This window comes from Notolepis coatsorum (assembly GCF_963971535.1).
Source record: "Notolepis coatsorum genome assembly, chromosome: 16".
In the NCBI taxonomy this organism is placed as follows: domain Eukaryota; kingdom Metazoa; phylum Chordata; class Actinopteri; order Aulopiformes; family Paralepididae; genus Notolepis; species Notolepis coatsorum.
Window position 1 is genome coordinate 67,761,738 of NC_140180.1, and position 144,179 is coordinate 67,905,916.

The 144,179-nt window shown below is 43.3% G+C and overlaps 3 protein-coding genes across 3 annotated transcripts; all 3 read right to left on the reverse strand.

The window, feature by feature from the left end:
* Nucleotides 1–4,624: 4,624 nt before the first annotated feature.
* LOC311242596 (transmembrane protein 179) lies at nt 4,625–13,798 on the reverse strand (the record flags this gene model as incomplete). The annotated part of the gene is made up of 4 exons (XM_084331577.1): nt 13,379–13,798; nt 9,570–9,707; nt 7,195–7,273; nt 4,625–4,819 (listed from the first exon to the last, which is right to left on the reverse strand). The coding sequence occupies exons 1-4, from the start codon at nt 13,702–13,704 to the stop codon at nt 4,625–4,627; spliced, it is 738 nt and encodes a 245-aa protein (XP_084187703.1). The 5' UTR covers nt 13,705–13,798.
* A 12,945-nt stretch (nt 13,799–26,743) lies between these two features.
* LOC311242779 (uncharacterized protein) lies at nt 26,744–62,658 on the reverse strand. The gene is made up of 12 exons (XM_084331812.1): nt 62,622–62,658; nt 60,560–60,660; nt 60,262–60,420; nt 57,288–57,405; nt 57,126–57,176; nt 56,920–56,997; nt 56,769–56,825; nt 56,294–56,358; nt 55,935–56,019; nt 40,247–40,365; nt 27,215–27,253; nt 26,744–27,041 (listed from the first exon to the last, which is right to left on the reverse strand). Exons 2-12 carry the CDS (start codon nt 60,577–60,579, stop codon nt 26,858–26,860), a joined length of 975 nt encoding a protein of 324 aa, XP_084187938.1. The 5' UTR covers nt 60,580–60,660; nt 62,622–62,658; the 3' UTR covers nt 26,744–26,857.
* A 1,150-nt stretch (nt 62,659–63,808) lies between these two features.
* Nucleotides 63,809–113,080, reverse strand: scyl1 (SCY1-like, kinase-like 1). Its single transcript, XM_084331922.1, has 17 exons — nt 112,923–113,080; nt 111,163–111,303; nt 109,360–109,476; nt 103,325–103,554; nt 103,120–103,210; nt 94,776–94,931; nt 94,386–94,544; nt 83,785–83,892; nt 83,230–83,343; nt 82,524–82,679; nt 82,165–82,353; nt 81,957–82,032; nt 75,488–75,685; nt 74,897–75,045; nt 71,043–71,384; nt 66,991–67,066; nt 63,809–66,665 (listed from the first exon to the last, which is right to left on the reverse strand). The coding sequence occupies exons 1-17, from the start codon at nt 113,028–113,030 to the stop codon at nt 66,541–66,543; spliced, it is 2,535 nt and encodes an 844-aa protein (XP_084188048.1). The 5' UTR covers nt 113,031–113,080; the 3' UTR covers nt 63,809–66,540.
* Nucleotides 113,081–144,179: the final 31,099 nt, after the last annotated feature.

Here is a 144,179-nt window from a genome sequence, read left to right on the forward strand (position 1 = left end):
ATACAGGGTACAATTGCCGCTCAGGGGGAGGAAAGTTGCTCTTCACAGAGACAGACTGGCCCCGTACCGAGGGGATTGCCTCCCACTGCAAGACCCAGCCCTCCCAGCGGCCTCACCTAGAGACAGGGGCCGGATGTAACCGCCGTTCGAGGGGAGTGCACCGTGGTCCACCAGCGGGGGGTGTCCCCTCTTCCCATACGGGGGGCCCCTCAGAATCACAGACTGTGTCCCCGGTGCAGGACAGACATGGCACTCCCCGGACGGTTCCTGTTCCGCAGCAGCAGCAGGTTGCTTCGGGACAACGCGTCCGCAGAGGCGGAGGCTGCCGCCAGGTCGTTTCAAGGACTTTGTGTAAAAAAGAGAAAAAAAGTGTGTTCTGCTTGAAATGGAAAATGTTATTGTGAATGTGCTATTGTTGATGTGTCTCTCGGGGCGAGAGCTCAGAAGGGGGGGGATAGTGTAATGATCTGGGGTCTTGTGTGTCACTGTACCCGGGGGGTGTGTTTCCCCCCGGGAGAGATAGGAGGTGGCACCGGAAGTTACGTTGTGTTCGTGGAATATACGTGAAGGAGGAAGCTGTGTGTGTTCCTAACGAGTGAGGTATTGACCTGTATGTACTCATTGAAGTGGAATTAAATAACCCAAAAGAAACATAAACCTCTCCTCATTCTTCCTAACAATACGGGTACGACAGAATGCTACAGTATATATAGTTAAGATCACTGTTCTGACTTGATTATGAACATGCATGGATAAGATCACTGTTCTAAATTGATTATGAACGGGAGCCCCCGTAGCTCCCTGCATATCTCGGCGCTATTTCTGCGTCGGGGAAAACCGTGCTCGTCACGGATCTGGGGGACACGAGTTCGATTCCCGGACCCGCCGTCATTTCTCAGAATGTCTTCCCCTGCTCTACATCCCATTTTCAACCTGTTTATGTCGGTCATGCTTGACCAGAAAAGTGATAAACGCTAAAAAATAGTTTTAAATTGATTATGAACATGATTAGGTAAGATCACTGTTCTGACTTGATTATTAACATGATTAGGTAAGATCACTGTTCTGACTTGATTATGAACATGCAGATGAGCACTGTTCTAACTTGATTTTCAACATGTGTAACGGTTGTGACATCGTCACCTTAAACTTTGATGCCCCGAGGGAGTTTCGAACCTGTGTCGTCTGTGTGTCTTTTGAGGATCATGAGGGTGAGTTTAACCCATAGCACCGCTATACTCACCCCAGTCACTTCACAACATCTGAAGTCCATCGTGACTGCGCTTCGTGGTACCATCCGTTACACACGCATAGATGAGCACTGTTCTTGAACTTGAATAGCAACATAAAATTATGGCAGCCTATTATTACCATCATTCTGGTTACATTTCATTAAGAATGAAAGAGAAAGAGCCAATTTAGAGCAGAAGAAATTATCAGAACTGAAATTATTACAGGTCATTGTTTCTATTAGTGGCATACCTTTGCAATGCCACATTGACACTTTTGTCAAATAAAATACAATATTCTTCTACTCATATTAGGAAACGTTTTTATTGGACAAACAAGAAATTGCAAAGAAAAAACATGAATATAAATAAGCAATAACATGAATAATTGTAAAAGAAAAAAAACATATTGTGCAATAAAAGAAATAGACAATGAAATCCCAATTAAATTCCATTCTCCTCTATTCTATTAAAATACTGTCTCATCTCTCTGTACTCATGGCTTCTTGTTCAGCCGTCTGTGTGTCATTACAACTGTTTGGGTCAAAGGTCTCAATTAAAAGGTTAAAAAGAAAACAAAACAAATTGGGATAATTTATTTTGCCTCAGAAAAGCAAATTTCCTTCCCTTATATATTCCACCAAATAACCCTTACTGGCTCAGCGCATAAATCCCTCTCGTCATGACACGTGAAACTATCCTCGCTCACTCTGCACTTTAGCTCAAATTATCCACACTTTCCACTTGAAACAACTGTATGGATAAATGCGGCGAGGACTTGCGACAGACAGTCATCACGGCAAATGAACGAGTAGACACGCTTCATACAACACCACAAGAGCAGTTGCGTCTGCACACACGGCATCATTCTAAAAGAACCTTCCAGAGAGGAGACGGTGTGTTTCTGTTACACAATAGACATCATTGCGCTCACACAGTGAGCCTGTGGTGGAGAGTATAGCGGCTCAGTCACTCACCACACATGCTGCTTAACTAAAACGCTTCAGTGCAGCATCTGAATATTTACTCTCAGAATAGTAAACAATTTATTCTCCCTGATGTTCAGTAGACAAACATGCAACGTGTTATAATCCAGCGGAACAGTTTACAACCATGTCTTTTTAAATAGATTGAACAAAGTCACTGTGATCAATGACATGCATGAGTTTCTGAATAACACTGGTTATTAGATCACTAAATACAATTGTTTAACCTGTTCTGCTTTTGTCGTTATTTTCTGTCCAATCCGATTGGATGAGGTGCTTGTGTCATGGTAAATGTGGAGTGGTTAGGTGGGGAGAGAGGCAGTACCATATTTGGACAGTAGGTTTGGCCCTATTCAAACCCATGTCTTATAATTGTATCCCGTCCACATGTATAAATAGTATAAAGAGGTTGTAAGAATCTACAGGTGGACTCATGCAGCCGGGCCGTAGTGGTAGTAGAGGAGGTGGGTGCACCGTAATTCAGTGGTAATTAAGCTGATAGGTGAGAATACATGGGTTTCTTGTTTACCGACATCAACTACTGTAGGAGCAAACGTGGCCAGGAGGCAAGAAACAGTGGTGGGGGGCGACCCATTTGTTTACATTTGGATCGCCAACTGCACTTTTAAAAATATATTTTTTAGCGTTTATCGCTTTTCCTGGTCAGACATGACCGACAGATACAGTGAGGGTGAAACGGGAGAGAGAGCAGGGGAAGACATTCGGCAAATAACGGCGGGTCCGGGAATCGAACTCGGGTCGGCCGATCCGCGACGCAGCGCGGTACATGGTGTGCTACTGGAGCGCCCGCCAACTGCACTTTTACCCCATGAATAATGTTAAAAAATGGGATGCTATTTCAAGAGGAATGTATTGTTGTTACACTTCTTGTCTATCAGGCTACACTGATTATGACCCCTCGTTTGTTCCAGACTATGAATGGATTTGTGCAATTTCACTGCACAACCAGTCTTGTTCCTCGTTTGTCTTTTAATGTCCACTTTGGTTTACTGCCAACTGGTTGCGAAATAGATCGGTCTATTCTCTAAACAGTAAACACCCAGAGAAAGTGGTGGGTATCTTTGTACACCCTTGACAAGACTAGTGTGCAGTGGAGAACGACATCATAGAATCATAGAATCACCACAGAATCAGTAACTAAAAAAAGAGGGGGTCCAGTTGGTTCCATTGTGCCATAAAAACATCAGTCCCAAAATAAATAAAATCCTTTTCAAATACGATGCAAAAAGAGATCTCCCATCTTAACAATTACTTTCATCTAGTTGAGTCTTAAAGGGGACATGTACTATAAATGTCATTTTTCAGTCTCTAGCATTGTATTATAGTAATAGGAGTTAGTATCAATGTGTTTTAGTGTCTAAATACCATATTGGCGGATTGCTCTGATTCAGCTCAGATAATTTCCTGCTCCAGTAAATTAGTCCATCCTGATTTGAAGGCCTGAGTCACGTCATTCAGGCTCTGGGTAGAAGACAGTGATGTGATTGGCTCTGTGGTTGTAGCTAATGCCCGCCCACAATCTACTTCCTCATACTGCGAGGCAGTGAAACCCGACACCTCTGCATACTCTGGAGGGAGAGAGAGAGAGAGAGAGATAGAGAGGGAGAGAGAGAGGGAGAGACAGAGAGAGAGGGAGACAGAGAGAGAGAGGGAGGGAGCACTTGGGGGGGGGGGGACCTGCCGCGCCACACGGGAGAGGGGAGGAAGGGAGGCCCCCCCCCCCCACAAGCTGCCGCAGGGAGAGAAAAAACGAAAGGAAGAGACGGCCTGTCTTTTGGCCTGTCTTTTTTTTCTCTCTCTCTCGCACCCCCCCCCCCCCCCCACAAGCTGCCGCAGGGAGAGAAAAAACGAAAGGAAGAGACGGCCTGTCTTTTTTTTCTCTCTCTCTCTCTCGCACCCCCCCCCCTCTCTCTCTCTCTCTCTCTCTATCTCTCTCTATCTACCAGTCGCAGACTGTGTGGACTGACTGTCACTCAAAGTGCTTATGGGCGGAGCCAGGCCATAACAGCCTGAAATCTTGAAGCTGGAAAATGATGGTTTTGAGTACTTGATTAGAAATATAAAACAATGCATTTTTTTGAAAAAAACCTTACAGATGTCTTCAATAGACTAACAGGAATTGTGTAAAGTTGCCCAAATAGTGCTAGGAATAGCAGTACATGTCCCCTTTAAAATCAAAATTTCTTGAAACAGGTGAAAATATAATTTTCACATGCTCCAAAGTGGGCTTGTTTCAAGGCTCTTCTCAAAACAAGCAAAATGATCTTGAAACTAAAAAGAGTAACCTGCCTCATTTTATATACAGTATTTAATTTTTTTCTTGAAACAAGTTCAGTTGTATTGGAACACGTGAAATCTCACCCCACTAGCAAATTTCTTCAACATCACTTAGACAAAGATGGTGGGTGTCGCCGGAGGGTGCGGAGGTGAGGGGGAGCCGTCAGAGGGCGTGTGGCTGAGCAGCAGCTCCTTCTCGCGGGCCAGGCAGGGCCCCGTGATGTGCTGGCTGTGGGAGTGGTAGAGGCGCAGGAAGGACAGGACGGACTGAGCCGCCCAGAGAGCCGTCACACACCAGAGAGCCGCCTGATGAGAGAGACAGAGAGACAGAGTCAGCCAGAGAGCCGTCACACACCACAGAGACACCTGATGAGAGAGAGAGAGAGAGAGAGAGAGCCGTCACACACCACAGAGACACCTGATGAGAGAGAGAGAGAGAGAGCCGTCACACACCACAGAGACACCTGATGAGAGTGAGAGAGACAGAGAGAGGCCAGAGAGCCGTCACACACCAGAGAGACGCCTGAGCGAAAAACACTTTCATTACACGCGACCAGTGATGCCAGTAACGCGTTACTAAGTAGCGCGTTATTGTAATCCGATTACTTTTCCCCGAAAATAGTAATCTAACGCGTTAATCTTTAAAAGCCAGTAATCTGATTGCAGTTACTTGTCCAAGTGGCTGTGCGTTACTATTTCGTTACTATCTCATCATAAATTCATAATGCAGGCGGAATGCAGTATTTTATTTCGTTTTCGACAGTCAAAAATACATTTTGAGCTGTTTTTCTTATTTGGGAGTGACGTCGTGTGGCAGTGAAAGGGTTAAATACACAATGTGTCCCGCGGCGTGACTGGACCCTCTGTCTGTGAGTGACTCTGCTTTGGTCCAATCACATTCCCCATCCACAGTCTGCAAATCAGAGGCAGAGTAGGGCGGGTCTTCACAGCACGTCATGTGACATATGCGCCAATCGTGTGACAGCAGGGCTCCGTCGTTACAGCCTCGTCTGCACGGAGAATTCCACCCCAAAACGCTCGTCTAAACGTAGCCTCAGTCACTACTTCACGTTTGTGTCAGCTAAGCCGGGTGAAAAAAACATTCATATGCGGAGGAAACAAAATACTGTCTACCGCTAAAAACAGCACATCCAATTGCATTGAAAGCATCTGGAATCACAACACTAGCCGACGCTTCGACTAGGTACAGGAGGACTTGGAGGCCAGCCAAACAGCAAAAGAGAGAGATTGTTTCTTTCCCTTTTGATTAATGTATATTTGATGGTGGCAGAGCAAAAGCTCTTATTTGCCAGATTTACAGTTAATTTACATGTTAAAGAGAGACTGATTGTATGTTTATAGAGAGACATTTATAAAAACAATTTAATAGTTACAGTTGATATAATTGAATAGTTCAGCCTGCATTTGTTAGATGTGATACACTGGTTTTGTAAAACCACTGGCTGGCTGCTCTAATGCTGTGAGCATCATAGACTGTTGCTTTACCATACTTGATGGTACAGAAGCTGAAGCACTAGTTTAACAATTTACGTTATGTGCAGAGAAACAAGTTAAAAACTATTTATGCACTTTCAATAAAGCGTTTAAAAAAAAACTGTTGGGGGAACGCCGACGACTTCGTAACCTAGTTACTTTCAAAGTAACTAAGTTACTCTGATAATCAAGTAATCAGTCAAGTAACTTAGATTACTTTTTAAAGGAGTAATCAGTAATCAGTAATCAGATTACTTTTACAAGTAATCTGTGGCATCACTGCACGCGACGCAAGTAAGTGTGCACTGCGTTTTTCGAGAGAGAGCGAAAGAGACTTTCATTATGCGCAACGCAAGTAAGCGCGCACTGCGTTTCGAGACAGAGAGAGACAGAGAGCCGTCACAGACCAGAGACGCCTGGTGAGAGAGACAAGTCAGCCAGTGAGCAATCACACACCACAGAGACACCAGTGGTAGTAACAGTCAGTCAGTGAGCCATCACACACCAGAGAGAGTGAGAGACGCCTGACGAGAGAGAGTGAGAGAGGGAGTCTGAAATATTTTATTGCATATATAATGCCTATGCATGCTGGCTATGAATGGACATGATATATAATGTAAATATTAAACTGTCAGTTAATTCAGTTTGTTTCCTTCTACTACTTTTAGGATATGCTTCCCATCAACTAATGCTAGACATTCTGACAGGACATCCTGTTGGGATATCGCTCTGCTTGGTGGCAGAACATCTTGCTGGGATATCCTTCTGCTAGGAGGCAGGATATTCCAACAAACTGACTAGCATAGTCCCTTTGCTCACTGCAGTGTAGTTATAACAAGAGCCTTGATTTGTCTCTGCCTCTCATAGAGTAGACTAGAGAGTATCTACAGTAGCTCCAGTAGAGAAATCAGTCTTGTGAACTCTGGTTCGCTTGGTGGAATATAATAAATCAACGTGTGTTTCATGAAGAAAAAAACACTAGGTCACAAGTAGTTAAGTCAAACTGTAGTAACAACGGGCAGCCACTAGAGTTCAGCGCTAGGACATCATTTGTAGATCTCTGTTCTTATTCTTCCTCTTTTGTTTTGTTCAATACCATTTGACTTGAAGAAGTGTGATGGTTGATGGTACCATATGGAAGTGAAGTGGTTGGGTGTGAGTGTTTTCCCCCTCATTATCACCCCTACCTGTGCCAGCGAGAGTTCCGTGTAGAAGGAGGATGTGTCCACATCCAGGTAGAAGGGGACAGACTGGGACTCAGCGCAGCTAAATATGAAGAGGATGAGACAGAACAGTACTGAGATGCAGTAGCCTAGACTTTTTCTCAATATCAATATACATCACAATACCTGCTCCCCTATGTGAAATCATGGATTACATAATCCAGTTGACGTTAATCGCTCCTATAAGTGTGACATTAAACCAAAACTGCAATTTTCAAATCACACTCCCTCAAATATTTTTGTGGGACATTTGAGTTGATATGTGCTTGTTATTATAAATTTAGACGACCGAATTGTGTATCACGATATTGTGATTTCATTGCAACACAATCCTGTTGAAAGACGATAACATTTAAAAAAAAAAATTGAATTATCGACCGGCCCTACTTCACAATTTACTTAAGTCGGAGTAAGTTCTTGTACTGTACTCTTGTACAGAGTATTACTTACGTAAAAGTAAGAGTAGCATGCTAACAATAAAAGTGTTGAAGTACTTAGTTACTGAAGTGTCTAGTTTGCAAGATTCCTGAGCGTGATGACAGACCAAATCACATGACCTGTGTGACCCTGTGAGAGTGTCTGCTCTGCTTGTGTATGATCGATGCTCTGAAAGGGGAGACTGGGTTGTGGGGAACGGGGGGGGGGGGCTCAAATAGCTCAGGGTGCATTTTGCTTGCAAGGTGTCTCTGAGCTGTATCAGTTGTGCAGAGCCCAGCACAGGGAGAGACGAATCTGGAGCTTTAGGAGTGTGCATGGGGGGGTGGAGGGGGGAGGCGATGCACAGGTGATAAGCTAAAAGATGAACATGACAGGATTATAGATCAGCCGTCATATTGTTCTTCAAATTCCTAGAATTATCTAAGTCTTGTGTAATTCTCAGAAACCAGAACATGTATATTTAGACTGACACATGAATGTTATTCACATTCTGTACAGTTTACCTATCTCAAACTCTGCCCTCTTTTCTTGATCCACTTGGTTTCTATTTGCATTTCATAAATAATAGAAGCATATAGTCCTAGAATTAATAGGGTTATGTGAGACTAAAGCAGCAGGAATTCTTTATGTTTTTTAAGCTACCACTGAAGTGCGCAAGGCACATAATCCCCAACTGCTCCTGTGTTTCTGCTCAGTGTTCAATAGTAGAGGACTGTTGTTATATAGAGCTCTGCAGTTCACTCCACCCCTTTCCATTGCTGGACCAGTAAAAAAAATTAAAAAAAACAGTAGCTTTTTTTCAAAGCTTCTACACAGGATATAAATTCTAGTATGACATGTCTGTGTGTGTAACGGGTGCCCGTGAGTATATCCACAGTCACAGAAACAGGGGTGTTGACAAGTGACTGTGGCAGTAAGCGGGCTGGGAAGTTAAACTCACTTCCTCATAACAGGGTTAATAGACGCATAGGTACGGTACTTAGCAGTGGATTCACTTCTTAGTGCAGCAGTCTATGTCGTCGCCCGCGGAGCGGGAGCTCCCCTGTTCGACTCCCCCTCGGGACATCAGCATTTAACATCAACGCAGAGTAGACCAGTACGATCCGTCACATGTGGAGTTGAAGTTACACATGAACTGGATTTCAGCTTCTCTATTCTTTGCTAATAAGGCCCTAAAGGACATGCACGTCATGCTTTAAAGATCCTTTGAGCCAAACGTCCACTGGAGTTCTCTTTCAGACAGCACAGTTTCTTGTGAGTTAATTTAGCTTATTTTTTCATTTACATTTTACATTTAGCAAACTTTTAGTTTGATCAAAAGCGACTTACAAGTTCTGTACGACAATGTTCATCAAACAGTGCTGAAACTTGGGTGTTGCTGTGCTGAGTGCATAGTAGTAGTGACATATTAGTATAGTCGGAAGAGTGCATCATAGTATAAGACAGTAAGAAGGTTAGTGTCATTTTTTTTCTTTTCAGATATTGATTGAAGAAGTGTGTTTTTAGTCGACGACGAAAGATTGGTCGGGTTTTGGCTGTCCTGACTGTGGTGGGAAGTTCGTTCCACTGTTGTGGAGCGAGGACCGACAATAGGTGGCTTCTCCTTGATGACCCTCCCGGAGCTCGGATAGGAGTGGGTCTGAGGCGGCCAGAACATGTAGAGCGGAGGGGTCTTGAGGGTGTGTAGTTAGAGACCATTGACCGGAGGTGGGCAGGAGCCGTTCCGTTAATTAATTATTTTACATGCTTTTGTTGGTCGATTTGTTGGGCATAATTTCAAAAGCCCAATTTTATTAATTACTTTTTAAATGTGATAAACAACACATTGGATGTTTTGAGTAATAGAAAAAAAAAGCCCATAGTCACCCAACTGTTGTGGGGCAGCAACAGGCCTTCAGTACCTGTAAGGACGAGTGTTGTCCCCAGTGACGGTGCCGCACCAGGAGGCCAGGCCCAGGGACAGGGTGACACTGGCCCCTCCAGAGAGAAACAACACGCACAGACTCAGCAGCAGTGTCAGGAAGGAGGACAACAGGGTGCTGATCAACACAGAAATACAGTTTGATTAATTATCTACATCCATTATAACAGAATACACAGGGAAATAAATACAGCAGCATAGCATTACAGACACATTCATAAGCGCACACAGACACACACCAGTACCTTGATTATATACAGTAACTCAGTTGCATACCTATTACACTAACAAGTGTCTTGTCTCAATACTCTTGACAGTCATTAAAATCCCTGTGAAGCTAATTCTGAGATTTGTTTCTAAACACATTATACATATTAGAAAGTAGTTGCTGAAAACATGTGAAAGCATATGTACTGAATTGTGGAGTTAGACCGGTAAACAGTTTTTGTTTTTTGATTGGGCCTGAAATCATTCTCTGATGTATAAAAAAGTGCATTAGCATGGTTCTCCCAGAGTTGATAAGTAGCTCAAAACGGGGTCAGCCCTATGTTCCCACAGCCCTATGTTCCCAAATTTTTCTCAAAATAAGGCCATGTTCCAACATTTCTAAGATTTAAAAAAAAAAAAAAAAAAAAAAAAAAAGTAGGCCCTATGTTCCCACAGCCCAATGGTCCCACATCACTATGTTCCCGGACGAACCCTCTACTACCAGAGGACAATTGGATAATAGGTTGGGTGTAATTGGCTACCAAATTAAGGGGATCAAACTTATGAAAAAAGGAAATGTGTTAGCAAAGCTAATGGCAATGCTAACTGTTTCATATAGTGAATGGAAAATGCTAAAATGATTATAACCATACTGGTATGTTAAATAAAAATACAGATTGGGTGGTCTAACCTAGTTTTCTAGCTAGTCGATTAGACAAGTTTTCTAAGCAAGTAGGGTCCATTTGATATATTTGGTAGTTTATAGCAAAACATTTTAGTGATTCAATGGCAAGTAATGGCACTTGAGCTGAAAGGGAGCTGTCAATCAAGCTTGGTCTGACCACGCCCCCACATACCTGAGAAATGGTCTGAGCGGCCAGATGAGCTGGGTTTATTAATAGTTATTAACGTTTTTAATCATTAAAATGTGGCTGGGTGGTATGATAACCATTTCTGTGGTGTGACAAACTCATTTATTATTGCTTTACAGTGACTTTAAAGGAGTACTTCAGTGGCCCTAATGTTAAAGGAGAACTACACCAATAAGAGAATTTATTACATTATACAACAAAGTGGGGAGAATATCTGAGAGATACATAGATAATGTGAAAAGATCATGAGCTTGCTCCTGGATAACACAACCCACAAAAACTATTATGAGCTTTACTGCTATTGCTAATGTGTATCTTTTGATTTGCTTGCCTTGCTTGCTTGGTTGTGTTGCCGACTGTTTTTGTATTGTCTTGTTTTGTTAATTTCATTTATTTATGTATTTGTTATTTGTGTGTGTGTGTGTGTGTGTGTGTGTGTGTGTATGTGTGTGTGTGTGTGTGTGTGTGTGTGTGTGTGTGTGTGTGTGTGTGTGTGTGTGTGTGTGTTTCACTGGAGATAGTTGCTATGTCCACTTACTTGTGTGTCAATAAAATACTGATTATAAAAAAGGAAAAAAATAATTACATTTATTTATAAAGTTATTCCTCTGGTCTAAGACAGTCCACACATATTAGTGAACATGAACATTAGTTAACTGCAGCAAACTATACTTAAATGTGTTTGTTTGGAGTATATAACAGCAAAGAGGCAATTAGACTGTTTTAGACAGTACTAACTATAACTACTACTATTGTTGTTAATGTTGTTGTTATGTAATTGATTGATTGATTGAAAACTTGCGGCATGGTCATGCTGGACCTACAAAAGGCCTTCGACACTGTCAATCACTCCATTCTAATGGACAAGCTAAAAGCAATTGGTTTTGATAGCTTATCAGTGAGCTGGATGCAATCCTACCTGGAGGGGAGAGAACAGATGGTAGAGGTAAACGGTACTCTATCCCCCCCCCCTCACAGTGAGCTGTGGTGTTCCACAAGGAAGCATACTAGGACCGCTACTCTTCCTAATTTATGCAAATGACATGTCGTCAGCCTGTGACTGCAACTTGTTCCTGTTTGCGGACGACTCAGCCCTGCTGGTCTCTGACAAGAACAAGTTGCAGGTTGAAAAAACCCTCAGCTCGGAACTAGGCAAAATCTGCATATGGCTCGCTGATAACAAACTATCATTACACATGGTCAAAACAGAGTCCATTCTCTTCGGTTCAAATAACAAACTCAACAAGACCGACGGCTTCTCAGTTACAGTGGGTGATGACAATATTGTCACAAGGAAAGACGAAATTACCTACCTGGGTTCCATCCTAGAGGCAAATCTTTCCTGTGACAAAATGGCATCCAATGTAATAAAAAAAGTCAACCAACGAACTAGATTCCTGTACCGGATCTCCTCTCTGGTAAACAAGAATACCCTGAAGACTCTGGCAGGAGCACTCATTCAAGGGTACTATGACTATGCGTGCACCTCATGGTACCAAAGCACCTCAAAGGCGCTTAAAACAAAATTACAAACATCACAAAACAAACTGGTCAGACTACTACTTGACCTGAACCCCAGAACCCACCTCACCCCTGCCCACTTTGACAACCTAGGATGGCTTAGAGTAGACGACAGAGTACAGCAACTTGCAATGGGCCTGGTCTACAAGATACACTATACGACCGGGGTGCCCATGTACATGTCAAAATACTTCCCAAAGGTCAGTGAATACCACAACCACTACACCAGAGGAAGCTCAACAAATCATGTTAAACCCAGATTCGGCTCAAACAAGGGACTAAACACGTTTCGCAATTATGCCACAACAATGTGGAACGCCCTACCCAAAGCTGTAAAGGAATGTGAATCCCTGCCCACATTCAAAACCGCTCTTAAAGAGCACCTACGGGAGGCTGCAATTCGAAACTGGCCACCGTAAATGCCCAAAACCCCCACCACCTCCTAATAGACAGTCTCCTCCCCACAGCATGTATATATTCCCTCCCCGCCGTATGTATATTTCTCTCCCACCCACCCACCCCTAATGTACAGTCCCCTCCCCATCATATGTATATACTCTGTCAGGATCTAGGGGTAACAGTACTGTATATTGGAATACCGTTTATGTCACAAATGTATCATTACTAAATACCTATATGTCCCTATGCCATAAATGTCATGTATGTTGTGTATGTCATAAATGTCTATATGAATTGAAAATAGGGGACCCTGATGGAAACAAGACAAACGTCTTTCTCAGGTCTGCATCCCCTTAACAATTGTATGTATTGAGCCGTACTGTATTGTACCCATTCTGCAATCTGTTAAATAAAGTTTTCATTCATTCATTCATATTTAACAGATTGCAGAATGGGTACAAATTAATATACAGTTCAATACACACAATTGTTAAGGGGATCATGCAGACCAGAGAAAGACTTTCGTCTTGTTTACATCAGGGTCCCCCATTTTCAATTCATAATGACATTTATGACATACACAACATACAGATATAATAATCTAATCTAATAATCGAATCGAATCATGACATACATGTAGCCTACCGTTACACTTGTGACATACAAGATGTGCAAATATACAGTACTGTATTTATTATTAAAATAACACTATTATTATCAACACGATCATCATAGCTAGTTGTTTATATCACAATTCGAACTTCTTGTGCACCAGCACTACAGTACTTACTCGTCATGCCGCCCATGGAGGTAGAAGAGGCATCTCCAGCTTTGCGCGGCACCGTACAACACCGTAAACACGCCGACAAATGTGGCGAACTGGCAGGCGGCGGGAGGACCCCATTGTTGTACCACCAAATGAGAGATATCTCCCGGTTCCCCCGTTACTTCTGTCCGATTTTCAACCCTCCAATAGCCCGCAGTGAAGAGCGCACAGCGCCCTTTAAAAGCGGAGCCGTTGAGAGCCAGAGGGACGACCACCAGTAGCCCCAACATGACCGACAGGGTGTGGGCTGTGCAGTGCGCCAGCAACAGTCGCCGATCCAGCTCCATCATTATAAGTAAAAAAAATAAATAAAAATGTAAACAGCAAAGAGACTAGAATCTAAATAGTATGCTATATGTATTTTGCATAATCAAATATCCCAATTATTTCTCAAGTCTAGCAGCATGCCGCGGTGGGTATTTAAAGCACAGCCATCCTAGCATTCCGAACTGTTATACAACACGCCTGGCTGCCGATAGGACTCTTCTTCACTGCTGGCTGCTACACTGTTTGCCAGCAATGACGCACACTGTACGCATATTGAGTCTGACACAATTGGTCGACTGGCCTACATCGGCCATCATCATCTGCAGCCTGTGTGAATTGCACTGATGTTCTTTTGATAATCATGGTGGTGATGACTTGTGTTTAGAGTAGGCTTGATCGAGTCAATTAATCAAAGGACAGGAATGTCGGGCGTGGTTGACCGTGGACCGGGGTGGTGGTGGCATTCTTTCGGGAGGCGATGCCCCTCGCCGCCCCTCCCCCGCTGAAAACAAAAGACTAAAGTCTATAGCGTCATATTGATTGATTGATTGAAACCTTTATTAACAGATTTCAGAATGGGTACAGTACAGTACAGCTCAATACATACAATTGTTAAGGGGATGCAGACCAGAGAAAGACTTTCGTCTTGTTTACATCAGGGTCCCCCATTTTCAATTAATCATATGACACACACGACATACATTTACATTTACATTTACATTTAGTCATTTAGCTGACGCTTTTATCCAAAGCGACTTACAAGTTCTGTACGACAAGCCATCAGGAAGGGCACAACTCTATCAGCTGAGCAACAATGTTCATCAAAGTGTTGAGTGCTACAGTGTAGGTTAGTTTATTAGGACAAGTGCATGACAGTACGGTTAGTTAGGGTTAGATTTTTTTTTTATTTTTATTTTTTTTATTCAGATAATGGTTGAAGAAGTGCGTCTTTAGTCGACGGCGAAAGATTGGACGTGATTCGGCTGTCCTAACTGGGGTGGGTAGTTCATTCCACCATTGTGGGGCAAGGACTGAGAATAGGCGACTTCTCTTTGATGACCCTCCCGGAGCTTGGATAGGAGTAGGTCTGAGGCGGCCAGAAGATGCAGAGCGTAGGGGTCTTGAGGGTGTGTAGTTAGAGACCATTGACCGGAGGTAGGCGGGAGCGGTTCCCTTTGCCGCACGGTATGCTAGGTCGAGGGCCTTGAAGCGGATTCGTGCAGCAATGGGGAGCCAGTGCAGGTCCCTAAGAAGTGGGGTGACATGGGCCGACTTCGGTAGGTTTGAGATCAGGCGGGCTGCTGCGTTCTGAATGAGTTGAAGAGGCTTAGTGGCAGTGGCCGGGAGGCCAGCGAGCAGTGCATTGCAGTAGTCGAGGCGGGAGATGACTGTTGATTGGACGAGGAGTTGGGTGGCTTCTTTTGTCAGGAAGGGGCGTATCCTTCTGACGTTGCTCAGGAGGAATCGGCAGGTTCTGGTCGTCGCTGCGATGTGAGCAGAGAAGTTCAACTGGTCGTCGAGGACAACACCAAGGTTCTTGGCGGTCGGGGACGCAGTCACAGCTGCATTCTCGACTGTGATTGAAAGGTCGGTTAGGGGGGAGGATTTGGCCGGCAGGTGGAGCAATTCTGTTTTGCTTAGGTTCAGTTTGAGGTGGTTGGACGACATCCAGGCTGAGATGTCGGACAGACAGGCCGAGATCCGCTCAGAGACGTGGATATCTGAGGGAGGGAAGGAGAGGAAGAGTTGAGTATCGTCGGCATAACAATGGTAGGAGAAGCCATGAGACGTGATAATGTTACCCAGTGATTTAGTGTAGAGGGAGAAGAGAAGGGGTCCTAAAACCGAGCCCTGGGGGACACCCGTCCGCAGGGGGCGGGTGGCCGACAGGGTCCCTCTCCATGACACTTGGTAGGAGCGGTCATTGAGGTATGATGACAGCCATGTCAGCGCAGAGCCAGCCACTCCCATTCCTGCGAGGGCCGCAAGGAGGATCTGGTGGTTGACTGTGTCGAAGGCTGCAGATAGATCTAGGAGAATCAGGACAGAGGAGAGGCCTTTCGCTTTTGCTAAGTGAAGTGCCTCTGTGACCGCAATGAGGGCTGTCTCTGTGGAGTGACCAGTCCTGAAGCCTGACTGATTAGGGTCTAGGAGGTCATTCTGTAAGAGATAAGCAGTAAGTTGTCATACATACAAGAGACAGTAGGCCTACTGCTACACTACACTACATCTATACATTTGTGATGTGAATGGGCCGAGTAATGACGTCAGGAGCAGGGACTCAAGTGGCTTCATTATTGAACTCAGGTGTTGCTGATTGTGTGCAGGGATGAGACGCTGAGACTATTGATAAACCAGTGGGACTCAGATATTGGGGTTGGAGCACGCAAGCAGTAACCAGACTCTGTTAGGGCCCGGGGGGTGGGGTCGATCGTGGAGAGTTATCCACCGGCGATGAAGATAAGTTAGCCAGCCGTCCACAGGTACCGGTAGCGTGAGGAGGGGAGGCTTACCCTCCTGGAGACAGATAGGGACGGGACATAGAGGGTACTGAGTTACATCGCTCCTAAAGACCTTATACTTGGAACGTCCTCGCGGACACCGGGTACGATTACCAGGTTACAAGTCAAACTACAACCTGGAGGACCACCGTGTGCCGGAGCATTCGCCCGGAGAGTTGGACGGGGTCCAAGCTTCGACCCTCTGGGGGGTCGCGCCGTGCGGCGAGTTAAGTCCACTGTTACCCACATTTGCACTTAGTATAGGATGTTGTATTATGCTCTATTTTTATAACTGTATAGGCCTACTGTGTAAATTGGTATATTGTATTGTATATGGTATTATTGGGGTATCCTATAGTTATGCTCTCTGTATTCTACCGTGCCTCTTAATTTTACCTGCATATAGGCTATTTCTTCCTATCCCCTATTTATTGTATAGCCAAGCCGGTAGGATATTGAGTATGACCGATTGAGGAGGGACATGGGAAGACGAGAGGGGGGATTAATTATTGCCGGAAGAGTGTTCCTTAATTAACTACTATGGTTCGATGTGTTTTGCAAATGCCTCGTCGAGAGGGTGTCTGAAGTGCATGGTTTATTAGGCCTTTTGTTCCAAGGGCTGTGCCTCTTACAGAGGGTGTTTAATGTGTGGGATTAAACACACCGTGGTGTGTGCAATTGCTGTGCCTCTTACCGAGGGTGTTTAATGCGTGGGATTAGACACACCGTGGTGTGCAGTTGCAGTGCCTCAAAAAGAGGGTGTTTAATAGGTGGGATTAGACACACCGTGTTTTGTAATTGCAGTGCCTCATATAAGAGGGTGTTGTATAATAGGAGCTCTACAGTACCCAATTGGTCCTCTTAATTAATAGATCCCGTGTCCTCGGTATAATCGCTTAGTATAGGTACTTGAATGAAATAAAGTTGTTACTCCTTGTACCCCGGTTGTGAAGTTGGTTATTTCAGGGCATTGGGATAAATAGCAGTTTCCCTGCTAAATAGCAGTTTCTCCTGCTACTGGTATAACTCACGTATTTATTACACATTTACGACATACCAGATTTGCAAATACAGTACTGTTTGTGATACAAAAAGTGTCCAGAAAAAGAGTGTATATACATTTGACGTAGAAACTGTACATTGTAGGAGGTTGGGTAGGTGGGGTGGGGTTGGGTGGGTGGGTGGGGCTGTACATTGGAGGTGGTGGGGGGGGAACACTGTACACTGTACATTGGAATACTGACATAGCCATACTTGGTCATTTACTGTACAACTGGGTTAGGACATTTGTAGGGGCCAGTTTCGAATTGCAGTCTCTCGTAGGTGTTCTATGAGAGTGTTTTTGATTCACATTCCCTTACAGCTTTGGGTAGGGCGTTCCACATTGATGTGGCATAATTGCAAAACGTGTTTAGTCCCTTGTTTGAGCCGAATCTGGATTTAACATGATTTGTGGAGCTCCCTCTGGTGTTGTGATCGTGGTATTCACTGACCTTTGGGAAGTATTTTGACATGTACATGGGTACCTTGGTTGTGTAGTGTATCTTGTAGACCAGGCCCATTGCAAGTTGCTGTACTCTGTCGTCTACTCAACTTGTTCCTGTTTGCGGACGACTCAGCCCTGCTGGTCTCTGACAAGAACAAGTTGCAGGTTGAAAAAACCCTCAGCTCGGAACTAGGAAAAATCTGCATATGGCTCGCTGATAACAAACTATCATTACACATGGGCAAAACAGAGTCCATTCTCTTCGGTTCAAATAACAAACTCAGCAAGACCGACGGCTTCTCAGTTACAGTGGGTGACAATATTGTCACAAGGAAAGACGAAATTACCTACCTGGGTTCCATCCTAGAGGCAAATCTTTCCTGTGACAAAATGGCATCCAATGTAATAAAAAAAGTCAACCAACGAACTAGATTCTTGTACCGGATCTCCTCTCTGGTAAACAAGAATACCCTGAAGACTCTGGCAGGAGCACTCATTCAAGGGTACTATGACTACGCGTGCACCTCATGGTACCAAAGCACCTCAAAGGCGCTTAAAACAAAATTACAAACATCACAAAACAAACTGGTCAGACTACTACTTGACCTGAACCCCAGAACCCACCTCACCCCTGCCCACTTTGACAACCTAGGATGGCTTAGAGTAGACGACAGAGTACAGCAACTTGCAATGGGCCTGGTCTACAAGATACACTATACGACCGGGGTGCCCATGTACATGTCAAAATACTTCCCAAAGGTCAGTGAATACCACAACCACTACACCAGAGGAAGCTCAACAAATCATGTTAAACCCAGATTCGGCTCAAACAAGGGACTAAACACGTTTCGCAATTATGCCACAACAATGTAGAACGCCCTACCCAAAGCTGTAAAGGAATGTGAATCCCTGCCCACATTCAAAACCGCTCTTAAAGAGCACCTACGGGAGGCTGCAATTCGAAACTGGCCACCGTAAATGCCCAAAACCCCCACCACCTCCTAATAGACAGTCTCCTCCCCACCGCATGTATATATTCCCTCCCCGCCGTATGTATATTTCTCTCCCACCCACCCCCTCCTAATGTACAGTCCCCTCCCCATCATATGTATATACTCTGTCAGGATCTAGGGGTAACAGTACTGTATATTGGAATACCGTTTATGTCACAAATGTATCAGTACTAAATACCTATATGTCCCTATGCCATAAATGTCATGTATGTTGTGTATGTCATAAATGTCTATATGAATTGAAAATGGGGGACCCTGATGGAAACAAGACAAACGTCTTTCTCAGGTCTGCATCCCCTTAACAATTGTATGTATTGAGCCGTACTGTATTGTACCCATTCTGCAATCTGTTAAATAAAGTTTTCATTCATTCATTCATTCATTCATTCACTCTAAGCCATCCTAGGTTGTCAAAGTGGGCAGGGGTGAGGTGGGTTCTAGGAGTCAGGTCAAGCAGTAGTCTGACTAGTTTGTTTTGAGATGTTTGTAATTTGGTTTTTAGTGCCTTTGAGGTGCTTTGGTACCATGAGGTGCTGTGCCTCTTACAGAGGGTGTTTAATGTGTGGGATTAGACACACCGTGGTGTGCAGTTGCAGTGCCTCAAAAAGAGGGTGTTTAATAGGTGGGATTAGACACACCGTGTTTTGTAATTGCAGTGCCTCATATAAGAGGGTGTTGTATAATAGGAGCTCTACGGTACCCAATTGGTCCTCTTAATTAATAGATCCCGTGTCCTCGGTATAATCGCTTAGTATAGGTACTTGAATGAAATAAAGTTGTTACTCCTTGTACCCCGGTTGTGAAGTTGGTTATTTCAGGGCATTGGGATAAATAGCAGTTTCCCTGCTAAATAGCAGTTTCTCCTGCTACTGGTATAACTCACGTATTTATTACACATTTACGACATACCAGATTTGCAAATACAGTACTGTTTGTGATACAAAAAGTGTCCAGAAAAAGAGTGTATATACATTTGACGTAGAAACTGTACATTGTAGGAGGTTGGGTAGGTGGGGTGGGGTGGGGTTGGGTGGGTGGGTGGGGCTGTACATTGGAGGTGGTGGGGGAACACTGTACACTGTACATTGGAATACTGACATAGCCATACTTGGTAATTTACTGTACAACTGGGTTAGGACATTTGTAGGGGCCAGTTTCGAATTGCAGTCTCCCGTAGGTGTTCTATGAGAGTGTTTTTGATTCACATTCCCTTACAGCTTTGGGTAGGGCGTTCCACATTGATGTGGCATAATTGCGAAACGTGTTTAGTCCCTTGTTTGAGCCGAATCTGGATTTAACATGATTTGTGGAGCTCCCTCTGGTGTTGTGATCGTGGTATTCACTGACCTTTGGGAAGTATTTTGACATGTACATGGGTACCTTGGTCGTGTAGTGTATCTTGTAGACCAGGCCCATTGCAAGTTGCTGTACTCTGTCGTCTACTCAACTTGTTCCTGTTTGCGGACGACTCAGCCCTGCTGGTCTCTGACAAGAACAAGTTGCAGGTTGAAAAAACCCTCAGCTCGGAACTAGGAAAAATCTGCATATGGCTCGCTGATAACAAACTATCATTACACATGGGCAAAACAGAGTCCATTCTCTTCGGTTCAAATAACAAACTCAGCAAGACCGACGGCTTCTCAGTTACAGTGGGTGACAATATTGTCACAAGGAAAGACGAAATTACCTACCTGGGTTCCATCCTAGAGGCAAATCTTTCCTGTGACAAAATGGCATCCAATGTAATAAAAAAAGTCAACCAACGAACTAGATTCTTGTACCGGATCTCCTCTCTGGTAAACAAGAATACCCTGAAGACTCTAGCAGGAGCACTCATTCAAGGGTACTATGACTATTGATTGATTGATTGATTGATTGATTGAAAACTTTATTAACAGATTGTAGAATGGGTACAATACAGTACAGCTCAATACACACAATTGTTAAGGGGATGCAGACCAGAGAAAGACTTTTGTCTTGTTTACATCAGGGTCCCCCATTTTCAATTCATCAGGACATATATGACATACATGACATACAGATAGTCAGTACTGCTACATCTATACATTTATGACATACCAGATTTGCAAATACAGTACTGTTTGTGATACAGAAGGAGTCAAGAAAAGGGAGTATATACATTTGACGTAGAAACTGTACATTGGAGGAGGTTGTGTGGGGGGGGTTGGGTACATTGGGATATTGACAACCATACTGGGTAATTTACATTGGAGGTGGTTGGGGGGGGGGGGGGCCGGGGGGCACACTGTATAAACAAGTAATACTGTACATTGAGGGGGGGGGGGGAGGAGACACTGTACAAACAAACAAAATTGTACATTGAACTATTGACAACCATACTAGGTAAATGACTGTACATTGGAGGGGGTTGGGTTAGGATATTTACAGGGGCCAGTGTTGAATTGCAGTCTCCCGTAGGTGTCCCTTGAGAGAGGTTTTGAAAGTGGGTAGTGATCCACATTCCTTTACAGCTTTGGGTAGGGCGTTCCACATTGATGCGTGCACCTCATGGTACCAAAGCACCTCAAAGGCGCTTAAAACAAAATTACAAACATCACAAAACAAACTGGTCAGACTACTACTTGACCTGAACCCCAGAACCCACCTCACCCCTGCCCACTTTGACAACCTAGGATGGCTTAGAGTAGACGACAGAGTACAGCAACTAGCAATGGGCCTGGTCTACAAGATACACTATACGACCGGGGTGCCCATGTACATGTCAAAATACTTCCCAAAGGTCAGTGAATACCACAACCACTACACCAGAGGAAGCTCAACAAATCATGTTAAACCCAGATTCGGCTCAAACAAGGGACTAAACACGTTTCGCAATTATGCCACAACAATGTAGAACGCCCTACCCAAAGCTGTAAAGGAATGTGAATCCCTGCCCACATTCAAAACCGCTCTTAAAGAGCACCTACGGGAGGCTGCAATTCGAAACTGGCCCCTGTAAATGTCCTAACCCAACCCCCTCCAATGTACAGTAAATGACCAAGTATGGTTGTCAATATTCCAATGTACAGTTTTGCTTGTACAATGTCTCCCACCCACCCCTCCTACCCAAACCCCCCACCCAACCACCTCCAATGTACAGTCCCCCCCCCACCTACCCAACCTCCTCCAATGTACAGTTTCTACATCAAATGTATACTCCCTTTTCTAGACTCTTTTTGTATCACGAACAGTACTGTATTTGCAAATCTGGTATGTCATAAATGTATAGATGTAGCAGTACTGTCTATCTGTATGTCGTGTATGTCATATATGTTATGATGAATTGAAAATGGGGGACCCTGATGTAAACAAGACGAAAGTCTTTCTCTGGTCTGCATCCCCTTAACAATTGTATGTATTGAGCTGTACTGTACTGTACCCATTCTGCAATCTGTTAATAAAGTTTTCAATCAATCTATCAGCTGTCAAGAAGTTCACAAACAGGCGGCTAAGTGGCGCAGTGGGCAAGGCGCTCGCCACTAACGCAGGATATGCTGGGTTCGAGCCCAGCTCTCAGCGTTGCTTCCGGCTTGGCTGGTCATTCATACTAATACAATTGGCAGTATTAGGGGGTGGGAAAGCCGGTGGGTGGGGATCGGACGTTGTGGACAGCGACTCCTACAGGTCGGTTGGTGCGCCTGTACAGCAGAATCAGGAAGCAACGGGGGCAGCGTGAGCCTCCCATGCGTTACTCCTCGCCGCTGAGAGATCGCGCTGTGCAGGTGAAAAGATGCGACGGCTGCCTCCTCGTGTACCGGAGGGGACATGTGATGCAAGGCTTGGTCCACATTGCAGCCGACCAGTGGGAGGCATGGTCTAACAACGTTCGAGACAGGGGAGGGTAGAATTGGATAATACGAAATTGGGATGGGAGAAAAATAGAAAATGGGGAGAAAAAGTAGATAAAAAAAAAAAAAATCAAAAACAGCTGACAAGAAGTTCTGATACCGTCTGTGCACCTGACAAAAGAAGCCAACACTCACACCGGGCACAGTAGATGTAGGTTTATTTCCCTCTCACTCATATGGGGAAGAGGGTAAAAAGCCCTCAGGATGATATTCCCAGAGCAACAAGAACTTCTGCCGTCCCTATTAATGGTTAGATAACTTGGATGGACTGACAACATGCCTCGACTGACAACGCCACCCGCCTCCCAGAGTGGGTCTGGCATGTCCCGCTCTAGCCCACCAGGGAAGCATCCGTGAAAACATATGTGACTGTGCCCATTGGGACTCCCTTCACCCTTGACTGACAAGGGGATGTATAGCATACTCCCCTTGTGGTACACTGGGTCTACTTTTTTAGCCTATACTCTAAAATTTTTTTAAATAAATTTCACAGGAAATTCACTGTATTACTTTACAGATTACCTTTGTTTTTCTACTTTAAGTGTAAATACCATAAAAATACAGTATATTACCTTTTATCAAAATATTAACCATTAAATAAAGGTTGTAATCTGTAAATGTTTTGATTTTACTGTACAGTAAGTATTTGGAAACCATTGATGCCAGACATTTACTGTTTTCTTGCAGCTTTTTTTCTTACAGTGTACGCATGTGAAGTAGGTCTAGACTCTAGTGCAGGGCTATTCAACTAAATTGTTCAGGGGGCCACATTGTCAGAAACCCAAGGGGCCAGGGGCCGGACTGCCACGGCGCCTCCCCGTGCTATGAATATATGTACACTTGACACAACACGCAACCACATTTTCACAACTTTTATTTAACTACATTGCAAAAGTAGTATACTTTTCAAAAAAAGTGCTTCATTTATGTGCCACATCTGCAACATCTCCTGCAAAAAGTGCTTCATTTATGACTGTGCAACAACTGCAACATCTCCTCTTCAACATTTCAATATAAAAATAAAATAAAAAACAAACAAGTGCATGATGTGCATCTGAACATTCTAACATCAACACTTGAACAAAAAAACACATTTATAGTGCAGCTGAGCTTATGAAAAAGTGCTTCATGTCTGTGCAACAACAGCAAATCACAGCATCTTATTAGCACTTATTGTCCACTCTTAACTCTCAAACATCAGGGGGGTGGGGGGCAGACAGGCCTAGCCTACATACACACATCTAATGAGAGCGATTGCACTTCTTTGACTGGGCAATGGCAGAGAAAGAGGGTTCATAGGAAGTAAGGGCTACCCGCAAACAGTGATGCAAATGCTCATTTGTCAAGGAGGCATGGTTGCTTGTTTTAATGGCATTCATGTGAGAGAAACTGGATTCACAGGTGTATGTTGAGCCAAACATTGTTAGCACAGATATTGCCAGCGTTTTTATTTTGGGGAATGTCTTGACATGAATACACTTTATCCAAAATGTTGTGGTGGATTCATTCTCAAGTGCCTGCTTCAGAGCAGATGATGCTTGCATGTCAATTATTTCAAGTTGCAGGAGACCTTCATCAATGTGAAGTGATGCAAGGAACTCTTGTCCTTTTGTGGAAATAGCAGCTACATTGGCAAATGGGTTGCTCACAAAATGCATCAATTCTCTGGACATGTCAAATTCATCAAATCGACTTGCAAAGTTTTCCCTCAATTTATCAATGAAATCTGTCATTAATTGAGTGACTTTTGGCTCAATTGTGCGTGTTAACGTTGACATGAAAAGAAAAAAGTAAAAAAATTAAATAAAAAAAATTAAAAAAAATATTTATTTTTTTATTTTTATTTTATTATCATGTAATCTTTGGCGGGCCGGTCAGAATCATCCCGCGGGCCGGATCTGGCCCGCGGGCCGCCAGTTGAATAGCCCTGCTCTAGTGGGATCACTGGATGGGCCGCTGACATCAGGCTCCTATCGATTCCTAGGGTAAAAAAGCCTCTATTTATTACTTACATTTTATACACAGCCTATATACAGCCAGCCCTGGTCCTGCTCCCATTGGGCCTGTCAAGGTGGTGTGATCTTCCCTGCACTGTCCTTGATGTGGCCAACAGCGCCGACTGCAGATGAGTACCACAGGCACGATGGATCTGCTCTACGTCGTCCTCAGTTGACCGGCGTCTAACCATGCCTGCTCTACTTCAACTGGATCAGAGTGGTTCTTCTGCCCCCTGGGGAGCTTGTTCTTAGCTCTATTTTATTATAGATACTATTGCTACCATGTATGTATGTATAAATAATGTTTTATTACAGGTATATATATATACATACCAATTATTCGCTGGTTCTTTTCTCCACTCAAAACAAACTAGTCAGACTACTGCTTGACCTGACTCCTAGAACCCACCTCACCCCTGCACACTTTGCCAACCTAGGATGGCTTAGAGTAGACAACAGAGTACAGCAACTTGCAATGGGCCTGGTCTACAAGATACACTACACGACCAAGGTACCCATGTACATGTCAAAATACTTCCCAAAGGTCAGTGAATACCACGATCACAACACCAGAGGGAGCTCCACAAATCATGTAAAACCCAGATTCGGCTCAAACAAGGGACTAAACACGTTTAGCAATTATGCCACAACAATGTGGAACGCCCTACCCAAAGCTGTAAAGGAATGTAAATCACTACCCACCTTCAAAAACACTCTCAAAGAACACCTACGGGAGACTGCAATTCAAAACTGGCCCCTACAAATGTCCTAACCCAGTTGTACAATAAAGACCAAGCATGGCTTTGTCAGTATTCCAATGTACAGCCCCACCCAACCCCACCCCACCTACCCAACCTCCTCCAATGTACAGTTTCCATGTCAAATGTATGTCAGTATTCCAATGTACAGTGTCCCCCCCCCCCCCACCTCCAATGTACAGCCCCACCCCACCTACCCAACCTCCCCCAATGCACAGTTTCTATGTCAAATGTATATACTCTTCTTCTGGATTTTTTTAGTATCACAAACAGTACTGTATTTGAAAATCTGGTATGTCATAAATGTATAGATGTAGCAGTACTGTCTATCTGTATGTCATGTGTGTCATATGATGAATTGAAAATGGGGGACCCTGATGGAAACAAGACGAAAGTCTTTCTCAGGTCTGCATCCTCTTAACAATTGTATGTATTGAGCTGTACTGTACTGTACCCATTCTGCAATCTGTTAATAAACTTTTCAATCAATCAATCAATCAAACCCATAGCAATACTATAATATCACCGACATCCTGATGGGGGATCCCCTTTGAATTGCTCATCTGAGGTTTCTCTCCACCACAGCGTTTGTGGTGTTTTTTTTTCTTCCTATTGCTAGGTTTTAGGGAGTTGTTCCTCATCTTCATTGGGGAAAGTCTGGGGGTGTTGCAAATGTGGATTTATGGTGATTTTTTGTTCTGGATCTATTGTGATGTTTCTTCTTGATCTGTAAAGCCCATGGGGGCAATTCGTTGTGATTTCAGCCTATACAAATACATTTGATTGGTATCATATTGAGGGTTGTAACGGTCCTGCGAGGACGGCCCACCATTAGGCCGTTAGGACATCTCAATGTCAGTCTCAAAACCGGCATTGGAGTAGTCGTGATTGACATGTGGTAAAAACCAATGCGTGAAAGGGATGGCAGGGAGTGTGGCGGTGTTCAACGCCTTTTACAGTAGAAGGATGGCATCCTGAGAGGTTCATGTACAATTCTTTCAGCACGGAAGGTCCAATAGGCCAAACACGACACAAAGCCTGCAGGAAATATAACTATCATCTTTACAATGGGCAAATAAGGCATTCTACCTATTTATGTGGATGTGTGCCAGAGGGGGGGAAATATGCTACAAGGAATCTAAAATAGGGATCCAAAATGTAAGATTTGGTTCATTTCAAAGCCTCAGTGCCGGTATGCTAAGCTCTCTTGATTAAATGAAGCCATCACTTGAAGTGACTTCTGTAATGCATTAGTACACTTCAAAGAGAACAATTATCAATTGACACACCCTGTTAAAAGTTACAGACAATTTAATTATAGCTCAATCGAGAAATATTCACCATTGAAAGAATTAGGCCAATAGTCTTATAAAATAGTTACTGGCATAAAAAAAAGAAATAAAACAAAACATATTTCAGAATTTTCGACATTGGGGTTTTCAATGGGTTTCATGGGACCTAGGGTCATGCAATCTGCTCACCAAACAGAACGGTTACCATTCAATTAAACTACAAACACATACAAATCATAGGTAGCTAGCTACATCATCATCTAAATAGGTGGCAAGCCCATGTGATGTAACGTGAAAAAACGCTCTGTGAGATGGTGAGCGATGGTCCAGAGGAAGTTGATGAAGCATCTGTAGCCGCCTGACGCCATGGAGACCAAAACACCAAGAACCATGAGGAGGACAAGGACCAGGATCAGGGTTCCTGCAGCCTGACGACTGCACCAGCTAAACACACACACACACACACACACACACAAACACACAAACCAAGACACGGACACGCACACATTTTGTTGTTGTTGCACTTTGTACTCGTGCAATGACAAATAAATTAAATATAATATAATCTATTCTAATATAATATAATCTTAATTCTATAGTAGCTCTATGTTAAGTACCTTTTGGTTTGAGACCTGCTCTCTGGCTGCTCCTCATGTCTGCAAATAAGACACACAAATAAGACACACAAACTATTATATTAACACTTTGATCGCCAGGGTTAAATTCATAATTTACCATCTTTCGCCAGCCCTATTTAACATGGAGAAGTTCCCCTTCTTTGCAGGGCTATAACTTTTTAAATTGTATTGCTAAATTGACATTACTATGGCCCATTCAACGTCCTATATCTATTGTTCAGGGTGTGGCAACGTTATACTTTTTAATTCACATATTCATACTAAAATACGGTCTAAAGATGTTTTTATCGTTTTCTGCAGCTTTCTCCAGAACTTGATTTATAGCCCCAAATGCATTATATTGATGATGAAATACAGTTTGATAGCAATCGGCACGAGATAAAAAATTTCAACTGGACATACTTCTAGAAGTTACTAAGTATGATCTGATGATGACCGGATGGGGGGAGGGTCGTTTATAATTCCGTGGCCAACATTATATGTTGCATCTAGTGTGGGTGATATGATCATTAGAGCAGTTAGTATCGAACACATTGAAAATAAACGCTGAAACTCACCGTATCTTCCTCGCGCCGTTGGGCGATGAGCGTGGAACAGACATTTTCCTATTATGGGATGTAGAAATACCCGATCCATTTCCAGGTTGTATAATAGTATATACGTCCAAATCATGTTGTTTATCGAGTTATTTGCACCGATCGATGTTCAGTGTGTCAAGATGGAGTCCCTCTAACGATAGCGAGTGCCCGGACGAAATATGGGTGAGCACCACTTCATCCACATCACTTCCTGTTTGGGCGATCTCCCGATCGGCCACCAGATGGCGCTCTTGAACCGTTGGAGAGTTGAGTGGGGCTCAACAGTACATATCATGTCTCCGGGGGAGAAATATGATTTCGATCACAGATTTTTGAAATATTGATATCAAAGACGTGTTACGGCGTCATTGGCAGAATGAGCATGGCGGGGAATGACGAGTTTCGGCGTCTCCGGCGATCAAAGTGTTAAAGGAACACAAGAACTTTTGGAAAATTAGCTTATTTGCCATCTTACCCGAGTTCATTTATAGCTTCTGGATCCTACACTGTGAACGGCACATACAATAATGTCAATGTTACTCACTCATGCCTTATCTTCTACCATTTATTATTATTTTTCTAATAAAAAGATATTTCTAGCATTCGCTTGTATTTAAGTTGTTAATTTTTAGTTAAGTATTGTGTAATCAGTGTGATTTTGTGTGAAGGGCGGACTAACAGACTAAGATTTTCATTGTATGGCAAACAATGTGTTTAACTGTGCACATGACAATAAATAATCTTGAATCTTGAATGGACTTTTATTATAATTTTTTTTAACTTAAAGGAACACGCCAACTTTTTGGGAAATTCGCTTATTTGCCATCTACCCTGGAGTTAGACAAGCAGATACATATAGGCCGTGAACGGATATTTGGTCACGCAGTTTTATTTGACGTAATTGGTGAGAGTTTGATCACGTATCTTGCACTCGACCAATAGCAGCTCTCCTTGTTGCCAAGTTACAGACAAGAGATTGTGTAAACAGTAACGTGATGTTATCGTGTCATTCACGGAGTACATCTCGACGCAAATGGACAACAAACACATTCTAACATTCGCGAAATAGGCTTCTAAACAATGTTATATGCATATACGCTACTTGCTATAGGCAATCGATTGAATACAGCTGTGAAACGGGCCATAATGTTCGTGTTATTAACCATACTGTACATTTAAATCATATTGCCTTCTATCTACACCAACAACACAGCATTTCACACACCGATGCATGACGTCCTGTCGGGGCAATTATTCGATAAACCTCCATAAACACACAATCCGTGATGCATGCAGCACATTTGTATCAAAAACACTTTACTTTGTGATTCCCAACCTGCAATATTAAAGATGCTGGTACAATTTTCTAAAGATTGAGGTCATACACAAAACAGTTCAGTGGATAGTATAATGACAAATTAATTAATAATTAATTTGGAATAATGTCAAACAATTTACAAATCAATAAGTTACTCATTAACCTTTTTATTTTCAATTTAAAGACAAAATAGAATGCAGGTACAAAAATAGATTCAAGAGGTTTATTAGTCACATACATACACACAAGTTTCAAGTTTGTTTATTATTTATCACAATAAAATACAGGTAGTTTACGATGAAAGGCTTGTTTCTGTATGAGCAACTGAGAGTGTGCTTCATACAGTAACAAAAAAAGTAAGTAAGTAAAAAGTAAAGTAAAGAGGAATATTCAATATACATTATACAATATACACTACAGAGTAAAATGAGTAAACAGTGAGGTGTGTGGAGAGATCAGTGTCAAACTGATCTCAACAAATACAAACAAATCACACTACTACTGTATAACCCTAATCCCCTCACCCTATACATCCGAACCCCAGTCCACACGCTTATCCACCACCACACTTCCCAGGCAACACTGATGTTAATCATCCTCATCACTATCATCTGAGTCAAACTCTAATGTAGCCCTATCCTCCGTTTCCTTAGAAACATTTGCACATGTAGAAGGGTGCATTATCCCTACTTTATGAGAGTAGATGTGCACTGTCACCAGGTAGTGGGAACACAGCAGATCTGGGTCCGGCTGAGTCCCCGACTGTAGTGTAGGGGTATTAGAATTGGGATTTAGCAGAGGGAGCGGATGGGGCCTAGGGTTTACTAACCTAGGGGTTCTGCGCTGGTCCTTCTTGCCCTCCAGGGCGACTTACAGTAATTCCCCAAACACCCACACTTCCCCTAATACTTCCCACACCCTCTCACACCCAGTGATAGATGATATAATTTCTCCCCAAACAGTACCTTTCCTTGTTGACGAACGGAGACCTGTCCAGAACACCTGCCCCAATGATACATAGGCCGTGGATAAGAAGGGGTTAAGCAGTAATGCACATTAATCGAAAGGAAGGGGTTAAACAATAATGCACATTAATTGACACACACACAGTGATCCCATTTGTACGCCTCTCCTTTTATATAAGTGGGGCATGCAATCAATACAAGGCACAATGCATGGTACTTAGATCTTACACGCTACGGTAATGAAACAGGTCCCCGTAAGGGTTAATATACTTTTCACTCATCCGTAGGGAGAGAGAAGGTAAGGGCGAGCTCTGAAAGCTATTCAATGGGAAAGATTATTAATATACATACGTGCTGTCTGCACAACTTAACCACACAACATACAGTGGGCCCACAGTTGAAACAAAAAGCCTATCTAAGCCGGCATTACCCAAAACAACAAACATCGGGGGGCCCCTAGTCACTGGTGCACGTGCCAGTTCAATGTATTTATTCTCTTCGCCCTTAGAGGGCATGCTCTCGAAAAGGAGAATGTTGGAGGCGGGTGCGGTCCGGCGACGTCTGTTGTGGTGTCCGCTGCGGGGCTGGGAGATGGTGGAGCGACGCGCGAGCTAACTGTGCTAACAGGCCTATACTTGAAGCTAAGCTTTGGGTCAGTGCGACCCCCTAGCCTTTCGCCTATACTTTACTAAACGCAGCACGTGGAATATCCACAGCACACTACGGCAGTAGAACGTCTTCTTCTTGGTTCAAACGTACCCTAAGCACTATACTGGGAAGCTAAACTGTCGCATACGACATTACTATCCCACACCGTGGCAGGAGTCGTATTTCGCGTGTCTTTAGTATCGGGAGCTCCTGATCCACACGTCTGCTCGCTTCAATGGAAAACGACGAAGAGGTCGTCTCGTTGTCTGAGCTCCTCCTTCAGCCAGCCTCTTCCTCACCTGCCGTCACCAGCCCAACGTCGCACCAGCTCCCCCTGGCGGCAGTCCAGCGCCATGTCCCATTACTAAATGTCAATATTAGGATATGGAGAATCAAGACGGGTCAGCGAGTTACACAACGTTATCATGAACACAGTAGAGTACCAGGAATTAGAGTTAGACACATTGAATTATTGTTAGACATATTCAGGTGTCTACATTTCCCCCTACTTTAAACTTGCCAAGTCCCAATGCAAGTTACACAACCCCCTGTTTAGTGGAGTTACACAATTAGACAACGCATACATGCACACAGTACTTAGACCAACAATTTCACACAACTCTTTACAATTTGCAAACACTGTTCACAGAACACACTCTTGAGTACATAATCGTGACGATACCTGGCAGGTAACCGACCTCTAGTACTCCTCTGTGGCCGGAGTGGTCCGACCCCCCCCCCCCCCCTTTCAGACCCTGTGTCCGAATCGTCCGTTCCCACCAACAGGTCGTCGGCAGCGTCTTGGACTACAAGCTGTTCGCCTGAATCGGCCTCCTCGCCTCCATCTACGTTGTCCTCGCCTGACGAGTCCGACTCCACCCCTTCCCCAGCGTCGGGCACGATCTCCGTGACGACACGAGGGGACTTGGGTGGGTTACATACTCTGGGACACGGTTCCCGAGGGCGATAAATGGCGGGCTCCTCGTTTGACTCGGAAGAGCTCTGCGAATGCGTAGGAGTCCTCCGGGGGATCCGCGCACGCCCTTCCCGGTCGGAATTGGGAAAGGTACAGGGCTTGAGTTGGTCCCAATGGACAGTCTTCTCCGGGCCCCCATCTTCTGGCCTGACCGTGAAGACAGGCGTCCCTTCGAGGCTCTGTGCAACCACCAGATAGGGGGTAGATTCCCATTTGTCTTGGATCTTATTACGACCTCTGGGTCCATGGTTCCTCAACAGAACCCGGTCTCCGGCCCTTACAAGCGCGCCTCTGGACTTTCGGTCGTAGATCAGTTTGCGTCTGTGAGACGTATGCTTAGCTGTGGCTCCCGCGGCCTCCGCAGCAGCCTTCAGTCGCTCGTGGTGTCTCTGGACCCACTCGTCCAAGTTCTCCGCATCGCCGTCCACGGCATCTTTGCCACCCAGTACGTCCCTGGGCATCCTTGCATCCCTCCCGAAGAGCAAGTAGAAGGGGGCGTACCCCGTGGAAGAGTGCACGTGGCAGTTGTACGTAAGTACCAGCTCGGGCAAGTGTTCCTTCCAGTCCCGCTTCTTGTCCGCGGGCAAGCTACGCAGCATATCATGCATGGTCCGGTTAAATCTCTCACATTGGCCGTTCCCCTGGGGGTGGTAGGGAGTAGTACGGCTCTTGGAGATCCCGTAAAGTCTACAGAGTTCTTTGATGACGCCAGATTCAAAATTTCGACCTTGGTCGGCATGGAGTCGAGCGGGGCAGCCATAGTACACAAACCAATGCCGGATGAGTGCGGCGGCGGTGGTCTTGGCGGTCTGATCTTTGGTCGGGATGGCAATAGTGAATCGGGTAAACATATCGGTCAACACCAGGACGTTCTCATAGCCGCCCGTTGACATCTCTAACACGGTAAAGTCCATGGCTAGAACTTCCATGGGCGCAGTCACGTTGGTGCAGGTCATCAGGGCCTGGGACTTGGGGAATACGTCCCGGGCAAGCGCACACCATTTGCACTGTTGCACCCAGCCATTCACCTCTGCTGCCATCCCTATCCAGAAGCAACTTCGCCTCATCAGGTCTATGGTCCCCCGTCTACCGAAGTGTCCCCCATAGTCGTGTTGGGTCTCATATGTGTCGCCGCAGTGCCGTCGGCACCACCAGTTGCAGGACCTCTTCCCTGTCTCGGGGGTCGCTAATGCGTCGAAACAGTACTTGGTTGTGTAGACGGAAATGCTCCCACTGCCCGTATAACTTGCGGAGGCATGGGTTCACTTCCTGCAACAATACTTTAGTGGGTGGGGTCCCACGGGTCACCGCCTGCCATACCGGTCCCAGTTCGGGATCTTCCGCCTGGAATTGTCGTAGTTCGTCCCAGCTATATCCGCTGTTCCCCTTCTGCACCACTATTTGCCTTGCGACGATCGCCGGGACCCCTGGCGGGTTGGTCCGGTCCTCGGGGCCTTGGCGAGCCCAGACTTCTTCCGCCGGGACCACCTGGCCCGGTTGCCTCGGGCCGATTGCTGAGACTTCCTGCGGCTCAGTCCGTTCCTCGGGGCCCAGCCGAGTACGAACGCCTTCCGATGTGATCGCTAGAAAGTCCTTTTCTGTGTCCACTACTTCTGGTTCTTGCCTCATCGTGATGCGTGACAAGGCGTCGGCAATTTGGTTGAGTCGGCCGGGCTTGTAATGTACTACAAAGTCGTATTCGGCCAGCTGGGCGACCCAGCGCTGCTCCACCGCCCCCAGATTGGCCGTGTCTAGGTACCGCAAAGGGTTGTGGTCGGCGACCACGGTGAATTGGGAGTAGAGCAGGAGGTCTCGGAACTTCTCGGTGATCGCCCACTTCAGGGCGAGGAGCTCCAGCTTGAACGCACTGTAATTCCGGTCGTTTCTTTCGAACCCTCGTAGGCCCCTGCTCGCGAAGGCGATGACGCGCTCTACGCCCTCTTGCTTCTGGCTCAGCACGCTCCCAGCCCCAAGTAGCTTCCATCCGTGGTCACTACGAAGGGGAGTTGGAGGTCCGGATATGCCAACACCGGTGACGTCATTAGGCACCCCCGCAGGTGATTGAAGGCCTCCTGACACTTCGGAGTCCATTGGAAGGCCTCGGTCCGGCCTTTAGCAAACCCTTTCTTTTCTTTTCCCATGAGGGCATGCAGTGGTTACTTCCGCCTTGAGGAGGAAACACTTCCGGGGCTTGAGTTTGAGGCCATGTTCACGGAGGCGTCCGAACACCAGGTCCAGCTTCTGACAGTAGCTCTCGAAGTCCCGTGAGAACACCAACACGTCGTCCAGGTAGACCAACAGGACATCGAAAGCCAGGTCCCCTAACACCGCGGTCATCAACCGCTGGAACGTTGCTGGTGCATTGCACAGCCCGAAGGGCATACGGGTCCACTGGTAGAGGCCGAAGGGCGTCGTGACGGCCGTCTTTTCTTGATCCTCCTCCTTCACCGCCACCTGGAAGTAGCCAGCCGTGAGGTCGAGGGATGAGAAGATTTTGGCCTGCCCGAGGGCATCTAGGGACTCCTCTATGCGGGGTAGAGGATACGCATCTCGGTGCGTCACATTGTTTAGTCGACGGTAGTCGCAACAGAATCGCACGGAGCCGTCTTTCTTGATCACTATCACTGCGGGCGACGCCCACTAGGACGCCCTGAGCGACCAGGTCCTGCACGTGTTGTTTCACCTCCTGAAAGATGTGAGGCGATATCCGGCGGTGCCGTTGTTTGATGGGATGCGCGTCCCCGGTGGGGATGTAGTGAGTGATCGTGGTAGTGTATCCATAGTCTCCGTCGTCGAGGGAGAACACCGTCTTGTGTTTCTCCAATACCTGGTTTAGTCGGTCCACTTGCCCCTGAGTGAGATCTTGGAGGTTCGCTTGTACGGGCACGGCTAGTCATCGGGTCTTCCCGTCGGCGACCGCCGGAGTCGGATTGTCTCCGGCTTCAATCGCCGTCACCCTCAATCCTCCGGCAACTTCTTCTACGGTCACCCTCTCCTTGGGCAGTATTTGACGGGGGCGGTGGAGTTCCGCCAGCCGGGACCGGGGCCGGAGCACGATGGCTGTGTCGGTCGGGTTTAACAGCCGCACGGGCACCCTCCCATTTAGGGCGTGGGCCACTACATTGGCCACCAGTAGGCCGGGCGGTAGGTTGGCACTCGGAGTACTCTCGAGCATTACGGGGCGTTGTATCTTCGCCGACGTCTCGCAGCGGCCCTGGACGACCACTTCACTGCGGGGGGGAATGACCACCGGGTCTCGGCCGGCCACCTTCACATACCCCCTTCTCCCCAGGGCGGTGCACCCCTGTTCCTCGAGAGCAACGGCAGCGACGATGCAGCGCATGGCGGCGCTCCCGGCGTCGGAGCGATGACGACCCGTTGGGCGTATCCCCTCCATTCCAGCAAAGAGGTCGTACACCCCGCTGAGTATGTTCATCCCCAGGAGGCCCGGGATGGCGTTTCCTGCGGAGCTGCCGTGGGGGTCGTCTTTTACTATGAACACACATTTTCCGGGGAACTTCATCCCTAGACACTCCACGTCAGCGAAGAGGCACCCCACCACGGGGATTTCTAAGCCGTTTGGCGGCCGTGAGGGTGACCCAGGTGGCGGAGGACAGTCTCTTCTTCTTGAATTGCTGCTTGAAATGGGTTTCGGTCATGGTGGTAACCTCGGATCCGGTGTCTAAGAGGCAGCAGGTCTTGACGCCGTCTATCTGCACGTCTAGGGTGTAACAGCCCCCGTATACATCTTGGGTCTCTGGGCCCGCGGCTACCGAGTCGACGGCTCCTGCCGCGACGGCGTCGATCGCCCCTCGTGTTCTAGTGAGGTGCCCCTGTGGGCCCGGAGCTTCGGGCGCGGGGGAATGTGCTGGGCGTGATCCGCCGGTCTGAAGTGGACATTCTCTACTGATATGTCCCGGCTGCTGACAGGCGTAACAGATCAGTCTTCCATCCTCGCTCCGGCGGGGTAGTCTACGCGGGGTAGCGGGCACGTCTCCCCTGGGTCGGCGTCCGGTGAAGCTTCTTTGGGGCACGTCTCGCTCTGGCTGCAGGGCCCGAAGGAGCAGTTCTTGGCCCGCGACCAGCTGTCGGATGGATTCCTGTAGTGCGGACACGCTAAAAGGGGGTTCGTGTCCCTCCACGGCGGCGGCATGTATCGTGCCCCGGGCGGAACTCTTAGCGGTGGACAGTGCCTACTCCTCTTTAGACCAGTCGATCGCGGCAAGCATTAATTCAAGGAACGTCAGCGTCCCTTTCTCCCTTTGGTACCGTCTCATCTCTCGTCGCAGCGCGTCGTCTCTCAGGCCTAGGACGAATTGCTCCTGTAGTAAGGTGACGGTGTCCGGGACCCGTGTGGGTGCCCGCCGCTGTAGACGCCGAAGCATCTCTTGTAAATCGTACGCAAATTGTCTCACGGTCTCACCGGCTGCCTGCTTGCGGTCGTAGAACTCCCCCAGATGGACACTGATGGTCGTCGGCTGGCACTTTGCTAGCTCGGAAGTGCGACTTCATCGCCCGGATCCAGTCCTCTACCGACAGCTCTCCCCTCTCTTTTCCCCTTCCGAACTCGCTGCATTTTCGGTCCCGTTGGACATACAGTCGAGGGGGTCGCTTGGGGGTCGCAGGCGTGTCTCTCGAGGACGGCCTTGGCCAAGGCGAGGGCTTCTCGCTGGTCGCTCCGGGCCTGCTCCATGTACACCGCCTGTCGGTCCAGGAGGCCTGCCTGGTCGTGGAATCGGTCCTTCAGAGCCTCCACTTGTGCGGTCAAGTCCCTCATCGCTTCCGTTTCTTCTTCTTTTACCTCGGGGGAGGCGTGCCGGGCACGTTGTTGCTCCAGTAGCGCCGCCTGGGCCTTGCACTCCTCCTGAAGCGCCTCATACTTCGCCGCCGTTTCCTGCGCAGCGCGGGTCTGTTCCTCGGACATCTTTGGTCTCTCTCCAGGTCAAGTCAAGGAAGTGGGTTAGGATGTTGATCCTGTTCGTGACGCCAAATGTAGAAGGGTGGATTATCCCTACTTTATGAGAGTAGATGTGCACTGTCACCAGGTACAGCAGATCTGGGTCCGGCTGAGTCCCCGACTGTAGTGTAGGGGTATTATAATTGGGATTTAGCAGAGGGAGCAGCTGGTCCTTCTTGCCCTCCAGGGCGAGTTACAGTAATTCCCCAAACACCCACACTTCCCCTAATACTTCCCACACCCTCTCACACCCTCTCACACCCGGTGGCAGTAGTGATAGATGATATAATTTCTCCCCAAAGCAGTACCTTTCCTTGTTGACGAATGGAGACCTGTCCAGAACACCTGCCCCAATGATACATAGGCCGTGGATAAGAAGGGGTTAAGCAGTAATGCGTTTGCCCTTCACATACACATACTTGTCCCTTTTCTGGACTTTCACTTGTAGAGCCATGTTCTGTAAGTTCAGACTCTCCTGCATCCACATCTTGAGCTGCAGAACACATAGCCCGTTTCGCAGCTGTATCCAAGCGCTTTTTGTCGATAAAATGCCTATAGCAAGTAGCATGAAAACCAGCATCTCCAGGAACATTGGTAAACTCGATCTCTAAACAATGTTTGTATGTATCTGCAATGATACGATTCTCGCCTGGCAATTTAAGCCACCGCTCGACGCAGTTTCCATATCTATCCCACCGTGTCTGTGTAAAATCTTGTACACTTTCTTTCTGAACGGACGTGAGATGCATATAACATTGTTTAGAAATTGTTTAGGTGTTTTTTCTCCATTTTCGTCCTCTTCTGTACTCATCGATGAGTACTGCTTGAGTGTTGCTTCCATTCCTACTGTTTACACAAATCTCTTGTTGTCTGTAACTTGGCAACAAGGAGAGCTGCTATTGGTCGAGCACCAGATACGTGACCGAACTCGCACCAATTGCGTCAAATAAAAATCTGCGGTGACCAGGTATCCATTCGCAAGGAAAGATCTAGTCCCGACTTTAAAATTATGATTGTGAAAAATGGGCTAGTTTGTCAATGGAGAACTTTTTGTTCCTGAATCTACACCAATATATCTTTCACCCAGAGTGAAAATTGTGAAGTCCGGGGAGGTGGGAACAAGAATCGTTTTCTAGCCACTTCTCAGCCTTCACCATATGGCCTAATGCATTAGGCTTAGGGAACAGCCGCTCCGTTAGCCTAGCTTAGCGTCATTCACTGGAAGTAGGTGTGCCAGTGTAGCCTAGTCCCTAGTTCCCAACAGTCACTCCAAATACAACTCCAAAACGTTCCTGTGAACATGTTGTGACCTGTGTATTTACCATGTGGGAAAAAAAAATTTTGCCGAATTTCATCACCTTAAAAGCCTCGGCTCAAATTGTTCAGAGTATATATCTGCTTAAAAAACGAAAATGTCTAATTAAATTAAACAGGTCACAACATGTTTACAGGAACGTTTTGGAGTTGTATTTGGAGTGTATTTCGTGACTGTTGGTAACTAGGCTACACTGGCACACCTACTTCCAGTGAATGACGCTAAGCTAGGCTAAAAAATATATATTTAATGGTAGAAGATAAGGCACGAGTGAGTAACATAGACATTATTGCACGTTCCGTTCACAGTGTAGGATCCAGAAGCTATAAGTGAGCTCATGGTGATCTTTGCCGATGTCCAGAAGTGCATCTCTGTTGTACTTGAAATATTAAAGGGCTGTTTAGATGATTTTCAACCTTGATTGTTGTTCTGTTGTGAGGACATGTACATAAAACCTACCAACATGAACTCTGTCTCGAGAACCCTGTGTCGCATCAACCCCCCCCCCCCCCCCCCCCCCACTGCACAAGAAACTCCACCGGATGTCACCGGGGGAAACCAGACCTCCATAGTGAACGGCAGACACAATTTATTCAACTTTCCTCGGGTTGTAACTATTGGTTTTGAAGGGCCACTACCCAGTCAGAGGGCACTCACAGCTCAGATGTGTTGTGGTGTGAAGTTAAACATTAAAGGGGTTATGCACTGCTATTCCTAGCACTATTTGGGCAACTTTACACACTTCCTGTGAGTCTATGTAACACATCTGTAATTTTTATTCCAAAAATAATCATTGTTTTATATTTCTAATCTTGTACTCAAAACCAGCATTTTTCAGCCTCATGAAAGCAGGCTATTATTGGCTTGGCTCCAACCATACTAGCAGAATGCTTTGAGTGACAGCCACCCACCAAATAGCTCCGCCCATCTCCCCGTCAGAGATTAGGTTTCAGGTTACATACAAATATGGTATGTCATAAATATAGAGATGTAGCAGTACTGTCTATCTATATATATGTTACCACTATTTGTAAAAGCCACAACCACGTTACCATATTTGTAATAATGTAAATCATTGTGTCGTTGTACATATTGTGTATACACCGTTAGAAGCTAACATAGCTTAGCTTGGTAGCTATTGTGCTAACAACATATCCCGACGTCCGGCTCGCTGGCCGGCATGCACGCCCGACACAAAATGGTTCTCTCCTCTCTGTACACCCCCGTCCCCACGGGTACCCTGCCGGGGAGCCCATGGACGCGACAACGGCGGCAGCCGTAGGGTGCTCGAGCCCGCCGTAACGCTAGTGGTACACAATAGCTATGAGCTAACTAACGCTACGGCCGCCGCTGTTGTCGCGTCCACAAGCTCCCCGGCAGGACACCCGCGAGAACGGGGGCACACAAGGAGGAGAGAACCACCCCAAATCGAGCACTCATGCCGGCCGACAAGCCGGACACCGCGGTTGTTGTTAGCACAATAGTAGCCCACTGTGATGCACCGAGTGGGCCACCATTGATCAACATGCAGCGATGTGTAGCTTGCATGATGCGTGTGCAGTGCTTTGCCACACAGGTCTGAGAAGAGGACCTGCACATGATAGCAACCGGGAGCGTCGCGGAGCATTCAGCCTGCTGGCTACCTAGATCCACTTCAACCAGCCGAGCGTCGGGAGCTCCAGCAGCTTGTCGATGTGCTAATAGCCTGGAGCCAGCTACCGTTAGCTTGCAGAGGCTATTAGCACACCGACAAGCTGTGTAGCCAGCAGGCTGAATGCTCCGCGACGCTGGTTGAAGTGGATCTAGGTAGCCAGCAGGCTGAATGCTCAACGACGCTCCCGGTTGCTAACGCCGGCCCCGGCTGGTGCTAAGTAGCTAGCGATCGCTCCCGAGTCCCGAGAGCTAACGCCGGTCTGTCTGTCGAAGACCGAGGGAACCGCATCAGGCTTCAGCTGATTAGTGATCTTCTGGACAAGCCTTCCACCCTGCAGGTAGCAAGAATGGAGGCGGGCATTACTAAAACCACAGAGCCAATCACATCACCGTGCGCTATAAACAGCGCCCTGTGACGTGCACCAGGTCGTCAAATCAACATGACCTGATTTACTAGAGGCAAAGAGGGGATGGGCTGTAGCTGAGGAATTCGCCAATATAGTATTTAGGCCCAAAAACACATTGATACGAACTCCTATTACTATAATACAATGCTAGAGACTGAAAAATGACATTTATAATGCATAGCACCTTTAAGTACCTTCTGGTCTGAACCCTGCTCTCCAGATGTTCCTCACAGTCCTGCTCCTCAACCTCAGTGCTCTCAGTTCTGTAACCAGTGGCGGCTAGTCCATAGAGGGCGCTCGGGCGCCGCCCCCCCTGGTGGAGAGAGAAGGAGAAGAAGATTTTATTTTATTTATTTTGGACCCCTAAAAATATAATAAACATGTTTAAAATAAATAATAATTACTCATTTTAAGTATGTTTGTGTTTAAAATGCACAATAAGATTAATATATCAAATATAAATCATTGTTTTGTGGGTACTATTCTCCCCTCTCTGTGCTTCACGTCACTCTCTCCTGGGTGCTACACATTAACGCCTCACTGAGTGGGCGTCACTACGCAGCCAATATAAATGGATCAAGCAACTAAATTGAGCCTATATCAGCGTCTCCAAATATGATGTCAGGTCATTTGTTCCACAGGTAGGGAGCGCGGTAGACACTTTAACACTGTGCCACGCCTCTTCCGGGAAGTTATCGCCTCATGCCAACCATTAGCCCCATGTAAACGGTCACCTTGTTTGTAGAGCTATAACCATATTCTATATTATAGCTATGGATACAGTACTATAGTCATTTGACACTGGGTTTCTTCCGGTCAAGATGCAAAAAAGAATAATTTTTCCATCCATACGTTCCCGTGTTATACCGTGGTGAATATAAATATGGTTTTAGAGCGGTCTATCGTAATCCATGAAATGCTGAGTTATAGTCCTACACGTCAATTACATTGTGGACGCTAGCGTTCCTCCCCTGAACCTGCTATTGTTCCGGATTCTAATCCACATTATCGGTATTATGTTTCATCATGAATGCATGAAAGGGGGGGGGGGGGTCGTTTCTGATTATTCGAGCGTCAGTAACGGCATTCGCATTGAACACTAAACACGGTTATCAGCCCGATCGATATGAAAGCATTGCAGGATCAAGCTAGAACTGATGTCAAATCGCCCTTACCTTTGGCCGAAAGTAATCCAAAAAGAATATTTCAATTTCTTGATCGCCATCTGGTAGATCCAATCCCCATTTGCTCGACGTTATAAACGACCATAACATACGGATCAAGCATTGTTGACAGGCTTCGATGTAACCAGCAGAACTGTGCGCCTCCCCGAGAACAGAAAATGAAATCCGAGACCTGGGGTCATTCCACAGCCCAGGATACAATGTTAGAAATGTAGCTCGATACCACCGCCTGGTAGGATGCAGCCGGTACTGCACCTTCGGATTACCACTATGCATTTTTCAGCCAACACACAGCATCCTAAGATTGAATAGGGTATTAAAATCGAAATAAAAAGGAAAAATACCCAGAAACGATAATCTTAATTTTTTGGCACTCAACGGTTGGGGCACAGAAACGAGAATTCTCGTTTTTGGCAATTAATGTGTTAAAGTCATATCTGGCTTGAATAGGAAGCCAGTGTAAGGCAGACAAAACTGGTATGATGTGATCAAATTTTCTAGTTTTAGTTAGTATCCGTGCAGCCGCATTTTGCACGAGTTGAAGATTTTTGATGCTTGAATTAGGTAGGCCTGAAAAAAGTGCATTACAGTAGTCTAGACGTGATGAGACAAAAGCATGAATTAAGGTTTCAGCATCAGCGTTGAAATGGGGCGAATTTCTGCGATATTACGAAGATGGAAGAAGGCAATTTTGGTGAATTTTTTTATATGTGCATTAAATGAGAGGAAGGAATAAAAAATTACTCCAAGGTTTTTTTATGGTGGAGCTCTGCGATACATGACAAGTATCAAAGTTGAAGGAGATGTCCTCAAACAGGCCTCTGTGGTTTGGGGGGCCAACAATTAACATCTCAGTTTTATCTGCATTAACTAATTCCGTGCCAATCACGATGATAGTCGGGTTAACTCGCCATCGCTTGCGTGCCAATCACGAGTATAGTCTGGTTTTAATCGTTATTTCTTTTATTAGCGATACCCATTCATTTTCATCCATCCAACCTGATGTTATCGTTGGGAATGGGTCTGAGCTCGCAAAAGGGCAAATACCGCCGCCTATCATCTCCCGGATGGTATTGCACATCATTGGATTGGCTGGGAATGTGCATCAGAAAAAAAACTCTGTGTTTCCCTTCTCGGGCAAGCAGTATCGTGTTACCACATTGACTGGGGAGGCTGGGAGCAGCGTGGATCATGTGTTTTGGACTATAACGTTGGATCAATGGACGCAATCGATATTTGGAATGGCGATCAGGAATTGGATTAATCTTTTTGCAGATCATCTGATGTGAGGTAAGGACTCTATGTTACCAGTCTTGGGTTAATCAGATGTTCCTTTCACCGCCATCGGAGCGCGCGCGTGCGTGTGTGTGCGTGCCGTTGGCGCGGAGCAAGGCACGGATACGCGATTTTTCAGCCCGCTTCTCTAGCGTGCATAAGGACACATATACTATCGATAATCTAGTGTATTCCACTAAAGGGCTATTATCGCGTATTTCTCTGGAATTACTAGAAATCTCCAAAACTATACTCGTATTCAAAACGGTATAAAACAGAAATGTACAGATGAAAAAACAATCCGTTTCGTACATGTTGACTGCAAGCAAGTCATTGATAAGCGACGGGTGTATTAGACCCATAGCCATAATTTAAGATATATTTTAAGCACTCGCAAATTTCCCCGTCCTCCCATTGATTAAAGTGCTGGCATACAAGCCCTAATTTGGTCATATCCGGCCAGCTCTGAATGTGTTAAGGAATAGAACGTTTTGCGACATCCACTTTTTAACACTTTGAGTGCCACTGACGTGTTTTGTCGTTAGTTCATGCCGCCAGTTTGAGTGCCACCAACGCTATATAGCGTTTGTTTGTCGTATTTTTTTTTATTAGCGATTTTTTAATTCATATTTCATCAATCGAGCCTCACGCTAGTGTTGCAGACTCTCTCTGAGCTCAATTGGGAAAATACCCCCCCCTATCGTCTATCCCTGTGTAACTGCACCCCATTGGTTTAGACTGATGGGGGGGGGTCCAGCCCCCTCATGTTACTTCTCCGGCGAGGCATCTGAAGAGACCGAAGTTGATCGCTGAGCCGGAAAACGCATGGAATACATATTTACAGTACCCAACGCTGAATCAATAAACACGATCGATATTTGGAATGGCGATCAGGAATTGGAATAATCTTTTTGGGTAACATCTGATCTGAGGTAAGCAATTTATTTTACCAGTCTTGGGGTAATCGCATTTTTTATTTTTTTTATATATTTTATTTTGATTTTCCATTATTCAAAACATACACAAATGACAATACTGAGACAATTACAGGACAGTAATAACAGCAACAATAACAACAACAATATGTGGGTGCCTATATACGCCTATGGTAAATGGTTGTAAATGAGTGGGATAAAGTGATAGAGGTCCCTTCATATGTAAACAAACACATCAGGAAAACAGAAACGAACAAAAAATAACAGAACAGAAAATAACAATATTTTCAGAGACATACAGGATGTCCTCAACACATCTTTACCAGAATGGAGCTACTAGAGAGATCAATGAGAAGGTCATTCAGTCAAGTCGGGTGGGAGATCTCCAAGATAGTCCAGAAAAGGCTGCCAAATTTTATTGAAGTGATCAACCCTGTTCCTTAGTGAATAAGTCACCTTTTCTAGAGGGATACAGCTCTTCACCTCTGAAAGCCACATCCCAAATGGCAAAGGGAGATCTGACTTCCATTTTGTTGCAATAAATTTTTTGGCAATGACCAGGAGGAGTTCTGTAAGCTTGATGGAATGACTGCGTGTAGGGTTTGAGTTTGTAAAGTTACCAAGGAGGCATAATTCGGGATCAGTCGGAAATGTTATATTGTGAATTTGTGATATAGCCTCACAGACCCGCTCCCAGAAACTTTGCAGTTTGATACAATGCCAAGTGGAGTGAAAGAACGTGCCCTCCTCCTGACCACACCTAAAACAGAGGGACGAGATACTTGAGTTGAACCCATGTAATTTGGAGGGGGTAAAATAGACCTGATACAGAAAATTGAATTGAATCAGTCTATATCTTGAATTTAGTGTGCATGTGACCCCATCTTTACATAGGTCCTCCCAGAGGCCTGGATCAATTTCTGTGCCTAAATCTCTCTCCCATCTAGTCCTGGACCTATCAGGTTCAGTGGTCGGCAGAGAGGGTAGTAAGGTGTTATAGACTTGAGAGATGGTTCTCACCATCCTTTGATCATTATGAAAAAGACTCTCAATGGGAGATTTTTCTGGTAGTTTCCATTGACCTTGAGTGTTAACCCTCACAAAATCTCTCAGTTGCAGGTATTTAAAGAAATCTCTTCCAGGAAGTTGATATTTCTCTTTCATTTGCTGGAAGGACATAAAAACCGCATTTTCATAACAATGTTCCAGTCGAGTGATACCTTGTAAAGACCAGGGCCCTCATGCATCAACGTGTTCTACGCACAGATCTGTGCTTACCCTGTGCGTACGATCATTTCTAAGCAAAGAGTGGGATTCATCAATTTCGATTTGAACTTGACTTCGTGCTTACATCTACGCACAGGTCAGACCTGGCGTACCTAGCGCCCAGTGGTAGAATATATTATTACAACAAGGAAATGAGCTTCTGTGCATAATAACACTGGCATGTTATACGAACCGTAGTTCATTATAGTTCATTGTAAAATAGCAACAGTAGTGTAATTATGGTCAAAACCCTATAAATAGCATTTGGAATAATAGATCTTTCTCTCAGAATGAATGCAGCATGGTTTATATAGCGTTATCGGAATATACGGGGTGTAGGCTACTGACTGACTGCGCTCCGCGTAGCTTGATTGATTGATTGAAAAGTTTATTAACAGATTGCAGAATGGGTACAGTACAGTACAGCTCAGTACATACAATTGTTAATTGGGGATGCAGACCAACTTTCGTCTTGTTTACATCAGGGTCCCCCATTTTCAATTCATCATAAATCATAAAGCTCAACTCGTTATTATTCTGCGCAGACCGCAGAAACACGGGAACGTTTTGATTATATTTAAAAGGCTTTACGTTAAACGAAACAAGTGGAATTTCGAAGCCGTAAGCAGAATACAAGTCATATGAATATAGTGTTCTTCCCCCTTTTTACTGTATAAGAAATAATAGAAAACGCATTGCAATGACACCATGCAGATAGTGGACCTATATGATGGAATTCAAGTTCATGTATTGAAAGGCAGGCTATCATACATGCAGTGAGATTCATTGTTCTTGTATATGCTCTCGTATTATATTGTTTATATAGGCTACCCAATACTGACATCAAAATAGATTGTAGTATGCCTCTAGAAATCATATGCAGCAGGTAGAAAATTGACGGGAGATCCATCGCGATTTGGAATAGAATTGAGGAGAACTTTAATCCCTGGGGTATTAATCAAACAACACGGGAAAAGGCAGTCATATTCCAGCGCGGTCTTTATTAGCCGACAACAAAATAGATGCATCTAAAAATCATATAGCCAATCGAACACAACTAATAAAGGCATTCATATTACAGCACGGTTATAATGACACACAACCAACGCCAAACAGTGGTCAACGAACGGTCTTTATTAGTATTTTGAGCTGTCCAGGCAGAATTGCAGCAATGGTCTTAGGGAGCCGTTGATATCTGACATCACCGTTTACAAGTCCGCCGTTTATTTATCCCACAATACGCGATAGTGTCTTCTTGGTTCGACAGCAGTGAACAATCTTCGTGGAGTTTCTCAGGGTTCCGCTCGGGTCCGTCCATTATTTCACATCCCATGGGGGGTGTTTCCTCATTTTCATGACCATATATGGATAATCATGCACGAGCATTGACGGTAGAACAAAGTGGTATTCATCAACACGGAGGACCATAGAGCCTGCGTACGCACGTGTGATGAATGCCGACTTCCCTGTGCGTACGCTAGTTCTACATTCCGTGCTTACGTGTGGAAGTAGGTCAAGTTCTACGTCCACGTTGATGCATGAGGGCCCAGGGCCCTCATGCATCAACGTGTTCTACGCACAGATCTGTGCTTACCCTGTGCGTACGATCATTTCTAAGCAAAGAGTGGGATTCATCAATTTCGATTTGAACTTGACTCCGTGCTTACATCTACGCACAGGTCAGACCTGGCGTACCTCGCGCCCAGTGGTAGAATATATTATTACAACAAGGAAATGAGCTTCTGTGCATAATAACACTGGATGTTCTGTATGAACCGTAGTTCATTATAGTTCATTGTAAGATAGCAACAGTAATGTAATTATGGTCAAAACCCTATAAATAGCATTTGGAATAATAGATCTTTCTCTCAGAATGAATGCAGCATGGTTTATATAGCGTTATCGGAATATACGGGGTGTAGGCTACTGACTGACTGCGCTCCGCGTAGCTTGATTGATTGATTGATTGAAAAGTTTATTAACAGATTGCAGAATGGGTACAGTACAGTACAGCTCAGTACATACAATTGTTAATTGGGGATGCAGACCAACTTTCGTCCTGTTTACATCAGGGTCCCCCATTTTCAATTCATCATAAATCATAAAGCTCAACTCGTTATTATTTTGCGCACAGACCGCCGAAACACGGGAACGTTTTGATTATATTTAAAAGGCTTTACGTTAAACGAAACAAGTGGAATTTCGAAGCTGTAAGCAGAATAAGTCATATGAATATAGTGTTCTTCCCCCTTTTTACTGTACAAGAAAGAATAGAAAACGCATTGCAATGACACCATGCAGATAGTGGACAGACTATATGATGGGATTCAAGTTCGCGTTTTTGTTGCTCATAGGCATGCTGTCAGAGTATGATATCTTAATCAAACATTCTAGAACATTTGTCGTCACGGATCATGTCCTAATGGAACATAGGCTATGGCATGGATCGTGATATTGTGTGGACTGTTATTATTACTGTACGGCGGTACCACCCATTGTGACAGCAGCCTTGAGTCCCGCACACAAACATGATGGAATTCAAGTTCATGTATTGAAAGGCAGGATACATCATACATGCAGTGAGATTCATTGTTCTTGTATATGCTCTCGTATTATATTGTTTATATAGGCTACCCAATACTGACATCAAAATAGATTGTAGTATGCCTCTAGAAATCATATGCAGCAGGTAGAAAATTGACGGGAGATCCATCGCGATTTGGAATAGAATTGAGGAGAACTTTAATCCCTGGGTATTAATCAAACAACACGGGAAAAGGCAGTCATGTTCCAGCGCGGTCTTTATTAGCCGACAACAAAATAGATGCCTCTAAAAATCATATAGCCAATCGAACACAACTAATAAAGGCATTCATATTACAGCACGGTTATAATGACACACAACCAACGCCAAACAGTGGTCAACGAACGGTCTTTATTAGTATTTTGAGCTGTCCAGGCAGAATTGCAGCAATGGTCTTAGGGAGCCGTTGATATCTGACATCACCGTTTACAAGTCCGCCTTTTATTTATCCCATAAATCATAATACGCGATAGTGTCTTCTTGGTTCGACAGCAGTGAACAATCTCCGTGAAGTTTCTCAGAGTTCCGCTCGGGTCGGTCCATTATTTCACATCCCATGGGGGGTGTTTCCTCATTTTCATGACCATATATGGATAATCATGCACGAGCATTGACGGTAGAACAAAGTGGTATTCATCAACACGGAGGAGCATAGGACCTGTGTACGCACGGTTGATGAATCCCGATTCTTCTGTGCGTACACTGATTCTACATGTTCTATTTCCACACGTAAGCACAGAATGTAGAATCAGTGCACGCACAGGAAAATCGGGATTCACCACACGTGCGTACGCAGGTTCTACGCACACCTGTCATGATGAATATGACTTTGATCCTACGTTTGAGCTTGTGCATTGTTTTAAGTATTTGCATACCAGAACCGCCCCGATTAACCATATACGGTAATGGAATACCCCCATGAAATGTGGAAAAATGGACTAAGCCGAGGGAAGCGTGTTATGAGAACGGTGATGTCGGATATGATATCTATTAACCATTGCTGCCTGGGCAGCGCAAACACTAATAAAGACTGTGCTGGAATATGACTGCCTTTTCCTGTGTTGTTTGATTAATACCCAGGGATTAAAGTTCTCCTCAATTTTATTCCAAATCGCGATGGATTTTCCGTCAATTTTCTACCTGCTGCATATGATTTCTAGAGGCATACTACAATCTATTTTGATGTCAGTATTGGGTAGCCTATATAAACAATAATACGAGAGCATATACAAGAACAATGAATCTCACTGCATGTATGATGTAGCCTGCCTTTCAATACATGAACTTGAATCCCATCATGTTTGTGTGCGGGACTCACAAGGCTGTTGTCACAATGGGTGGTACCGGTACAGTAATAACAGTCCACACAATATCACGATGGACCATGCCATAGCCTATGTTCTATTAGGACATGATCTGTGACGACAAATGTTCTAGAATGTTTGATTAAGATATCATACTCTGACAGCATGCCTATGATCAACAAAAACGCGAACTTGAATCCCATCATATACATAGTCTGTCCACTATCTGGTGTCATTGCAATGCGTTTTTTATTCTTTCTTATACAGTAAAAAGGGGGAAGAACACTATATCGTGGGTGTTCATATGACTTGTATTCTGCTTACAGCTTCGAAATTCCACTTGTTTCGTTTAACGTAAAGCCTTTTAAATATAATCAAAACGTTCCCGTGTTTCTGCGGTCTGTGCGCAAAATCATAACGAGTTGAGCTACGCGGAGTACACCCCGTATAGTACACCCCGTATATTCCGATAACGCTATATGAACCATGCTGCATTCATTCTGAGAGAAAGATCTATTATTCCAAATGCTATTTATAGGGTTTTGACCATAATTACACTACTGTTGCTATTTCACAATGAACTATAATGGATTACGGGGGTCATACAGAACACGCGCCAGTGTCTTTATTTCCGCCTTGAAACTAATGCAGAACTGAGGAGCGCTTATGCGTAGTAACGATATTCTACCACTGGGCGTCAGCTAAGTGTGCTCCGACCTGTGCGTACACGTAAGCACGGAGTCAAGTTCAAGTTGAAATTGATGAATCCCACTCTTTGCTTAGAAATGATCGTACGCACAGGTTAAGCACAAATCTGTGCGTAAGACACGTTGATGAATGAGGGCCCAGGACTCAAAGGGTCTCATTCCCGAAAATTTTTCAAAGATATATTCTGGAAGACTTATCTTGGAACCACTGAGACATAATCTATGACAAGTACACTCTGAGTCCTGAACGTGCTGGAGATATGTCTTAAGTGGCTGAAACGGTCGCAGAAATTATATGATCTGATATCTGCTTGGAGAATGGCATTCTGTCGTAAACTCCAAAGCGCGTTCCCGTTCAGGTCATTTGCATACAAACCACGCCCCCGACAGTCCTTATAAAGCAACTGGTGATGCAGCTGTGTGAAATGGAATGGCGGAAGTACTTTGCGAGCCGCGTGATTACGAAACCTAGCGTCAGTCAGTGCCATTCAGAGAGCGTCTCCGAGAAATGCGGCTAGGTTTCATAATCACGCTTGCGCCCATCAAAACTAGATTAGATTAATGTATTGGCATCATATACAGCTCGCGGTACACACCTGCCGCAGCGCGCGCACACACACACACACACACGCGCGGTACTGTATATGAATGAATGAATGACATATAATATATCGCTGCTGTCGGGACAAAACCTCATAACTCCATTTTTTTAATATTTTTTTTTATATAAATCAACTCCGTAGATCATCCTCCATATGTGTGTGTGGGTTTTACAAAGTTTAAACAATGGGAACGCATTAAACCGATCATCTGTCTAAACCTCCTAACTCTATTCACCCTCAAATCTGTGTTCGTTTTTTTCATCTGCTGAAAAGTTGGGTTTTTGGAGTTATGAGGTTTTGTCCCGACAGCAGCGATATATAGCCTACGGGCCGGCGGGCGTAATGAATGAACGCAGTATGGTTTATTATTCCATAAGCCTATAGGCTACTGTTCATTCGTAGGCGCACACAAGACTTGTTATGGAATATTAATGCAGTCTATTTCCACCGATTAGCTTTAGTTCTTATTTATTTATCCACTGTCATTTCAGTGTTGGTGTATAGGCTATAGTGTATTTCAATATAAGTTTAATTGATTAATGATATATTCGAAGGAATGCAGGTTTATAGCTATATCAACCCCCTCCAATGTACAGTAAATGACCAAGTATGGTTTTGTCAATATTCCAATGTACAGTTTTGCTTGTACAGTGTAAGTCTACCACCCCTCCTACCCAACCTCCTCCAACAGTTTCTACGTCAAATGTACTCTCTTTTCTGGACTCTTTTTGTATCACAAACAGTACTGTATTTGCAAATCTGGTATGTCATAAATGTATAGATGTAGCAGTACTGTCTATCTGTGTCGTGTGTGTCATATATGTTATGATGAATTGAAAATGGGGGACCCTGATGTAAACAAGACGAAATTCTTTCTCTGGTCTGCATCCCCTTATGTAATTGAGCTGTACTGTACTGTACCCATTCTGCAATCTGTTAATAAAGTTTTCAATCAATCAATCAATCAAACAAACAAAGGTCTGTCCCATTGTATACCAATCAATGGGATACATTGCATGTTGACCTGCATTCTTTCAAATGTATATAATTAATCATTAAAACAGATGTGTAACAAATAAGAAATGCAAATTCCACAGAAGGAATTAAATTATTATTATTTTCAATCATTTCACAATAATTGCATAATTGTGTTTGAATATCTGAGTAATTAAAGTAATTATACATTTGTCCAAAATAGCTGGTTCAGATATGGCTAACACTTTGATCGCCATCGTTAAAATTCATAATTTACCATCCCTTGCCAGCTCTATTTGTCTATGGAGAAGTTCCCCTTCTTTGCAGGGCTATAACTTTTTAAATTCTATTGCTAAATTGCCATTATTATGGCCCATTCAATGTCCTATATGTATTGTTCAGGGTGTAGCAACGTTAAACTTTTTCATTCACATATTCATACTAAAATATGGTCTAAAGTATAAGTATGTTTTTATTGTTTTCTGCAGCTTTCTCCAGAACGTGATTTATAGCTCCAAATGCATTATATTGATGATCAAATACAGTTTGATAGCAATCTGCGCGAGATAAAAAATGTCAACTGGACGTGGTTCTAGAAGTTATTACACGTCATCTGATGTTGACCGGATGGGCGAGGGGGCGTTTATAATTCCGTGGGCAACGTTATACCATTCATCTAGAGTGGGTCATATGTTCATCAGATCAGTTAGTATAGAAGACATTAGAAAATAACGTTGAAACTCACCGTGGCTTCCTCGCGCCGCTGGCAGATGAGCGTGGAACAGAATTTTTTCTATTATGGGATGTAGAAATGCCCGATCTATTTCCAGGTTGTATAATAGTATATACGTCCAAATCATGTTGTTTTTTCGAGTTATTTGCACCGATCGATGTTCACTGTGTGAAGACGGAGTCTCTCTAACAATAGCGAGTGCCCGGACGACATATGGAGTGAGTCCTTCCAGTTCAAAGGGTGATTTCCGGTTGGCGATCTGCCGATTGGCCACCAGATGGCGCTATTGAACCGCTAGAGAGTTGAGTGGAGCTTTGCAGTGTGTCTCAGGGCTGCGGAGGGGAAATATGATTTCGATCACAGATTTTTGAAATATTGATATCAAAGACGAGTTACGGCGTCTTCGGCAGAATGAGCATGGCTAGGAATGACGTCTTAACACGTTCTCGGCGATCATAGTGTTAATCCAGCTGCCCTGTGATCAGATGAATCCATATTATTTATTTTTCCGACATCAAATGCGTAATTTCTTATCGTACAAATATTGTCATATTTATTTTAATTATAATCAAGTAATTAATTCCAAGGAGGCCTGTAGCGTTAACATGAAGGAATCACTATGAGAACACAGTCTGTCAAGTTATAATAAATTTTTTAATTAGTCAATCATGAGATTTGATCGTGGGCTGAGAGCATATTTAAGTGTGCTCCTCAGCACTCTTAGATCTGCTCTCAAATAAGATCTCAGGAAGATTTGAGGACTCCCACTCCCAGCCCTAATATGTCTTAAAGGATAACTCCACTTTTTTTTTTAAATTAGCTTATTTAACATCTTCCCTGGAGTTAGACAAGAAGATGCATACCTTTTTTGTCTCTGTGCGTGCATTTTAGCTTTGGGAATAGACGCTCCGTTAGCATAGCTTAGCTTCATCACTGGAAGTGGGGGAGGACAGTAGCCTTACAGTGCCTTACAGTGTATTGCAAGGTCTGACATTGACCAAACTTGATATGCATGACCTTGGTGGGCTCTAGGTCAACTCCTGAAAAGGGGGTCAATGTCAGACTTTGCAATCAAAAGTTAGGGGGCTAATAACCCTTGCCATAATTTCAGTGCGCCCCTAACTTTTGATTGCAAGGTCTGACATTGACCCCCTTTTCAGGAGTTGACCTAGAGCCCACCAAGGTCATGCATATCAAGTTTGGTCAATGTCAGACCTTGCAATACACTGTAAGGCACTGTAAGGCTACTGTCCTCCCCCACTTCCAGTGATGAAGCTAAGCTATGCTAACGGAGCGTCTATTCCCAAAGCTAAAATGCACGCACAGAGACAAAAAAGGTATGCATCTTCTTGTCTAACTCCAGGGAAGATGTTAAATAAGCTAATTTAAAAAAAAAAGTGGAGTTATCCTTTAAATAGGCCGAAATCTGGCTAAGACGAAATATTTTGTCGTAACTTCGTTCGAGAATGAGACCCAAAGTCTCTATTCTGGTATAAGATAGGTATAAGCCTATTTCCCCATAGGGGGGTTTTAGGTGATAGAGGGCTATTATGTCTGAATTATTTTTGTAATTTTAACCAGGTTTGGACTGAATGGATCATGAAGGGGTTCTGGGTGATGGTCTTAATTGATTTCACGTCCCATTTGTACAAGGTATCAGACGGGGTGATCTCGTTAATGTCTAGACATTCAATGTTCAACCATGAGGCTGAGAGGTCCCCCTCAAACATTTGAGCTAAAAATCTGGCTTGTGCCGCCAAGTAATACAGTCTAAAATTAGGAAGTTTCAGTCCTCTCTTTGTATAGTCTAAAGTAAGTTTAATTAAGGCGATCCTTGGGGATTTACCTCGCCATATAAACCGTCTGATCAATCCATCCAAAAAGGAGAAAAATTTAGAAGGGACTTGGATTGGGAGGGACTGAAATATATAAAGAAACTTTGGCAGGACATTCATTTTTATAGCATTAATTCGGCCTAGTAAGGTGAGAGGGAGGTTCATCCATTTTTCCAAGTCGTCCCCTAGGATTTGTAACTGTTTTAACAGATTGAGCTTATATAGATTCCCCATCTCAGATCTGTTTTGACCTATATATCAGCGTGTGCCCCATGTGTGTGTGTGTGTGTGTGTGTGTGTGTGTGTGTGTGCGTTGATCAGGAAATGAGAATATATTTTTCAGATCGCTATAGCGTGCATAAGTACACATATACTATCGATAATCTAGCGTTTATTTGAAAAACGATTCATAAATAGGCCGAAAAATGACTGTTTTTTGTGTATGCCAATTTTTCTACCCATTTTTTCTATTTTTCTCCCGTCTCCAATTTCGTATTGTCCAATTCTACCCTCCCCTGTCTCGAACGTTGTTAGGCCATGCCTCCCACTGGTCGGCTGCAATGTGGACGAAGCCTTGCATCACATGTCCCCTCCGGTACTCGGGGAGGCAGCCGTCACATCTTTTCACCTGCACAGCGCGATCTCTCAGCAGAGAGGATCTGCGTGGGAGGGACACGCCGCCCCCGTCGCTTCCTGATTCTACTGCGCAGGCGCACCAACCGACCTGTAGGAGTCGCTGTCCACAACGTCCGATCCCCACCTACCAGCTTCCCACCCCCTAATACTGCCAATTGTATTAGTATGAACGACCAGCCAAGCTGGTAGCAACGCCGAGAGCTGGGCTCGAACCCAGCATCTCCTGCGTTGGTGGCGAGCGCCTTGCCCACTGCGCCACCTAGCCGCCCCAGTAAAGGGCGTTTATCACGGAATCTATATATTTTCCTGAAAATCGAGGGCTTTTCAAAATGCTATAAAACGGAAATGAACCGATTAAAAAACAATCCGTCTCGACAATGTTGACTGCAAACAAGTCATTGATAAACGACGGGCAGATTAGACACATAGCCATAATTTAAGACAGAGATTATGCGTTCACAATGCTATCATTGAAGTGGGTGGTGGCATTCAACGGGGTTTTACCACGTTAACAAGTGGCAACCAAAGTGTTAGTGCAAGCAGGCAAGCCTCAATATTTTGTAATTGGGAGGAATCGTATATATACACTATACAGGTATATATAATTGGGTGTCATCAGCATAAAAATTTAAGTTTATGCCAAATTTGCGTATGATATTGCCGAGGGGTAGCATGTAAATCGAAAATAGCAAAGGGCCCAGAACAGAGCCTTGAGTTGTGGGACACCGCATTGCACTGGGAGGGTCTCGATGTTAAATCATTATAGACCACGCAGTGTGTTCTATCAGTTAAATAAGATTTAAACCAAGCGGGTGCGTGACCCCGAATGCCAACATGATTCTCGAGCCGACTTAGAAGAATCGAATGATCAATAGTGTCAAAGGCTGCACTGAGATCAAGCAATAAGAGCACAGAAGTTAGGTTTGAGTCGAGAGAGAGCAGTAAGTCATTTGTGACGTTGGTAACCGCCGTTTCGGTGGAGTGTAAGGCTCTAAAGCCAGATTGAAAAGATTCATTAAAATTATTGTTTGATAGATGGTCAGTAAGTTGCGTTGCAACAACCCATTCTAATATTTTGGATAGGAACGGAAAATTAGAGATGGGTCTGTAGTTTTTCAAGATTAGAGGGTCGAGGTTCGGTTTTTTAAGTAGTGGTTTAATGACGACTGATTTAAAGGCCAGGGGCACCATGCCAGTAGACAAAGAGGTGTTGAAGATATTGAGTAGGGCAGGGCCTAGAGTTGGGAAGAGTTTTTTGATGAGAGTTGCTGGAAGAGGGTCAAACAGACAGGTTTAGCCGCACCAACCAATTTAGAGAGGGCACTAAGTGAGACGTTTCCAAGGCAGCATAGCGTATGGCTGGATTCAAAGTCAGGGGGAAAGCCCATCAGAGGTTGGGAGGGACTCTGATTGTTGAGTAAGCCAACAATTTCATCTCTTATGAGATACATTTTCTTGGCTCCACCTTCATCACCACTACCACTACTACTACTACTACTACCACCTTCATCACAATTAGAAACTGGCCCCGGTAAATGTCCAAATGTCCAATGTACAGTTTCTTCCCCTTCGAATGTATATCACCACTGGCTTAAACATCTAGCCCAGGGACTACAACTGAAAACTAGCAACCCTGCTAATGTTGGCATATCTACAGTTTTTAATTTGTATTCATCTATAAATGTATAACTGTTGATTGATATGCACTGATCAAATAAACTGAGTAAACTAAACCACCACCACCACTATTACTACTACCACTACCATCACCACTACTATCACCTCCACCTTCATAACCACCACCACTGCTACCACCACCATCACATGATTCAGTAGTGTGACTCACCTCAGTGGTCAGAAGCTCCATCTCCAGCGACATGAGGTGGCTGGACGATCCAGTGTTTCCTGACACAACATTATCCAGACCAGCACTAACAAACCAACAGCAGACAGACCATAGCAATCAACAGACATATGATTTGACAGTCAGATGAAGCTGGTGTGCTACTTAGCTTCTCATGTCAACAATGATGTATTCGGACCCAAGGGCCTGATCCAAGACACTCAAAAAAAAGTTAAATTTCTTTTTTGGTTATTTATAATAGAAGGTTAAAACAATGATCAAATATCTCATGTGTGCGATTAGCTGCAAGATCAGGAATACTGATGTTGGTAATGAAACTAAACAGCAGGTGTTGAGCTTACAATACGGCCTCTTCTCTCATGCCCTCAAACAGACTCTTCAGATCCTGCAGCCTCTGCTTCAAGTCCTAAAGAACAGAAAAGTGAGGAGAAGAGAATAGAGGAGTGGAATCAAGACCAATACCTGAGATAAAGATAAGATGAACGCAAATAGGGTCCAAGACCAAAACAAGACAGATCAAGGGAAATTGGTCTCAAGAGCTACAACATTGGTTTTCATTAACAGCACCAAGTATGCATATGGATGGTACGCTCTAATTATATACACTATGTACCATTATCATTTCTGAAGACTCTTCTCTTGCTTGCTCTAAGTGCTCAAACTTCCAGTTGTGCTGTCAAGACACACAGATTATTGGGTTAATATGTTACAAATATTTTTTATAGGGGGTCCATTTTCATATCTGGGGCATCCCACATGGGGTCCCGACTCACGACCCCACTGTGTTTCAGGGTCATAACCTCATACTGGTCCTACCTGCTGTATAGCCTCATCAGCATTCTGCAGCCTGAGCCAAGCCTCGTCCATCTGGGACTGAAGAACACACAACAGAGTACAGTCACTCACTATGTTCACATTGTATGTGTGTGTGTGAGAGAGAGCGAGAGCGAGAGAGAGAGAATCTTACCATAAGTGTCTTCAGTTTAATGCTAAGGAGGCAGGTGGCGGCCTGTTCCTTCTCTCCCTTGGAGTAGAGGCTGTTCAGCTGGAGATTAGAACTTGTTTAGAACAAGAGTGAAGTGGTGAAACCATACAGAGTGTAAAGATAGATAGACAGACAGACAGACAGACAGACAGACAGACAGACAGACAGACAGACAGACAGACAGAAACCTCAGCAGTGACCATCTCATTATGCTCAATCCAGACTCTCTGCGCCTTCTCCTGGACAAAACAGGACAAGAGATAGAATGAGAGAGGGAGTTTTTATTGTCTCTTTGGAAAAAAGTAATTAAATTTCCTGTCCTGGCGGTTGGGTTAGGGACAGCTTCCTACCAGCCGTCTGACAGTGTTTTCCTTGCAAGTGCTTCTGCTCTGCTCCTCAGTCAGAAGGGTCCTCAGCCTGCAGACCTCAGCACTGGCCTGCTCAGCCTCGCTGACACACTGCTCCTGACTGTAGACACACACACACACACACACACACACACAGTCAAGTCTCATAGGTGGGATCTGGGAAACAGACAAAGAAACAAAGAAAAGACAGGAGATAAAAAGGGAGAGAGCAGCAGAACCCAATGATCCATTCAAAATGAGAGGGAGATGTGTCCAAAAAGCCTGTGGCTGTGAGAGACAGAGCAGTAGAGCACTGTGTTTAAAGGAACACACCAACATGAAATGTTGCACTCACCATCTTCTCCAAAGTCAGACATGTGTTCAGCAGAAGGCTATCCAAGTGCAAGCTAGCCTAGCTTAGCACAAATGAATGGAAGCGGAGATGTTGGCCAAAAATACTTCTCCTGGGCCATACAATGAATGAATGAATGAAAAACTTTATTTAACAGATTGCAGAATGGGTACAATACAGTACGGCTCAATACACACAATTGTTAAGGGGATGCAGACCAGAGAAAGACGTTTGTCTTGTTTACATCAGGGTCCCCCATTTTCAATTCATAGTGACATTTATGACATACACAACATACATGACATTTATGGCATAGGGACATACATGACATACAGGTATATAGTACTGTTACATTTGTGACATATACGATATGCAAATATACAGTACTGTTACCCATAGATCCTAACAGAGAAGATATACATATGATGGGGAGGAGATTGTACATTAGGAGGAGGTGGGTGGGTGGGAGAAAAAAATACATACGGTGGGGAGAAAATATATACATACGGTGGGGAGGAGACTGTCTATTAGGAGGGGGTGGGGGACATTTATGGTGACCAGTTTCGAATTGCAGCCTCTCGTAGGTTGTGCGTAGAAAGTGTTCTATTTTTTCTCTCCTACACAGAATTTAGAATGTCTCTACGCACAGAAAAATCGGGATTTATTAAACGTGCGTACACAGGTCGTACGCACACATGCAAGTACTCGGTGTTGATAAATACCAATTGTTCTTACCTATTCTTACCTCCATCTCGAAAGTAATTGAACAAATAGTATACGAACAGGTCGAAAAGTACCTTGCGGAAAAAAATCTAATCTACGAATTCTAATCTGGTTTCAGAACATCCCACTCCACTGACACATGCCTTCTCTATTTGAACGACCACATCAAACAAGAGGTGGACGCGGGCAAATACTGCGGCATGGTCATGCTGGACCTCCAAAAGGCTTTCGACACCGTCAATCACTCCATTCTGATTGACAAGCTAAAAGCAATTGGTTTTGATAGTTGATCAGTGAGCTGGATGCAATCCTACCTGGAGGGGAGAGAACAGATGGTGGAGGTAAACGGTACACTATCTGTGGTGTTCCACAAGGAAGCATACTAGGACCGTTACTGTTCCTAATTTATGCAAATGACATGTCATCATGAGAGCACTTGGCTCGCTGATAACAAACTATAATAAATTACACCTGGGTAAAACAGAGTCCATTCTCTTCGGATCAAATAACAAACTCAGCAAGACAAACGGCTTCTCTGTTACAGTGGGTGACAATATTGTCACAAGGAAAGATGAAATTACATACCTGGGTTCCATCCTAGAGGCAAATCTTTCCTGTGACAAAATGGCAACCAATGTAATAAAAAAAGTCAACCAACGAACAAGATTCTTGTACCGGATCTCTTCTCTGGTAAACAAGAATACCCTGAAGACTCTAGCAGGAGCACTCATTCAAGGGTACTACGACTATGCTTGCACCTCATGGTACCAAAGCACCTCAAAGGCACTAAAAACAAGATTACAAACATCACAACACAAACTGGTCAGACTACTGCTTGACCTTACTCCTAAAACCCACCTCACCCCTGCCCATTTTGACAACCTAGGATGGCTTAGAGTAGACGACAGAGTACAGCAACTTGCAATGGGCCTGGTCTACAAGATACACTACACCACTAAAGTACCCATGTACATGTCGAGGTACTTCCCAAAGGTCAGTGAATACCATGACCACAACACCAGAGGGAGTTCCACAAATCATGTTCAACCCAGATTCGGCACAAACAAGGGTGTAAACACGTTCAATGTGGAATGCCCTACCCACAGCCGTAAAAAAATGTGAATCCCTACCCACCTTCAAAACCGCTCTCAAAGAGCACCTACGGGAGGCTGCAATTCGAAACTGGCCACCGTAAATGTCTGAACCCACCCCCTCCTAATGTACAGTTCCCTCCCCCTTGTATGTATATATTTACTGTTAGGATCTCTGTTTAACAGTACTGTATATTTGCATTAGAGTTAGGCTAGCTCATCCCTACTGATTCCAGTCTGTGAGAGACACAGTCCTTGTGCTAAGCTAGCATGCACCTGGACCTCTCTCTCTGGGGATACTGGACATACAAAGATGACATTTAGAGCAATCTTCTTGTCTGACTCTGGGGGAGATGGCAAATAAGTGTATTTCCCAAAATGTTAGCGTGTTCCTTTAAAGGTGCTATCTATAGATAACATTTAGCGACTAGATGTCGCACTAGAGCACCAGCATGTAATTTATCCAAAGGTGTATTCCACATGGGGAAATGGGAAGTAGGGAGGGGATACATGCACAAAACATGTAAAAACAACATTAATTTTAGACCCGCAACATTTTTTTGACATGATAAATTCATTAATCAATCATTTCTTTGGGGAAAAGCAAAACCTTTATTCTGCACCTTTCTAAAAGCTATGTGGATGTTTTTTTTGTACTCTACATCAAATGTTTATCTATAGCACCTTTAAGGCTGTGGAAACCCAGGTATGAGATCAGAACTAGCAGCTAGCTACTCTGTGGACAGTCCACCCAGATAGTGAAAAATATATGTCTATTGCTTGGGGAAAGGCTGGATGCCTGGTTTGGTACGTTTTCATCCGGTTGGACAGCATTGTGTTTTCAAGCCACTGCGCAGACGCAGCCTCATCCGATTCCTTCAGCAGGAGCTGCATGTCTGTGTTTTCTTTTCTGATTTGACTCTGCTTGTGTTCCAGCTCCGATATGCGTTCATGCATCTTCCTCAATTCCCTACACACACACAAAATCAAAAGCTTTACAGCATTGTCTCATAATATCATATGAGATAGAAGTCACTGCAAGATGAATCAAAGAATGTCAGTCAAACTAATATTGCCAGCAGATAGTGGTTTCACAAGAGAACACTCACATGTTGTCCTCTTCTGACATATTGCAGGATCTGAAACAGACACAGCTACAAACCAAAAATGATGACTCCAGTGGCGTGGAGTCATCGCCCGTCCAACCTCACTGTAGTGGGAAAATAGGGACGTAAAACGAAGATGATGATTTATAGGCAATATGAAAGTGCATTAGCCCATCATACTCATAGTCTACAGTGGCCAACTTTCCCCCCCTTTTTTCATTTTAACTACCAGTTACTGTTAAGAGTGTCGTCAGCTTGTGACTGCAACTTGTTCCTGTTCGCGGACGACTCAGCCCTGCTGGTCTCTGACAAGAACAAGTTACAGGTTGAAAAAACCCTCAGCTCAGAACTCGGCAGAATCTGCACCTGGCTTGCTGATAACAAACTATCATTACACACCTGGGTAAAACAGCGTCCATTCTCTTCAGATCAAATAACAAAATCAGCAAAACCAACGGCTTCTCTGTTACAGTGGTGACAATATTGTCACAAGGAAAGATGAAATTACATACCTGGGTTCCATCCTAGAGGCAAATCTTTCCTGTGACAAAATGTTATCCAATGTAATAAAAAAAGTCAACCAAAGAACAAGATTCTTGTACCGGATCTCCTCTCTGAATACCCTGAAGACTCTAGCAGGAGCACTCATTCAAGGGTACTATGACTATGCTTGCACCTCATGGTACCAAAGCACCTAAGGCACTAAAAACAAGATTACAATTACAAACATCACAAAACAAACTGGTCAGACTACTGCTTGACCTTACTCCTAAAACCCACCTAACCCCTGCCCATTTTGACAACCTAGGATGGCTTAGAGTAGACGACAGAGTACAGCAACTTGCAATGGGCCTGTCCTACAAGATAGGTACCATGTACATGTCGAAATACTTCCCAAAGGTCAGTGAATACCACGACCACAACACCAGAGGGAGTTCCACAAATCATGTTCAACCCAGATTCGGCACAAACAAGGGTCTAAACACGTTCAATGTGGAATGCCCTACCCACAGCCATAAAAAAATGTGAATCCCTACCCACCTTCCAAACCGCTCTCAAATAGCACCTACGGGAGGCTGCAATTCGAAACTGGCCCCCGTAAATGTCTGAACCCACCCCCTCCTAATGTACAGTTCCCTCCCCCTTGTATGTATATATTTACTGTTAGGATCTCTGTTCAACAGTACTGTATATTTGCATATCTTGTATGTCACAAATGTAACAGTACTGCATATCTGTATGTCATAAATGTCATGATTAGTTTAGATTAGATGATTAGATTAGATTTTTATATCTGTATATTGTGCATGTCATAAATGTCATTATGAATTGAAAATGGGGGACCCTGATGTAAACTAGACGAAAGTCTTTCTCTGGTCTGCATCCCCTTAACAATTGTGTGTATTGAGCTGTACTGTATCCATTCTGCAATCTGTTAATTAAAGTTTTCAATCAATCAATTCAATCAATCAGAATACTACAATTCAGTAGCCCAATCTTCAGTCAGCTACGTTTGGGTTAGGCTACTTTATAATATTAGTTTGCAGTTAAATTAAGCATCTTGTTTCAGTTGCATATCATTTAGTTAGCCTAATTGTTTTAAGGTTGTTGGTTTTTTTCATAATTAATGAGTTAGAGTTAGGCTATTTCCTGAAAATCTCTAGCTAGCAACACAATATAGTGTTCACAACTATTATTTTGAATAAGCACTAGAGATCCTTCAGTGGGCATACGTTGCATTAGGCTACTTCCCCCATTCAAATGTAGCTAACATGCATTTATCTGATTAATGTTAGTTTCGATTTCTTATTTTTATTTATTTTTTACAGTATAGTTAGCTCTTAAGTAGTGAGTTAACTTTGTAATCACGTTCATATCTCAGTTTACCTAGCTAGCTAACGTAGCTAGCTTAGCTGCATTTAGCTAACAAGTTATTTAATTTATATAAAAGTTATGTCGGTGGAGGAATCCCATCAATAAAATATAAGTTAACCAGAAAGTAAAATCAGAAAGTAAGGATGGAAAAAGCTAGCTAGCAAGCCAAGTAAAAACACATCCTCCTTACCTTAATAGCCAACATTAGTGTCCGTGACGGTTGACGGCTCTGCTGGCTTCTTATTACACACGGACTCAGAGGGGGGGAGGGGGGGGGGCGACCCCGACCCCCCCCCCCCCCCCCCCTGGTGCCCCCAAGGTTGAAAAACGCGCCGCTAAAGTGCCCTGTTGAGTGGCGAAAAATTAGAGGGTGTGCCATATTGGTGCTTTTCCAATGGTCTAAACTTGACCATGTGCCCCACAGTTAAATAATGTCATGCAAAAGTGCCCTTTTGAGTGGAAAATATTTGAGGATGTGCCCTATTGGTGCCCCTCTAATGGTTAAACGTGACCATGTGCCCCCACAGTTGAAAACATTGCGCTAAAGTGCCATTTTGAGTGGCGAAAATGAGAGGACGTGCCCCTCTAATGGTTAAACTTGACCATGTGCCCCCACAATTGAAAACATTGTGCTAAACCTAAAGTGCCCTTTTGAGTGGCAAAAACTAGAGGAAGTGCCCATTGGTGCCCTTCCAATGGTCTAAACTTGACCATTGATTGAAAATTGTATTAACAGATTGCAGAATGGGTACAATACAGTACAGCTCAATACACACAATTGTTAAGGGGATGCAGACCAGAGAAAGACTTTCGTCTTGTTTACATCAGGGTCCCCCATTTTCATCATGTGCCCCCACAGTTGAAAAACATCATGCAAAAGAGGATGTGCCCCTCCAATGGTCTAAATTTGACCATGTGCCCCACAGGGGTGTAACGATGCATCGATTAATCAAAATGCATAGATTCTAATGTGTTCGATTCGATGCATCGATTTGAATGTTAGAATCGATTATAATCTAAATTAATCTAAATATATATATATCTTTTTTTATTGCTTTTATTGACCTATAGTCCATTCATGCTGAGTGAATCAGTTCCCCCAGCCACATTTGTGTATTCAAATATTTGAATTTTACTCAGACCGGCCATTCATACATTATGCAGGTGTGTCTTGAATCTACTACCTCAGTTTCTGGTTGAAAGATTTGGGTAAATATTTGTGTTGGGAGTAAGTTATGCACTGAAGATTATCCACTAATGAGGAATCCCTGCTGTGGAATGTACAGCAATACTTCAGGTCACAATACTAGCTATACAATCACAAACAATAATTTAGGAAATCAAACTCAGCGTTTGTATCATTTTCATGTTTCTGGTTTTATTTTTGGAATAGCTCACATGGTACACGTTAACATCTCCTCTGTAAAACAATGCATTAATCAGTTTCCTCTTCCATGTTCAGGGTTCATCAAGGGTCTCTTCCATGTCCACCTAAACCAGAATCATCAGCCCCAACGATGACAGGTGGTGACTGCATCACTGACAGTTTATTCTTAAGTAACGCAAGGCAAATGAACACCACATCCCATCGAGCATAGTGGGACTACAGGGTCACATCCAAAAGTCATTAATGTTAAAACATTTGGTGGCATACAGTAACACATTTCGGGCCAACATTTAAAAATTAAAATCCCTTATCTTAAATGTTATTAGTGCTTGAACGTGACCCTGCAGAAGAGTCCTGCGATTGTAAATAAAGGCACAAATAAAAGGGAAAAGGAAACCTAGCGTTCGCCTCACTTCCTCCTCCAACCAACGCTGCACTAATGTTGTTGACGGGCAGAAGAATGATCCCGAAAAAAAACATTGTCCCCTGGTGAATACACTGGTTTCTAGCAGAATCCATAGGATCCTACAGTTGCAACCGCATAAGATCGCCTACTACAAAACAAACGTTTTTATCCTGTAAACCCTCCACCACCACCACAATCACCACTCACTGGACACACAGGTAGAGCTATGTAAACGATAAGGGTCATATCAGTTAAAGGAACACTCCCAACATTGGAGGTGGAAAGGAGCAGCTAGCCTATACTGCTCTGCAGAAGCTAACCGCAGTAATACAAAAAAAAAATACTTGACAACGTTTTTAGAGTTCAATCTTGCTGTTTTAGAGAAAAGGGGTATAGAGAATTGCAGTAACTACAAAATCACCGGATAGTCAAAGAACTTTAAAGCCATTTTTCTCAGTTTCACTGTTTGCATATTAACTGCGGTTAGCTTCTCCAGGGCAGTATAGCTCCGTCAAAAAGTGAAGAAATACAACTACAGAACTGATGCAAAGATGAAACCTCTGGGGAAGATGGCATTCATAATGAAACACAAGATTACATGTACCCTAACGATAAGGATAAGAGCTCAATGAAGAAAGCCAATCCCATTGCCAAAAGAAAGTCTAACATGCCTATAGATACTTATACTATGGATATAAATAAGTGTATTTCCCAAAATGTTGGGAGTGTTCCTTTAAGAGGTCGATATGCCTGTTCAGCCAGTGTCATGTCAATGGAGGGATCTATTTGCTCATCACAGGAACCCAGGACGTTCAGCTTCTTAAAAAAGGAAAATATTCATCTAGTCTTGATTTAAAATACTATAATCTGTTCATACACATTACTAGTCTATACATATGAAGAGATTATAGTACATCCAGACCATTTGAGACTGCATATGCAGCATGGCATACCTGTTCCATTATATGGTTCCAAGGTATGCATGTGTGTGTTATCCAGCATGGTGTAGTCTTTACATATAAAACCTGTCACGCATGTAATCTTTCAGTATGGTTCAATACAGTAGAATACAGTACGGTGATCCTCATAAAGGGAAGGTTGAGTAAAGAAATTAAGAGATTACGGCAACTCTTATATCATACATCTAGGTCTTATCAATTATATTCATAATTCCTTATGATACAAGTGCCATCATCAACACACTCAACACACATTTTTGCCCTGAATTGATAACAAGGCTAAGTTGTAGCTATGATGGGTCAGATTCCCATTCGTTTCATGGGGACAACTAACAACTAATTGACAACTAATCAATTATGCAAATAGTTGGCAACTATTTTTTATAATCTATAAATTGGGTCTATGTGATGCTGCACCTCCATGGCCTGTTGTTAAAGCCATTTGATGTATAGCAATGTATGTTAACACACTGAAGACTTAACCAGGTCCTTGTATGTGTATATATATATATGTTGCACTCTCGATGTATACATACATTTACGTTTTCTTTTTGTTTTATAACTGTCACTGTTACCAGTTGTTTTAAAGAGCAATGTACAAGTTAAATTTTCCTTTATCCAATTCAATAATCGATAGTCAGTTACAGCTGTATGCCTCAATGTTACCACGACTCCTTGCCAGAAGCAGCTTGGCAGCAGGACACACACAGCATTGCGTGCAGCAAGCCTCCACTTTTGTGACAGTTGAACTAAAACATTCATATCCTCCATGTGTGTGTGTTGAACATCATTCTGCATAATACACACATTTTATGGATACTTTATATACCGGTATATACTATATCGCCCCCCCCCCTCCATTTTAAAAAGTTGCGATTTCTTCATTCCGTTTTAAGAGAAACACACCAGCATATGTACATTTACTTTACTGCCATGTTGTGTGTTTAAAACAGAAAAAGGGAGATATGGTGGTGAGCCAACAACTGTCCCCGATAGTCTGATCCTGCCTCTCTGCCCCACAGAAGCTCCGCTCTGCCTCTCTACCGTTTCTCCACCTCTCATCTTTCCCCTTCTCCTCTCCAAGGGATGAATGCCATTCCATCTACACCCCCCTCACCATCATAATGCATGGAGAAAGGTAGAGAGTCAGCAGCAGCGCTGCTCTGCTCAGCCAGCGAGCAGCTTCCACTCTAGTCACTGTAGGTCGGTTCATGGCCATTAACCTGTTTCACAACTTTGTCTCTTTTTTCATGGAATGTTGACCCTTCCACCCCTCTCCTTGCTCCCTCCATCTGCCACGGGGAGTCAGGGTCCAAGTCATTGCACTCTTATGTTTGTCCCTGTCCATCCATCCAGGTCAGTCAAGTTTGCGTGCGCCCAGTTTGAGGGGGCCCTTGGCGGCCTTGCGCTCTGCCCTCTTGGCCTCCAGCTCTTTCCTTCGCTCCTCGCGTTTTTTCTTGGACACCTCTGCCTTGCTGAGGCCTGGGAGACAACAGAGAAACAGATTAAAGACTGATTTTCACAGTATTCTTCTTGGTAGCATCAGAATAGCCTAGAGGTAAAAGAGGCCGACGACTAGTAACCAAAAGTAGGTGTATTACAGCTGTGAGCTGGTATGGCACTGAACCACCAAACTGTTCCAGGGGTGCTACACTCCAGATGACCCTGCACTCTGACCTCTCTGATGAAATGTGTATGTGTAGGGGACTGTGTGTGTATATCTATCTAAGAGGGATAGAAGTCTGACGATATGACTGCAGTTCATTCCCGTCACTAAAGGTGTTTGTTCCAGGCTGACCAGACGTACCTTGGTTTCCCTCTACAGACTCCCAGCTCTCCTCAGGTCCCCAGTCTGGCGTCTCTGGGCCCCATCCCTCACCAGCCTGACAAACACATTAAAACACCAACTATTAAAAAGGAGATGTTATGGATTATTAGGACCCTATTCATTGCTAATCAGGCCCCCTTCTTGGGATATTAACCTAAAGGTTTTTGCAAGTTGTGTGCAAAGGCAATCTTCTATTATATATATGTTTTTGTTGTCGAGATCATCAGAAAGGTGCATGTTAGGTTAGCCGCCTTAAAAGGAACATGAAACATTATGGGAAATAATGACCTTTCAAGAAGATAGATACCAATTCCCTTTCTGTGCGTTCAGTAGAAAGCTATCCGGCTGCAAGCTAGCCTAGCACAGCACAAATTAATGGGTGCGAATGCGGATCAGCTAGTATAGCTAACTCCGGGAGAGGTAATTTTGGGCCAACGATTAGGCTAGCTGGTCTGTATTCACTTACATTCATTTGCGCCAAATGTGATTTGGATTGACTTCACAACTGCAAATACACATGCTGCCCAAAAAAACATCAAAACAGAGTTACATGGTTCTTCAGTATAAGGGTTAATTAGGCAACATCTAATTATTTAGGTAACATTCCTGATTTATGGTAGTTATTGCCTTTGCATTGCTGGATAAACTATTACAATCCACCACCGTTTGTTGCCAAACTGCATGTGCATACATATACATATACAGTGGTGGCCAGAATTATTAGAACACTTGGCATATTTAAGAGGTTTCAGTTGTTGTTGTTCAATTGGCCATTAAACTACCCATAAAATGAATTAAATATATTAGGGCTGTCTTAAATACTTCGAAGCTTTGTTCGATGGCACAAGCTTAAAAAAAAAAAAAAAATCTAAGTTACAAAAAAAAGAAAAAAAAATGTAATACTTTTTTTTATTTTATTTTTTTGCCTCCAAAATCTTGCGCCTCCATTCCAATGAAACGAAAGTAAGCGGCGCCTTCCCGCATCCATTCCAATGAAACGAAAGTAAGCGGCGCCTCGACTCCACCTCTCTACAACAAGCACGTGGAGATTATCTGTGTTGAAAACAACAAGGACATGTGCAGCAGACATGTCGACAAAAAAGCGAAGCAATGCCGTTTGTTATTTAAGACTATGTCGGACAGATTTGTGTTCATTGTGCTGCTTTTTTAAAGTGTCCCGACCCATATAAAAATATGTCTTAATAAAACATGCTTAATTAAGTCGAATTCTGCCTTTGTCTCTATCAACTACATATAAATATTTATATAATTGTTTGCTTGATAGACGAAGGTTGCAACATAATTATGTAATGTCATGTCGTTGGCTGTGAGAGCAGCCCCACTGCACCCAGGCAGGGCAGCCGAGTGAAACCTTGTTGGCTACGTCACAGTCACGAAAGGGGCTACTTAATTAATCTAATCCACTTTATTTATAGAGCACATTAATTTTAAAAACAACAAAGTTTACCAAAGTGTTGTACAAGTCCCACAACATGAAAAAAAAAAAAATCCCCCCCCCCCTCGAAGCGTCGAATTAAAATCGAAGCTCGGCCCTAAGCTTCGATTGCCAAAATAAGCTTCGAAGGTCAGCCCTAAAATATATACAAAGTCATCATTATGCTCTATAAACCATAGAATAGAGCCATCATAAGGAGATGTACGTAATTTCCCTTACAAAAAACAAGCTAGGCCTATTTCACTGTCAATGTCACACAATCATGTTCCTTCACAGTCCAAGCACTGTAAGTACACTTTAGACCGCCATGATGATGCCACTAATTCACATAAGAACCGAAAGGGAAGAGGTAGGAAAAATAAACGTTCAGACAAGTGAAGCATCTCAAAATTCACAGTCTTAACACTTTCAGAGCCCAAGCTTAACACATCCCACGCCGGAAATGGCTTACGACGTGTTTCAAGTTCATGCGAATTCTGCTAATCCACGGCGTACGACATTATTGAGATCATATTTCATTTTTTCGCCATGTTATTCATAATTCCCTCACGGAGCCTCGTCTGATGCAGTGGGAGCATGCACAACTCTGCAACGCTTCAATACTGCCGCCTGGTGGATGATCGGCGAGTTGCCAAACCGGAAATGGACAAGTCGATCTCGGTGCGTCTGGGAAATGCGTCCGGCACTCGCATATTGTTGCGGGACTGTATACACACGTCCGTGTGTAGCGATCGCTGCCATAATGCAATAATAGATACGATTTGGCCGTGTATTATGATTATACAAACCGGAAATGGATTTAGGAGATCGCCGTCAAATAAGTGGGATCTTTTTTCCTCCAGTCTCATCGTCGAACGGTAAGAGGACACTGACGTCATTTTCAGCACGTTTGTTTATTATTATCCATGCAAACTGCTCTGATCAATATATCACCCATACTACATAAAGCATTTACTGACGATCAAGGAATTATAAACGACCCCCCCCCCCCGTTCATCCGCGCATGATCAGTCATAACGTTTAGGATCATGTACAGTTGAAATTGTTAATATAGCGTGTATCGCCAACAAACGGCATTTGATGATCTATATATGTGTTTATGCCTATATCTCACGTTCTAGGAATTACTGCAGAAAACGATAAAAACATATTTATATTCTAGACGGTATTTTCGTATGAATCTATGAATGAAAAAGTAAAACGTTCCTACATCCTGAACAATAGATAATCGATGTTGAATGGGCCATAGTAATGTCAATTTAGCAATACAATTTAAAAAGTTATAGCCCTGCAAAGAAGGTGAACATCTCCATAGGCTTACAGTGCTGGCAGAGAGTGGTATAAGATGCTCAAATTGCGTGGCAGGGAATGTGTTAACCTTGATTTACCGGTTGAATGCCCACCATCCACTTCAATGTTAGCGTTAATAAGCCTAATCTATGTTTTAAATTATGGCTATGTGTCTAATCTGCCCGTCGCTTATCAATGACTCGTTTTCCAGTCAACATTGTCGAAGCGGAATGTTTTTTTATCGGTTCATTTTCGTTTTATAGCATTTTGAAAAGCCCTCGTTTTCAAGGAAAATAAAAAGATTCCATGATAAAAGATGTTTACTGGAATATTCTAGAATACACAAAAACGGTCATTTTTCGGCCTATTTATGAATCGTTTTCAAATAAACGCTAGATTATCGATAGTGTGTACGTATGCACGCTGGGGCCGCGTGTTGAAAATCGATTATCTGATTTCCTCAACAGCGATCGCGCGCGCGCACACACACACACACATAGGGCAAATGCTGAGATATCAGCGAATACAACTCTGATTATCCCAAGACTGGTAAAATAGATTCCTTACCTCAGATCAGATGTTCTCCAAAAAGATCATTCCAATTCCTGATCGCCATTCGAAAAATCGATCGCTTTTATTGATCCAACGCTACATACTGTAAACACATATTACACGCTGTTCTGATGGTCCACAATGACTGGGATCATCTCCAGTTACATGCGTGAGTAAGTAAAATGTGGATTCCGGATTTTTCTTTTCTCATCCATTTTCATTGAGTCCATTCCAAAAGGGTGCATTACCATCTGGGAGACGATAGGGGGCGCTTTTTCCCACATCTGAGCTCCTGATGGGGCTGGTTTCCCAACGGTAGACTCGGTTGATGAAATATGAATTCAGATCGCTAATAAAAAATATTTCACGCTAATTGTCGTGGTGGGCATTCAGGGGGCGGGCTGATAACACGTGTTATGTCGTTTTGGGCATTCAAAGTGTTAATGGGACCGGAGTACAGTGATCGAGAATAGTCACCCAATTATCTTAACAAAAGTGCATCATTAGCATTATGTTTGTCTAAACAGGAACATAATGGTACAATTTAAGATTTGAATGTTATCCGCATATAAAGGACAAATAAAACATTGTTAATTTGTAAGAAACCTCAATGAAAACGGCGCAGGGTAAGTTATATTCGCTATTGTTATGAAAATGTGATAGAATCCTATAAAAATGTGGACGCATTTGGTCACCGTGACGTTATCTCTTCATCTGCCCTCTCTCTCCTCACCGTTGGGACAGTGCTGGGGGCAGTCCTCTGGGACACGCTGGCAAACAGGTCGTTCTGATTGGCTCCTTTAGCTGCGCTGCTGCTGTCCCAGTTATAGTCGCTGGTGAGCCGCACCCCTTCTGGCACGGGGAGCCGCACCCCTTCTGGCACGGGGACCGTCTCATTGGTGGAGGTCGCCGCCACCGTGGTCTCCTCCTCCCAGTCGTTGCCCCACCCTTCCTCACCAGGCGGGCTCTGGCCCTGGCCTTCCTTCTCATTGGACCAGCTGTCGTCGGCATCCCAGCCGGAGCTGCTCCAATCAGAGCTCTGCTTTTTCACCGCCTCAGAGGCAGAGGTCGCCACCTGGGTGGAGGAAGAAGGGCAGCTTTTAAAGTATCTTCTGTTAAACAACTGTAAAACTGAATGGAACACAAATGAAGGGAGAAAGTAAATAGACATACTGTAAGAGCCAAAGCTATATATTTAGGTTATTGTATTATATGAATGTTTAATATTGATTGGATTTAGATAGTCATTGAACCGTGGTATTTGTCATAATAGAACATTCTAGACCGTAGAACATTCTAGAACGTTTGTGGTGATGTCATAATAGCACTTTCTAGAACTTAGAACATTCTGGAACCTTTGTGGTGATGTCATAATAGCACTTTCTGGAACATTCGTGATGTCACCGTATGATGTCATAACAGACCATTCTAGAACATTTGGGTCTATTATATATCCCACGATTTTCTCTTTCTGGCAGTGTGTAGCTTGAATAGGACTGAACAGGACTGAATGGATGGACAACCAAGACTGGAGCCTGCATTTCTCAACCAAGGTGCAAAGCCTTCCGGTTTGCTGTGGAAAGAGCCAGCAAGTGGATTTACGGCTTTCCAGTGTGGAGGAATTTTCATGTGTTGAGTCGGCTGTGATTTTGGAGACTGGGAAAATACAGTTTTCTTACCTTGTAGTAGTACTTGTAGTAGTGACGTGAATATTTAGGAAAATAGATTTAAGACCACTTCTGTAAAGAAAGACTTCGCAAATAAACCATTTGGATATCCTTGCTTTACACTGGAGCGGCTGTGGACATTACTGTTCTTTATCAACGAACGTACTACTCACGACTCACGAGTAAGTAATTTAACCAGTAGAGTGGATCGTCGGCCCTCATACATACTTCTCCATCATTGGCCTTCTTTTTGACTGATGACGTTCCTGAACAATCAGTGTTCCAGTCATCCGGCTCTGCCTGAGCTTTCTCTGGGGCCTGTCAGCAGTTTAGTGAGAGCATAGAGATAAGAGGGGGGTGTTCTAATCCTTCTCATTCATTAGCATGCAATTGCATGAACAGCGACATAAGCATGCCAAGGAGATCTGTACAATCGACTGATAAAGCAGAAAATCCCTATTAATTTTTACATTCTTCCTTGAAAGGTTCCATTCTCATAATGAAATAGGACAATGGCCATTTCATGCATCACAGGCACCTCTGATCATTGGCTGATTTGTTGGTGACCCGTAGGAAGACCCGCCTACATGACTTCCTCCGATCCAATATGTCACTCACTAGTCACTACGCAATAGCACTGTATTCGTGTCTCCATTCGGGTTGTAGTCTTCTATTGTAAATTTAAAAAAATAGTCTATCCTTGAGTATATGGTATGGGGGGAAGAGTAATGTGTGTAATCCCTACTGGACGGATAAACTTCTCCCCATACATATACGATTCCCATTTCCTTCATTGATACTTTTATCTTCCCAATTATGGGTTTTGACTCTGGGTTGCCACTAGAGGTAGTCTTGGATTTAAACGAACATTGAAACCCCCCCCACAAATTAAGTTTCCCTGAGATTTCGTGGCCATTAAATCAAATATCTGCCTATAAAATTTCAGGGAGAATATACATTCAGTAAACTCACTAGGGTTCCCTCTATTTTCCCTATTATCATTACAAGGGGCGCTCCTCCCGGGCAGCGTGTCAAAGTGTCCGTGAGCAAGACACTTAACCCCTAACTGCTCCCGATGAGCAGGTTGGCTCCTTGCACGGTTGCCTCCGCCATCGGTGTGTGAATGTGTGAGTGAATGTTGGAACAAATTGTAAAGGGCTTTGGATAAAAGCACTATATAAATGCAGACATTTACAAGGGTTTGACTACATGCGTCAAAATGCATCTCATCTGCGCGTCCAAGGCTCCTTTAAATGCAGTCTTCTTTTCCTGAATTTGGAGGATCCATCAGATGGATCCTCTGGGACAGCCAAGTAACCCACAATGCATTTCGCCCCGACGGATAGATATGCAGACTATTTGTTTTAACATACTTACGATTCCCAATGTGGTAAGTTTTTCCAAATAACGCCCGTTTGGAAATTTGCTCCAACATTTTCAGAGATTGAGTGGCTCCGACAGGACTCGGTTTAACTGAGAATCCCTGTTCAACGTGAGGTTTAACTATCGGAACTGATCTTACAGTTACGTTTACACTTTGTCCTTTAACCTCTTAAGCCCGGAGCCCTATTTTCTGAAAATCCGCCTAAAATACATACCTAAGTAAATGGAATATTGCTCCACTACTACAAGGTCCATTTGCATGTTCTTGGTATCTAGGGACATCTATGGACCTCAGTAAATGTATTCCCAGTGTCAGAAATATTGTGTCTATTACTAGGCTTGCTTAAATTGTGATGAAACAAAGGAGAATATGAATTATGATTTTTCTTTGCATCTTTGACAGTGAATAAAATGACCAATGCTAAAAATGACCAGACATAAGAAACTGCCACTGAGCTCGTTAAGTACCTTCTTGAGATCACGTGTACAGAAAAGCTAAGGAAATGAATAAAGGGAAGATGATTAAACAGAAGGTTTTGTAGATACAGTACTGAATTCTGCCATCCGGACCTACGCAATTTGAAATATTATTATAGAATATAGAATATGAGGCCTATCGGCGGTCGGATGGCGTAGCGGAGATTGTGCTCGTCACCAATGCATGAGGCTGCAATCTCGACTCCCGGAGTCAGCATTGCCTGCGGCTTGGGCCAATCGTCATACTAACTCGTTTGGCTGAGTTAGCGGGAGGGAAGTCGAGGGTGGTAATCTGGCGTTGTGGACAGCGACGCCTACAGGTCAGGTCGGGGCGCCTGCTCAGCGAAAGGCAGGAAATGGTGAAAGCAGCGTGACCTCCCACACGTTACGCTTCACCAATGAGAGTCCTCGCTGCCAGGTGAAAAAAGAGCCACTGGCTGTCTCCACATGTGTTGGATGAAGCATGTGGTTAGACTTCAGGGTTCCCTTGTACCAAACAGTAGGAGGAACATGCTCACAACAACCAGGTAGGGGAGGGGGGGAATTGGCATAACGACAAAAAAAATTGGATGGGGAGAATTTTTTTTAAATCAGGTGGAGAAAAAGAGGATAAAAATAAATAAATAATAATAATATGAGGCCTATAAATGACCTTATTATAGCCAACTTGCACACTATGGATCGGGCCAAATCTACTCTTTCCAATGGCAGAGTTCAATTTTGATTTAGTATCACCAGGTATGCATGAAGAACAGAGAATGAAATCAGTAGGTTTTTTATTCTTGCAACAGCTCCGCCATTTTGAAACCGATTTCAAATCGGATGGTTGCTAAATGCTCACAACCATGCATGGTTGCCTCCGCCGTCGGTGTGTGAATGTGTGAGTAAATGGGTCAAATGTGAGTAACAAATTGTGAAGCGCTTTGGATAAATTTACCATTTACCATGTCCATTGAAGGCTACAACAGCATCTTTGAGCATAGAATTTAATTCTGATTATAATAATAAAAAAAATAAAAACATGTTCACTGATATACCTTTACCCTGGCTTGTGTCCTACCTCTAAGCTTCCCCAATCCTCCTCATCATCCCAGCGGTCCCCTGTTGGCTCCTCCACCTTGTCCGTCACTTCCTGGCTGTGTGATTGATTGGCGCGGCTAGAGGCGGCAGGGTGCACGGGAGGGACGTGTGGTGGTTTGGCTTCAGAAACTAACAAGGAGGGGGGAAAAGGAGACAACGGGGGGAGGGGTGGGGGTGACTAAAATATAACTACAATGGATGTGTCGATAACTAGACTAAAATGTCAAAGAGTTAGATTACTTAGTTAAAGGGTGCTATAGATGACATTCAGCCACTAGATGTCACACTAGAACACCAGCATGTCATTTATCCAATCAGGTGCATACCACGTTGGATACATGGACCCACAACTTTTTAAATGATAAATTCATTAACCAATCATAATTTTTTGGGAAAAGCAATACTTTTATTCCACACCTTTCTAAAAGCTCTGTGGATGTATTATTAAAAAATTACTCTACATAATAATGTTATCTATAGCATTTTGACTATAACTAACTTTTTCATCAAAAAACGAAGGATAAAACTACTGCTAAAATGAACTCATGGCGTTTCTAGAAGGCTGCAGTACCAGGGGTGCATGCTTCATCGGAGGGGGAGGTGGGGGCAGCTTGGGCCGGTCCACCACTCTCTCCCACTGGGCCTCCTCCCTCTGAGCCTGGAGCGTTGCGGTACAGCTTGGAGGTCAGCGAGGACACGCCCGTCACCGCCCAGCCAGTCCAAGTGGAGGACGCCCCCGTGGGTTGAGACGATGACATCACGTCCTTTTCTGCAGCGAAGGAGGCAAGAGGGGAGAGAGAGCGAGAGAATGTTAGTTGCCGTTTCACAGAAAAGCCACAGAGCTCCAATACTGATAAGCGGTTCTCGGAGTGGTTTTCTGGCAGGGTGGGGGTTCTGGCCTCCGGCTTGTTTCGCTTCACTTGCGTCAGTTTGACAGTTGATAACTAGCAAAACTGGTGTAGACATTGTAGTGCGTTTGGTCTCAACAGTTGACATTCACAACAACGAGATCCTTCCTAAATGTAACCTATTCAACAATATATATTTTTTTACTACCGGGCAGTCCGGTAGAGGGAGAGGAGGAAATGGGAGACAGAGCAGGGGAAGACATTCGGCAAAGACCGCCGGGTCGGGGAATCGAACCCGGGTCGGCCGTGCCACGACGCAGCACGTTACATGGTTCGCCACTTGGGCGCCCCATAGCAGTCTATTTCATATTCATTGTTAAGACATACCTATATTTGTTACATCTCATCTGTAAAATGTATTGCTCAAGTTGAAATATACGCTCACGCCGCCTAGAGCGAAGCTGTGTCGGTTTGCCTTCGTTCACGTCTTTCAACAGACTTTTTATGCATCGTGCCACCTCACCTCAAAATGTTGCTTTGCGTATTTGAGCGCAACATTAGACTGCTGCATACACTGGAGTCATTAGCACAAGAAAAGTGCTCGCTACGTTTCCTACCGGCTTTGAAAAAAAATGTATCTTCCTGACTGAAAGTGAATGAGACTTTGTTTCACACCTATCTCAGCCAGCTTGGTTATAACTGGTGTGTTCATATTGTACCTATCTCAGCTAGCTTGGTTGTGAATGGGGTTCACTTCATACCTATCTCAGCTAGCTTGGTTGTGAATGGGGTTCACTTCATACCTATCTCAGCCAGCTTGGTTGGGAATGGGGTTCATAAATAATAGTTAGACCTACAAGCCATAACTTAGGGATAGTCACTAATCGTCAGAACAGCCTAGTAATGGTTCGGACTACAATTCGTATTAGTGCTGTCAGGCGATAAAAAAAATTAATCTAATTAATTACAGGATTTGTAATTAATTAATCTAATTAATCGCATTATAATCGCATAACCATTTTATGCCTGATATTCTATATTCTATAATCATATTTCAAATTGCATGTGTCCGGATGGCAGAATTCAGTACTGTATCTACAAAACCTTCTGTTTAATCATCTTTCATCTATTAATTTGCTTAGATTTTTCAGGTCTGGTCAATTTGAGCATTGTGTTATTCACAGTTAAAGATAAAACAATTTTTTATTGATATTCTCATTTGGTTAATTACAATTTACTCAAGCCTAGTAACAGACACAGTATTTCTGACACTGGGAATACATTCCCTGAGATCCATAGATGTCCCTAGAATCAGATACCAAGAACATGCAAATGGGCCAAATAAAAAAAAGTCTGTGAATGTGTATTCTACGTTCTTATGGAATGAATGAGATTAAAAAAATAAAAAATAAAAAATAAAAAGAAAAGTTATAAAGAAAAAGAAAAAGAAATTATATATATATATATTTTTTGTAATTAATTTGAGTAAATTTTCATAACGTGCTAATTTGCTGTGTAATTAATTAATCTAATTAACGGAATAAACTGACAGCCCTAATTCGTATAGATACTATCTCTAATTTAGGCACAGTCCCCCATCTAAGTATATCGCAACATCAAAGAAATTTGACCACTTAACACTTCCTGTGCCGTTAACCCATTCTCTGCCGGAGCTTATATCCATCCTTGTAGCCTCTCTGCCAGCACTATTTATCTATGGAGATGTTCACCTTCTTTGCAGGGCTATACGTTTTTAAATTGTATTGCTAAATTGACATTACTATGGCCCATTCAACATCAATTATCTATTGTTCAGGATGTAAGAACGTTTTACTTTTTCATTCACACATTCATACTAAAATACCATCCAGAGTATAAATATGTTATCGTTTTCTGCTGTATTTCATAGAGCGTGAGATAGAGCCATAACGTTGGGTTATGACTATAACCAAGTTCTGTTAACACTTAGTGAACGCTCAGCGTTCATTGCATATATCTCGCTTCAGCATATATACACTGAATAATTTCACAATGTACCTTTAAATGCCAGCATTCATCTGGCCAAACCCCCATCCGCTTACCTATATAAGCAGGGATGGTGCCACACACTCATCTCCTTCCCAACAAATTTCATCACAATGAAAGATCAAGGGCCTGCAGCGGCGTCTAAACGCTGAGCGTTCACTAAGTGTTAACAGAACTTGGTTATAGTCATAACCCAACGTTCTGTATCACACTTAGCTCACGCTCAGCGTTCATTGCATAACAGGAGCTGAGCGGGAGCTAGAAGCTCGACAAATGTACCCTGCTGAGGCCCCCCACAACCATCAGACCAGGGAGGGCCGAGCCCCCCCGACCCACCCTAATGGAGGGCACCCCCCCTATTGGTGGCTTCACGGGAGGGCGACGGACCTCCAGCATCAAGACCCCACCAGGTGGGCACGTAGTGCCCCGCCCCCCACATCGCCAGCGTATTCGGACAAAGGCCCCTCAGCCGAGCGGGCCCTGTCCCCCCAATAGTACACCGCCTGGCACACTGACCCTGCAACAGGCAGTCAGCATGGCCGTAAGCACACAAAAAAGGTTAACCAACGGAAGCAGGCAGCGCACCGGGGAAAAACCAGGCAACAGGCTATTAACCCTAGCCTGGAGACTGCGGACGAGACAGGCGCCAGAGGGGACAGCTGAACACAGCCGCCCCGGCGGAAGGAGCGGAAGCTGGCGGTGTTGCATGACCAAGCCTCCATTTAAAAACCCCCACCCAGAGGGGTTGAGGCAGAGAAGGCTGACACGATTGGCAGACGTCATGAACGTGCAGGGGCACCCTCAAACGGTGAACCCGGGAGTTGACACTGCTCCAACACACCAGGGAATCAACCACCTTGGCGTTACCCAATGCGGTGGTTGTTCCTATAACCCCTCAAGAAAAAACTCCAAAACACACCTGCGGGTATCAGTGCATGTGAGCGGATCGGAGCGTGAGCGGCGCGGGGCGCGGAGCGGCCGGTTTTGACGTGAGCGAGGAGTGGGTTTTAAAATGAGTCGGCGCGACGTCCGGAGCGAGAGTTCTCCTCCGCTCCAATCCACTCCAGGCCGCTCACAGTGGTTTAACACTGATGTAATATATACATGCAGTACAATGCCAAAGCAACAGATGGCGATGTACAAACATGAAGGCCATTTTCAACCAATGAGAAGGGTGAACCTGTGATAGGCTAGCCTGTTCAGGCTTTGTCACTGTAGAGACGCCCACACTCACTCCAGTTAGAAAAAGTATATCGACGCCATTGTTGTTGACGTTAGCTTACATGCTAACGTTAATGGCAGCGACCATAGCATTGTGGCTCGGCTAGCCTATCATCGCTTAATAGAACTAGTGAATGGATAAACAACGTTATTTAACATTGCAGAATGGCTACAATTACAATGCGGCTCAATACAAACAATTGTTAAGGGGCCCAGGGGGTGTAGACTGTTGTAGTTTGAGCTAATTTACACCATGCTCCAAAAAAAAAAAAAAAAAACTGCTGAGCGATCTGGCGCGGGGAGTGGGGAGCGCTCGATTCAAGGTGAGCGGGGAGCGAGCGGAGAGCGACTTGGGGGCGGGGTCAACATGAGCGATTAGCGGAGCGGACCAAGCTTTAAAGAGCGAAGAGCGGATTTCTCGGCCGCGCCGATCCGCTCACGTGGCCTGGCGGGTATACACCGGCTATACCGCAGTACAAGTGTTTCAGTTTTCAAAAAAGGGTTAACCCAGGCCTACGGGTCGACGAAACATTACTTCGGACCGGGCCTGGCGATACGGGAAGCACAGGGTCACCAACAGGCCCCTCTTCGCCATGCGTGAGAGAGGAGCGAAAAATAATGGAGAACCAGCCCCTAAGCACACCGTACTTGGTATTCCCAGGCGGTCTCCCAACCAAGTACTAACTAGGACCAACCTGTGTAGCGGCCGAGATCCGACGAGATCGAGCGTGTACAGGTTGGCATGGCCGTAAGCCATTACGACAGTGCCGAGTAAAAACGTACCCAACCAACCAACGTACGGGGGGGGCGTGTATCACTTCCGCAACGGATTTAGTCGGATTTTCGTTTCCGGGTTCGCCTGATTGGCCGCGACAGCCACGTGACACGCAGTGGCACGCCCCCGCGGCAGCGGCGCGCTGCTGTGTTGACGCTCGCGGCGGCGGCGTGGACTTGACCGCGAGGCTGGAGTTCACTTCGCCACGCTGCAGTTAGTGTTGTGTTCATTCATAGTTAAAGACAGTAGAGGTACATTGCATAGTATATTGTATGGTACAGTAACAGTCTCTGGAGCGCAACAGTAAGAAGCATTTAGTTCACTTCCCCTTTCACATCGCGCCACGCTTAACTATGAATGAAAACAACACTAACTGCAGCGTGGCGCGATGTGAATGTACTTGGAGTGTATAGACTATATGATGCTAGCTCTGTTGATGACGTTTTATCTCTATATCCTGAAATGCTCATAATGGGTGACTTTAATTTAGATTGGCTGGTAGTAATTCTGGGTAATTCTGGGTATCTCAAGGAGGTTAGTGAAAACCTAAATCTAACCCAATTGGTTACTGAACTAACTAGGCCAAACACAAAAAAATCACTCAATATATACTTCAATAGATTTTTTAGACAGGATCATTGCTAGTGGTGTTTTTGATTTAGGAATCAGTGACCATTGCCCAATAGCCTGCATCAGGAAGACTAAGCTAAAGAAAACAAAATCAAACAATATTATATTATAAAAATAAATAGAAAAATGTCAGCCCAGCCAGGCGGCGGCCCCCAGCCACGCTACAGCCGCAGAGACAGGTTAGAATAATATAACGTTTTATTCGCCATAACCAGTACGAGTAGCCTACAGGTTACATTGGAACTGGAATCTAATCCGTAAATTTTTTAGTACATGGTTTAAGTGGCCGCGATGTCCAGTGTGATGATAATAATGATGCGTGTTGTAGCGGGACGGCCAGTCACAATATTCAGACATGGCACGAGATTATGGGTCATCGTAATTACGAGGATTTACTGAAACTGCAAGTAGTGTCAGAGCCTGCATAGGCGGAGGGTGAGCTGGACATTAGGGTCGGCTGTTATGGGAAGGACCATTTTCTCACTTTATTATTGATTTAGGGGAGTGGGCGGGGCCTCATGGTCTGACCTGCGGGGGGGGCCCCGACATATTGCGCAACGCCACTGTCCGGATGTAGAATTTCTTCATTAAAACTCTCCTATCAATCATTGATAAACACGCACTATTCAAGAAATTCAGAGTGAAGGATAGGTCAACCCCTTGGTTTACACCTGAGCTGTCATTGCTATTCAAAGAAAGTAATAGAGCCTGAGATCTAGCCAGGGGGATTCGCAGCTTTCCTCATGGTCGCTGGGGCTGGGGGAGATGGAGATGCAGCTTCGGTCATGGCACGCTTTATCAGGGGGGGGGGGGGGGGGGGGGGGTCTTGGATGGGGATGTGGTGGGGATTGATGTGTGGGTTGTTTGGGGGACTGGCTGTTTCGGAGGGTTCACATGCCTTTGAGCAACAGTGTACTTATTTTATGCCTATTCTTATGTCTGCACGTTTATGTTGCACTACTTTAATTGTCTTTTTTTTTTTATCCACTTTTTCTCCCATTTTTCTATATTTTCTCCCATCCCAATTTCGTATCATCCAATTCAACCCTCCCCTGTCACGAACGCTGTTTCTTGCCTCCCACAAGCCGGCTGCAATGTGGACTAAGTCATACATAGCACAAATCCCCTCCGGTACTTGAGGTAACAGCAGTCGCATCTTTTCACCTGCGCAGCTCGATCTCTCAGTGGCGAGGAGTAACGCGTGGGAGGCTCACGCTGCCCCCGACACTTCCTGATTCTACTGCGCAGGCGCACCAACCGACCTGTAGGAGTCGCTGTCCACAACGCCCGATCCCCACCCATCAGTTTCCCACCCTCTAATACTGCCAATTGTATTAGTACGGACGACCAGCCAAACTGAAAACAATGTGGAGAGCTGGATTCGAACACGCAAACCCAGCGTCTCCACATTGGTGGCGAGTGCCTTGCCCACTACCCCACCTAGCCGCCCAGTACTTTAATTGTCTTTTATACCTATTCTTATGTCTGCAATTTATGCATTGTTTTTTATTTTATTTATTGGTTGTGAATGGAGCTCATACCTATCTCAGCCAGCTTGGTTGGGTCTTCTGACACTATCTCCAACTTGGACATGAAGCTCTTGATTGCTTTGAACGTCTGACAGAGGGAAGAGGGACAACAAACACACAGTGGTGAAAACTATGCCAGGCCGGAGCGGCATATTTACCCACGTGTTACGTCACTTTAGTTTAGTTGGGAAGAATGGGACGACCAGGGTGTCCTTCTCACCTGATCCCTGACATTCTTATCGGGGTCCATGGTGAGCGTGCAGAGGGTGGGCAGGATGCGTGCTGCACTCTCCGTCAGGCTGTAGAAATTGTGTGTGGCGGCGAAGCCCAGCACACCGGCAGAGCGTGAGGCTGGGAACGGGTCCTTGGTGGCCCGTGAGAATGCAGAGATCAGCACACGTTGCCTCGTCTATAGAGATACATGAGAGAGAGGAGAGATCAGCAAGCTGTGCCTTGTCTATAGGGAGAGAGAGGAGAGATACATGGGTGGCGTTCCCCTTGAAGCCATGAAAGGGGACGGGGGGCTCTGCACATTTCAAACTAAACACAATCTTGTGTTTCTTCTTGTGTGTTCTTTACCCCAGCGTTGAGGTAGGGGGCGATCTTGCCCAGGCAGACAGTGGTGTTACAGCGGATGGGCCCCTGCTCGTCTCTGGCCTGCAGCCTGGCAAAGTGACGCATCAGCTCCTGGTTCAAGTTGGTCTCACTCAGCTTGGGAGCCAGCAGCAGCATGGACTGTGAGGATGGACGGATGAGGAGGACAAAAAGGGAAAGAGAGAGGGGTTGGACAAGAAAGAAAGAAAGAAAGAAAGAAAGAAAGAAAGAAAGAAAGAAAGAAAGAAAGAAAGAAAGAAAGAAAGAAAGAAAGAAAGAAAGAAAGAAAGAAAGAAAGAAAGAAAGAAAGAAAGAAAGAAAGAAAGAAAGAAAGAAAGAAAGAAAGGTGATGAGGTGCAGGGTTGGGGGGGGGTGAATAGAGGCGACTCATTATTCTACATCTGTGGTTACACTTGTGTTTACCCATCTATGAAGAGTCAAAATGTCATATACGTCTCATTCACACGGCCACCCTATGGAGTGGGAAGAACCGGATGTAGCCATTCACTTCAATGTTAAAACTTCACTATAAAAATAACAACAAACAAAACAGTCAACACAGCAGGCAAAATACACAATGTTGTTAGAGACTCCGGACTCATGTGAACAGTTTATTTAAATGATTTCCACTCGTCATTTCTATAATTATGATGCTAGAAGAGCCGTTTTTTGAAAGATGTGTGTGTGTTACCTTGACAGTCTGCTCTCTGATGGCAGGGTTGGTATCCGTGAAGCCGTGGACCACGTGAGGGAAGATCTGGGAGTTGACAGCTGCTTCATTCAGATACTGAATAAACTGCTCCATCTGATAGAGAGAGAAAAAGAGATTGCGAAATATTAAGAGACAAAGAGACAGAGAGAACAAGACAGAGAGAACGGGAGAGAGAGAGAAAGGAGAGGCAGAGAGAGAAACATTATTCAGATATAATTTATTTTGCATTGCTTTCCCAACAAGAGCCATCATTCATGCCAATACATTTTTAGTTGAATTTGATTTGAATGTAAAACAGCTGGGCCTGCTCAGCCGCTTATACATGATGCCACAGAGCATGATAGGATGTTAATTGCTTAATTGTATCATGCACACATGTACACCTGTATGGAAGCATCATCATTCCTCATCTTTCTCCACTCATTTATTCAGGTTTTTCCTTTAATTTGTCACCCGTCTGTATATACAGTACACACACACACATATATACTGTACATACACATATACTGTACATAGATACACATATATATATACCTGCTGCAGCAGCCGTATCCTCATGGCTCGGTCCGTAGAGGAAAACATCTTCACTATAACAGGGATGATCTTCTGCTGGTACTCTTCTGCTGACAGGAACTTTCCCACCTGAAATACAGAAAAGAACAAACACATTCATTGGCTTGTTTATATTTCTTTAAACCAATCACAATCCACCTGGGTGGGAACCAGGATGCAGCGATGGTGGCCTTGCAAAATAGTGTCTCAGATAGCGGAAGGGGAGGAGAATCCTGTCTGAAATCGTCGGCCAATGGCAAGCTTATAACCACCGTCTCAGTCCTGTGATGCAGACTAAGTCAGTCAAGGAGTCATTTTTATATTCAGCAGCTGTCTTTTGGAATAGTCTGCCCAGTGAACTGAAAACCATAGACAGTGCCGTTAGATTCAAGTCCAGCCTGAAGACATGGCTCAAAAGGGACTATACCTAGACACTTAGCTTAAGGCACCCTTGCATGTTGTATGAGTCTGTATGTATATAAATGTTAAATGGTATATGTGATGTGTTGTGATGTCACGTTTTGTATGATGCATGTGTTGAGCATCACATTCCCCCACCCCCCTACAAGGACCACAATGGAAATAAGCTCTGAGCTTTTTTGTGTTACATCCTTGGCAGTATATCCCGACTGTGCTCTTCTGTCACATGTTTATTTTTTATATTGTCAAATAAAGTCATTCATTCATTCATTCAACAGCTCTATAACCAAAATGGCTAATATTTGCCCAATGTTGGGAGTCAAGGAGTAGCCCCCCCACTCGACTCCCAGCGGTAGGAGTCAGGAGTATCATGCACCACAATGTTTGACGACATCTCCCTCAACTTTGATACATGTCATGTAATTTTGTATTCCTCCCTCTCATTTAAAATGTTCACCAAAATTGCCTTCTTCCATCTTCGTAATATCGAAAAAATTCGCCACATTTTAACCCTGGCTGATGCTGAAACCCTAATTCATGCTTTTGTCTCATCACGTCTAGACTACTGTAACGCACTTTTTTCAGGCCTACCTAATTCAAGCATAAAAAATCTTCAACTCGTGCAAAATGCAGCTGCACTGATACTAACTAAAACTAGAAAATGTAATCACATCCCACCAGTTTTGTCCGCCTTCCTATTCAGATCTGACTTTAAAGTGCTACTCCTCACCTACAAAATTGTAAATGGGCTTGCACCGCACTATCTATCCGATCTCATCTCGATACTCGTGTGCTCTGCGCTCACAAAATGCGGGGCTTCTATCGATTCCTAGGGTTAAAAAGAAATCCGCCGGCCACAGAGCCTTTTGTCTACCGCGCTCCCTACCTGTGAAACAAATTACCTGCCGTCGTCAGGGGCGCCTGCTCTGTCGAAGCTTTTAAATCCCTGCTTAACTCATTCAGCGCCAAACACGTAATATTACGTGTTTCCTCGCCAACGCTTGAGCGCCAAACACGTAATAATACGCTTTTAGATCCTTTTCCTCTGATCCCCGTTCTAAATCATCATCCGGATCATTCTAGCCGTCCCTGGCTCGTTTGCCGACGTTGGAATTGCAATGCCGATCGATTATCACCAGGTGGCTGTATCGCCTACCTTTGAACTGGAATGGCTTGGTTTTTTATTTTTCTTGGTAAGGGCTCCTCCTCCTGCTTGAACAGATATTCACAGCGATTGGCTCGAAATTCCGTTGCCGAAGCGTATTTCCCATCGCAACGTGTATAGACATATATACACTGGTAATCGAGATGGCGATGCGATCACTTGGAATTATTCTTTTTGGAATACCTTCTGGCTAAGGTAAGGTATATTCTATGTCTATTTTACCGAACCTGAAACATGTTTTTCTAACGATCACAGTTTTGTGTTTTACCGGACGTAAAACATGCTTGTCAAACACGATCACAGTTTTGAGTCAAAACGACCCCCCCCCCCCCCCATGATGATTTAGTGAAGGTACATGTGTGGTATATACCTTTGATTTGGAGTATTTGGAGTTTCAGGGGATCAACCAGAACGGTTTGGGCTTATTGCATATAACGCGTTTTTTCTCACGATCTATGGAAAAAGACTGGATTATCTTGTAAATGTGCGATGTGTAGTGTGTAATAAACTACAAACTACAGTGTGTAGAAACAAACTTTTTTCCATGTTGGACTACAAGTAGTGTCTGTCAAATGAGCCACACCATTGTCTCCACAGCTATAATACAGAACACACACACAGCTCTGCAAACATCATGAAAATGCCCATTTTAAGCTGGCCTGAAGCGGCAGAGATGGGGACAGTTTATGGCGCTGAATGAGTTAAGACCCATCTTTTCTCTCTCTCCTTCAACCTACCCTGATCTCACCTGGTCGGGGACTGACCCATAGATTAATCTGTCTAGTTTAGTTAGGATGTCTAAGCAGACATGGGAGAACCTTTTTAACCTCTAAACCGGTTTTGATTGATTGATTGAACATTTTATTAACAGATTTACAGAATGGGTACAATACAGTACAGCTCAATACACACAATTGTTAAGGGGATGCAGACCAGAGAAAGACTTTCGTCTTGTTTACATCAGGGTCCCCCATGTTCAATTCATCATAACATATATGACATACATGACATACAGATACAGTACTGTTACATCTAGACATTTATGACATACCAAATCTACAAATATACAGTAGTTTATTAGTACAAAAAGAGTCTAAAAAGAGTATACACATTTGAGGGGGAAGAAACTGTACATTGGAGGAGGTGGGGTGGGTGGGGGGTTGGGTAAGCAGGGTGGGGGTGGGGGGGAAACTGTACATTGGAGGGGGTTGGGTTTGGACATTTACAGGGGCCAGTTTCGAGTTGCAGTCTCCTCCCATAGGTGCTCTTTGAGAGTGGTTTTGAAAGTGGGTAGTGATTCGCATTCCTTTACAGCTGTGGGTAGGGCGTTCCACATTGATGTGGCATAATTTGTTAAACGTGTTTAGTCCCTTGTTTGAGCCGAATCTGGGTTTAACATGATTTGTGGAGCTCCCTCTGGTGTTGTAGTCGTGGTATTCACTGACCTTTGGGAAGTATTTTGACATGTACATGGGTACCTGAGTGGTGTAGTGTATCTTGTAGACCAGGCCCATTGCAAGTTGCTGTACTCTGTCGTCTACTCTAAGCCATCCTAGGTTGTCAAAGTGGACAGGGGTGAGGTGGGTTCTAGGAGTAAGGTCAAGCAGTAGTCTGACCAGTTTGTTTTGTGATGTTTGTAATTTTGTTTTTAGCACCTTTGAGGTGCTTTGGTACCATGAGGTTCAAGTTAAAGTTTCTTTATTAGTTGTCATACAAAAATACAGAATACTTTTATATGAAATGCTTTTCTGTTTTGCTCCTGAGAGTGTGCTAGATAAAAATAGATAAGTATAAAATTGAAAGTCAAAAGTATGTAAACAAGTGTAAACAAAAGTGTTCAATATACATATATACAATATACAATGCAGAGTAGAAATGGGATGAGGTACAACTTAGGGTAAGGTGCAATGAGGTATGAGTTGTAGTGCAAATCTCTTTACCAATAAATATAAAGTGTGTTAAAGTGTCTAAAGTGGGTAAAGTGGGTGTTACAGTGAGTTGTTTATTTAAAGTGAGTGTGTATGTGTGGATGTGTGTGCTGTGAGTATTTGATGGTTTGTTACATAGTGTTATTGTCGTTGAGCATCCTGATGGCATGGGGATAGAAGCTCCTTCTGAGTCTCTCTGTGCTGGCCATGAGACTCCGGTATGCGCTAATACTTTCGGCAACCAACATGCCCTTCCGCGTTGCTCTGATTGGCCAGCGTTGGCCAGCGCTCTCCTGCGTGAATACCAGCGTTCTACGCTCGTTTACCCCCGCATGCGCATGAGGCTCCCCCCAGGTGCTAGTTTACACGCTACGCCGCGCATGAGGCTCCCCCAGGTTAACACTTTGATTGCCTAAGGCTAAATTCATGATATACCATAGGTTGCCAGCTCTATTTGTCTATGGAGAAATTCCCCTTCTTTGCAGGGCTATAACTGTTTAAATTCTATTGCTAAATTGCCATTATTAGGGCCCATTCAATGTCCTATATGTATTGTTCAGGGTGTATGAACGTTAAACTTTTTCATTCACATATTCATACTAAAATATGATCTAAAGCAGTGGTCACCAACCTTTTTAAGCCCAAGATCACCTTTTTTTTTTTGGTGAAGGCAAGATCTACCTATTGAAGCGTTGAGAGAAAAAGACAGCCAAGATTGTACTTTAAACTAAATGACTTTTATTTGCCTGTATTCTAATTACATGCAATGCTTTGGTCCAACATTAAAACGTCAAAGTAGAACTATTATGTACTTTCTCAGTCAGTGCTAATTGCAGTCATCTTATGCAGCATCACTTTTCACATCAAAACAAAAGTAGAACTGTAATGTGGACTTTCTCATATTATTAACATTGACAAACATATTTACAATTAGCATTTTATAAAGTAGAACTGTAATGTTTACTTTCTCAGTCAGTGCTAATTGCAGCATCACTTTTCACATCAAAACAAAAGTAGAACTGTAATGTGTACTTTCTCAGTCAGTGCTAAGTGCAGTCAGTGCTAAGTGCAGTCAGTGCTAAGTGCAGCATCATTTTCACATCAAAACAAAAGTAGAACTGTATGTGTACTTTCTCAGTCAGTGCTAAGTGCAGCATCACTTTTCACATCAAAACAACGGTAGAACTGTAATGTGGACTCTCAGGGTAAGATCTAAAACATTTTTTTTTTTTTTTTCATGGAAAGATCTACAGGGACAGTCTCAAAGATCGACCAGTCGATCAAGATCGACGGGTTGGTGACCACTAATCTAAAGTATAAGTATGTTTTCATCTCTTTCTGCAGCTTTCTCCAGAACGTGATTTATAGCCCCAAATGCATTATATTGATGATCAAATACAGTTTGATAGCAATCGGCGCGATCTAAAAAAATCCAACTGGACGGACTTCTGGAAGTTACTACACTTCATCTGATGTTGACCGGATGGGCGAGGGGGCGTTTATAATTCCGTGGGCAGCGTTATACCATTCATCTAATGTGGGTCAAATGTTCATCAGATCAGTTAGTATAGAAGACATTGAAAAATAACGCTGAATCTTACCGTATCTTCCTCGCGCCGTTGGGCGATGAGCGTGGAGTATACATTTTCCTATTATGGGATGTTGGAATACCCGGTCCATTTCCAGGTTGTATAATGGTATATACGTCCAAATCATGTTGTTTATCGAGTTATTGGCAACGGATCGCTATGTATTGTGACGAGCTAGAGTGCCGGGACCTTTACAGAGTGCCCGGAAGTAATATGGGAGAACAGCACATCGTCCAAGTAACTTCCTGTTAGGCAATTGCGCCGATCGGCCACCAGATGGCGCTCTTGAACCGCTAGAGGGTTCAGTGGGGCTTTTTGGTGGGTCTCAGGCCAGCGGATGGGAAATATGAATCCGATCACAGATTTTTGAAATATTGATATCAAAGACGAGTTACAGCGTCTTCGGCAACTTGAGCATGGCGGGGAAGGACGCCTAAACACGTCTTCCGGCAGTTAAAGTGTTAATACGCAACACGATAATCCCCCTGGTTAATAATAATAAATGGGCATCACAGAACACGCCATATTAGCAACGCTGGTTAATAATAATAAGCGGGTATAGCATGATAATACCTAGCTGCATCAGATAATACCTACCTGCATCAATATACGCTGCGCTATATACTATATACTCCAACGCCTAACTAAGCAAGATGGACGCCGGGGGCGATCACTGCTATTCAGCCAACGCAGCCAATTCAGCCGCGCCACAGGCGTGCAAGCCTCGGCAACCAACATGGAATCGCGTCAATATAGAGAGTAGTGTTGTCACGATACTGGAATTTCGACTTCGATACGATACCTTGAAAAGTATCGATACTTTCGATACCAAAAAAAAAATTATAATATTTTTTTTTTTATTATAATAATATATATATATATTTTTAACAAATTTTGCTTTTGTTGCTGGTTGATTCTCCTCAGCTTCTCTCTGGTACTATACGAGAAGATAAATACACTTTTAAAACCCTTTGTTTATCTTTAGATCAGAGAGAGAGAGAGAGAGAAAGAGAGAGTGGCTGCTGGAGATTTTAGGTCTACTGAGCGCACCTTTCTAGTTATGACCCGAAAACAAGGGTACTTGAGAGAGAGAAAGATAGACTTGAGGAAGATACCCACTAATCATCAAAATTCAAAAAAGAGCATTCAAATTCCACAACCACCTAAAAGAAAGCGACCCAGACACACTCCACAACATAGCCCTCACCCACAGAGAGACCCTCGATAGATGCCCACTCAGCCAGATGGTTCTGGGACTCTGCTCACAAACACAAGCAGAGCCACCAGACAGAAACCACACTGGACTAAATCAAATTATAAGAAAACAAAAAGAAAACTATCCGACACATTGGAAAGAAACAACCCAAAACCAGAGCAAATTGAAATGCTATTTGGCCCTAAACAGAGAGTACACAGTGGCAGAATACCTGAGCACTGTGACTGACCCAAAACTAAGAAGATCCTTGACTAGGTACAGACTCAGCGAGCACAGCCTAGCCATTGAGAAAGGCCGCCATAGGCAGACCTGGCTCCCAAGAGAAGACAGACTGTGCACCCACTGCACACAAGATGAGGTGGAAACCGAGCTCCACTTCTTAACAACCTGCCCACTATACCAAGACATCAGAGACATATACTTCCCACAAATTGCAAACACCCAAAGAGACTTTGAAAACATGGACAATAACTCAAAACTCCCATACCTACTGGGAGAAATACAAGAATGTGCAAACACAGCAGCAAGATTTGTGAGCTGCTGTGACAAGAAAAGGACATCCAGCGGAATACAACCACCATAAAGACTGTACAAGAAATTCCGTCTGTAATGTACTGATTTCTTTTGTTTTCTGTTTGATTGTTTTGTTTGGCTTTGGCAATGTAAACGTATGTTTCCCATGTCAATAAAGCCCATTTGAATTGAAAATAGAGAGAGAGAGAGAGAGAGAGAGAGAGAGAGAGAGAGAGAGACTTTTGACTTTTGATGTTCTTTTATTAAAACATGTCAACTAAAAACAGTCAATAGAGACACAAAAATCTCACGGCATCTTCATAAAAACAACACACACACCCACACACTCACCCACACACACACCCACCCACACACTCGCACGCACACACCCACACACACACACCCCTACACACTCCAAAAACCTCCTCCAGCACATAAAAACCACTTGACATTCAAAATCATATGTTCGATATTTTTGACAACACTAAGAGAGAGTAGTGACAAATGCATAATGCCGCGGCGGCAAAACCTATTAATATTACCTATGTGTTGATGGAATCGCGTCAATATAGAGAGAGTAGTGACAAATGCATAATGCCGCAGCGGCAAAACCTATTAATATTACCTATGTGTTGATGGAATTGCGTCAATATAGAGAGAGTAGTGACAAATGCATAATGCCGCGGCGGCAAAACCTATTAATATTACCTATGTGTTGATGGAATCGCGTCAATATAGAGAGAGTAGTGAGGAATGCATAATGCCGCAGCGGCAAAACCTATTAATATTACCTATGTGTTGATATAGAGAGAGTAGTGACGAATGCATAATTTACACTTGTGCCAATTGCGTGCGTTTGTCTAAGTATTATACATCTAAGTACACTCTCTCTCTCTCTCTCTCTCTCTCTCTCTCTCTTTTCAATTCAAATGGGCTTTATTGACATGGGAAACATACGTTTACATTGCCAAAGCCAAACAAAACAATCAAACAGAGAAAACAAAAGAAATCAGTACATTACAGACGGAATTTCTTGTACAGTCTTTATGGTGGTTGTATTCCGCTGGATGTCCTTTTCTTGTCACAGCAGCTCACAAATCTTGCTGCTGTGTTTGCACATTCTTGTATTTCTCCCAGTAGGTATGGGAGTTTTGAGTTATTGTCCATGTTTTCAAAGTCTCTTTGGGTGTTTGCAATTTGTGGGAAGTATATGTCTCTGATGTCTTGGTATAGTGGGCAGGTTGTTAAGAAGTGGAGCTCGGTTTCCACCTCATCTTGTGTGCAGTGGGTGCACAGTCTGTCTTCTCTTGGGAGCCAGGTCTGCCTATGGCGGCCTTTCTCAATGGCTAGGCTGTGCTCGCTGAGTCTTACCTGCTCTGCCCTGAACAATTCTGAGTGGTTTCTCCTGCACCCCGGGGCATATGGCCCAGAGCCATTGTCTTGTATCTCATCCTGTATACATATGCTTGCAGTAGTTCTATCTATTACAATTTTCTTATATACTGTAAATCCTCTAATAGTGGAGGGCATTCAAATAGAGGACGGGCCTCTTATAATGGACGGGGGGTTTGATACATGCAGACAAATACAGGCCGGCTTCCAATACAAGGTCGCAAAAAAAAGTTTTTTTTATTTTTCGTGCCGTGATATAGAATGAGATAAACTCTTGCCAATGCAAATTAAGTGCTGCCTCTCTCTACCGTTCCTGCTACATTCTGACTACATTAACGTTTCCCTACGGTCACTTCGTTGGTGTTAGCTAACGCTGTCATAGCTAGATCTGTGGTGTCGGCTGGACGACGCCGGCTCCGCTTGCAAACGTTACTTAACTTATATGGCGTTGGCAGGCGGGGCCGGCATCGTCCAGTCGACACCACAGATCATGATGGCTATGACAGCGCTAGCCAAAGCTATTGCCACACGGCATGTTATCAACTCGATTCGACTCAGGTAGAGTCGAGAAGGTACCACACTCAAAATTGTCCGTGCGGACCCCGCAACCTATAGACAGTTCCAACTTCAGTGTGAATTACGTTAATCCACCAGTTTCACAATTACTGTTTTGCACTCAATATTTAAATAATGTTAGTCTAAATAAATGTAGACAGACAATGTACATATTTATAAAAAAAATAAAATAAAAATAAAAATAGAATGAAATTAAGGCCTGCCTCTTATATAAGCCTCTCTCTAATAAAGGCCTGGTGCTCTTTGCAGCTGAGGTAAATACAAGACCCGTCCAATATTAGAGGAAATACGGTACTTTGATTCTACTGTCACTGTGTATGCATAATGCACATTACATGTATTTATTGCTCCATCTCCGCCCACTACAAACATGGGAACTTCAGTGGTTCTCAACCTGTGGTACGTGTACCACCGGTGGTACTTGGGCCCCCTGCTGGTGGTACTTAAAATATATTTTTTATTATATATATATATATATATTAGTGCTGTCAAAATTAACGCGTTAACTTTGGAGATTAATTGAAATTATGTACAAAAACTTTAACGCCGTTAACGCAGTTGTTTACTTCCGGCCGCATGTGCAGCCAAACTAAATCGAGCGAGCCGCCTGGTTAGAGGACAGTCACTGGCGCAAAGATGGACAAAGGCGGACTTTTAGGTGGAAAGTTTCAGTTTAAAAAGTTGCCCAACGGCTCGTAGGATAAATCTAAAACAATTTGCGCAATTTGCAAAGCTGAATTTAACTACCATAGGAGTAGTACGTCTTTGGCGTATCGTCTAAAAGCAAAACATGCTGAAGTTCCCTCCACGGGGCATCGCCAATCTACGCTGATGGATATGAGGCGCCATTTGGGACAATAGCCTGATGGGGTGTGGTGCTCGTGGGCTAACTAAACATGCCAGTGAGAAGGTAACCGACTCCTTGGTTATGTGGATAGCAAAAAACTGCCGGCCAATTGACGTAGTTGAAGACGACGGACTGAGAGAGGTTATTCGAGCAGCATCGAGAGATACTTCTTATAATCCACCCTCGAAAGGAACCATAGTGTCAAGAATACACATAGTCCATCAAACGCCCAGGAATTAAAGGAGCAGCAAATTGCACACGGACATAAGCAAGAAGAATCACTCGCCCAGGACATTGCAACAAGATGGAATTCCACCCTGGAGATGGTCAAGCGGATCCGGAGAAACAAATCTCCACTGACCGCTACACTGGCGCAGCAAAAGAGCAAGATTGCCATGGTGACTGAACAGGAGCTTGCCAAACTGCAAAAGCTGGAGGAACTACTTGAACCGTGCAGGTAAATTGTTTCCTTCTTGTTTCTCCCTCCTCTCTCGTGTGTGTGTGTGTGTGTGTTCTCTCTCTCCATGTCTGTGTCCACCTGTGTTTTCTGTGTGTGTATATACAGTATAGATACACACACACATACTGTATAGATACACACACTGTATAGATACATACACACTGTATAGATACACACACACACTGTATAGATACATACACACTGTATAGATACACACACTGTATAGATACACACAGTCACACACTGTATAGATACACACACACTGTATAGATACACACACTGTATAGATACACACAGTCACACACTGTATAGATACACAGTCACACACTGTATAGATACACACACACTGTATAGATACACAGTCACACACTGTATAGATACTCACACACATACTGTATAGATACACACACATATATACTGTATAGATACATACAGTTACACTCACACACACACACACACACCTCAAAGCATCCTCACCTTGAAGAGAGGCGTGAGGACCACGGCGCCGGCATTGCCAAACTCGAAGGCGGTGAGCAGCTGCGGCAGCACCTTGTGCTTACAGAAGTCTTCTGGGAAGGAATCCAGGTTCTCGCTCAGGTCCTGGAAGAACTGCTGCTTCTCCGCTGGGTCCTTGATCTGGATGGACACGCGCACACACACACAAAGAAAGAAAAAAGGATGGATGGACAGACAACCCCGCCCCCGCCCCACACACAAAGACACAAAGACAGATGGACGGACAGACAAGCACAAACAAAGATGAAAATATAAATACAGATGCCTCACTGTGTGCGCTTCTCTATGTGTGTGTGTGTGTCCGTGTGTGTGTGTATATTTAAATGTGTGTGTGTGCGTGTGTATAAACACCTGAATCTCCTCCAGGAAGAGGTTACTCTCTACGAAGCTGTTGCTCAGGAAGCCTCCGGTAGCTCTGCAGTTCTGCAGGAAGCGGGCCGGGTTGGGCCGAGCGCGAGGGTTGGCTCCCACCAGCTCACAGTAGTGCGGAACCAGAGCCTTGGGGATCTACAGGCACCAAAGAGAGAGGAGGGGGGGGTCAACATTATAATCCCTCCCATTTATCTGTGCTGAGATTGGGGTGGGGGAAATCAAGGGGGGGAAATCAAGAAAGAAATTTGAGAATCGAGATTCTATCTTTCAGTCTCAAGTGCTAAGATGAGCCAAGCAGAAAGACCATACAATTTCTGTATCATAAAGGTTATCTATACATCTATGTTAAAATACATATTCTATCTTTGTACAGCTTGACTGGTTCAGTATGCCCAGACAACTAGGCTACAGTGTGTGTGTCTCTTTAAGGCACTCCAAGGTGCCAAAGTCATCCTCTCTCTGGCCAGACATACATTAATACACAATTGAAAGACGTAACACTAGACATTCAGATATGACTGAAAAGTAAACAAAGTCTGCCCAAAGGAGAACCAGCCTTGGCTAGGCGGTGTTGTTCGCCATGTCCCTAACTGGAATGCTAAACAACCTTGCTAAAAAAAGGAAAAGATTAGGTCAAAAGTCATCCTCTCTCTCCACACCTCGGAGTCCTTAAAAGGAACAGTCGAATATGTATGATATTTCAACACAGATCTATAATGACATGATAATATTGCCACGACAGTACCCTTAAAAGTACAGAGTTCGGTACCCAACCCTACTCCCAACAGACCAGATACTTCCAATAGTCATAACCACAGCTTGAGTGAACTACATCAAATGTGTAGATGTGAAGATGCCACGGAGAGGTGGTTAACAGGGACAGAATACTTCTCCAAAGGAAGGCGTATTGGATACACTTCCTTGGTACTTCATTCCCAATGGGAGTGCACCGCTGTGAAGGAAGGGTGCGCTGCATTTACAACACAAGACAAAATGAGACCAACACGGCATGTTAATAACTAATAATAATTTGATCTTGTGATCATGGGAAGCCAACATTTTTATTGAAACTCAATGAATCGCCCGCGCTAGTTGAGGGTGTCTATAATTGACCCGACCTGGGTCTTTTGATTGTTGAATTGTCCGAGTGGTGAAGAAGGGCGTCTTGCCCAATACATTGTGGCAATATGTAACGTTAATTAAAATGTTGAATTGGAGTGCTGTCCTAGTCTCTTTTTATGACCTATGTTTACCAAGCTATAACTAAATCAAAATGTCTGTTGTGAACAGGGTCTATGGCCTTGGGCTCATCTCTTTATGATTGCAGTATTGAGCAAGGGAGATGAGTCATGATAGTATGTTATATAGACATTGATATAGCTATAGATATAGGCATAGACATAGATAGATAGATAGATAGATAGATAGATAGATAGATAGATAGATAGATAGATAGATAGATAGATAGATAGATAGATAGATAGATAGATAGAGCATTATTTCAGCTCTACTGGACCATAATACAACTTTTTTCCAGTCTTTGTTTAAGTCTTGAAGTGAAAATAAATGTGTTCAGTTTGTCACCACAGATAAATGTGTTATTAACCATCCAGCCAATTATTAAACACTTTACTAACTATTATAAAGCCCAGCTCAAAAACTGCTCATCTGGCTGCTCAGACCATGTCTCAGGGTTGTGGGGGCCAGGTCAGATCACGCTTAATTGACAGCTCCCGTTCAGCTCAAGTGTCATTTTTCCATTCAATAACTAAAACATTTAGCTATAAACTACCAAATCTATCAAATGGGTCCTACTTGGTAAGAAAACTTGACAAATGTATAGGGCTGTACCGAATGTAATTTAACATTCGAAGCTTCTATTGAAGTATTCGAACGAAGCTTTGAATGTCTATTAAAAAAAATCCATACAAAAATATAAATATATATATATTTTTTTATATTTTTTAAATATATATATATATATATTTTTACTAAATCCTCAATTTGAATAAAGTATTTTTCTTTTATTAAATCAACTTTCTTGATCAGTTTCGTCAACATAAATAATCCAATAATGGCACGGTTGGTATGAAAGTGATGGTGACGTCTTATAGTATAATATTAGTGTAGCCTAATCTTTAACTGCAACTGTGAAGAAAACCCCCATTGGTTTAAACAGATTGAATAGATTTTTTTTTTAAATAAAATTTGAATGTTGATTTCGAATGTCAACATTATGATAGAAGCTTCGAAGCATTCGGTACAGCCCTACAAATTTACTAACTATCAAACTAGGTTGGACCACCCAAATCTGTGTTTTTATTTAACTATATCCTGGAGTATGGCACTAATCTAGTTAGCATTTTCTATTAAAATACATGAAATGGTTAGCATTTCATTATAGCAAAGCATTAGCTTTGCTATGCTACACTTGTCTTTTGAGCTACTATCAATATCAACTCTGGGAGAACCACGCTAATGCACTCTAGTTTCTATATAGTATTAGGGGAGCAGTTATGATAATGATGGCTCCAGAGTGTCATGGAGCCATGGTTTCAGGCCCTGCCACTAACTCAAATCAGTAGATAGTTTACAGTCTTTTCACATTTTTTCAGCAACTATTTTCTAAGGGGGCTTTCACACCAGCCATTCGGGGTCGAATCAGAGCACGATCGCATCAAAATAATGTGTGATGAGAACGCTCCGCCCCATCACTGGGGACCCTGATTCGCTCCAAACCAGGACCGCTGGAATAGGTGGTCTCGGGTGCGAACCAGCGTCCCCGACGACGGAACGGGGCGTGGTGTGCAAGCTAACTGTAATGCTTTCATGCTTGCTTGAATTTTGGGCAGATAAAAACATACAGCAACAACTGGACAATACCCACAAAAACGATATTTATGGGCAATTTGGCGAGTTCAGACCTCAACCAAACAAGCATGTTGAGCCTCAAAGCTCAGTGGATGATGAAAACTTCGAGATGAAGCCTTGTTACAAGCCCAGACAAAGCCACTTATTCTGAGATGATAATTAATGTATCTGGATAACCAATGCACGGATTTTGTCGAGGCAGGTAGCGTTATTTCGGGAAAATTGATATCTATAGTCTGGTGTATTTTTCGTCCACGAAAAATGGAGGCTGTAATAATTATTATTGCTCGAGAGTCTCTATGAATAATAATAATCAGAGCCTCCATTTTTCATGGACGAAAAATACACCAGACTATATGTAAAGGCAATCATACGAACCGCAGTTGCCTTGAGGCTCCAGGTAATGCGTTGTTAGTCCGACACTCTCCGAATTGCAATCCAAAAAGAAAAGATGACGCTGGTCCAATGTACTTTCAAAACAAATGGGGTTTATTGGGAAGCGAGTCACAACAGCCCCAATAGCTGCCTACCACTATAAAACAAACAAAAAGGGTTATGTACATGAACTTAAACTGTCAATCAAATGCGATATCAATTTCCCCGAAATAACGCTACCTGCTCGACAAAATCTGTTCATTGGTTATCCAGATACAGATGAATTAGCATCTTAGAATAACAAATAACACGTAAAAGACAAACACAACATCCAATTTGGCTTTTCTCCAGCGCGACCAGCACGTCTTTCGTTGGATTGGCATGTCTAATAATGCTGTTATTAGAAAATGTGTGTGCATGGGTACAACAGATCAGTCAACAATGTCGAGCTAAAAGTGAAGAAGATGAGGCTTCAATATCTTTTCCGTGGTTTGATGCAGTGGACAGCATAATCGGCCAAAAACAACCAGTGATCCCTCCGTTGTTTAATCACTACCCACAGTAATGTGGCCGGTTAGCCCATCCAAAGCAAGGGAGCCCAACATTTTGACTAGTTGTGTTCAACGGGACTATAGCGATCAAGTATATATGCATATTATCTTTTACGTTGTTCGATATATGTTTTGTCTATCTGTCTGTAATCTATGTGGTTAGCGCGCGGCATGGCCATAATGTTTTTAGTGTAGGAAAAGTATCCAAAATCCCGCCTGTATCTAATCCATCGTGTAGGTTTAGCTGGTACATTACTTCCCGAGGTACAGCGAAAATGTCCCGTGTAACTGTTTTGGTTAATTCAGAAATATAGACTATAGAGAGTTGCTCTCCTCAATAGACCTGTCGCTAAACCACGCCCCAAAATAGAATTTGTCCAATCATATCGCAGCAAAAATCCTCGCTGCAGAAACCTCGGTCAACTCGGTTTGTGGGCTGTATCAAACCAGACGGCTGTGATCGAAACCACTGTGAAGAGTTCAGTTTGATAATATATTATTATCTACCTAATATCTGATGGTGAAACGCTGTGCGTGGGGTACCTGTAATTCGGACACCAGGTACCCTGAAAGACTGGATGGAGGAGTATATTTCATACCTTTTCCGAAGCCCAAAAGACAACTCGACAAATGCAAGCGATGGATTCTGCTGTGTCGTCGACCACATACACAACTGAACGTGAAGACCATTACCAAGGACACTTATGTTTGCTCAAAGGTAAGGTCAATTCATAAAGACATAATATTTGACGGCATGTATTAGAAACGTAGACCAAACTATTAGTTTGCTAATATTTGACTTTGACTGCCAACTAGGTAGCGTATATCCGGGCTCTCGTGTCTGCTCCGAAAAGACACAGACCCTACCTCTCGAATGACAACCTTGTTAGCTTTCTGCATCATAACGTTAGCCTTATGTATCATAACATAAGCTTTCTGCATCATAACGTTAGCTTTCTGCATCATAACGTTCGCTTTCTGTATCATAACGTTAGCTTTCTGTATCATAATGTTAGCTTATACTCTGGACTGGATTGATAGCAGGGCTAATACTAGTAGAGCCAGCTAGTTCCTCATCTCATCAGCAACGTTACCGCAAGCCAGGTGCATAACAGTGGAAATGATGATGATGAGGACAGTTATAGTTATAGATGTAATGTAGTGACCACCATTGATAGTATAAAGAACTGGCTAACAGACAACAGAATACTAATAACATGAATACTACTACATGCACTAAGAATGCTCGATGCACTTCAGATGCCATAGTGCCACTTGAAACCAGTAACAACAGGGACAACGATGTAAATACCGGTAAGTCCTGGACTTTGAGCTGCATTTTATGTATGAAAGATGCTCCATAAATGAACTATTATTATTATCTGTCTATGCTTAGCTAATACTCAGCTTTTTGTGTTTTTTTCACAGAATGAGGTGTGCTGGAGATGTTACTGCCCTCACAGAGTCACAGGTCAACCCAAGACAGGACATGAGTGACAATGAAAGAGGTCTGATTCGTGTTTTTGGACTAAAGTGAGCATCATGGAATGTGTGCAGCTTTACAATCATGTCATTGATGAACTGAATAAATGAACTGAATAATATCCCTCTCTCCTCATTCACCTCTCCCCCTCATCCCGCTCTCCTCATTCACCTCTCCCCCTCATCCACTCTCACCTTATCCATCACCCCTCTCTCCTTATCCATCACCCCTCTCTCCTCCCCTCTTACACCAGATGAGGAGTGTGGAGCAGGCTCCCCCAATGGAAGGTGGACATTACTAGAAAGCTAAACAGAATGCTAATAGGAATGTTAGAGGTTCTAGAGGGCTCTGCTATGACATCATCACCAACGTTCCAGAATGATCGGGCAGAACTAAGGTTCTAGAATGTACTGCCATGACATCATCACACACGTTCCAGAATGTTCGGGCGGCACTAATTTTCTAGAATGTTCCTAACAATAGGTCCGTGGGTGAATTATGTACCATTACAATCACTACAGTACTGTATTAAGTTTCAAAAGTAAAAGTACAGTACATATTCTATAGGGTGTTCTTGTATTTCAGTGCATTCAACCCTCGATATATTGACCTGAAGGTTGTTAAAGTGGTCCAGTTATGCTGCTTATGCTGTGTCCCTCAGATTGCTGGTTTAAAATGTTAAAGTACTTAATCTTCATCAACAGTAGCTGATATTGCAAATGTCAACAGACCAGGCTATTAATCCATAATGGAGGTACTAGAAGAAAGGTTACAGGGTAACCAAAATCAACATGTTTCTCCTTCCAAGGGTCATCAATAATCACAGCAAATGTTGTGACTATGACTAACTAACGGGTCAGGAGATTGACAATGTACATCCAGCGATAACATTTTAATTAGATTTGTGAACTATGGGTCTGCATCAAAATAATGTGTGATGAGAACGCTCCGCCCCATCACTGGGGACCCTGATTCGCTCCAAACCAGGACCGCTGGAATAGGTGGTCTCGGGTGCGAACCAGCGTCCCCGACGACGGAACGGGGCGTGGTGTGCAAGCTAACTGTAATGCTTTCATGCTTGCTTGAATTTTGGGCAGATAAAAACATACAGCAACAACTGGACAATACCCACAAAAACGATATTTATGGGCAATTTGGCGAGTTCAGACCTCAACCAAACAAGCATGTTGAGCCTCACGGCTCAGTGGATGATGAAAACTTCCGAGATGAAGCCTTGTTACAAGCCCAGACAAAGCCACTTATTCCGAGATGATAATTAATGTATCTGGATAACCAATGCACGGATTTTGTCGAGGCAGGTAGCGTTATTTCGGGAAAATTGATATCTATAGTCTGGTGTACTGGGGTTGGGACAAAATCAATTTTAAGCCTCGTCACAGAATTCATTTGGCTACAAGAATATAATGTTAAATTACCATAGATGTATCACAACAACACATGATATTGTTCGCTATTCCAGTTTATATCGTACATCCATTTGTGTAACTGTAAATCCATGTACCGGTATATTTATTGTATATATTAAAAATAGTGGCTATTTATGTACACTTTAGTTGTGGGTTTTCTTTTCTAATCAGAGTGATCCATCTTGAGAATGTGTTGTATATGCATTTATTTATATTTATATTAAATATAACTTATACTTAGTGTTATAAGAAAAGCTATGTCCTGTACCCATATACTGTGATTTACAGGTATTTTGGTAAATGGTAAATGGCTGTATTTATATAGCACTTTTATCCAAAGCGCTTTACAATTTGTTTCTCACATCTTACCCATTCACACACCGATGGTGGAGGCAACCATGCAAGGTGCCAACCTGCTCATCAGTGTCTTGCTCAAGGACACTTCGACACGCTGCCCGGGAGGAGCGAGAATCAAACCGGGAACCTCCTGATTACCATACGACTGCTCTACTCCCAAGCCACTGTCGCCCCCTATTAGGTCTATTTTATTATTAGGTATTTTTACTTTGGTCTCTATCACTATACATTTATAGTTAGTGTAATCAATCATTTGACCTGATGTACACTAGAATGTGCAGCATACCATTCTCTGACGTCTCACCCCTTTATGGAGGAGGATTGTTGGCAAGTGACAGCTCTCACCTTTTTCCTCATTCTAGTGACTAGTGACACAACTGTCGGGTCTAGCTCGTATACTGCGTTGGACCACTAGCCTTAAACTAAATGTATCAGCAATAGTAGTAATCATGGATTATCGTCATAGTTCTTGTAATCTTCAATCAAGTCAACTGTAAGTAATGCTCGAGACGTTATCTATAGCTAATGCTTGCATCACCATGGAGGTCTAAGGTAAATGTGTATCTCATGAACATACTTTTCCACTGCATATTGTAACCCTCTGTCTGCTTCTAGATGAAATATTTGTGTTATCTTTAAAAAACATGTCCATTACCTGCTGTGGTAAATCTCCCGCGGCCTAGCCCCTTTCGTGACTGTGAAGCAAGGCTTGCATCACAGTCAGGAAAGGGGCTGCCTGCGGCCATTGTCAACGAGAGTCATTCACGGTCGGCTTTGTTTGTCCGAAGTTTCAAAGGGGGCGTGGTTTAGCGACAGGTCTATTGTGCCTGGGAGCAAACCAAGACTGCAGTGTGTACGCAAACCAGAGGGGGGAGAGGGAGGGGGGGTTCGGCGGTTCGCACTCGAGGACGGACCGAGGACGGAGCGGAGCACCCGTTCCTAATGAGAAGACACCCTGACATGCATAATGTGTTTAGAAACAAATCTCTGGATTTGCAAACTTTAACCTTAATATTAGCCAAGGTAGATCCACATGGGCATGTGTGCTCTTTTTCAGCAACGCCCTGCTTCACACTCAGTTCCACACATTCCCACCCAGTACAACCGCAGTCTGACAGTTGGCTACTGAGTAGCTTCACTGGAGCAGTGCCTTGCTCCTACTACTACAACAGCGTGAAATCAAGTATGAGCTACATGCAAGGTATACTACTGTGTAGTAAGATGTTGAAGTGTTGTACTGTGTTGTGATGATGTTGTACCTTTCCCAGGGAGCGTAGGGAGGAGGCGCGAGCCAGCGGCCCATTGAACACCTCCCAGATCAGGCAGCCCAGGCTCCACACCTCCCCTGCCCTGGATGACAGACAACACACAAAACCAAACAGTTAAAATCTAAATGTATGGGAAGACTTGAATACACACAGATGTAATATACAGTATACTGTTCAGTTTTGTCCAATCTCTCACCATTTCTCTCCGGTGGCGTTGCTGGTGATCTCTGGTGGGTCGTACTTCTCCATGTCGGGGTACACGGCCTTGGGCACAGGCAGTGAGGCTCCACTGGGGTCGCCCGCCTCAGAGACCACATGCTCCAGTGCACCTAGCTTCCACTCACCGGCCCGGTCCACAAACACCGCCCACATACCCAGGTTGTTATGGAGCAGGTGGCAGTCGTTGACCAGAAAGCTCACAGCTTTCTGCAGAGAGAGAGAGGGGGAGGAACAGAGGGAAAGAGACAGAGAGAGAGAGAGAGAGAGAGAGAGAGAGAGAGAGAGAGAGAGAGAATGAGTAAATTCTAAGTAAGTAAAAAAGAGGGTATGTACATGTACATTACAGTAAAGGTGAGAAAGAGACAAATAAATAATGGGGTGAGTGGGGAGGGGTGGGTATGATTGACAGAGAAAGAGACAGATGAAATGACATAGCTAGCAACAGAACAGCCCAGTTCCTCATACATGGATAAGTGAATTAACTGGAGAAGACTGTTGACGGTTTGACATGAACCCTGGATGTTCCATTCCTTAAAGCTCCTTTACCGTTCCTTAAAGTTCCTATTTTCATTTCCCTCCAGGGTTCCCACAGACATTGCAAAATTAAATTCAAGGACTTTCTCAAAAAAATAAAATAAAAAGGATACAGTTCACTTTTAAGTGCTGTTTTTTTCTCACTTTTTCTCCCCTTTTTCTATTTTTTCTCCCATCCCAATTTAATTGTGCCAATTCTCCCCTCCCGTCTTGAACGTTGCTCGCATATGCCCACCACTGGCCGGTTGTAGGGAGGATAGAAGCCTTGCATCACGTGTCCCCTCCGATACACGAGGAGGCAGCCCGTCACATCTTTTCACCTGCCAGCACGGACTCTCATTGGCGAGGTGTAATGTGTGGGAGGCTCACACTACCCCCGCCATTTCCTGTCTCTGCTGTGCAGGCGTCCCCCAACCGACCCGTAGGAGTCGCTGTCCACAACGTCCAGATTACCACCCATCGACTTCCACCCGCTAACTCTGCCAATTGAGTTAGTATGACGGCCGGCCCAAGCCGGAGGCAACGCCGACAGCCGGATTCGAACCCGGTGTCTCTTGCGTTGGTGAGGAGCGCAATGTCCGCTGCGCCACCCAGCCGCCTGTTAAGTGCTGTTTTCTATAGAAAAAAAGGAAAATTTTATCGGATCCAATATTTATGGCTCAAAGCCAATCTCCGACAATAAGCAATACCTTAATTCAAAAAAAAAATTATAAATAAAATAAATTCAATTTTTGATTCAGTACAATTCTATCATGGATGAACAAAAACCCTTAATGTGGTTGGTCGATTTGAATTTCAAGGACTTTCCAAGCACCTTGCCCAGGCCGTGATCTCTTTTTTGTGTGTCAAAAACAAGCACTAAGCACTTTAAGGACCTTGTGCGAGCCCTCCCCCCCTCCCTCCCCTGTCCTACCCAATCCTACAAATACACAACAGAAAACATAGAACATACAAACACATATCTCTCTCACTCATCCTTCCTTCTCATTGTCCTAGTGTCTTTAGCTTGGCTATGTAACCAATAAAAGGGCCCCATACTATTTCAAACTTTTCACTAGACCCCCTTAGGTTGTATTTAATTTTCTCCAGATTTAAAAAGAACATGAGATCTTTGAGCCATAGGGATGCTTTGGGGGCTGCTGGTGATTTCCACTCTAGCAAGATCCTTCTGTGTGCTAGTAGGGATGCAAAGGCAATTCTATTAGAGCCATATGAAATCCCTTTTATTTTTTTCCAAATTCCATTTTATTTTCTTCCAAATTCCGTTTTTTCCGTTTTAATATTTCAGAGTTCTGTATTTTGCTTTGTACGCTAATTTTACCATCAGAAATAGTGTCTAATAAGTGGGAATGAATAAATGTCCACAATTTAATAAGATATAACAGTCCATTTAATAGGGCTGTCTTAAATACTTCGAAGCTTTGTTCGATGGGCATGGGATTCGAATATGAAAATAAAATAAAAAATAAAAAGGTATATATATTTTTTGCAAAATCAACTCTGCCTCTCTTTGTTAACTACAACAAGCAATGCTGTTTGTTATTTAAGACGAGGTCGGACTTGGCACTGACAGATTTGTGTTCATTGTGCTGCTTTTATAAAGCCTCAAATGACGGCTTACAATATTTCATGAAAGCAAAGTGTTTTGTTTGTCTAAGATTTAAAAAGGTTTAAACTTTACAGCACTGACAAAGTTGAACAAAGTGCTGTACAAGTCCCACAAAATAAAATAAAAAAGTATAAAAAAAAAAAAAAAAATGTAATTAATTGTTTTTTTATAGTTGATTCCATTTTTATTGCTCAATTCCGCGATTCCGTCCGCGATTCCATATGGCTCTAAATTCTATCTATTGTTCTTCTCCTAACCCTTTGATGATCCGGTCTTGATAAGACTCCAAAGATGGCTATTTCTGCACTGGGAGTTAGCTCCATGTCAAAGGCCTCAGCGAGGTGTTTGAAAATAGCTGTCCAGAAGCTGTGTAGGCGGGGACAAGAGCAAAACATGTGCGTCATATTTGCTGGGGACATGTGACATCTATTACAAGTCTGTAATATTGGGATATATTTTGGAGAGTTTAGAGTTTGTGAAGTAGATGCGATGGACCACCTTAAATTGCATCAAATTGAGCCTGGAACAAGATGTACTATAATTTACTCTGGCCAATACTCTATTCCAAATATCCTTATCTATAGCATCACCCCATTCCTTTTCCCAATCCTCTTTGATTTGATCAAGAAATGTTTCTGGGGGGGGCAGGTGGCGCACGGAGATTACGTCCGTCACCAACACCGGGAGACACTGGATTCGCCTGTTCGAATCCAGCTCCCGGCGTTGCTATCACCTTGGCTGGCCTCTCACACTGATACAATTGGCTGTATCAGGGGGTGGGAAAGCTGAAGGGTGGGTCCTGGGCGTTGTGGACAGCGACCCCTACAGTTCGGTCGGGGCGCCTGCTCAGCAAGGGTTGGAACTAAGGAGAGATAGTGTGGCCTCCCACACGCTACACTCTCCCCGGTGAGAACCTGCACGGCCAGGTTGGCCTGCCCCAGGCTGCACATGCGTCGGAGGAAAGCATGTGACAGTCTCCGGTCTCCCGGACCAACAGTAGGGGAAAGTATGCAACAACCAGGAAGGGTGTGATGGGAGAAAAAAAAATCGGGAAAAAGGAGGGGAAGAAAGATAATTAAAAAAAAAAAATTCTGTGTAAATCCTTGATATAAGACCTTTTTGATTTGTGGGGATGTACAGAATTGTGTCAATTACTGAGTTGGAGATATTAGGGAAGGAGGTATTATGTTGTTTAACCCAGTTTCGAAATTGAAAGTATCGGAATAAATGAGATCTCGGGAGGCCAACATTTTCACACAGATCGCTAAAACTACAGAAAACCTTATTGGTGTATAGGTCCCTCACTCTAACTAGGCCTGACCTTTGCCAGGTCAGAGGCGCGCCTGAATTGAAGCCATATTTTCAAAGTGGATACAACAATTGGGTTTCTTGGAAATTTGGTCGGCCGGATTGGCAATTCAGATGAGAGCAGAGTGAGGTAGAATGACAGGATGTTTTTGTATCATTGTATCCTATATGTAGGGCTGTCACTAACGATTATTTTGTTATCGATTAATCTGTTGATTATTTTATCGATTAACTCATTCACGGCCACTAGCTTTCGCCATCTGCACTGTTTGGCACCAGCGTTAATGACCATTTTAGCTATGTTTGCAGACCCATCGTGTGTTCTGTATTATAGCTATGGAGACAATAGTATGGCTCATTTTACAGGCATTGTTCTTAGTCCATTACTGACTATCAGCTAATTTCTACACACTTTTTTTTTCTTTTCTCGAAGCTTCGAATTAAAATCGAAGCTCGGCCCCGAAGCTTCGATTGCCAAAAAAAGCTTTGAAGGTCAGCCCTATCCGGAATAATCTTTTTCCATAGATCGCGAGATAGGATGCATTATATGCAATAAGCCCGAATCGTTCTGGTTGATTCCCTGAAACCCCAAATACTCACAAATCAAAAAGGTATACAACATGTACAAATGTTACCTTCACAAAATGGGCAAAAATCCAATCGTTAGTTTATGTCCGGTAAAGTAAGCCACTGTGATCGTTACAGAAACATGTTTCAGGTTCGGTAAAATAGACATAGGGGGTCCTTACCTTAGCCAGGAGGTACTCCAAAAAGAATAATTCCAATGATCCCATCGACGATCGCAATTACTCGTTTATATGCAATTACACGTGTTTACGGGGCACTATAGGTTGAGGCGAGCAGATCTGCTAGCGATTGCTTTGCAGGAGCTCCTCCCCCTCAGAGCGAGTCTCGATAGTCCATTTCATTCATTGCCTCTCCTGTTCCCCTTCTATCAGAGTTCAAAAGGTAGGCAATACTGCCACCAGGTGATATTCGATCGTCATTGCAATTCCAACGTAGGTAGTTGAATCATAGACACCTAGATGGCTCCGGCTGACCGTATAGAATGGGGATCAAAGGAAAAGACCAAAGGATCAAAACTTGAGTATACTCAGGTTTTGACGCTCAACCATTGGGGAGATAAACAGACTATACTTGTGTATGGCTATTAAAGAGTTAATCTAAACGATTAATTTACCAGAAAAATCTACAACAATTGATTCTATTTGGAATTGAATATTTCAATATGCTTTACTAGTATCCTCAGATCACATGGGTAGTTGCCTCTTTGACACCACCTACTGAATACCCAGAGTAGGAGATGAGCCATGACGTGTATTTATGTCTGTACATGCTGTGTAGTGTGGATGACTATTGTACACGAGTAGGGCGAGTAACCTACATGCCATTACTGCTTTTTATCTATTGACTCATTATAGCTACTTTATTATATAACACCTGTCCGTTACTATGATATTGTTTATCATTACATACAATATATCCACCATGCCTGTAGCTAAATGCTGAAAAACAGAGAACAAAATTAACTTTAGCTGTTTAGCTTTAATTTTTTAAACTAACAGCCAGAGAGATTTTTTTACCAGCCAAACATTATAAATAGCTTTTTAGTATATCTCCATGAATTATTATATTGTGTGTTATCTCTCCACTCCACGCTAGCGCTTGTGCCTGCACAGGAGATATGATTAAAATGTATTTTGTATATATAGGCTATATAGTATATACATATATAAATCAATATCTTCCTTTTGAATAAAATAGGCTCAGGAATCAGGATTGTTAAAGCTAATTAGTCTGTCAAAAAGAGTAGCCTATAGTACATTTATACACACACACAAGAGAGAGGGGGAATAGCTTATAGCAGACTTAATGATTTTATATATTTTTGCTAATGAAGCGAAATATTTATTATCATCAACTATCCAGTTCGTTTTTATAGTGTAACGCTACTTCAAATCATTGAACGTACAGAGAGAGAGGGAGAGACGGGCTCACCCCCCCCCCCTTTCCTCACTATTGGAACTCTTTCCAGGGTTAGCTTAGTTTAGTTAGCAGCTAACGTTAGTTAAGGTTTTTTACCGCAATGCATGGGCATACAGGAATGGCGAGGATGTAAAGCGTGTTAGACACATTTATTGGACCTGTCGCTTGCAGAGTTTACATAGAAACAGCACGACTTGCAAGAGGAATTATCACAGGCTGTAGGACGCAGAGCTGAAGAGCTAGATGTCATAGCTTCTCAAATGTAAGGTGGGGGTATCGGGTTCAGCCCCTCCCTTCCAGCTGGAGTTGACGTGAAACACGGAAGTTATATACGATGCGTCGATCGTGAATATGCAAATCAACAACATTTCATTGTCGGCGGATCGTGACAGCCCTACCTATATGGTAAAGTTGGGTGGTCCTCTCTGGTAGAGAGAGACTAAACTTTTTTCAGTATAACAGCTTGATTAAGAAATACACTGTGGCCCAAGCTGTTCCCCTAGCAACCTAATGCTACTGAAAAGCTCTACATGTGCTCCCCGCCCTGTCCTCACCACTATCTGATGGAGTCCCCAGGACACCTCCAGCTCCCCAGAGCTGCCCCTTTCAGCTTTCAGGTGGACCGCAAGGGGGGTCACCGGCTCAGTCACCAGGTACAGGCTCTTCTCCGTCTGGAAGACAAGAGGGAATATATTAGAAATCCTTTTAGTGTAAACGTGGGTCTGTTAATGTTTCGGGTGTGCTGCTCTACTAGGTGTGCTGCCCTACTAGCTAAATATGGTAGGATAAAAAAAACTAAACAAAAACAAAACACACTTTAGGCCTCGTATACACTGGCCAATTCAAAGATTTGGGAAATGTTTTAGTTTGGTGAAGTTGGCAATTCTCCAATGACAAGTGAAAAAAAGGAACATGCATCTACAGAACAAAGAGTTGCTAGCGATTATCAACACTTTGATGAACATTGTTACTCAGCTGATAGATTTGTGCCCTTCCTGATGACTTGTCATACAGAACTTGTAAGTCGCTTTGGATAAAAGCGTCAGCTAAATTACTAAATGAAAATGTTATGACTCTTCAATCATTATTTAACAAGTTAAAATACTGTGTTTCTTTTAAATGTAGAGGAGTGATTTGCAGACACTAACATCTAAAACTCTTCAATGGATCCTCGCTAGTTCTAGAAGTACACACTCATCTAAAACCATTCAATGGATCTGGGCTACTTCTAGAAGTACAGACGAACATCTAAAACCCTTCCAGAAGTTGGCCCTGGCTGAGTGACAGAACACATGTCAGCCACTTTAAAGTGTGGATTTTATCATTTTAAAGAATTTCTTTTTTTAAATATGTCAAATTGCTTGTGTGTAACAAGGCTTTAGAGCGTAGTGGAGACAACTAATGGGGTACATTTTCTCAGTTGTCTGACTGATTTGTCTTGTGTAATGTAGTAAACTACTCACTAATACTATTAGTCTCATACTAACCGCTGACCACTTGGCATAGGCCTAGACTAGAGTAACCAATTCACACTCACCTCACTCTGAATGGAAACATGTAAAAGGAGAAAATATAGTGGAATACTGAGACATTGCCAGTACTGGATTGTAGAAATATCCTTATCTTAAAAATGTTTTACCATCAAAACATGTAGCTACTTATTCATATTCATTTTGAAACATAGGCTCTAAATTAGTTAAAAGTTTGGTTTTGAAAGTAGGAAAACAGCATCACACTCTGGCACCATTTGCATTCATCTTTCTAAACGTCATCGTAAAATAAGTCAGCACCTCACTATAGCCCCTTTCGGGACTGTAAATCACGCCAACATCGTTGGATGAGCTATGCTCTCCGTGAATCAACAGTCCCTTCTACGATGATGTAAAAATCCCACAATTAAGTCTGTTGCGCTGTTCGGCAACAAAAACGCTTGTCGTACAAGTCTCGAAACAGAAATCTCAAAGGTACTCACAGTTGCACAAGGGTTTCAGACAGACAGACGCTAGGGTTTGAAAGCTCGGCGTTGCTAATAAACATTTTAAATAATTTTAATAAACTTGTCAACAAGGCTTTACTTTACTACAGCGCAGGCGCACCAGGCAGCCAAAGCCGGAAGTAAAGACGTTTTGAGCAATGTTGACAAGTTTATTAAAATTATTTAAAATAAGAATAATCACGGAGAGCACAGCTCGTCCAACGATGTTGGTGTGATTTACAGTCCCCAAAAACAGCTACACCTCACTACAACCCTTGGTGTGCGTTACTTTTATACATCGTTTGGTTTCAACATCACTAACAACCACACTGTGTAGAGGTCATGGGGTGTGGTGCGCACACAACTGACAAAACAGACAGACCTCCAGTCCATCAACGTAGGCCAAGATGTTAGGGTGACGGAGGGTCTTCATGCGTTTGAAGGCAGCCTTGGCTAGCTGGGTCTGCTGTTCCGTTCCCTGGGCCGCCTCGTACACAAACACAGACACCGGCTCTCCGCTTGTCTGGACGAGAAAAAAGCAAAAGGTAAAAACAGATAGGACAAGGTCAGGTGTAGATAGATAGATTTCAGCATTTCATATCACTGCCATTATCAGGACAGGGTACCTGAGTTGTATCATAGAGTATACAACAGATGTCATGTGCAGTTACGTCTGCGCAGGCAAATCAGAGGTTACAGTAAAAATTTAAAAATTGAAAATAAAAAATAAACAATAAATACAAAATGAAAAAGAATAGTCAGTTAAAATGGCATTTGAGGGAGTCACTCACACCCAGGTACCGCAGGCTGTAGGCCATGATTGGTGTGTGTAGTTATTAGGTCCTTCAAATGCAGGTTTTATTTCCAGCTAATCAGGGCTTAGTTGGTGGGTAATGTTGTAAGGTTTTCAAAGTAAGTGATAAACGGTTGCCACTGCCAGTATTGGGTAAACTTTTTTGTAGATTCTCTAAGGGTGAACTTAATCTTTTCTAACTTTAAGAAGAACATAGTGTCCGCAAGCCACATAGCTATCTTGGGAGGGGGGGGGGGGGGCAGGTGACTTCCATCCTAACAAAATCCTACGTCTTGCTAGCAGTGTGGTAAACGCTATTATGATGGAGTTAGGAGTGTTTAATTGTTCAGTATTTGGTGGGACTCCAAAAATAGTTGTCTGGGGCGAGGGCTCAAGATCGATTGGGAGGACTCTTTTAAACGATGCTGGGGTTGCTGTGTGTAATGTATATCTGTATGTCATGATGCATTGCAAATGGAGGGGGACCCTGATGTAAACAATACTTAAGTCTTTCTCTGGTCTGCATCCCCTTCACAATTGTGTGCATTGAGCTGTACTGTATTATTAATTTGTACCCATTCTGCAATCTGTTAATAAAGTGTTCAATCAATTGTCTAAATAATACCTGCTGTTATCAATCAAAGCTTTTAGGCACTCAGAACATGGTTATTGTCACCAGAGGTTATTCAGTGAAGGAGAACATCAACCATGAAGGAAAGACAGTCAGTCCAGCTAATGACTGTCCAGACTTCCTCACTGTGATGATAGTAAACTACATAACACATCAGTAAGAGACCCGGGTAATCGTGGCATGGTTGCTCGTCGATAATGTCTATCATGTACTAATAGGTATATGCTCAGTATATGTGTATAGGTGAATACGGCCATTAAGAAAGTATGTATTTGTTGTAATATTCTTGTTAACGTGTCGGGCAGCAGAGTGGTTTGCCGCGACATGTCACGGTTCGACGTGGCGAGAAGTACGTGTCTGTTGTGCGTAAACAACCCGGAGGTAGCGTTAGCTTAGCACTTAGCTCTCTTTAGATGGTTATGATTCGCGTTAGCTAGAATGATATTTTCTTTCATCAAGAAATGTGACGAGAAGGACACATACATGTGTGGTCAATAAGCACTCAAAAGTGTAAGCTACGTCAATCTCAGTAGCTAAATCTAACGTTGATCAATGTGAACTAGCTGGCTAACTGACGCCACACGGCGACACAAGAGGCCCATTTGAAGCTAAGCTACTGTAGCTCAACAGAGCCATCGGCTATCTGGTAATAATAATAATAATAATAATAATGAAATGGTTGGCGAGCGTCTTCTTCTTGTCTCGCCCGATAACATACTTTCCGCTTGGCCCGATGAAGTGTCCATATTCCGGACGTTTCTTGGGTGTCGGGCAGAATTTCATAATTGAAGTCTTTGACTGGATCCCGAGCGAAAAAGGACCACATCTCCCCTCAGTCTCCTCCAGTCCACATCAAGCAAGTGCAACACACGATAGTAAAACATCGAGCGCGCTAGCAAGCTAGCTACTGGCACCAATAGGGGATATCTGCAGAGCCGCAAGCCCAACGTCTGGGCGGGGCTTCGGGGCTTGTACTCGGTTTTACTGTGCGTGGGCGGGGCGTCGGGGCCTGTACCTTGTTTTGCACTACTGCGCATGCGGGCATGCGGCTCTGCAGATATACCCTACTCACTGGCACAGCTTCCGACCGGAAACACCTCCGTCACGGACTTTGGTTCCGCCAGAGCCGCTAAGCGGCTACACCGTTCAGATCATAGATATCTATGGTTCAGATCATAGATATATATAGAACATAGATATCTATGGTTCAGATGACTGTAGTAGCATTTTATTTTCTAAATCCATCTACAAACTGAATTCACATTGTGCTCTTCAAATTAACTTGGGCGGATAAGTAATATAATAAACATAAACATAAACGAATGTCTCCTCAAGTTGGAAACCAGAGCATCAAGAGCCACCTAAGGGAGTTGGCCCAGTGATTTTGTAAACTTGATTGATTGATTGAAAAGTTTATTAACAGATTGCAGAATGGGTACAGTACAGTACAGCTCAATACATACAATTGTTAAGGGGATGCAGACCAGAGAAAGACTTTCGTCTTGTTTACATCAGGGTCCCCCATTTTCAATTCATCATAACATACACAACATACAGATAGACAGTACTGCTACATCTATACATTTATGACATACCAGATTTGCAAATACAGTACTGTTTGTGATACAAAAAGTGTCCAGAAAAAGAGTGTATATACATTTGACATAGAAACTGTACATTGGAGGAGGTTGGGTGGGTGGGTGGGGGGCTGTACATTGGAGGGGGGCACTGTACATTGGAATACTGACAACGCCATACTTGGTAATTTACTGTACAACTGGGTTAGGACATTTGTAGGGGCCAGTTTCGAATCGCAGTCTCCCGTAGGTGTTTTTTTTAGAGTGTTTTTGAAGGTGGGTAGTGATTCACATTCCTTTACAGCTTTGGGTAGGGCGTTCCACATTGATGTGGCATAATTGCAAAACGTGTTTAGTCCCTTGTTTGAGCCGAATCTGGGTTATTTGTGGAGCTCCCTCTGGTGTTGTGATCGTGGTATTCACTGACCTTTGGGAAGTATTTTGACATGTACATGGGTACCTTGGTTGTGTAGTGTATCTTGTAGACCAGGCCCATTGCAAGTTGCTGTACTCTGTCGTCTACTCTAAGCCATCCTAGGTTGTCAAAGTGGGCAGGGGTGAGGTGGGTTCTAGGAGTCAGGTCAAGCAGTAGTCTGACTAGTTTGTTTTGAGATGTTTGTAATTTGTTTTTTAGTGCCTTTGAGGTGCTTTGGTACCATGAGGTGCAAGCATAGTCGTAGTACCCTTGAATGAGTGCTCCTGCCAGAGTCTTCAGGGTATTCTTGTTTACCAGAGAGGAGATCCGGTACAAGAATCGAGTTTGTTGGTTGACTTTTTTTATTACATTGGATGCCATTTTGTCACAGGAAAGATTAGCCTCTAGGATGGAACCCAGGTAGGTAATTTAATCTTTCCTTGTGACAATATTGTCACCCACTGTAACTGAGAAGCCGTCGGTCTTGCTGAGTTTGTTATTTGAACCGAAGAGAATGGACTCTGTTTTGCCCATGTGTAATGATAGTTTGTTGTCGGCGAGCCATATGCAGATTTTGCCTAGTTCCGAGCTGAGGGCTTTTTCAACCTGTAACTTGTTCTTGTCAGAGACCAGCAGGGCTGAGTCGTCCGCAAACAGGAACACGTTGCAGTCACAAGCTGACAACATGTCATTTGCATAAATTAGGAATAGTAGCGGTCCTAGTATGCTTCCTTGTGGGACACCACAGCTCACTGTGAGGGGGGGGGGGGGGATAGGGTACCGTTTACCTCCACTATCTGTTCTCTCCCCTCCAGGTAGGATTGTATCCAGCTCACTGATAGACTATCAAAACCAATTGCTTTTAGCTTGTCAATCAGAATGGTGTGATTGACAGTGTCGAAGGCCTTTTGTATTGATTGATTGATTGAATTGATTGATTGATTGATTGATTGAAAAGTTTATTAACAGATTGCAGAATGGGTACAGTACAGTACAGCTCAATACATACAATTGTTAAGGGGATGCAGACCAGAGAAAGACTTTCGTCTTGTTTACATCAGGGTCCCCCATTTTCAATTCATCATAACATATATGACATACATGACATACAGATAGACAGTACTGCTACATCTATACATTTATGACATATCAGATTTGCAAATACAGTACTGTTTGTGATACAAAAGTGTCCAGAAAAAGAGTGTATATACATTTGGCGTAGAAACTGTACATTGGAGGAGGTTGGGTGGGTGGGGTTTTGATTGATTGATTGAAAAGTTTATTAACAGATTGCAGAATGGGTACAGTACAGTACATCTCAATACATACAATTGTTAAGGGGATGCAGACCAGAGAAAGACTTTCGTCTTGTTTACATCAGGGTCCCCCATTTTCAATTCATCATAACATATATGACATACATGACATACAGATAGACAGTACTGCTACATCTATACATTTATGACATATCAGATTTGCAAATACAGTACTGTTTGTGATACAAAAGTGTCCAGAAAAGGAGTGTATATACATTTGGCGTAGAAACTGTACATTGGAGGAGGTTGGTGGGGTGGGGTTGGGTGGGTTGGGTGAGGGCTGTACATTGGAGGTGGGGGGGGGGGGGGGGGGGGGTTGGGTAGGGGACACACACACATTTTACACTGTACATTGGAATACTGACAAAGCCTTACTTGGTCATTTACTGTACAACTAGGTTAGGACATTTGTAGGGGCCAGTTTCGAATTGCAGTCTCACGTAGGTGTTTTTTGAGAGTGTTTTTGAAAGTGGGTAGTGATTCACATTCCTTTACAGCTTTAGGTAGGGCGTTCCACATTGATGTGGCATAATTGCGAAACGTGTTTAGTCCCTTGTTTGAGCCGAATCTGGGTTTAACATGATTTGTGGAGCTCCCTCTGGTGTTGTGATCGTGGTATTCACTGACCTTTGGGAAGTATTTTGACATGTACATGGGTACCTTGGTCGCGTAGTGTATCTTGTAGACCAGGCCCATTGCAAGTTGCTGTACTCTGTCGTCTACTCTAAGCCATCCTAGGTTGTCAAAGTGGGCAGGGGTGAGGTGGGTTCTAGGAGTCAGGTCAAGCAGTAGTCTGACTAGCTTGTTTTGAGATGTTTGTAATTTGTTTTTTAGTGCCTTTGAGGTGCTTTGGTACCATGAGGTGCAAGCATAGTCGTAGTACCCTTGAATGAGTGCTCCTGCTAGAGTCTTCAGGGTATTCTTGTTTACCAGAGAGGAAATCCGGTACAAGAATCGCGTTCGTTGGTTGACTTTTTTTATTACATTGGATGCCAGGTAGGTCCAGCATGACCATGCCGCAGTATTTGCCCGCGTCCACCTCTTGTTTGATGTGGTCGTTCAAATAGAGAAGGCATGTGTCAGTGGAGTGGGATGTTCTGAAACCAGATTGGAATTCGTAGATTAGATTTTTTTCCGCAAGGTACTTTTCGACCTGTTTGTATACTATTTTTTCCACGACTTTCGAGATGGATGTAAGGATAGAAACAGGGCGGTAGTTGCCTGGGTCTAATTTGCTGCCCTTTTTGTGCAGGGGTGTTACTCTCGCAATTTTGAAGTCCTTGGGGACGTGTCCCTGTTTTATGGAGAGGTTTATTTATTATATGTGTGATGACTGGGGTGATGGCGGCTGCTGAGTCTCTGAGGAATTTGGAGGGGATGTTGTCATGGCCAGTGGCCTTGTTCGGTTGGAGGGCGCTCAGTTTTTTGAGTACCTCATCTGTAGTTACTCACATTGTTTGAGCCATCACATCTTAAACATCCCTGTAAAATAGTGTCATAATAGAAGTTGTTCCATTATTCATCGTCTATGAAGCCCTGTGATTTGTCTCGATAACATTACCAGGCTGTCAGACAGTAGGCTACTGTATATCTGTATGTCATGTATGTCGTAATTAAATGTCATGATATATATCTGTATGTTGTGTGTCATAAATGTCATTATGAATTGAAAATGGGGGGGGGGGGGGGGGGGGGCGGCTACGTGGCGTAGTGGGCAAGGCGCTCGCCACGAAATGCTGGAGACGCTGGGCTCGTCAGTTCGAGCCCAGCGCTCCACATTTGCTTTCAGTTTAGCTGGTCGTCCGTACTAATACACATTGGCCGTATTAGGGGGTGGGAAACTGATGGGTGGGGAACGGGAGTTGTGGACAGCGACTCCTACAGGTCGGTTGGTGCGCCTGCGCAGTAGAATCAGGAAGCATCGGGGGCAGCGTGAGCCTCCCACGCGTTACTCCTCGCCACTGAGAGATCGAGCTGCGCAGGTGAAAAGATGCGACTGCTGTTACCTCAAGTACCGGAGGGGACTTGTGCTATGTATGACTTAGTCCACATTGCAGCCGGCTTGTGGGAGTTAAGAAACAGCGTCCGTGACAGGGGAGGGTTGAATTGGATGATACGAAATTGGGATGGGAGAAAATATATAGAAAATGGGAGAAAAAGTGGATCAAAAATAAAAAAAAAAAATTGAAAATGGGGGACCCTGATGTAAACAAGACGAAATTCTTTCTCTGGTCTGCATCCCCTTAACAATTGTGTGTATTGAGCTGTACTGTATTGTACCCATTCTGCAATCTGTTTTTTTCAATCAATCAGTCATATTCAGAAGAGCAGGGGAGACTTGTCCATATTCACACATTGAAATGGAGCTGTACACGATTTTCGATTACATTTTTAGTGTGGATTTCCCATTTAATGGTAGATTATGTCCCAACAGCAGAGACATTATTGTTTCTGCTACAGGCATGCTGGTTTTTATACTAATTTAATCGGATCGTGACATAACACGTTTTCAGTTATGCTTTAAAATGTTACTGAATCAATCCATGTATCAATGCATTTCCAGAAAATATTGAAACAATAAAGGTTCTGAATAAAATATGTGCAGTGTCATATGTTTAGTGTAAATGGTCACATTACCAGAGCCGTTTACTACCTGGTAGGAAGGATCAAGAGAAGAGGATGGTTGCATCAAAGATCCCAAACAAAAAGGTCAGTAAAGTATCTTAACATAAAGATATGACAAAGATCTTTGGTACACACCATCTTTAAAGTGTCTAGTATATATATATATATGCATTTGCAATTACTCAACTTTGCTCAGTGTAGTCATAGAATGAGTAAACATGCTGACTGCAACAATAACAAGCGGATAACAGTGCTACATATACACGTAGTTATTTCTTTTAGTTTCACTTTAGAGTCATGTTCTGAATATGCTGTATCTAGGTAACCGGCCAGACAAGACATGAAACATTCCAGTTATCCATCAAAATGATTAAGATGCTGTCCTTGGTGATTGCGAGTGGCAATTAGCCAGCTAGGCTGTTGAATGCACACTGAATGTTAGCTAAATCAATTTGAGTTATTTATAGTTTGTTTGAATATCTCCTCCTGTGATGTCAGACAGAGCCCTTGTGTTGTCAATTAAATTATGTAGATGGGAAATAAGGATTGCAATAGGAATTGCTATTCTTTCCCCTATCTACATAATTTCATCGAGATGTAATTATCAGGGTCCTCTGAAGACATCACAGGAGGTCAACTAAATGAATGTGCAAAACAGTTTAGACTTGATATGCGATAGATGTGAAAAATAATTCAGTGTTATTTGGTAAAGTGCCCCTTTAAGGTTAGGCACACCTTCTGATATACATTTATTTGAAGATATAACATGCTTAATGTTATCTGTGAATGAATCACATGATGGCTATAGTTAGTGAATGTTGCACTAAATTGGCCAGGGACATGTTACTGACTATTGAACAATGTCCAAATGTTGTATATTTCAATACATGTCTCAAATACATTAGTCTCATCTCTGCTCAGTATTGTCAAAGTATTTTTTATGTGTAAAATAGTCACTAGAAATTAATGAGCATTCCACTGGATTTCCTGTGGCCTGCCAGTTTTAAATGCCTTGTTCAATCAGAATGGATTCCAAAGTCTATACATGGTAGATGCAATATCTGTTGTATATGGTTAGCATTTCTCATAGCAATTTTAGGAATGAATGCCAAAGAAACCAATATTGTTACAATTTTATTTCAAATACACCAGTGGTGAAACTTAGATACCGATAATTTACATTTGTACAATGTGACACGAGAACAATTCCAATAGGAAGGTTTATTTTCAAAAAAATACTTTCATCGGGAGACATACAAAATTAAACAAGCTTTTGTGTTCATACATTTGTTATGTTTTGGCCATTAGTTGCGATGGTCCATTCACAGGGTACGAGGAACCCCATGAAGAGTTGTAGATAATGCCCCAGAGGGGCGAGTAAAACAGTCCCTCCTGGGGCTGAGGGGAACCCTGCCAAGCAGCCAATTGGGGCCTCGACAGCGATGGAGGGTCGAGCAGCAACCCTGAATGACAGTCAGCAACACAGCTGGAGCAGTACAAGGTATAGTGTCAAGACCTGGCATTTGTGATTGGGTCCTGTGATGCGGCTTACAAATTGGGCAATTGGATAGTGATGACAAAGACCAATAAATTAGTCATCTCAGAGTATGACTTGAGGCCGTCTTGATTGCAGCTTCATTTTTGATTCATCACTAAAACCTGTGACTGAATACTCTATCCTAATCTCTCAACTCTAGTATTATACATTTTGCAGTAGGTGCTCTTGGGTACCTACCTACCTCAGTTTACACATGTCCTAGACTTTCTAAGACAGGCGATTTAATAAATTGCATCAAGGGGAATATTCTCTTTATATATGTGTATTTTCAAATACAATGAAATTCACATTGGCTGTGATAGATCTGTTCCATAAGTAGAACAGCATGTCATTACAATACCATAACATAGTTTGTAAATTAAAACTAGTCTAAAATCCTCTTCCAACATTTAGAAAAGCAAGACAACGCAGGGGATTGAACCCTGTCCTGATAAATCAGGAGTGCCACCACCGAAGTCTTTTGCTTTTTTGTTGCTGTTAGAAGGTTAAAAGCAAAACCTGGGTTAACAGAACTCGAGAGTTTGTTCCCCCAGGAAAAGAAAACCCTACACCTGGCCGATTTCCTATCACCACGCTTTGGTCACGAGGCTGAAACTAAAGACACAGACAACTGGTTTCCCCCCATCCCTGGCAATCCCCAAAGACACTGCATTGGTGCATTAGCTGGTAAGAATGTTTCCATATTAAAGTTGCCATGTAAAAGATTCCATGATGCCAATATATTTCAGGCAATACTGTGAATACATTTTCTCATCTATTTGACTTATCGGCGACATTGATCCGGATTCACAGGTCGAGCGAGCTGGCGGACGAGCCTGGTTTGTATGTGGATAACTTTGTCTGTAAACGAAAGACAGAGGGACAGTTTATGCTTAAACCCCCCCGCCCCACCCACGCAATCCCATTGTATACCCAATAAGAAAACTGTGTGAATACATTTAGCGTTACCGACACTGTACAAACAGGCTACTCTTCCACAGATTCTTAAACTGCTCCAGAAGACAATAAAGAGGGTTTTACTCTCGACGTAGGCAGAAGCAAGACACGGCGCAAGTCAGCATCCCTGTAGCCCGCCCCGGCTCCGTAGTGATTTAAGCTGAATCAAGAGGTATCTGAAAGGAAGAGAGAAAGTGTTGCCCCTCCCCAAAACACCCAGCCCGATCTACTGCAATGCTGGACATGGAACATTAGGTTGTAATGTATGTGATCAAAATGTTATGCAGAGCTGATGTGCATGCAACGTTTTGAGTTACACATAGCCATGGTATGTTAAAAGAAAACTGAAGGGAACCAAAATTACTTAACTCCCCATGAAACTGAAGTGATGCTCAATTAGCAAGACAAGCTTGTGGCTCTTGATCTGAATGAGACTGGATTCTCAGTGTTCGTCATGCCATCCCAGATGCCAATTCAAGAATTTTTTTGTAAGGTTGCGCAATTTGACCTGAGAAATTAAAAGGGAAAGAGAAAGAGACGCGCACACACAGCAGCACACAGGAGGGGAACTTCTGCCACGGGACGTCAGGGGTTCAAGCTCAAGCGCACAGGGGTTGGTACTTCATTCAGGGGCCACACACTCATTTGATGACAGCTCCCACAGAGGACTTTGCATTCAGAGGCAGGTGCAATTGGAGTGGACAGACGAGAATGATCTGAAACAAAGTTACCTACACAAAACACCCACCACACAAAGCCTATGTTCTACTCATCTTATGGATTAAGACGCAAAGCAAAAGGGGTGTAAAAGGCCAAAGAAAGATATGCCAGTAAAGCATTGTTTGATGTTATTGATGACTTGAGGTTAACATGAAGCCAGTTCAAGATGTATGTTGCGTCAAACTAAGATTGCAGGGGTCAAGCTTGATTTGACTATAAAGTTAAGGCAACACCTTACTACATGCTCCAGGTTAGAAGACTTCCCTTGCGCTCGAACCAGTCTGGCAAATTGATTTCTGTAAAGAGAAAAGTGCAAAAGATACCCCACCCAAAACCAACAAACAAATCTAGAAGGAAAAAAAGCAACACATTTGCGTTGCATTTCAGGCCAAATTGAAGCTGCACAATGCACAGCTTTCCTCAGCTACACAAATTTGGAAAGCGCAGTTGCGCGATTTGCCAAATTAACATTATACTCTAAGCAATGAAAGACTAAAATCTCTAATCTGCCACTTGCACAGTTGCACAAGGGCTGGTAGCTGAGGACTAGCAGTCAAAGTATAAAGACAACCTTCCGTCTTCATTGGGCTCAAACTGCCTGCTGGAATGAACTCAAAGGGCCTGGGTGATTCCTGTGGTCTCTCGGGTAGATGGCATTCTTCCATAGGGCTTTTACAATTCTGCAAGATCAAAAAGCAAACAAGCAACACTCCTATGCCCCACCCCCACAGTATCATAGAACTGACTATTGTTATCCAGAATGTTTTACTTTTGGATAACATCCGAATTAAATTAGTTTCCATCAAATCCTGTTATCACAAGAGACTTGCTTTGTAAGGAAGTACAAGCAGTGCAATTTCTACATTCCACGAGTATTGTGAGTTACAGCAAGTAGAGGCTTTCAGGGCAGTTGAGCCCATTCAAAAGACCAAGTGTCATCACTTGAATTGATCATTTTCCACTTCGACATCATTCAGTATTGGATAGTCACTTATCTGCCTTCAATTTCCACTTTCAAAAGAGCAGTCATCAAGCCCAGGTCACATCCGTGCTCTACATATCTCCAAGCTTTAGCCATACCTGGAAAAGCACAAGAAAAGCTTCCCCAGACAAGCCCCCCCAACACTCCAAAAAAGAACAAATGCATACCAGAGCTGTATTCAATCACAACACACTATGCATTTATTACGCATTAAAAATCCTTTACAGACACTTCACTCTTTGTATCATCAATACAAGGCATTGTAACTAATTGCAAAAGAAAGTGTAATGGAGGTAAACTGCCAAATAATTAATGTTAAGAGAAATGTAAAAACATTTGAGTGACCTTACGTGGTGTTTGAAGCGCAAGCGAAACCTTTTACAATGGATTAGGAGAGTTCCTCGTGGTCTTTCTTGAGTACAAAGTGCACAGGACACAGCACACTGAAAAATGCAAAAAGGGGAAAAGAACCCTTCCACCAATCCCTCCCAGAGACACCCACCCCAAGTACACAATACAGTACACCATGAACCAGCACATATTCAACTACAACTGGATTTCTAACTAAATAGATTCAACTACTCAAAACTGTATTACCATGGATACAATTCAAATTTAAAGTCAACCAACTTGTGAAAGGAAATATTTTAAATACCAGACCAGCCTGAACGTGAAGGCTTTCCTCCTTACGGACAGTAGATGTGGGACTCCCAAGTAGATTTGTGTGGGGGGGGGGTCATAATTTACATCTGCAAAAGTCACAAAAGAGCGTCCCCATCCCCCAAAAAACCCACAATACAACTTCAAAGCAAGATTGTATAACAATTTTGACATCTAAAAGAAAGGGACATGTTACCACTCCCTTGGAAAACACCCGAGGTCTGCTACGTTGTCGAGACCTAGTTTGATACGCAAGGAGATGCTACACCGAGGCAAAGCGTCCACATCAATGTAGTTTCCCCCATTCAGACCTTTTTATGCTCCGTTACGCGAAGCTGTGAAGTCTAGGAAGAGATGGGTTAACACCCCCACAGCCCACCCTCCCATCACCACAAGATGTATATAGATCCCCCATTACAATGAGTCAAATACTTTATATATTGGAAATCTTCAATAGCACAAATGAGCAGTACAAAATACCTTCCTACATCCTTTAAAACGCCGCGGAATCACTCGGCCCGATCCATGTCTCTATTGTTAACGTGGCGAGTTCAACGTGTACCGATTATGGGCAGCTATTACGGAAGGATTCTCCATGTCTGCGTTTAGGGGCGAGCCTGTGAAAAGAAGAACTCGACACGTTTTAACCCCCCCCCCCACCCGTTTCCCCCTCAAAGTGAAATGTGCCATCCCAATAGACTACCAATTTACATGACAATTTGCTTAGTTTACCCAAATACAATTTACTGTAGTAAATACATTTGTAATCAATGTACAGGATAGTTACACCCACACGTACATTTCATGCACTTGACTCACTGCTCACTTTAACCAGAAGCTGCTCTGTACCATTGAAGGGTTGTTGTATGCATCGATCGATCAGGTGTACAGGAGACCATCCACTCTCACACTCCACTGCAGACAACTTCCGTGGGGCAGACCTATTGAAAATGTAACAGAACTCGGCTTCCCATCGGCTGGGGAACTACATCTGAACGAAGGGGGGTGGTTGAGACGGTCCTCTCTCATCAGCGCACTACCCAAGGCACTCACAGCAGACACCACACTCACGTCAGCGCACAAGAGGGGCGACCAGGAGACAAAACGCTTACACACCTTGCCTGAAAGAGGGAAAGACAGAGCTGTGCGAGAAATTGTGTTCTACAAGCCTTATTTTTGTAATGTTGGATACGTTAGAGCGATACCTCTACCCAACATACAAACCCAACACCCTTCTTGTAAACTTGTGCAGCTAGACGATACTGGCGTTCCCTCTACCACCCTCACTGCTGCTGGGACCCCCTCATCACTGGCTGCTGCTGGGACAACTGGACAGACTGCTCCACTGGTGGCCAATTCTGCACTGCTACTCTGTCCTGTGGCTCTGGCTCCCTCTGGTGTACACCCGGCTGCTGGTCCCTGCTCCTCTGGATCCCCACTGCGCCTCCCTTGATCCCCTCTGGTCCTGCCTGGCTCGCCTCTGGTCCTCCCCCGAGCCCCTCTGGTCCTGTCTGGCTCGCCTCTGGTCCTCCCCCGATTCCCTCTGGTCCTGCCTGGCTCGCCTCTGGTCCTCCCCCGATCCCCTCTGGTCCTGCCTGGGTCGCCTCTGGTCCTCCCCGATTCCCACAGCCTCTGGTCCTGCGATCTTCCTTCCTCGATATAAATAACTAAGTCCATTTCTCCTGACGAGTAACTCAGTCCTTTCCTCTCCAAAAAAGAAAAAAAATCTTCGATCTTCGCTAAAGCAAATGTGTTAAAAAATAAAACCAAAAGAAAAGTCCAAATGAAGTAATTGAGCCAGTGATTGCATGAACTACTACTAAGGCTCTTTGACAACATGTGGAATATCAGCCTGTGATATGCCTCTAGTATAGATTTGATCTTCCTTGGGAGATTATCTGATTCTTTGAGCAAAACACATCGCATCACAGAGACTAGGCTTCTTAGGTGACAGCTAAGGTTTGGCAAAGAAAAAAAAATGGGCACAAAAGTGCAACATATATTTATAAAAAGAATTTTCTATCCAAACAGCTAGACTTGGTCGCGTTCAGATTGATATATCTTAATATTCTTCAATCTTCTCAGATTACTAATCCGGTAGACGTGGCTGTGTATATCCTGTTCTTGTACTCTATTCAAATACCGGTAGATTGACTTGGTATTGTCTTTTCTTAAAGTAATGTATAGCTTGTTTTGTTTTTTTATGGCTCTTTTGTGCATTCTATCCTTTCCTTGGAAGTAATGCATAGCTTGTCTTTTTTTATGGCTCTTTTGTGCATTCTATTTTTCAAGTAATGCATAGCTTGTTTTTTTTTTTTTTTTTTTTTTTAACTTGGCTCCGTTGTGCATTCTATTATTTAAGTAATGCAGTCTTTTTTTTAATAGCATGGCTTTCTGTTGTGCATTCTATTATTTAAGTAATGCATAGTTGTATTCTTTTTTAACTCTTTCAGTGCCACTCACGAGATTTCTCGTGTTTTTTTATAGGTGGTTGCTAGCCACTCACGAGATTTCTCGGAATTATTATTTTTTTTTTTTTGCGATCTGAAAAATTATTGCATCACCCGAGCCTACCCGAGTATAGCCGAGGGGCGCCGACGATCACTGTGGAAAAAAGCGCCCCCTGTCGTCTCCCAGATGACATAAGTGATTTTGGAATGGACTCAATGAAAATGAATGGGGAAAAAAATCCGGTACTCCACATTTTCCAGTTCACTGATCCAGCCGGGGTTACCACAGTTCATTCTGGAGCCTCAGATCCCCCCGGATCATAGAGATCTACTGTGTCGCGTTGGATCCATACACTTATCGATTTTTTCGAATGGTGATCAGGAATTGGAATATACCAGTTGGATACCATCTGATGTCAGGTAAGGACTCTGTGTTATTAGTGGTAGGATAATCGGAGTAAGTTTGATGAAGTTATAAGCTGTTTTGTGAAATGTCTTCTTTCGTTTTCATTGTAAAACTCCGAGAGGAAATCAACGAGGCGATTATCCTCGCGCGGCCGTAATGTGCGTGCGTGCACGTATAATATTGATCATCTAGCGTTTATTTGAAAACGATTCATAAAAAGGCCGACGAATATCAACGTTGTGGAATATTCCACTAAAAGACGATTTTCATAGAATGCTCCAGAATGGGCTGTTTTTTATATCAAAACGGGGGCTTTTCTAACTGCTCTGAAACGGCAACGACGCGATAAAAAAACAATCTGCCTTCACAGCACTGTCTGGAAAATAGTCTTTGATAATGCGATGGGCAGATTAGACACATAGCCATAATTTAAAACATAGATTAGGCGATATTAACGTTAACATTGGCGCGGATGGTGGCATTCAAGCGGTAAAATGGAAAACCAGGCATGGCATTTAAAGAGTTAATAGCTTGACTTGGCTTTCTATTCTTCAAGTAATGCATAGCTTGTTTTTTTTTTTTACTTGGCTTTCTGTTGTGCATTCTAATCTGCATTCTATTCTTCAAGTAATGCATAGCTTGTATTTTTTTTTTAATAGCTTGACTTTCTGTTGTGCATTCTATTATTTGAGTAATGCAATCTTTTTTTTAATAGCTTTTGGCTTTCTGTTGTGCATTCTATTATTCAGGTAATGCAGTTTTTTTTAATAGTTGTGCATTCTATTATTCAAGTAATGCAGTTTTTTTTTAATAGTTGTGCATTCTATTCTTCGAGTAATGCATATCCTGTTTTTTTAATAGCTTGGCTTTCTGTTGTGCATTCTATTATTTAAGTACTGCATAGTTGTATTTTTTTAATAGCTTGACGTGGCTTTCTATTGTGCATTCTATTCTTCAAGTAATGCATAGTTGTCTTTTTTTTTTAATAGTGTGACTCGTTTCTGTTGTGCATTCTATTATTTGAGTAATGCAGTCTTTTTAATAGCTTGACTTGGCTTTCTGTTGTGCATTCTATTCTTAAAGTAATGCAGTTTTTTTTCTTTGAATAGCTTGACTTTGTTGTGAATCCTATTCAATTACTTATCGCTTCCCTCTGCCCGACTATTGATTTGGCTGTATTGTATTCCATTAGATTTAGGACTTCAGAGTTTGAGGAGTGTCCTGTTGTCCTCTAGTACGTACTTCCAATTAAAGTATAAAGTAGTAATGTTTATTCATTTTTCTAACTTCTATTCAAGTATAAAGTAGTAATGCTTTTTTCTGGTTTAACTTTCAATTCGAGTGTAGCAAATTGCTCTTAATAGCTAGACAATGGTTGCTGCTTCTAATCAGACTCCTCAAATAGTTACTTGGCAGATATTGTAGGCACTAGGCACTGTGTTTACACTTTACAGCCGGTATGGCTTATGAGGACACGACTACCCCCCCCCCCCCCCCCACCGAGACCATCTGGAACAGTACATACCAACGAGGGCCCCGCCCCCTCCCTCTCGGCGCCATCTTGTACAGACTAAAGTTGCTGCGTAATTAAACTGCTGTCACCGCGTCTCGGTTTACAAGTTGCTCCTAGAACTCAAGACATTGTTATAACGTTAACATTTCAAATAAATAGCAACAATAGCCGTCAAGTCACGGCTGACGCATTGAACAAACGAACGTTAACGTTACAACAAATGCACATATTTAAGGCAATGGCTACAGTAGCCAACAATTTAACGCTTTTAACTCACAGGATGTACAGTGGTGGTAACTGTTGAATTGGTTAGACATAAAAATAACTTTAGATGACTTGAAAATGACAGTAGTCACTAACTGGCGATAGTTCAAAATAAATATAATAAGCTAAAAAGCTATAATTGTTAAGTGCGCCAACAGCTCCATAGTTAAAATGATATTAAAAGTCTAACGTTAGTTAACGCTAGCTCCTCACGATTGAGTCTTCCGTTAGGCCTAGTCAGTTAAAAGGCCATTCTCGACAAATAATATATCTAACGTTCTCTACGGTAAATAGTGGTACATTGTACTAACATACGTATATCTTAATTGAAACGGCATCGATCAAAACCTTACGTTAAAGAAATAAACGGAACAAATAAAATCGCAATAACGGTTAACCTGACCGACGAAAAACGACGACGACTTCGCAGCAATGTAGTGTGAATCAACCAGCGTCACGGGCCGTATTTATACTGTAGTGGTGATGCGGCCAACGTAAAAACGAGGATACATCCGACCTCCATGTTTAGAAAACTAGGTCCACTTTCCAAAGAAAAATACAAAATGAATAGATCCATAACAATATGTATAGATCGACTGTTAACTTCGCCATGATATATAATCTGCTTATTTACACAACGACTGATGTAAATTTACAGAACACCATGTCTAAATGAAGTTGTTCAAAACAGTATTTTGAAAGTCAACAGCTGACGTCATGACGACTGCTGCTCGGATGACTCTTGGACTAGGTGTGAGAAGGCCGTACAAACCGGATCAAACCGGAATGAGTGTGATTTTGCTGGATCTACTTCTCGTTTACTGCAATGCTATGCTGCTGTTGATGTGATTTATGTTGGACAATAGAAGAATAGCCAGCTCACCCACTTCTTTTTGTTTAGATGGCCTGTATTCAATAAGAACTTCGTTGTTGTTAGTGAGATTAGTTTATGGAACATTTAGGGGGCAATCTGGTAACTGTCAGCTTCAAAAAGTACAATTGCCTTAATATATAGCTTGTCCATAATCACAAGAACATAGCTGTCGTTCCATTTAATGTAAAGCTTCAATTATTTTATGTATGCAGTGTGTCCAATCCACCCAGTGAAACCAATGATATACCAAACAGTAGTGTTGTTTGCAAAAAAGAAAGTCCGTGATCAGACCAGAAATATCCGGAAATAACTGTCTTGACTCTCTGCAGTATGGAAAACTACTAGGAATGACACAGGCCAATTGAAATTACTAACGTTGGCCAGCAGTGGGCATAGTTCTGTCCACTTTTCACGATACTGGAGATGGAGGCGGCAGGGACCATGGTTATAACATTTTATTATGTTGTTTGTGTTGAATGTGAAACTAAATTAACTATTGTGTGCTGAATTCCAACGTGTTTCCCTGATTGAAGGATAATTTTTTTTTTTTTTTTTAAAGCGATTACAATTTCCCCCTGGGGATCTTCTGGGACCAGATAGCTCTTTTCAAAGACAAGTCTGTTCATGATTGTAACAGAGTGGGGTGAATACTAAACAAACTGGCTTAACTCCATTGATTATAGGCCTACTAACTAGTTAAGGCAACCCTCCCATATTCAGCCACTCTCATAGTAGTTCTTTGTCATTGATCAGCAGAGAATCGTCCTCTGGGTGAGTTTGCCCGTGACGTGTATTCTAGGTTGTTAATCAACTGTCTGAGTGACGTAACCATCTCTGTAGGGGTCAGGGCTAGATATATTTCAACACGAATTTGCATTGAAAAGCCCCTCCATGTGGACCAGATGATGGTTTTGAGGTGAAGGGGGGAATGTTTGATGGAGTATTTAGTGATGCTAATGATTAACTTTGTGGACGTGATGCTTGACTGTTGCATAATTACAGTGGAGGTATCATGGAATAGAACGTTGATTTAATCATTATGCCAGGCTTGAGTCGGAATATAATTTAGATTGAATCATTATGCAGGCCTGTGCCGGATTGGTAGCCGGAAACCTCTGACAATCAATGGTGCAATATGGTGAGGTCAATAGCTTCCGTTAGATACCCACATCGCTTGTTGGTTGTTCTATCACTGAATAAAAGTTACAAGTATACAAAGCTACGATTGTATAAGTGAAATTTTACTCCTGACTGTGATCCTAAGGTCATAGGGTGGAGTCATGATGACACGTCTGAGAGTGCAGTACCACAAACACAGCTGGGCAACGCCGCAAGCGGAAGGCAACACATCCCACCACACAATCCATAGGTTAAATTAACCTCTCTGATCGTCCTGTTCCGGAGGGGCCTGTTCGATCACCTCTCTGTTCTCACGAGGACGATCGTCTCATGCTTCCCCCCCCCGGTTCAATCAGAGCCCCCTATTACATCAGACGTGATCTGACAGGACAGGCCAACATCACGCAAAAACATGCATCTCTTCTCACCGCCTGCCTTTCCATCATTCTTTGGCCAGACACCGGAGGAGATAGACGTACGCCTACAGGCAGACACACAACGAACAGTCCTACAACCCGACAACATTACTTGAGATTTATTCTGGGTAGAATCTCCTTTGAGGTCACTTTTGGGAATAGCTTATTTTTTTTTTTACCTTTTTGACAGTATTTGAACTTTGATGTTTGAAGACCTGGGCTAATAGAGATCATTTAGAATATGTTTTGTACAGAGTACTAGTATTCTTGTGGTCAGAATCGGTGTTAAATGCAGCAGGCCACCGTCCGTTGTGAAGTGATAATCTCTGGGCCCGACTTCAGGAGACAGGGTGCAGCTATACAGAGAAGAGGACCCTCGGAACAGACACCAGGACCTCAGAGCTGAGGACCACTACTTTACTGCACCACCATCAGTATTCCTCGTCCCCATATGGCCAACCCCCCAGGAGGACATCATCTGTCCCCAGGAAAGAGACCAGTGATGGATACGTTTTTCACGCCTGTTCACGGTCCCCCTGCTCTGGACGAGATGAAGCCCCAGAGGCACCACCATCATCATCATCAACATCGTGAACAGCCCCCTTGTCAACATCACCACCAAGACAGAGAGGCACACAGGTATAGGGTGCTTTCATAATGTTGCTTGTCCTGATTCTTAAAACCAAGGAGCTGTTCAAAAGTCATCACTGTCCAAAAAGGGATTTTACAAGTAGGCGCCCTATCGCTGCTGGCGGGACAAAACCTCCTAACTCCATATATATATATATATATATATATATATTTTTATCAATTCAGTAGATCATCCTCCATGTGTGTGTGGTTTTACAAAGTCTACACAATGGGAAAGCATTAAACCAATCATCTGTCTAAACCTCGTAACTCTATTCGCCCTCAAATCTGTGTTCGTTTTTTTCATCTGCTGAAAAGTTGGGTTTTTGGAGTTATGAGGTTTTGTCTCGCCAGCAGCGCTATGCTCTGTTTCACTGTTTCTGATAGTGTCACTTCGGGGGAGGTTAGCTAGTCAAAATTAATGGGGATTTTGATATTTGGACTGCATTTATATAGCGCTTTTGTCCAAAGCACTTTACAACGTATGCCTCACATTCACCCATTCACTCACGGTGGAGGCAACCATGCAAGGTGTCAACCTACTCATTGGGAGCAGTTAGGGGTTAAGGGTCTTATTCAAAGCCACTTCGACACGTTGCCAGCAGGAGCTGGAATCAAACTGGGAACCTTCTGATTACCAGACGACCGCACTACTTCATGAACCACTGTTGCCACCATTTTTTACTTCTTCCAACACATATTTTTACTCGTTCCAACAGCTGTTTGATAAAAAAAAAGGATGAGGCTTAAAGTTTATTGATTGATTTCACAACCACATCAAGTGAAATGAGAAAAAACAGTCACAATTAGACAAACTACAAACTTGAAAACAGCACTTCTTGTTTTCAATGATAGCTTGTTTTTAATCTAACGTTTATGCATTCTGTTTACATAGTAGGCCTAATGTAATAGTGAAAAGAGACAATTAGGCAATACATTTTCTTCCAAAGACAAACATTACAGATAAACATAAATGGTAGGAATCTACATTATACAACAGGCCTACTTCACCCCCTGCAATGGTACCCATGGACACATAATGTTGTTTTACTTCTTGATGAGTCTTACTGGTCTTTATGTTCCAGCTACACCAAGCCAGATGAGAAGGAGCGAGACATAGGTGAAAGCCATGGACACCACCGCCAACACCTTTATCACCATGATCACCGTTTATACGATGATCCTACTCTCCATGATCACCACCATCCACACCACCACCATCATCATCATCCTCATTCTCATCACGGGGAAGGAGACGAAATGCACAATCACCCCCTCACCCCCATCACAATCTCTCGGGCTTCCTCCTCCTCTCTCTCTTCCTCCTCCTCCTCTTCATCCACCACGTGGTTCACAGAGGCAAGCGCCAATGACGACTTCTTCCTGCGCCACGCAGAGCGGCCACTGCATTCTCTTTCCTGCTCTGACATTGTACAAGTGCATGGCGGCTGCCGAGAGGACGGCGACAGCGAGCCCATAGTCTACGCCACAGTCAAACACCACCACCCAGGCGGCACCCGCGACCAGGTCCGTGGGAGCCGGTCACAACAGGCTGTGAAGCCCGTCAGCTTTTCTGGTCTCCAGCGAAGCCTCAGCCGCAGCGATGAGGGCCTGATGCAGACGTGGGACGACAAGCAGGGAGGGGGACAGGACAGGGACCCTCACCGGGACCACGGGGGGCGTCTCTTTAAGACGACTAGCTTGAGCCGAAACCTGGCCTTCAGTGAGGAGGACATTATGCTTGGGGTATCCGCCGGCCCCAAGAGGGCTGTGTCTTCCAGCCAGCTTCCCGGTAAGGGCATTCTCAAGAATAGGCAGCCCCCGCCGGATTTCCGTAAGGCTAAGTCTATGGAGGTGCTGTCACCAAGAGTGGCCAAAGGGGATGGCGGGGGAGGTGGTAAGGGGAAAGGGACAACACAAGCTGAGCTAGAGAAAGCCAAGGAGACGTTTGTGCAGGGTAAATTGCAATTCTCAGCGTTCCTAGACGAGATTACAAAGCAGGTTATAAGTCCGTCCAACCTCAGCATCCTAGGGTTTAACAACTCTAAAACTCCCGGCAGGGCCTCTGCCCCAGGCCAAGCTCCAGGCCAAGCTCCAGGCCAAACTCCTGGCCCCATCAAGCCTCAACTTCCACCCAAGACACAAAGAGAGAGCTCAGGGGAGGAGAGAGAGCAGCGAGATAAACAGCACACCACACAAAGGAACCCTCACTCATACCCTCAGAAACAATCCAACCCTGGGAATCACATCTCGTACACTAAAAACCACCCTAGCAGCCCCTCATCCCATCACCATCAACATCCTAGCGCCCACCACCCACACCCTGTGGGCAGTCGTGATGACAGGAGGCCATCTCCAACTCAGGGCCCAGTGGTGGAGGACAGACATGGTCGATACGGTGCCTACCTCACGGATGGAACCAGCACCAGCCCTGAAACTGTCCTCCCCAAACAGCGCCGCCACCACAAACACCGGCCCACTGCCTCCCACAACCCATCTTCTCATCCCTCTCACTTCTCTCACCACCACCAATCCAACGCTGGTCACCCAGGGCTGGCCTATTCCCCTCCTCCCCCGGCCCCAGGACCAGGCCCCGAGTTGGAGTTCCCCTCCAGTAAGTCGGATTCCTCCAAGACCAGAGACGCAGCTTCCATCAGTTCGAGCTCAGAGCAGAGTGACCACCATCGTTCAGGAGCCGCACACCTGGGGCGCCCAAAAGAGCACAGGGTGAGTTAAATTATACATGACACTTATAGGACCCGTACAAGATGACTCTTACAAGACCATTACAAGATAACCCTTATAGGACTATTACAAGATAACCCTTACAAGACCATTACAAGATAACCCTTATAGGACTATTACAAGATAACCCTTATAGGACTATTACAAGATAACCCTTACAATACCATTACAAGATAACCCTTACATGACCATTACAAGGTAACCCGTACAAGATGGTTATAGGACACCTTTACTGGACCTCAATAGTCTGGCCTCGTTTCAATGTGCCCATTAGCTTTCTTCATGTTCCCTCATAATAACAGAGAGGTTCACAGAATCCATTATGAGGTCGATGGGAGGAGAGAGATGGAGACCAATCACAAATCACAGGCCACATTTGAGACAGATAATCGAATAACAATTGGCATCCTTTCAAACACCTCACTATTTGCTTCAACATATTTCAAATCAATATGAGAAACAGATATGAAAAAATACTATGAATACCATGAGAAGAATCAACTTAAATGGTGTGCTTGGGTATCTTTGCTGCAGTCAAACGTTAATATTCTCTATAAGTGTTTTATCTGCATCATGAGTCACCGATGGCTGTGAGGGAGTATAAAACCCAGAATGAGTCAGTGAATGGTAATAAAACTATTATCCAGGGGTAATCATAACAGACTAAACAGAGATTAATATATAAGAGAGAAAATCTTTACGAGTGAGAATAGGTTGAGCATAACGGATGTAAAGTCTCCTCCACAGCGGGGGTGGGGTCTGTGCTGCTGAGACACAAGCTATGTGGGTCTGACTGACTACTCCAAGCAGCGAGAGCTGAGTCACTATGCAGCAAAAAAGGGAAGATAGAGGATGAGAACCATAGAAGGACATTTTATTTTAAGCATTAGTATGCACGGACTACTAGCAGATATGTATTTCAGTATGCAGAGTTGTACAAATATCTTTCAGTTCAAGAAAATGTATAAAGAAAGAACAATTAGACTTTATGAAGTTGAGGGGTAATAGCTTTCAGTATGACTCAATTTCTTTATGTTAAATATTTGTAATTGACAGATCATCTATTTCTATCTGTTTATTTATTGTTTTGAGTAAGGGGTAGGCAAAATACGATTTTCAAGTTGAGACATGCTTTGATTATGAAACACTTTTTTCCAGTGCATTACCACGAACAGAACAAATACAAATTAAATTAAATTAAAGATCTACGCCGTGACGGGGGCCTCATAGAATGTTCCTCTAAGAACGGCGAGAGTCTGCACTGTACATGTTTCAGTGACATAACAGTTTATATCACCATACAGAGTGAGTGGCAGTACACCTACACTGTAGGCAGGTCACATACACAGCGACAAATCTCCATTCCACACCACACACGCCAGCAGCCTTGCCAGCAGAACACTCTGTACACTCTGTTTTGGTGACTTGCTTGCATCACGTGGCACTTACATAAGTAGGTACTGTTGACACTCATAATATGATAGATAATATTATAGCCTACACAACACACTCGCACATTGGGCAACAGGTCATATTTTTCCTCATTGTTAAAAAGATCTTGTCCTTATTTGTTCTGCCTGGTTGAATAAAGGTTATATTAGGTAGCCAGAAAGTAAGCTACAGTATGGCCTGGCAGGCTTAAACAACAGCACCCCCAGGGCATTAACAGACACACACAAACACAACTGTTAATCTAACACAAACATACACACATATGCGTGCCTGGAGTCTAGCAAAACTCATGCATCATCCCTCTGTCTGTTATGTCCCCATTCGGTCTATGTTGTTGTCTATGCCTCTTTTATCTGAAGAACTAACCCCTACTACTTTCAAAATAACTAACCCCTATACTCTGCTTTTAAAAGAACTAACAGGTCCTACTAATCACCATAAAGTACCACAAAGAATCACAAAGTACCCCAAAGTATCCCAAAATACCCCAAAGTACCACAAAATACCCCAAAGTGCCCCAAAATACCCCAAAGTGCCCCAAAATACCACAAAATATACCCCAAAATACCCCAAAGTATACCCCAAAGTACCCCAAAATACCCCAATGTACCACAAAATACCCCACAGTACCACAAAATACCACAAAATGCTCCAGAATACCCCAAAATACCCCAAAGTACCACAAAATACCCCAAAGTATACCACAAAATGCCCCAATGTACCACAAAATACCCCACAGTACCACAAAATACCCCAAAGTGCCCCAAAATACCCCAAAGTATACCCCAAAATACCACAAAATCTGTGGCAGAAATAACAGAAATAAATCAGTGAGGAGGACATAGTGGTACATTGTGGTATACTTTGGGAAACTTTGAGGTTCTTTGGGGTATTTTGTGATACTTTGTGGTATTTTGGGGTATACTTTGGGGTATTTTGTGGTACTTTGTGGTATTTTGGGGTATACTTTGGGGTATTTTGGGGTATTTTGTGGTACTTTGGGGTATTTTGTGGTACTTTGTGGTATTTTTAGGGTACTTTGTGGTATTTTGGGGTATACTTTGGGGTACTTTGGGGTACTTTGTGGTACTTTGTGGTACTTTATGGTGATTAGTAGGACCCGAACTAACCCCTACTGCTTTTAAAATAACTAAACCCTATTGCTTTTAAAATAACTAACCCCTACTGCTTTTAAAATAACTAACCCCTACTTTTAAAATAACTAACCCCTACTGCTTAAAAAAAACGAACCCCTACTGCTTTTTTTTGGGATCCACTTTTTCTCCTCCTGTTTTTCTGTGTTTTTTCTCCCATCCCAATTTAGTCGTCATGCCAATTCCCCCCTCCCCTTCCTGGCCGTTGCTCGCATGTGCCCCCCACTGGTCGTTCTAGGGAGGGTTGATAGATACTATCACATGTCCCCTCCAATACATGCGGAGTCAGCCAGCCACTTCTTTTCACCTGCCAGCGCGGACTCTCATTGGTGAGGTGTAACGTGTGGGAGGCTCACACTACCCTCACCATCTCCCTTCCTCGCTGTGCAGGCGCCCTGACCGACCTGTAGGAGTCGCTGTTTACAACGACCAGATTACCACCCACCGGCTTCCCTCCCGCTGACTCTGTCAATTCAGCCAGTATGACGGCCGGCCAAGCCGGAGGCAACGCTGACAGCCGGATTCGATACCAGTGTCTCTCGCGTTGGTGACGAGCGCTTAGTCCGCTGCGCCACCCAGCCGCCCGAACCCCTACTGCTTTTAAAATAACTAACCCTGTCTACTTTCAAAATAACTGTCTTCTTTTTAAATAAATAACCCTGTCTACTTTTAAAGTTTTGTAAGGGTGGGTCTAAGGTACCACAGTATACACACAGATGAGCAGAAAAACTAAGCATTTTACTTGACATTACTAATGTTATTAATTTCTTGTAATTTTATTACTTTCTTATTACTTTCGGTATATGTAATACTGAAAAAACTAAAAAACATATATACTGTATATATATATATTAAAAATTCAAATAGAATAATTATTTTAAATTGTAATTAGCCTAGTTATGTTATATACTGTAATGATCATATAACATTAGGCCTGTCAATAATAGGATACCGTTGATTTGTTCATTTACCCATTCTCTCATTTTCCAACTCTATAGGACACACTGTGTGATGGCGACCAAGTCCAGTAAGTGTGTATTTCTTTACATACTATTCTAGAGGTTATTGGTTATGGAACACACATGTTAGATAATCAGCCTTAGATAACTGTCATAGTAAATATCTAGAGTAACTTACTGTTTCTGTGTGGCTTCTAACTTTTATAATTGATTGATTGAAAACTTTATTAACAGATTGCAGAATGGGTACAATACAGTACGGCTCAATACACACAATTGTTAAGGGGATGCAGACCAGAGAAAGACTTTCGTCTTGTTTACATCAATTCATCATGACATTTATGACATACACGACATACAGATATACAGTACTGTTACATCCAGACATTTATGACATACAAGATATACAAATATACAGTACTGTTTATGAGAAAGAGATCCTAAAAGAAAATATATACATTCGAGGGGGAAGAAACTGTACATTGGAAGGGGTTGGGTGGGTGGGTGGGGGGTTTGGACAGCGTTTTTTGAAGGAGGGTAGGGATTCACATTATTTTATGGCTGTGGGTAGGGCGTTCCACATTGTTGTGGCATAATTGCTAAACGTGTTTAGTCCCTTGTTTGAGCCAAATCTGGGTTGAACATGAATGAATGAATGAATGAATGAATGAATGAATGAATGAATGAATGAATGAATGAATGAATGAATGAATGAATGAAAACTTTATTTAACAGATTGCAGAATGGGTACAATACAGTACGGCTCAATACACACAATTGCTAACCTACGGGGAGGCTGCAATTCGAAACTAGCCACCGTAAATGTCCAAACCCCCACCCACCCCACCCTAATAGACAGTCTCCTCCTCATCATATGTATATATTCTCTGTTAGGATCTATGGGTAACACTAGTACTGTATATTTGCATATCGTATATGTCACAAATGTAACAGTAAAATGGGGGACCCTGATGTAAACAAGACAAACGTCTTTCTCTGGTCTGCATCCCCTTAACAATTGTGTGTATTGAGCCGTACTGTATTGTACCCATTCTGCAATCTGTTAAATAAAGTTTTCATTCATTCATTCATTCATTCATTCATTCATTCATTCATTCATTCATTCATTCATTCATTCATTCATCCTTCCCTTAAATGAAGTCATCCATGCCAAATTACCCTTTTCAATATTTGTGCAGGTACCACACCTGTAATAAACTGAGATTATTACCCCTTTCAGGTGTACGATTTCACATACTGCATGATATTATAACTTTCAGAACTGAACATTCTAATGATGATAATGTCACAATGATGATGTCACAATGACTACTGGCCATTGAAAGCCATAGACTGGTTAGAACTCTAAGGTAGAATTCTCAGAAGAAATTCCCAAAAGACGTACACCTGAATGGGTTAAAATGTGATTCCATCATATTAGAATACCATAAACTCATGAGTTTGTATGATCACACCATTACCTGACAATTCCTCTGAATGTGGACCACCTTGGTGGCCCTGCTGGTTAGATTTGTGAGCACGTTTTACGAACGAGGCCCTAAAACTCCAACTCCCATCATTCCTCTGTGACTAGGGCCTTGCAGGAGGAGAATGCAGACCTGCACCAGAACCTGCTACAGACTGTGGTGTGTATTGAGAGCCTGGAGTCAGAGCTGCAGAGAACCAGGGAGGAGCTTGGCAACGTCAAGGGGAGATATAAAAGGTTAGGACATTTATTTTCCAAATAAATACACAGATTGCCTCCTACACAGCCATTTTAGAATCCATTGGTGCCTTGTATTCATTACTCAATGTGTCAAAAATGCAGATGATTGCATCCTCAAAATGTGTGTTTTGTAAATAAAGGTCTTAAAGTGGCATTTCACCAAAAAACAGTGCTGATTTATTTTGCACATAATCTCACACACATGCAAAAACTCTGTTTTTACACACATTAATTTAGCTTTGTCAGTTATTGAAAGTAAATGAGTTTGCGCATGGTCACTGGTGATGTCATCGGGGACATTGAATCCTTGTGTTGTGTTAATTACAGCTCAATGAAATGATAAGGTAGCAGTATTGCTATTTCTTCCATTTACATCATTTCATGGTGCTGTAATTAACACAACAACAAGGATTCAATGTCCCTGATGACATCACTGGTGGCCATAACTCACTTATTCTCGATAACTGTCAAACTAAATGAACGGTTTAACGTTTTTGGAGGTGTGTGTGTGTGATTATGTGCAAAATAAATCAGCATTGTTTTTTGGTGAAGTGGCCCTTTAAGGTAGCTACTGACCTCAATAACATTCTATAATGACTTTTATGCCAGTAATAATTTTGTCAGAGAGGGTGGATCACATGTTTTAAATGGTGGATTATTTACATGCAAAAATATACAGTATATGGACTAATATGTCATGTTGTGGAGTTAGAGAGATGTATTGTTATTATAATCCTTCTAATATGACACAATAGATATAGTGTTTACACATATACGTTGTGTGCAGTATTCAGCAAGTACTGAGTAAGCCCTATTGATTTGACGACACAATAAAAAAAAAAAGTTTAATGTTGGGAAATCTGTCTAACAAATATCGCCAGCTACCCGTAAATGCCACACAGCGCAGACAGAACTGCAGACAGTCTGGATGGAATGGATGCGGCCGCTCACGTGTAGCAATTACAGAGGATTGAGAATGTGCTGGAAAATTGCCTCTCATGTGGACGAGGATGATGATGTAATCTTAAAGGATTTAGATGCTACTGAGTGAGGATGGATTGACAAACACGCTCATGCTGCCTTCATATCCCTCTCGCTGAAACATCGAAATAATGTGGCTTTGTTTAACTGTGTCTATAGATTAATTGATCCATGGATCCATACATACATCCAGTACACACACACACACACACACACACACACACACACACACACACACACACACACACACACACACACACACACACACACACACACACACACACACACACACACACACACACACACACACACACACACACACACACACACACAGGCATATGTGGATTGATTGATTGATTGATTGAAAACTTTATTAACAGATTGCAGAATGGGTACAATACAGTACAGCTCAATACACACAATTGTTAAGGGGATGCAGACCAGAGAAAGACTTTCGTCTTGTTTACACCAGGGTCCCCCATTTTCAATTCATCAGGACATATATGACATACATGACATACAGATAGTCAGTACTGCTACATCTATACATTTATGACATACCAGATTTGCAAATACAGTACTGTTTGTGATACAGAAGGAGTCAAGAAAAGGGAGTATATACATTTGACGTAGAAACTGTACATTGTTATTGGATGGATCATGAGTTATTCAGGTGATTGAGGCACAGTGTGCTCACGATTGGGCTCTGGCATGCAGAGCCTCGGCGCTGGCATTCTGCGGTGACCACAGAACTCGAATGGATAGAGAGCCTCTCTCGGGTTAAAATGCCTTGTTTTCCTTTTGTTTACCTGAAATTACAAGAGGGGGATGGTGTCGTCAGTGTCGCCATAGAAACATTCAAAAAGTGGGGTTGTCCTGTTGTCATGGAGATGAGCATTGTTTTAAAGTGTGGACAGTGCATCGAACTCAGAAAGTTGGAATGTTCATCTAAATGATGCCTTTTCTGCTTGGTAACAGCACCAAACCAACACAGATTTCAAACATTCCAGGGCATCCGTTTAAAAGTGTAGGCCTACCAGCAAAATGAAGGGCATCCATTTTAAGGTGTAGGACTATCAATACAAATTCTGTGGCAGTGACCTATTTCCCTGTCCATCTGTCATGGGGAGAACAGAGAGAGGCATTCAGCACAGCTGGCCTCTCCCTTCACACTCCTCTGCTAGACTCATGTTTTGACTTCAGCTGTTGTTGCCTGCCAGGCATATTCCACGCCCTCACTGATTATAAATGTTGGGTAACCACAGACTTCATGGTTGTTTTGAATTGGCGATATTCATGGTTATATACAGTAAATGAGAACAGTGTATGCTACTGAGGACTGGGATATTAACGTAAATATTATGAACATAAATATACATTATTACATTCACTATAGTTCTGTCTTCAGAAGGTTTTTTATAAGAAACATAGTTTACACTGCCTTCATAATGTGGCACCAACACCTATGTAGCCTTTGTTTTAAGATAAGGAAAGATAAGATATTCCTTTATTGGAGGTACAGGTAAGGGCATGGTAATAGTAGAAATATATAAATATAGGCAATACAATTAGATCTGAATATAAAAATATGAGAAGAAAATGTACAGTGTAAACAAAGGTGCAGAAGAGGGTATGCCCTATCGGTTACATTATACATTACAATAAATATAGGCAATAAATAATTTGTATCTGAATATATACTATGAGTAAAAGTAAAAGTTATTACATGATGTCACACATCAGGGTTTTCAGATCAATTCTGTTCCTCATCGCCCGACGCATCTGAGTGACGATGTTCTTCTACAACTTCTGCAGGGAGATTGACTGGTCTCATGCATATAGAGCTTTTCAGCAGAATTCCATTGCCAGGGGAACAGGAAAAGTTTATGTTGTCAAGTTGGAAAAGGTCATCCGCCACCTAGAGGTTCTGATCAAACGAGGTTACTGATCAGGTCCCTTTTTCCACATGAAATGGTGCGGTAACAGTGGAAACGCTATGGTTATACTGTATAGACAGGAAGTACACACTCTATAGCTTTAATCTCTTTGAACAAGATGCAGTCACTGATGCAGAATTAAAGGAACATGCCAACATTATGGGAAATGTGCTTACTGTCCTCTCCAGGGTACCAATTTCCTCTCTGTGTGTTCAGTCAAAAGCTATCTGGCTGCAAACTAGCCGAGCTTAGCACAAATAAATAGAAGCGGATACGGAACACTAGCCTAGCTTAAAACTCCGGGAGAGGTATTTTTGGCCATGGTCCGTATTCCGCTTCCATTTCTTTCCTGCTAAATTAGGCTAGCTTGCAGCCGGATTGCTTTCTTCTGGAGAAGACAGTCATCAATCTCTATACCTTTTTTTCTAAGGACCATAGGCCCATCTGCAGCCATGTTATGTCCCTCCTAGTAAGCATTACTTTATGGGTGGTACCATAGGAATGATCCAAAACCTTTTAGAATCCACATTGTTGTGGAATATTTTAAAGGAGCCAAACAGTGAAACTGTAGAAATTCCAATGAGTCAAATTGTATCAAAAGAACATAGTTTTATTTCTGTGGCCACAGAAAGTATCATCAGTTTAAGTGAAACACGAGCGTCTGACCACAAAGTGAGAAAGAGTATATAAAGTGTGTTAGTGTCTAAAGTGGGTAAAGTGGGTGCTACAGTGTGTTGTTTATTTAAAGTGAGTGAGTGTGTGCGTATGGATGTGTGTGCTGTGGGTGTATTTGATGGTTTGTTATTGTTCATTGAGCATCCTGATGGCCTGGGGATAGAAGCTCCTTCTGAGGGCCCTTTCTTACTCACCCTATTCGTTTCTATTCCGTTCCGTTCTGGCCCGTTCCGAGATCTGATGCGAACTCCCCCCCCCCTCTCCCCCCTCTAGTTTGCGTACACACTGCAGTCTTGTTTCGTTCCGGGTTCTGTTTACGGTTTGCCTTTTGAGCGTTTACGCTTGCCGTAGGCGATGATGTCACGTTCGAAAATGTAAACACAGGAAGTGTTAACATGGCGCTGGAGGCTGGATGCTGATATAAAATGAATAAATAAGCAATAAATATGAAGTTATATTTGAACCTCTGTTGTCAAGCCTTGTCAATATAACCCACCCCATTTTATCACGAATGGATGGTGTTGTAGAGTTCGCTTTTGAGCATTTCCCAGGGCTAACGCTAAGCTAACGGTTAACGCTAGTTAGCTTAGCCTAGTCTAGTATAGCCTGTAGCACTTTTTCTTTTCAGCAAAGAACGTGCAATAAACAAAACGGATACATTCACTGTGTGTTCTGCCTCTTTTCTCACGAATGGAACTCTGTTGTAGAGTCCGCTTTTGAGCGTTTTGCAGGGTTAACGTTAACGCTAAGCTAACAGCTAACGCTAGTTAGCTTAGCGTGTCCAGCAGCTAACATTATCCCATCGTTCGTGGCAATTATATTACATGTCATTGATCTACTGGTCAACCACGGCCGACTGGTTGGGCACCACTGGTCTAATAGAAATAAATGCATTCAAACAAGAAACTAATGTATAGAAAATAGCATGGCAAACAAAAATTGCCAGGCCTAATGCGAGCCAGGGAAGTGCTGTGCGTTTGTAACGTGGCTTCATGTTTTCATCCACTTGTTTTTGGTTGAGGTCTGAACTCTCAAATTGCCCATAAATATCGTTTTTGTGGGTATTCTCCAGTTGTTGCTGTATGGTGCTATCTGCCCAAAATTCAAGCAAGCATGACAGTAACGACGTTGTGTGTGTCACGCCCCCCGCACCCGCACGGCCCGATTCCGAGACCACCTAATCCAACTGATCCCGTTCAGCGGGGGGTAAAACGAATCAGCGCCGTTTCGCATCCCAAAAGGGGTGAGTGAGAACACTCCCCCCCGTTCCCGGGAGCAGTGATTCGATCCCCAAACGTGAGTGAGAAAGGGCCCTGAGTCTCTCTGTGCTTGCCATGAGACTCCGGTATCGCTTGCCTGACCGCAGCAGTTCAAAGAGGCAGTTGTTTGGGTGGTTGGGGTCTTTGATTATTCTCTTAGCCTTAGCCATGCAGCGCTTGTTGTAAATGTCTTGGAGAGTGGGAAGCCCCCCTCCAATTGTGCGTTCGGCTGAACGGGCCACTCTCTGTAGTCTGTATACGGTCTTGTGCAGTGCTATTCCCAAACCAGGAGGTGATATTGCCAGTCAGGATGCTCTCTATTGTGCATGAGTAGAAGTTCTTGAGGATCTTCTGACTCACTTGGAACTTCTTTAGGTGCCTAAGGAAGTAGGCGTGTCAGAGACACGTTGTCGTGCCTTCTTGAAAACACTGTCAATGTGTGTGGGCCATGTCAAGTCCTCGGATATGTGGACTCCGAGGTACTTAGGGAGAGGCTGTTCTCTTGACACCATCCTGCTAGAACCTTTACCTCTTCCAGGTAGGCTGTCGCCCTAGTGTGTTGACTAGTGTGGGAGAATGTTCCCGGATCAAATCAATGTAGACAGTCAGGTAGGCTTGATAAACAC

What these genes read in the sequence shown, in the direction of transcription:
- scyl1 (XM_084331922.1), bottom strand. Translation starts at nt 113,030, where the DNA reads ATGTGGTCCTTTTTCGCTCGGGATCCAGTCAAAGACTTCAATTATGAA. An exon ending in TTCATCGGGCCAAGCGGAAA is followed by an intron (nt 111,304 to 112,922) that starts GTATGTTATCGG and finishes TTTCTCGTCCAG; the next exon opens with ACAAGCGGAGAGCCGGTGTC. An exon ending in CCCCCTACCTCAACGCTGGG is followed by an intron (nt 82,354 to 82,523) that starts GTAAAGAACACA and finishes GTATCTCTATAG; the next exon opens with ACGAGGCAACGTGTGCTGAT.
- LOC311242779 (XM_084331812.1), bottom strand. Translation starts at nt 60,579, where the DNA reads ATGTCAGAAGAGGACAACAT. An exon ending in ATGTCAGAAGAGGACAACAT is followed by an intron (nt 60,421 to 60,559) that starts GTGAGTGTTCTC and finishes GTGTGTGTGTAG; the next exon opens with GGAATTGAGGAAGATGCATG. An exon ending in AAAACACTGTCAGACGGCTG is followed by an intron (nt 57,177 to 57,287) that starts GTAGGAAGCTGT and finishes TGTTTTGTCCAG; the next exon opens with GAGAAGGCGCAGAGAGTCTG.